The sequence below is a fragment of the Cetorhinus maximus genome, chromosome 19 (genome assembly GCF_964194155.1).
Source record: "Cetorhinus maximus chromosome 19, sCetMax3.hap1.1, whole genome shotgun sequence".
NCBI lineage: Eukaryota > Metazoa > Chordata > Chondrichthyes > Lamniformes > Cetorhinidae > Cetorhinus > Cetorhinus maximus.
In genome coordinates, this window is record NC_135897.1 from 35846917 (window position 1) to 35968812 (window position 121896).

Sequence of the window (121896 nt, forward strand, 5' to 3'; positions counted from 1 at the left end):
TCATTGTGTTTCTCTTCAGAATTTTCCAGAAGAATAAACTTTGTCATAAGGGATTCTTGTAACATGTGAAGGTCTTCCAACAGGTTTTCCTTTTCTCTTCAAAGTTCGCTTGTTTCACCTTGAGTTTTCCTGTAATTCAGCATAGTCTCCTCGAGTTTATTCTGCTGTGCTTCCATTCTGCTGTTTAAGACATTCTTCACCTCTTCATGTTGCTGAATGGTTACACATTCCTTTTGCTTTTGATCTTGAAGGACAATCAGTTGTTCTTTCAAGTGTCTATTTTCTTGCTGACCCCTTGCCAACTCACTCTGGGCTTTGGTGCATTGTTTCATTGCTACTGATAAATTCTAATGCAACTTTTTCTGAAGTAATAGTCAACATCCTCTGTGGCTCCTCATGTTTTTCCATGGCTACCTATTGATTCTTCAAGCAGGCTTTCAGGATTGCAACTTCTTTGTGCGCCTTTGCTGCCTGCTGTTTTGCCTGGCTGTACATTTGGTTGAGTTCTCCCAATTCTTGCTTTGATGTGCCAACTGTAAAATTGAGGTTTGTTACTTCCTCCTGATACCTTTGTGTTGTCTCTGAAATTTGTTTGTTCAGATCTCGAACAGCTTGGTTCATCGAAGTTTTCAGTTTATCATGCATTTTCAGAGGTATATACTCAGCTTGAATCTTGCACTTCAAACCTTCCAGTTCGGCTCTGATGTGAACATTTTCCTGTAGAACATGTTTTGCTTCTTTTGAGTTACCTCAGATAGCTTTCTTTCATGCACAACCATCTACTCATTCTGCACTGCCATCTGTGTACCTCGCTCTGGGGTCTTTTGTTGCCTTCCTCCTGGGGTCTTTTGTTGCCCTCACCCTAGGGTCTCTTGTTGCCTTTGGTACTTTATTGGGAGTTGCTCTCTTTCTGGGGTCTCTTCCAAGTTTCTGTCCATGGCTATTTTCTTTTCTTGCAGCTAAAGCTTTAAATTGTGTTACCACTTTAAGACAATATGTGCAATAACTATTTTTTTCACTCAGGCTGTAGTTGCTAGGATACAGTTGGCTCCCCTCTGTCTTTTTTTAGAGACTTGTTGCTAAGGAGAGTTTTGACTCAACTTTGAAAAAAAAAGCTTTGCAGGTGTTGTATTTTGCGTCAATGTATCAATGCAGATACATAGTGTTCCAGCCTTTGGTACTGTCCTGTACTTCGGCTGGAAGCTTGAATTTGCTCTCCTTATTTTAAAATGAAGGTGTTTGAAGCTATTTCCTTTCAGTTCAGAGTGCTTTTAAAACTAAGATTTCAGCATTTTGTTCTGTGCAAGAAGACGGGGACCCAACTGAAAGGGATTCCCATTCTCTTAAATTCTGCAGGCTGTTTTTCTTTCTTTTTTACTGTACTCTGCATGTTTCTCTATTTAATTCTGCCATCCTTTTTAAAGGTTTTTTTAACCTTGTTGTTTTTTACTTGCAGCTCTCTTTCAGCTGCCCTCTGGATGCTGAGCCTCTGGGACTGCCACCTATTCTAAAATGTAAGTACTGCTACTTTTTGTAGTATTGCTCACCATCTTTTGAACTGTGTCACTCAGGTTCTTGCAATTTTCTGTAATGGACTTACACTCACTCAGGTGGATTCCACATTTCCAAGTCTGTAGTGAAGCTTCTGCAACTTTTTCTTCAAGTTTTCTTCTTAGCTCCATGTCTTTCTAGTTTGGCTTCAGTTGTTTTTGGTTTCTCATACCTTGGGATAATGTTCTGAGTTCATGCATTTAGCTGCCACCATTTGTATCATCGTGGATCACCATGTCGGATTATGGTGCTATCGCTGATATGATATCTTATAGAAGTGACCACCACTGCCAACCATGATAGCGCTGATATCACATGGCTGCCAACCATGTTGTAATATGGGTTCTTTAGATACCTCAATGATGAGATCCTGAGACTGGTATATTTAAACTTGAACCACCTATTGTTCACCTTTAACTACTTACAGATCCCAGGCTACTGTCATGCATGGTGCTGTTACCTCTACACAGGCTGGTTCCAGAATATTCTCTCTAGACTGTTCTCTCTGAGTCTATTACCATGTGACTCTATACATTCATACCATGGGCGGCACTGTTCTCCAGTCCCACATTAGTTCTTGCTCTGCTGAGCACCTTTACATTACAGTGGCATGCAGGCACATACAACATCATACAACAGATATAGAAGGTTAATGCATGGCTATATAATGGTGCAAGAGGGAGGGCTTCAGATTCCTGGGGCATTGGGACCAGTTGTGTGGTAAGAGGGACCTTTTTAAGATGGTCATATTGCCTTTGAACAGAGATAGGACCAATATCATTGTGGGCAGGTTAATTACTGCTGTGGGGGAAGATTTAATCTAATTTGACAGAAGTTTGGACACGGAGATGTAGCATTATTAGGTAAGAACAAGTTAATAAGACGGGGGCAGGCAGTTAAATTAGAAATATACAGAACTAGATGTGATCATAGAAAATATAAAGAGGTCTAACTTAGGGGAGTGCATGCGTGTAAATGCATAAAGTGCAGCTAATAAGATTGGTGAGCTGCAGGTGTAAATAGCCACATGGAAATATAATGTAGTGGCCATAACTGAGACCTCCCTCCAAAATGGGAAGGATTGGATACTTGATATTCCTTAGTACAAGGTATTCAGGAAAGATAGGAATGGAAAAAATGGAAGTGGGTCAACAGTTTTGATTCATTTTACAGTGTTAGGAAGGGAGAATGTTGTTAAGGGACTAAAGACAAACTCTATTTCATTTAAGTTAAAAAATAAATAAAGTAGTTTTATTTTTGGTGTATTTTATACCAAATAGTATGGAGGAATAAGGATATTAGAGCAGATGATTAAAGGCTTGGTCAAACAGCTAGGTTTTAAGGAATATCTTAAAGAACAAAAGTGAGGTAGAGATTCAGGGAGGTTTGGTGTGGGAATTCCAGCACTTAGGGCCTGGACAGCTGAAGGAATGGTCACCAATGGTAGAATAATTAAAATCAGGGATATTCAAGAAGTCAAGATAGGATGAGTGCAGATATGTCAGAGGATCCTAAGGCTGGTGGAGATTACAGACATACGGAGTGGAGGGAGGCTATGGAGAATGAGAATTTAAAATCAAACCATTGCTTAACCAGGAGCCAATGTATGTCAGCAAGCACAGGCGAGATGGGTGAACGGGTTTTGGTGCAAGTTAGGAGATGGGAAGCAGAGTTTTGGATGATCTTGGTTTACAGAGGGTGGCATGTGGGAGACCAGCCAGGAATGCATCGGAATAGTCAAGTCTAGAGATAACAAAGGCATAGATGAGAGTTTCAGCATTCTTAATGCCCGCCTTGAGGTGAGTTTAGAAGCGCTGCCGCATTCTCACCTCTGGCCTGATTAAATCTGGGGTGGGAAGTCTCATGGGCAACCTTCCTGCCCTGACTCCAATTGAGGACCTTAAATGGACAATTAATGCCCACCTAAGGGCTTCACCCTGCCACTACTGGTATTCAACCAGTGGCGGGCAGGACAACCACCACACATGTAACACCTGACGTTTGCTTCAGGGCTCCCAGGGTGGTGGGGGGGGGCGGCTGCGGGTGGGTGGCGATGGTAGTGGGAATGATGGGGAATCCTCTGTCAAAGACACTCAATACCTGATTGAGGAACATGACATGGGGAAGGTAGGACCACTGAGAGACAGCCCCTTGCCCTAGCTGCCTACCACCCATCCCCTCTATGACCAGTATCCCCCGACCCCAATCCCACCCTCACTCACCTTTGGCCTGGACAATCCTAGGCCTCTGGTGGGTGCATTGCTGGCAGCTGCCAACACACCTCTAATTGGCCGGCATCTCCAGGGGGCGGGACTTCCTAGGACAGGACCACGTCTTCAGTAGAAGAACGCTGTTGCAGTTGCTGCTACCAACTCTGTTTCTCCCTACATCTCCCTCCCAGGGTTAATGGCCTGTGTCAAATCTGGCACTGAAATCACCAAGGAAATTGAGTTTGTCTGATTTTGACAGTGCAGCAATCAAAGATTCTAGTTCTTTATAAAATGTATCTTTCATCTCTTCAGGATTTGTGACTGTAGGTGCATAAGCACTGATAACGGTGGCATAACTCTTCCCTGTGAGGGAAACTTGCAATGTCATGAGTCAGTCATTTGAGCTTTTTTGGAGGCTGGCAGTTTGGGGACTAGATTGGACTTGATAGCAAACCCTACTCCTGCTTCATGATGCTCTTCGCTACTGTGACCACTGCAAAAGAGGTGTATTCAGCTCCAGCTATTGTAATTTGCCCTTCATCAGCCAGATGAGTCTCACTTAATGCTGTTATGTGGATGTCAGGCAAGTTCTCTCCTGACCCGGGGCTGTTCATCTCTCTGGTCCGTCTGCTGTGACATAATCCTTGAGCATTTGTAGTTTCCACTTGCCAATGGTAAGCAGTGTTACCTTTTTCTTCTTTGCACTTGTCGTATGACCTCTGTAATGGGACCCCCATCAGTCACTGTAAACTGGCCAGGGTAGGTGAGGCAATGTTTGGGGCAGTTTTTTTCGCTGCTTCTTCATGCCCTGGAGGTGAGCCATGCAATCCTGAATCGAGCTGCTCAGCTGGTCAGGGCACTGCTGAAGACTACAGCTGTTTCAATCCAGTGAAAGAGAGCTTACAGCCTGAGCTTCCTGTGTGCAGGATTGTGGCTACAGCTTGCAGTGTTTCCTCACTGGCTGCTTTGTTGCTCCCCCCATCGCCACAGGACTCGAAGACTGATGAATTGGTTGGTGATGTCGTGATTTGTGCATGATGTAGATTATAGTGAGGGAGAGTTGCACTGCATCAACCTCACTTTCTTGTCCAGACACAGCTGAGTCCAGTGGCAAGGCAAAGCCAAGCAGGCTGGAGATGATTCTGGATACAATAAATGATCTGGGTACCTCGAGTGCCTGATGACACTACTCGTGCTCCACAAGGCTTTGCTTAGTCACCATTGAATTTGTAAAACTTGGCATGCAAGCATAGGCACATCCAAACTCGCTGATGAGGAGACACATCAGCTACCCTCACCTGGTTTTGTCCACCTATTGAGACAGTTTGTCGCGATGTGGCCTCTGTTGCATGCAAACAACTGCTTGAAGCTACAGATGAGAGCTGGGTGTCAGTGGGGTGAACCACCCTTAAGAGTGCAACAAGGCCCCCTTTATGGAGGTGCTACCTCTCCCAGATGCATCCCATGCACCCCGAAGCATCCTAGCTTGCTGAGGAAAATACAGATAGAAATTGCAACAGTTCTGGCCATATCTTTCAATCCAACTTAGATACAGAGGTGGTGCCAAAGGCCTAGAGGACTACAAATGTTACACTGTTGAGAAGGAGAAACCTGGTAATTGCAGAGCAGTCAGTTTATCTTCAGTGGGAGGAATGTTTTTAGAAACAATAGTCTGGGAGAAAATTAACAGCCATTTGGACAAGCATTGACTAATAGAGGAGAGCCTGCATGTATTTGTTAAGGGTAATATTTATTTGACTAACTTGATTCAGTTTTTGATTAGGTTACAGAAGGTGAATGAGGGTAGTGCGATTGATGTTGTGGAATTTCAAATGGTGTTTGATAAAGTATCACATCTTAGGCTTGTTAGCAAAATTAAAGCCTAGTGGGTGTCGCTGGCTAGGCCAGCATTTATTACCCATCCCTAACTGCCCTTGAGAAGGTGGTGGTGAGCTGCCTATTTGGACCGCTGCGGTGTAGGTACACCCACAGTGCTGTTAGACAGGGAATTCCAGGATTTTGACCCAGTGACAGCGAAGGAACAGCGATATATTTCCAAGTCAGGATGGTGAGTGGTTTTTGAAGGGAACTCCAAGGCGGTGGTGTTCCCATGTGTCTGCCCTTGTCCTAAATGCTAGCAGTTGTGTGTTTGGAAGGTGCTGTCTAAGGAGCCTTGGTGAGTTCCTTCAGTGCATCTTGTAGATCGTACATACTGCTGCGACTGGTGATGGGGGGAGTGAATGTTGTGGATGGAGTGCCAATCAAGCAGGCTGCTTTGTCCTGGGTGACGTCAAGCTCCTCGAGTGTTGTTGGAGCTGCACTCATCCTGTCAAGTGGAGAGTATTCCGTCACACTCCTGACTTGTGCCTTATAGATGGTGGGCAAGATTTGGGGAGGCAGGAGGTGAGTTACTTGCTGCAGGATTCCTAACCTCTGACCTGCACTTGTAGCCACAGTATTTATGTAGCTGGTCTAGCTCAGTTTCTGATCAATGGTAACCCCCAGGAAGTTGATAGTGTGATTTCAGCGTTGGTAATGCCATTGAATGTCAAGGGGCGATGGTTAGATTCTCACTTGTTGGAGATGGTCATTGCCTGGCACTTGTGTGGTGTGAATGTTACTTGCCACTTGTCAACCCAGGCCTGGATATTGTCCAGGTCTTGCTGCATTTGAACACGGACTGCTTCAGTATCTGAGGAGTCCTGAATGGTGCTGAGCATTGTGCAATCATCAGCGAACATCCCCACTTCTGACCTTACGATGGAAGGAAGGTCATTGATGAAGCAGCTGAAGATGGCTGGACCTAGGACACTACCTTGAGGAACTCCTGCGGTGATGTCCTGGAACCGAGTTGATTGACCTCCAACAACCACAACCATATTCCTTTGTGCTAGGTATGACTCCAACCAGCAGTGAGTTTTCCCCCTGATTCCCATCATCTCCAGTTTTGCTAGGGCTCCTTGATGCCACACTCGGTTGAAGCTGCCTTGCTGTCAAGGGCAGTCACTCTCACCTCAGCTCGGGAGTTCAGCTCTTTTGTCCATGTTTGAACCAAGGCTGCAATGAAGTCAGAAGTTGACTGGCCCTGCTGGAACCCAAACTGAGCGTCAGTGAGCAGGTTATTGCTAAGCAAGTGCTGCTTGATAGCACTGTTGTCGGCCCTTTCCGTCACTTAACTGATGATTAAGATTAGACCGATAGAGTGGTAATTAGCTTGGTTGGATTTGTCCTGCTTTTTGTGTACAGGACAAACCTGGGCAATTTCCAAATTGCAGGGTAGATGCCAGGCAGATGCCAGTGTTGTATCTCCCAACTCCATGCGCCTTTATCTTGCGATTTAGCCTTTTGTGTGGCATCGTATTGAATGCCTTTTCAAAATCCAAGTATACTACATCTACTGTTTCCATCTTATCTACTATTTACATCCCAAAAACTCTAATATTTGTCAAACAAGATTTCCCTTTTGATACTATGTTGACTTTGTCTGATCATATTATTATTTTCTAAGTGCATTGTAAAGACTTCTATGGTTATAGATTGCAGCATTTTTCTGATGACTGATAGCTCCCTGTTTCCTCTTTCCCCCCTTTCTTCCAAGGTTCCAAGAACCCAAGGTTCTGAATTTGCTAACCTCCAATCCACTGGGACCATTCTGGAATCAAGGGAATTTTTGAAAATCTTAACCAGTGCATTCAATATCCCTGTAGCTTTTAAAACCTTAGATGTTGGTAATCAGATCCTGTAGATTTGTTGGCTTTTAGCACTGTACGTTTCTCCAATACTTTTTCTCTGATATTCGTTACCTCAAATTCCTCATCCTTACTCATCCCTTGGATACCCTCACTTTCTGGTATGTAATTTGTGCTTCCTACTGTGAAGGCAGGTGCAAAATATTTGTCCAATGGTTCTGCCATTTTTTCGTTCCCCATAGTAATTTTTCCTGTCTCTGTCTCTAAGGGATCAATGTTTATTTTAGCTACTCTCCTTTTTACATAGTTATAACAGCTCATATGAACTGTTTTTATATTCCTGGCTAGTTTACTCTTATATTGTATTTTTTTCCATTTAATCAACTTTTAGTCACCCTTTGCTGGTTTATAAAACGTTCACAATCCTCAAGCGTACAACTATTCTTTGCAACATTATAAGTCTCTTCCCTTAATTGAATACTATCCTTAATCTCCCCAGTAACTCAGTTCTTTTTTCTTAATGGAATGTATTTTTTTGAACATTTTGATTAACATTGAACATAACTTTTAGCCTCTTCCCTCAATAAACCTTCAGAAGGGAATTAGATGTAGTTGTGCCACACAAGTGCCAGACAATGGCCATTTCCAATAAGAGAGAATCAAACCATCGCCCCTTAACATTCAATGGCATTACCATCACTTAATCCCCCACTATCAACAACCTGGAGGTTACCATTGACCAGAAACTAAACTGGACCAACCATATAAATACTGTGGCTACAAGAGCAGTTCATAGACTGGGAACTCTGCGGTGTGTAACTCACCTCTTGACTCCCCAAAGCTTGTTGACCATCTACAAGGCACAAGTCTGGTATGCGATGGAATACTCTCCACTTGCCTGAATGAGTGTAGCTCCAACAACACCCAAGAAGTTTGATACAATCCAGGAGAAAGCATCCCGCTTGATCGGCACCCAATCAACCACCTTCAACATTCACTCCCTCTACCACTGGGGCACAGTGACAGCAGTTTTCTGCAGATGTACTGCAACAACCACAAAAAGCAAGACAAATTTAACCGCCAGTTACTGCCCTATCAGTCTACTCTCGATCATCAGCAATAAAGGTGCCATCAACAGTGCTATTAAGCGGCACATACTCAGCAATAACCTGCTCTCTCTGGCCACTCCGCTCTTGACCTCATTGCAGCCTTGGTCCAAACATGGACTAAAGTACTGAACTCAAGAGGTGAGGTGAGAGTGACTGCCCTTGAAATCAAGGTAGCAATTGAACGAGTGTGGCATCAAGGAGCCCTAGCAAAACTGGAGTCAATGGGAATCAGGGAAAAAATCTCCACTGGTTGGAATCATACCTAGCACAAAGGAAGAAGATTGTGATTGTTGAATGTCAATCATCTCAGTCCCGGGACATCACGACAGGAGTTCCTCAGGGTAGTGTCCTAGGCCCAACCATCTTCAGCTACTTCATCAATGACCTTCTCTCCAGCATAAGGTCAGAAGTGGGGATGTTCACTGATGATTGCACAATGTCCAGCACCATTCGCAACTCCTCAGATACTAAAGCAGTCCATGTCCATATGCAGCAAAGCCTGGACAATATTCAGACTTGGCCTGATGAGTGGCAAGTAACCTTTGCGCCACACAAGTGCCAGGCAATGATCATCTCCAACAAAAGAGAATCCCTCACTATCAACATCCTGGGGGCTACCATTGGCCAGAAACTGAACTGGATTATTTATGTAAATGCTGTGGCTACAAGAGCAGGGCAACCGCTGGAAATTCTGTGGGGAATAACTCATGTCCTGACTTCCCAAAAGCTATCCACCATCTACAAGGCACAAGTGATGGAATACTCTCCATGTGCCTGGATGAGTGCAGCCCCAACAACACTCAAGTAGCGCGACACCACCCAGGGTCCATTTGATTGGCACCCCACCCACAATCATCATTCTCTCCACCACCAACACACAGTGGCAGTTGTGTGTACCATCTACAAGATGCAGTGCAGCAACTCACCAATACTCATTCGACAGCACCTTCCAAACCCATGACCTCTACCACCTAGAAAAACAAGGGCAGCAGGTGCATGGAAACGTTACCACCTCCAAGTTCTCATCCAAGCCACAGACCATCCTGACTTGGAACCATATCATCATTGCTTCATTGTCGCTGGATCAAAATCCTGGAACTACCTTCCTAACAGCACTGTGGATGTACCCACACCACATGGACTGCAGCGGTTCAAGAAGGCACCTTCTCAAGGACAATTAAGAACGGGAAATAAATGCACGCCTCCTGGCTATTTTCAGACAGGCTGCTTCAGGGGTTAAGGCTGCAAGCGGCAGGTAGCCATTTTAGCCAATTAAAGGGCCTCTTAAGGCCACTGTCCTAATGCCAGCTAGAATTTTCCAGTCAGCCTGCAGAGTCAGCTATCCATCATTATAATTACGCACTTCCCCCCACGTCCCCTCAGCCCCACACCCCCACCCCCCAACCACACAGTAACTATAGCTATAGGGCCACAGCTGCAACAACTGTGTGCCATGTGGAAGAGTTTCCCCTTCACAATGACGGTCTAGCAGCTATGGCCACTCAGTCTCCAGCTTGAAGCACCCTCTCTTTCTCCTAGCTACATTAACAACTCCCACCCCTGACAGTTGGACTGCCGATCATTCAATGCTGAAATGACTCCTATTGGCCCTCTAGCCTTGGGAGCCCATCCTCTGTTCTTATTTGGCTGCAGCGCTGAGAAGTGGCCACTTAATTGGCCGCCTCCTTGAAAGTCACCCTTTGGATCCTGATGAAGGCATTTGTGGATTCCCAACCTGCACTTGCTTCCAAAAGTGGGATCGGGCCCTGAAAATGAAAATCCCGCCCTTGATGGACCAAATGGCCTCCCACTGAGCAATACTGTTCTATTATTCTATATGGATGCAATCCTTTTTGGTTTGTTTACATTTAGTCTGTTTATGGTGTAAGGGGTAACATGTTGGCATGTATGGAAGATTGGCTAACTAACAGGAAACAGAGGGTAGCCCTAAATGGGTCTTTTTCCGATTAGCAAGATGTAACGAGTGGTGTGCCACAAGGATTGGTGCTGAGGCCTCAACTTGTTTCTAATTTATAGAAATGACTTGGATGAAGGGACAGATGGTATGGTTGCTACATTTGATGATGACACAAATATAGGTAGGAAAGCAAGTTGTGAGGAGGACGTAAGGAGGCTACAAAGTCACATAGATAGGTTAAGTGAGTGGGCAAAGATCTGTCAAATGGACTACAATATGGGCAAATGTGAAATTGTTCATTTTGGCAGGAAGAATAAAAACAAGCATATTATCTAAATGGTGAGAGATTGCAGAGCTCTGAGATTCAGAGGGATCTGGGTGTCCAAGTGCATTAATCACAAAAGGCTAGTATGCAGGTACAGCAGGTAATTAGGAAAGCCAGTTGAATGCTATAATTTATTACAAGGGGAATTAATTACAAAAATAGGGAGGTTATGCCTCAGTTCTAAAGGGCACTTGTGAGACCACATCTGGGGCAGCATTGTCCCCCCGTCGGGGGGGGATTGTGCGGGTGCGGGTGGGTGGATTCCCGATCGGTGCCCCCAGTTGGGGGCGCGCCGCCATTTTACGTGGGTGAGCCAATTAAGACCCGCCCAGCATGACGTCCGCCCAGAAGCGCTGAGCGCTCCCTGTGCGGGTGGGGGGGATTCCCTGAGCTGGGAATGCACTCTTTTGCGCATGCGTGCGGAAGAGCGCACAGATCTCCCTGAGGCAAAGTGCCGCCCCAGGGAGATCGGCTCAAGTTTGAAAACTTTATTAAAGGACGAAAAAAATATTCCTGACATGTCCCCTCATATGACACTGTCACGTGAGCAGGGACATGTCAATTACTTTAATTTGAAAATTTTATATACATTTTAAATCCCTCATGAAACCTCATCCTGCCCATGGATGAGGTTTCATGTTTTTTCTGAAGGCCGCCTGGGCTCTTCGCCTGCCCGCCAACCTTAAGGTTGGATGGGCAGGTCCATCAATTGGATTAATTACTTTTTTAAATGCCTTAAGTGGCCGTTGACAGTTCGGCGGGCGCACAGCCGACTCCAGTGCGCGCCCGCCAAACTAAAGATTGGAATGACATGTGGTGATGTCGGCACGCCCGCCTGACGTCACCCCGTGTCATTTTACGTGTCGATGAGCGGGTCCCGCCCCCACACGCCAACCGGAAAATGCAGCCCCTGGAGTACTATATACAGTAATGGTCCTCTTGTTTAAAGAAGGATGTAAATGCTTTAGAAGCAGTTCAGAGAAGGTTTACTGGACAAATATGTGGAATGGGCGAGTTGTTTTATGAGGAAAGTTTGGATTGGTTAGGCTTGTATCCACTGGAATTTAGAATAGTAAGAGGTGACCTGGTCGAAACCTTTAAGATCCTGAGGGGTCTTGACAGGTTGGATGTGGAGAGAATGTTTCCTCTTGTGGGAGAATCTAGAACTAGGGGTCACTGTTTAAAAATAAGGGGCCGCTCATTTAAGACAGAGATGAGGAGAAATTTTTTCTCTCAAAGGGTCGTGAATCTTTGGAACTCTCTTCCCCTGAAAACGGTGGAAGCAGAGTCTTTGGATATTTTTAAGGCAGAGCTAGATAGATTCTTGATAAACAAGAGGGTGAAAGGTTATCTGGTGTAGGCAGGAGGTTACAATCAGATCAGCCATGATCTTATTGAATGGTGGAGCAGGCTCGAGGGGCCGAGTGGCCTACTCCTGCTCCATGTTTGTATGTTCGTATGTAGTCCTTACGAAAAGTGCTGCAATTAAATCATGCTTCTTAATATAGAACCTCTTATTATAATTTGGTAATGTGATACTTTCTCCTGAAGTGTCATTTCCTTTAGCATTAGATACAGTGGTGCTCTTGTTTACATTGAGTATTAAAATTAGTCAGCTTTCACTTGTATTGTTGTTTGTAAGGATGGAAGCGCCTACATCATGAAAACCATGTCTTTTTAATTATAGTTTTACAGAGATAATTCAAGGATGACAGTACATCTGTATTAGTATGGTGTCACCTAACTTCAGCGTTAAAAGCCAAGAACAAGGAGACATTTTTATATTGGTTTCATATCATTTTTATTAGGGTAGCTTACATTATTATTGGCTTTATTCTAAAATGCTTCAGTACCACTTTAAATACCTGTGATAAAGATGTTGACAAAAATGATACTTGTGTTGTTATCACTGTGGGCAAAATTCATCCCTTAATGGAAAATGGGTAAATTACTGTTTTTCTTGAATTAATGACTCACAATCAAAATTGCACCAACTTAGCTTTGAGTGTGCAACTTCTGAGAATCCGATTTTGTTAGTGGATCATCAATATTGAGAAAACTAGGCATTTTCATTTTACTTGAAGTGAAGGATTCCACCTTCTGTATTTACAGAAAGGCGATGAAGTAGGTCATTATTGATGATACATTCTGTTGCAAACACGTCTTGTCAAGCAATGGCCGACCAAGACAACAGAATTCTTGAGTTACTTTTATTGATTTAAAAGTGGAAACAACTGATTTGCAACAAAATATCTTCTCTGTACCTTAAACATCTTGCCTTCAGTGATAACATTTTTCAACAATATTGTGCAATGGTATAACCCAGCATAAAAACACATGAGGTGAATTGTATGTAGTTTCTTGCACAAATCACTTGAAAATAAAACTAAATCATTTCTTTCCAACTCCTTCAGACTTTCAGGAATTTTTATTGTGTTAAATTGAAATTAGTTAAATAATGTTGCCTATTTTAGACAGCAGGAAAAAGTTAATGGTTAGTGATTTTCTAGTCCACATAGTAATAATTTCAGTTTAGTTGTTTTTTAAAAGAAACCAGATGCATATACAGTAGAAACCATTTAATAGAATTCCCCGGGCATACCGGGGGTAACTTCTCATTTTCAATTAATCGAATTAAGGGAATGCTCCAGGGAAGGGTCACAAAATAAAAACTTGACCATATATCTGACAGTTCCTTAGGCAAAAAATAAAATTCCTGCAATCTATCATTTAGTTTGAAACATATAAAGTCTATCCCAGGCATTGGGATGATTACAGTCATTAAACAGTGTTCTTTTGTAGAACAACATGCATTGCTTGAAAATGACATAAGAAGATGCGAAAGTATTGGGCCCTGAGATGGTACTCCGTGAACTTCAGCATTAAACCATGTGCTGAAGTGAATACAAGATGATTGTATTAACCTCATATTGGACAGATCTTTTACAGTATCCATGAGTTATCAATAATTAACATTGACCATAAAATCTTTTCCATTAATTATTTTTTTACCACTCTAAGATATTGTATTTTGACAGCCCCAGGAATGGTAAAGGTTAAGGGGGGACCACCACTCACCAATGTCTATCTGAACCTCGCATGAAATAAGGTTAGGATTGTATAGCATGTACTTTGTTTATCTTACCAGCATTGGGTTTGAGAGTCATGTGCAAAATGTCAAACTGTGCATCCATTTTTTTCTAATGTTATTCAAGAAATGGCTATGGGATGTCTCTTTCTACAGTATCTCAATGCCAATTTAACATTTCTTTTATTTTATGACCCATGTGTCATTAGGTCATTTTTGTAATGTTTAATGATCTTCAACATGAGTTCAACAGCAAAAATGATTTTACACTGAATAGTTCATTTGCCCTCTCCTGCAGAAAACAACACTCAGAACATCTGAGGTTATGCTACATCTAAAGGCCTGTCGGATTAGAGACCCGTAGTCATGCTGCTCAAATTCTTTACACAAATAATGTCTCATACATACTATACATTCACTGTAGTCCCTCTGTAGGGCAGCTGGATACAGACTAGACTTCATGTCCTTAAGGCAAATTTTCACATTTATACTAGGAATATGAGCTGTGCAGCACCATTTTAACATTCTGTATCAATCAAAAGGTCTATATGGAATATGAGATGTACACTCCATACACAGCTTCTTCTGTCTGTGGAAACGTCTCCCAGCTGGTCTTGTTACCTGAAACTTTATACAGGTCAAATGTAGAGTTAATCATAGTGTGATGAACCAGAATGGTTGAAATATATATCTACAAGTAATTTGTGATTTGCACATTCGTACCTTTGTGTGATTTCTCAAAGTCTTTACACGCCCACAGCAACTGCATTGTTAAATTGTGAGTCATTAATGGCCTGGACATTTATTGACACTCTTCATTATTTTACAGGTGTAACGATGGCACCAAATAGTACAATGGTGGTGGCACAGGCCACATCAGAAGTGCATCACCTGCCATATAGGATCAGGCTCCTCCAAAAGCCTCCATAGAATCACAGAATTGTTACAGTGCAGAAGAAGACCATTAGGCTGGCGCATGTCTGAATGATCCAGGAAGCTAATTAAATATTTTTTATTATTATTTATGTATATTATATTCTAAATTATAACATTTCTGATGCAGTAGAGCATGCTTTTCTGTGCTTAGTTTTTAGGGCACAGTAGATGGAAGTTTACTCTGATTTACCCATTGCTATTTTGGGTTTGGGTTGCCTTATGCTAAAAATAGGTGCTGAAAGTGGCATAAGCTTCTTTTTCAATAGCATCTCTGATTTTGAAGAGCATAAGCATTCAGCACAAAATATTCATGCAATCAACCTGAGTCTCCAGGGGGAGTTATAACAGAACAAGGGGAGGCTAGTTTTGGCTCATGCAGGGATTTAAATCACCTTTAAGTGACGTTGGGTCGGGAGACCAATATTATGCCACCAACTTCCAGGTTTCACCCAGGTGGGTTTGCAGGTGAATGTGGGACACCTTGGGGTACTTAAATAACAGCTAGTTCACCTATTTCATCAGCTGTCAGCAGTTTGCCAGGGTCAATCAGACAAGTACACAGCTGGGAGTTCTTCAGTGAAACGGACAGGCCAGGAAGGATTTGAACAGTGAAACTGAAGAGCTCCAGTCATGCCCAGATGAGAGGTTGGTGCTCACAATACTTCCTTGAGAAAGTGCTTTCAATGCTTGGCAGGTGACTGCCAACTTCTTAGAAATCAGTTCACCTATCTTGCATTTCACTCACATTGAGCTGCCCTTCCCTGCTGTCAACCATCACCATGCCATAGGAGTAACTTATGCAGCCTTACTGTGTGCCTCTGAGGAACAAGAGGAGCAGCACCACCAACACCAGAAACCACAGCTGAAGCAGTAGCAGCAGCATAAACTTCCTTCCCCTCAGCCACATGCAGCTCCACAAGTCAAACGGATGGGCACAGAGATCCAGTTCCAAGGAGGTGAGACCCCCAATGCAGGGACCACAGGCAGAAGATCAGCTCTTTTGAGATGTCTGAGCGCCATTACCTCAAGAGGCTCAGACTTTCACGGCAGGTTATTGCAGATATTTGCTGCGTCCTGGAACAAGACCTTCTTCCCAGTGGATTAACTGGGTACACATTGCCAGAGCCTGTCAAGATGGCTATCGCTGGAGGTGCAAGAAGGCAATGGAAAGAGGGTGAGTGTGAGTGTTGGCTGTCCAGAAGAGACAGGTGCCTGGAGGGAGACAAATGAATGGAGATGCAGGGTGTATTGTTCTGAGAAGTGTTGTGTAGGAGAATGCTGGGAAAGCCAGAGTGCAGGGCTTGGCACCTGAAAGTGTCATCCCACCCGCCTTTCCTACCCTTCTGAGGTCCTGGATTCTCTTGGTGCTTTGTCTCCAGATTGGAGAGACCACACTTCTGCTGCTGACTTCCTTAGCCTCTTCTATTGCATGCCGCTTTGGTTTGAGAGGCTGGCTTCTTCCTCCCATCCTTGAGAAAGATCACCTCAGTGCAGACCCTCAGAATCCCACAACAGGACCTCCAGGTAAGAGTGAGGAACCCAGGACTATGAGGGCAATCTTCCCAGGAATCCTCTCCATTTTGCTTCAACTTCAAGAACCCATATCTTATTGAGCCTTTCTGACCCCTGCAGGGTCCCTTTAATTAAAAGCTCTTCCTTTGACAAATTGGGCAAGTTACCCCATGCACCCTCTCTGACTGGTCAGGAAACCCAAAATCAGAATGCTAATGCTGTGGCTCAGTTGAAGAGGCATGGCAAAACCCACTTCAGATTCCAACAAGTACCTGACCAATTACAGGTTCCATCACTTCAGCAGGGATTATCAAATAACATTTTTAAGTTCTTCTACGGGATGTGGGTGCCACTGGCTAGGCCAGCATTTATTGCCCATCCCTAATTGTCCTTGAGAAGGTGGTGGTGATCCGCTTTCTTGAACCGCTGCAGTCCATGTGGTGTAGGTACACCCACAGTGCTGTTAGGAAGGGAGTTCCAGGACTTTGATCCAGCGACAGTGAAGGAACGGCGATATAGTTCCAGGTCAGGATGGTGTGTGGCTTGGAGGGGAAATTTCAGGTGGTGGTGCTCCCATGTGTCTGCTGACCATGTCTTTCTAGATGGTAAAGGTCCTGGGTTTGGAAGGTGCTGTCAAATGAGCCTTGGTGAGTTGCTGCTCTACATCTTGTAGATGGTACACACTGTTGCCACTGTGCATAGGTGGTGAAGAGAGTGAATGTTGAAGGTGTTGGCTGGGGTGCCAATCAAGCGGGCTGCTTTGACCTGGATGGTGTCAAGCTTCTTGAGTGTTGTTAGAGCTGCACTCATCCAGGCAAGTGGACAGCATTCCATCACACTCCTGACTTGTGTCTTGTAGATGGTAGTAATTCTACCCTCTCATTCGCTTTCACATACATGTGCGCAGAGTTAGGTTAACTTGCTACAATGAATAAAACAGTGGTTCTCAAATATTTTTGATAGGACCCCTTTTTAAATGGATTAGTAATCATGCACCCCCTCCCCCCCACCCCAACCCCCCCCCCCATCTAAGTTATAATACTGTCCAATGCTCTTAATATGGAAATGTTGCACGTGAAGAATGTTTCAATAATGCTTTTGAGAAAACAGCTGTTTACTTAAAAGTATCAGTGACATATGTATTCCTGCTTCTCACAGCACACAATGTAGTACTTAGGTACTTAAAAAAAAAGCTTCCCTCTCTTTAACAAGGCTGAACTCACCTGGTGCCCACCACCAGCCATGGTAGCCGCAGGTCCACTTGGCCATCTTCATGCTGCTCTGAGTGCTCCTTCATAACTGTTCCTCTCCCAAAATAGTTCATGACTCACAACAAAGACATATTCCAGTGAGGAAGAAGGATTCTAGGAAGGGGATAAGCCAACCATGGTTAACCATGGAAGTTAAGGATAGTATCAAATCGAAGGAAAAATCAAACAATGTAGCAGTGATCAGCCAGAGGATTGGAAAAGTTTTAAAAATCAACAAAAGATGACCAAAAAAAATAACAAAAGGGGAGAAAATAAACTTTTAAGGGTAAAGTAGCAAGTAATATAAACACAGGCAGCAACAGCTTCTTTAAATATATAAAAAGGAAGAGAGGGACCAAAGTGAACATAGGCCCCTTAGAGAATGAGGCTGGGGAAATAACAATGGGGAACCAGGGAATGGCAGAAGAGTTGAACAAATACTTTGCATCAGTCCTCATGGTAGAAGACACTGATAACATTCCAAAAATACTAAATAATCAAGGGACAAAAAGGGGAGAGAAAATAAATACAATAACTATCACTAGAGAAAAAGTACAAGGAAATAAATGGGCCTAAAGGCCGATAAGTCCCCTGGACCTGATGGGCTGCATCATAGGATATTAAAGGAATTAGCTACACAGATAGTGGATGCACTGGTAGTAACCTTCCAAGAATCCTTAGATTCTGGAAAAGTCCCAGAGGATTGGAATACTGTCAATGTAACACCCTTATTCAAAAAGGGAGGGAGACAAAAAATAGGTAACTATAGGCCAGTTAGCTTAACATCTGTCATTGGGAAAATGTTAGAGTCTATGATAAAGAATGTAATAGCAGGGCATTTAGAAATGCATAATATAATTAAACAGAGTCAGCATGGCTTCATGAAGGGGAAATCATGCCTGAAAATTTATTAGAATTCTTTGAGGAAGTAACAAGCAGGAAAGATAAAGGGGAACCCGTGCATGTAATATATTTCAATTTCCAAAAGGCAATTGATAAAGCACTGCACATAAGGCTACTTAATGAGGTAAGAGCCCATGGTGTTGGGGGTAGTATATTAACATGGATAGAGGATTGGCTAACTAATAGAAGACAGAATGTTGGGATAAGGGGGCATTTTCAGAATGGCAACCTGTAACTAGTAGAGTACCACAGGGATCAATGCTGGGGTCACAATTATTTACAATATATATTAATGACTTAGATGAGGGAAATGAATGTACTATCGCCAAGTTGGCGGATGACACAAAAATAGGTGGGAAGGCAAGTGGTGAGGATGACACAAAGAGTTTACAGAGGGATATAGACAGGTTAAGTGAGTGGGCAAAAACTTGGCAGATATAATATAATATGGGAAAATATGAGGTTATGCACTTTGGCAGGAAGAATAGAGGAGCTGAATATTATTTAAATGGAGAATGTCTGCAGGAAGCTGCAGCATAGAGGGATATGGGTGTCCTCATGCATGAATCCCAAACAACTAACAGACAAGTTCTGCAGGTAATAGGGAAGGCAAATGGAATGTTGGCCTTTATTTCAAAGGGAATGGAGTATAAAAATAGGAAAGCCTTGCTTAAACTATACAAGGTACTAGTTAGACCACACCTAGAATACTGTGAACAGTTTTGGTCCCCTTATCTAAGGAAAGAGAAGGTTTATTAGGTTGAACCTGCGTATGGAGGGATTTTCTTATGAGGAGAGGCTGAGTAGGTTGGGCCTGTACTCATCTGAGTTTAGAAGAATGAGAGGTGACCTTATTGAAACATTTAAGTTTAGGGGACTTGACAGGATAGATGCTGAGAGGTTGTTTCCCCTTGTGGGAGAGTCTAGGACCAGTGGGCATAATCTCAGAGTAAGGGGTTATCCATTTAAGACAGAGATGAGGAGGAATTTCTTCTCCCAGAGGGCAGTGAATCTGTGAAATTCTTTACCGCAGAGGGCTGTAGAGGCTGGATCATTAAGTATATTCATGGCCGAGATAGACAGATTTTTTTAATCAGTGAGGAAATCAAGGGATATGGGGAAATGGCAAGAAAGTGGAGTTGAGATTTAGCAGATCAGCCATGAATGGTGGAGCAGACTCGATGGGCCAAATGGCCTACTTTGCTCCTGTGTGTTATGGTCTTATGGTCATATGGAACAGCCAGCCCAATCTGCACTGCACATATGATGGCTGCATCTGCTCCCACCTCTCAGCTCACACCAAGCCTGCCTTCAGCTGCCACTCAATATTTAGCGGACTCCCTGGAAAGTTCGAAAGGACCTCAGTTTGAGAAGCACTGGAATAGGACAGCAACTGAAAACTGACTACCAGAATACAGAGCTCAGTTCAATCATCACACATATATGCTGGATCTCCAAATAATTTGTAAGTTAAATGCCTCATGAGTGAGCAATGGAAGTCAGCCAAAGCGTAAATATCTTGAAAGAAGTTAGCAATGTGCACTTAAGAAGTATGGGAGTGTCCTAATTTAACAAATTATGAATTGCACCCAAGGCACATTCAGTCCTGAAAATTGCCCAGTGTACCTCAGATTTGAGCAACAGATGAAGCTAGCCATTGCACGCTGTCAACACACAGCAGCAATACGAGTGATGTTCTCCATTAGCAAGATGCTGCTGCCAAACCAAAAAATGTTCTGTCTATTGCACAAATTAGTAATGTGGCACATAAATTTCAGTGCTGGTCCTCTCTATCACCACCCTTGTGGAGGCATGACTCCTATTATAACACTGTTCTGCCTCTGTTCCTGGATGACGGAGAGGCATCTTGAGACACCTTTTCAACAAATAACCCTTGTCACCCAGCAGCCATCCATCCAGCTGGGCTGGAGCACTGAATAACCTCGGCACCTGGGAGTGTCTCATTATATATGCGTCATGGAAATTGCCAGGGTACCTTGCACAGACTTGCAGAATCTGCATCCTGTGGTCTCACACTATCTGGACATTCATCAAGTGGAATCTCTTCTTGTTGATGAAGGCACCCAGCTGACCTGCTGGCCTTGATAGCCACATGTGTGCAGTCGATTGCACCCTGGATGGGGGGGAGCCAAGCAATCGCTGCAAAGCCTCTGGCTCGCTCTGCCTGGCTGGCCTCATCCTTACGGAAATGAACAGAGCTTCTGTCACTAGCTTGTTGCAAGTGTGGACAGCTGATTAGGACACTCTACAAAGGCTCCCCACTGACCCATGGAAAGAGCCGGAGGCATAGAAGTTGAGGGCCACTGTAACCTTCAGAGCCACTGGCATGAGGTGTCCACCCACACAGTCGGAGCTGATCTCAGGGCCAATCATATGACAAATGGAGGTTACAGTCTCCCTGGAGAGGCAGAGCCTCCTTCAACATTGGACCTCAGACATATTGAGGCAGCTGCATCGCTGCCTGTGAACCCTGGCAGCAGGAGAGTGGCATCTTCTGCTGCCCCTTCTGCCTTGGACTACCTGCTAGCCCTGCGCCTTTTGTGCCTGCACCTCTCCTACCAAAAGTTTCTCCCCTGGAAGCTGCACTGGGACACCTGGCCTCCTCTCCCTTCTGCCCCTCGCTTCCTCCTCAGAGGAAGTGCCTCCAGCAGAGAGCACAATCCCCATTACCAGGGTAACAGAAAGCTGTCTGATACCTGGAAGGGTCCACATGGTCAAAATCCTCCGAGGGCCTTGGATACCAATGAGTCCTGAAATGAAGCCTAGAAATGCTAAAAATGAAGCACAGAACAGAAATGAAGTTGTCATGTTCAAATAAGCAAACAGCAGAAAATTATCTCCTAAACTCACTACCCATACTGGCAATGCTGCTGGCCCTTTTTATCCTGCCCTTGGATGAGGTTTTACAAAATGTGGGCTGCCTACCTGCCTGTTTTGCCCATGCAATGTGCACAAAATCTCACGGGCAATGTAAAATCAGGTTCAATTGGGTTTTTAATGGCTTTAAGTGGCCTTTTAATTGATGCCGGGCACAGCTCCAACACCCACACGGCCCACTGACCTAAGCTTGCATGCATGCGGGATGACATCAGGACACTTGCCCAACGTCTTCTCGTGCTATTTTGTGCCAGATCATGTTGAGCACGCGTCCGTCACAAGACGTAAAATTCTGCCCATAGTATCCAACATTAGAGGTGATTCTGGAAAACACTTGCAAACAATTCTGATTGTGCTAAGAATTACGCTGAAAAACAATTTAAAATTGTCAATTGAGCTCAAAATGTGGCTCATTTATGCATTCACATATATTCACACACAGGGCCCTGTCCTTAGCAGACAGGAGGAACATGTCCACACATTGTGTCTTTTTCAATTAAACAAAAGCTTAGGGAACAGTCATTCCCTGGTGCATTCCCCAGGGCAATGCCTTGACCAACCAGAGTCAACCTGTCAGTTTGAATTTGAACAAAGCTGGGCAATTAACTGTTCCATGCTGCATCCTTCATGGCAATGCCTCTACCAATCAGAGTCCACTTGCCAACCAATCAGCACTCTCTTCTCATGCAGGATAAAATGTTGTTCCCCTTTAATGTTAGTAAATTCTCGCGAGCTGGCCTGATGAACGGAAGACAAAAAGCTTTGATAGCATGTCTCTTTTTTTTCAGCAATACGCAAATATTCATTCAATAAATGACCAGGCCTGCATTAACAAAACATATCCTGTAGGAGAATCCAAATTATGAGTCAAAAAAGGATTTATGTCAAATATCTGTCACACCATTACAGTTAGACTTTCTGAAGAAGTGAATTTGTGACATTTCACAATATTATCATGTACTAACTTCATGTTTTAATGATAAAATTAATAATGTTTATTCTATGTTACATTGTGCATAGTTTCTAATTAGATTTGGTTAATCTCTATATACTACTTGTTCCCTAGTCAATTCATCACAGAAAATTAGATTGATTAATAAATGGTTAAGTCCTAAACCCTTTGTAAGAATGGGCATGAAATATAGGCTGTTTACCTCGAAGACATGGAATCCTGAAGTAATCAGACATACAGTAAATTGCTGAATAACTAACTCAGTTTTGTAGCTGTGGGGAGGTGCCTAGATGCAGTGAGAGAAGCTGGCCACTGATGGATCAGGTAGAATCACCACCAGTCTGGCATCTCTCATCAGCTGGCCCAAGAAGCCCACTACTAGGTCATCCACCCTCTCAGTGAAGATACATATGACCAGGATCATTGAAAAATTGTGAGTTGTTATCAGGCAGTTCATGAAAATGAAGAATTGCCATCATTTTGTTGGCATGGCTAACTTCTATTCAGATTAAACTGCACATCTTGCAGTAAAGATGCTTCACCAATTTGAAGCTGAACTGGCCCCATTTGTCAACAAATTTAAGTTGCAGTACTATTTTGAATCACAATGTAAGGACATTGATGTATTGAGCTGACTCAGAATGTTTGGCAGTCCACAGAAGGAGGCAATTGATCCAAAGGCAAAACACAAGCACAAAAATCTACTGTGATGTCTGTAGAGGTCAAATTATTTTCTATGAGGAGTGCCACATGTTGGCAGTCCACAGCACTCACATAAAGCAGAAGCACCTTAAATCAGGGCTCCAGGTATCCTGCCCTCTCAAACAGCCATTTATTGCATATTCTGCAGTGTCTTGTCAGTTGGAAAAATGGACGGAAGGAGAAAGGGCTTATCAAAACCAATAGGTGAACCGTTTAATCCACCATCTAAAATTTCCGTTCCTCTGCATGGATTGATTTCCTTTAAAAAAAAATACATGAAAGGTTTCCTCTGTTTTACAGTAAAATTTGATTTTTTAAATAAAATATGACCCTTCACCTTCTTCACTGTATAGCTATGAATGTGAAGTGTTACACACATGAGGGATATTAGTTTAAATAGCCCTGATTTCTCCCATCACTACCTGTCCGTAGACAGAAAGGTGTTTTTGATTTCTGATTTCCTCCTTTATAAGTGGTGGCGTGTTTTCCCCAGTCCTTCCGTTTAGAGTAATCCAATCCTTGATTAATAACCCTACAGCAAACTTGATATAAGGTAAGTGGGGTAGTTTATTTTACACACGTACAAAACATGGGAAGGGGTTTCACAACATCTACCTCTTTTGCATTCATACAATAAAAGAGGGACAAGGGAAAAAAAAGGGTTCAGGGCAAAGACCACAATAAAAATAAGAATTATGGTTTCACGTGAGTCCCAAGTCCAGAATCAATGTCCAAGGAGGCTCTTTTAGGTGGCTTTATCTGGCAGAATTCCTGGTCTTGGTCCTAGGAACTCGGATGAAGGTTGAGTCCGTTGAAAATGCAGCAATTCTTATACCCTGGGCATTAGTTCACTCTATACGTGTAAATATAGGGTTCTTTCTGGAGATCAGACTCTGAGAAAGATGGAGGTCAAAGGTAGGATGCTAGCCTGGAGTCCGATGTTCTGTTCTGAGGTTAAACCGCAACTGAAGATAAAATTCAAAAGCTGTATAATTAAAGGAATTCATCACAGCAAATTATACAGTGATGTGACAGGGTGGTTTCAGGGTCGAGCTATTCAGCTAACATGGCCCCTTGTTACAACCCATTGTATTTTGAGTAGGTAACTGTAGAACTGTTACCACAACATGGGAGAGGAAGATCCCAATAGCTCTGCCTTTCTCCTGCATTGGCCAGTGCAGATGCTTCATCTACTAGCCCTTTGTGTTGGCTTGGCTGGAAATGTTTATATAATGCAAGAAGTGTTACATTCCAGGAGATTGATGAGTTTACCTTTGTCCATGTTTAAACTGCTCAGAAGCTTCCAGAATTACCATCATGTGATCAACTGCTGCCATTTGTCCATTTTTAAAAAAGTAATAAGTTTATGAAATAGCTAGGATGATATAGATAGATATATTTTCCTTCCTTAATATAAAAGCAAAATACTGCGGATGCTGGAAATCTGAAATAAAAGCAGAAAATGCTGGAAAACTCAACAGGTCTGACAGCATCTGTGGAGAGAGAAACAGAGTTAATGTTTTGCATCTGTATGAATCTTCTTAGTCATATGGACTTGAAACACAAATTAACTCTGTTTCTCTCTCCATAGATGCTCTCAGACCTGCTGAGGTTTTCCAGCATTTTCTGTTTTTATTCTATTTCATATTTTCCTTTCTGTCCCCTGATCATTTCACATCTCCACCACTGGATAAAAAAATGTATTGTATTTCATTTTTTAATATAAATGTGTGGTCTTAGGAAGGAAGAATAGGAAGTGAGGAAGTAAATATGCATTCTCTCATTCACTCCTGAAAGAACACACAGCTAACCGAGGGGAAATGTCAGTTCCCTGCTACATCCTCAAGTTTTACACATGGGACAGGCTGTCAGCCAATGAGAGTAATGTTTTTTGTTGGTTAAGGGGCTGCAAGATTCAACTCCAAGGTATTGTGGGGGTGCTCCAGCTATACCGAGGCCCAGCAGATGCTGGGCTTCCTGCCTGACCTGGGCTAGCTGGTTGGGTCTCAGCTGGTAGTGTCTTTGATGTATTGGTAGGGGTTCTCCCACATCCACGTCACGGACTGCTGGTAGGGTACTCTCCAGTGGATCCCTGTGAAATCCTTTAATAAATCCTTTATAAAGTAGGGTGGCCACATCCTCCCTCTGCTCTTGGGTCAGTGTTGCTGATTGGGCATTTGAGACTCCGGGATTTGCCAGCCTGGCAGTCAGGGTTTCAACTACGGAAGCCTCCTTCTCACTTCATCCCTCCTGGCTACCCTTAGATGTATCAACCCCCTGGTTGACTGGGCTCTAGGTTCAATTTGGTTCCAACTGCACTTGAACTCCACTTGTGGAAGTCCCAAAGTGGTGGAGTTTGGATGTTGCTGTATTTCCCTGTTACTTTGGGGAGGGGCTGGCTCCCAACCTGTCCCATTTTGCTTAGGACACTACTGCCCTCAGGTGGCTGTCCAGCTCCTGCTTCACTGCCCTGCAGCTCATCAACTAGTTGAGGTATCTCCCTCACCATCTGCATGTCTATTTGGGACCTTGGTTAGAAAGACAGTGGGGGTTAGCCAGACCTCCTACTCATTCTGCAGGGGTACAGGCTTCTTTCTTTTTAAATCATTCTGCCTGGTTTGGGACCTTTTTGTGTGCCTGTTCTGTCCTGTATATTTGGGGATATTGTCGCTCACAGGGGCTGGGCTAGTCTTGGCTGCTGTGTCCTGTGGTTCTTCAACCGGGTGAGGCAGTTTCATCACCAGCTCTGGAGATATTTGGGAACCTCTCGGGCCTGCCTCCAAATTCAGAAAGGCAGGGTTGGGTAGCCAGACCTCCTGCTCACCCAACAGGGGTGCAGCTCCTTTTGGTTTAAATCTGGGCAAGGTAGATTTCTCACCAACCGAGTATCTATTCGGGGATTTCCCTGGCATCCCTCTTCTAAAATGGAAAAGATGGTTTCAGACAGCCAGACCTCTGCTCATCCAGCAGGGGAAATAGCTCCCTTCTTTTTAAATTTGCTGGGGACTTTCTGTGCCCCTACTTATTCCCAGGAAGAAGGATTTCACTAGCCCCTCTTTAGCTGCATCTCCTCCATCCTTTGCTACTCCAATCCCAGCCTGTTTGCTTTCCCCGGCTCCTTAATTGAGTACTGCCCACTCGTTTTGGATGCCTGGGGGTTAACTGTAAAGCTTGCTCTGCCTTTTGGGTGGTGGCAAACATGCACTTGCTCACAGGGTAATGACTTCCTCACTTTAATTATTGCAGGGATGGGCTGGTCCCTATTTGCTTCCATGTCCCCTGTGACATCCTGGCTCACATGGGGCTGGATAGATTCTATTGCTCTGATGTGTGGCTCTTTGACTATGTGAGGCAGCTCTCCCACTTTAGTTTTGCGGCCTGGGAATGGCCCTGTTCCCTGTTTAATTTGGCAAAGAAGGTGTTGGAAAATTTGGTCTCTGGCTCACTCCCTTCATCTCTTTTGAAATCCATTTTCCTGACCTCTTTGAATTTTACTGGCCTAATCTCAGCCTTTTTAAATCCAGGTAGCATTTCCTGAGCCACCTTATCCTTGATGGGTTCTTTCGCCCTCTGCAAGATCTCTGAACTTTTTTTCAGCCTCCGGTCACACTGCCCAACCCCTGAAATCTGGGCTGTTCTGGCTTCACGGGGCACAGTGCTTGGGACTTCACCAAGTCTTTTACCTGCAGTCTATCTAACTCCCTCCATCTCCTTTCCATTTCCTTTTGGAATTTCCTCTCTTCTACTTGAGATTTTACTATCACCTCCAGCATTATTTGCCGGGGAGCCCGTACTCTCTTGCTCATCTATCTCTCTTTCTCTTTCCTGGAAAACTCTCTCTCTTTCCTGAGCTAGTCTCCTCCTATCCAGCCCCACCAGCCATTTTGTGACAAGGATAAATATCTTGAATACAGGGTTACAATCAGTTTTTGGTTCTGTTTCTTCTATTGGTTCTGGATAGGGACTGAGATCTAATTTCTCACAAAGTATCTGGAGTACCTCGGGCTCTTTGGCCTCAGGAGCAACTTTTACCTGTATTTTCCCAGCTACAAATTTTAAGTGCCCTTGACTTAGGGAGGCAAAGGTTTCACTAGTTAAGGCTTCCTTTTCCATACCCATCTTTGTAGTATAATTTATCATGTTGCCCTAATGTAAGGCTAAGTGAGTTTGCTGTGGTACATGTATTTGTCTTGCAAATAATTTCCATCACTGAATTTTCCCTCTTTGGCTTCCAGTCAGTTTCTTTTTATCTATAATTTGGCTCATTTCGCAACTTGGACTCTGGTCAAATTCAAATTAGGTTTTCCATGACTTGAGCTCCCAATTTCTGTTGTGAATAGAAGGGGGATTAATTTAAACAGCATTGATTTCTCCCCTCACTACCCATTCGTAAACAGAAAGGTGCTTTTGAGTTTTGATTTCCCCCTTTATAAATGGTGGCATATTTTTCCCAACCCTTCCATTTTGGAGTGATCCAATCCTCTATTAATAACCCCACAGCAAACTCGAGATAAGGTCAAATCAGAGGGGTAGTTTATTTTACACACACACAAACACAGGAAGGGGTTTTGCAACGTCCACCCATTTTGCATTCATACAATAAAAGAGAGACAAGCGAAAGAAAGGGGTTCAGGGCAAAGACCACAATAAAAATAAGAATTATAGCTTCATGTGAATCCAGGGTCCAGAACCAATGTCCAAGGAAGGTTCTTTTAGGTGGCTTTGTCTGGCAGAATTCCTGGTCTTGGCCCTAGGAACTCGGTTGCAGGTTGAGTGCGTTGAAGATGCAGCAAAGCTTTCTTGTATCCTGGGTATTAGTTTACTCTGTAGGCAAAATATAGGATTCTTTCTGGATATCAGACTCTGAGAGAGATGGAGGTCAAAGGCGGCTGCTAGCCTGCAATCTGGTGTTCTGTTTTGAGGTTAAACCACAACTGAAGATAAAATTCAAAAGCTGTATAATTAAAGGAATTCAAAGCTCAAGCCTCGGTCATGTGACAGGGTAGTTTCAGGGTCGAGCTATTCAGCTAACAAGGCCCCTTGTTACAACCTATTATGTTTTAAGCAGAACCATAATTACAACGTGAAAGAGGAGGATCCCAATAGCTCTGCCTTTTTCCAGCGCTGACTGGTGCAGATGTTTCATCTACTAGCCCTTTGTGTTGGCTTGGCTGGAAAGTTTATACAATGCAAGAAGTGTTACATTCCAAGGGTTTAATGAGTTTGCCTTTGTCCATGTTTAAACTGCTTAGAACTTCCAGAACTACCATCATGTGGTCAGCTGTGGCCATTTTATCAGTCCAGCCATTTGTCCATTTTTTAAAAAGTATCAAGTTTATGAAGTAGCCAGGATGATATGGATAGATATATTTTCCTTCCTGTCTCCTGATCATGACAGAAGTTTTGCAGTTCTACAGTATGGGATGAGTTTTCAGAAGATGTTCTGAAAATGGTGGCAAGTGTCCAGCCAGAGCTTGAAATTTTACCAAGCATTTTGACTTGGATAGTTATGATAAGAAAAAGAAAAATGTGAAATGCTGGAAGTCTGAAATGGAACCGTTGGGTGGATTCTTAACATCTTTGAAAATATTCTATCATCAGGTCAATGACAGGTCCCATCTTTTATGGCCTGTGAGTACTGCCCATTTGCAGCAGCTTCCCAGATGTAGCCAATTAGTAGGCCGCCTCCAGGAGCCCCGTCCAATTAAGGATGGTGAGTGGGTTCTAAGGCTGTATGTCCAATCAGTTTTTGAATGCTGGCAACCCCACCCAGGGAGGTGGGCAGTGCTCAGGCAGCAAGGAGAGTGTGAGGGCATCTCAAAATGGAGGCACCCTTGGAAGCAATCATAAACTTCAAAACTGATGAGAGCCAAAGCCAGAAGCCCCTTCGGACCGAAGGGGAAATGTCACCAGAGGAATTGTTTGGGCTGTGGGTGCGGTCTTTCCTACTCGCAGCTCAGTGACTGAGACATGGAAAAACCTCTGGATCTGATTGTTTTCCCCGCCCCATCAGGCTACCACAAGGAGGCCATCTCCATAAAGCTGCCGAGCTCAACATTCAACAGGAAGCAGAGTCCTCTTTGATCCCTCATTAGCTTCCTAATTGTTAATTATTGGCTATCTACCACTACTGGGTGGATAGCTGCTTCTGTTGTTCATCCGGCCCCGGCATGATCACCCAGAGGCAGGAATGTGCCGGGGCTCATTGGCCAGTCTCCCTAATGTGTAAGTTTACTCCCAATCCTGCCCTTAAACCTATCTCCATGTGCCATGAAGATTTTGCCCAGAGAGTTCAGGAAATACACAGCAGATTCATCAGAATACGAATAGACAAACGATAAGTTAATGTTTTGGGTATTGACTGTTCTGATGCAAGGTCTAAACCTAAAACATCTAGCTGTGTACTTCCAACATTTGCAATTTATTTTTTAGCCTTGGATAGATTTCACCTTTTGCCATATTTGGACCAAATCAACTCACCAATTTGCAAGCCTTTATCTCCCTCCAGTCCTCCTCCAATTCTTCATTATATTTTATCCCTATTTTCCTCCAACTGATTCTTTGCAATCTGGATGGTTGTTCCCTAAACAGTAGTTAGTTCTTTATAGACACAAAAATATATTTTATTTCCACAAATATTTAGCATCCAGTGTGTAAACTTCAGTGAACTACATTTTTGGCAAGTACCAACTTAAATTGGGAAAAAATTGTAAAAATTTACCTTACTAAGCAACAAATAACCTTTGAACTGCACTGATTTTAACATAGAGAAGTGTGAGGTCATACATTTAGGGAGGTCAAACAGTTATAGGGATTACACAATAAATGGGAATATACTAAGAAGGGTAGATGAAGTGAGAGATCTTGGTGTACAAATACACAGGTCCCTGAAGGCAGCAGTTCAAGTAGACAAGGTTGTAAAGAAGGCATATGGAATGCTCTCCTTCACTGGCAGAGGTATAGAATATAAAAGTAAGGATATAATGTTGGAATTGTATAAAACACTGGTGAGGCTACAACTGGAGTATTGTGTGCAGTTCTGGTCACCATATTACTTGAAGGACGTAATAGCTCTGGAGAGAGTGCAAAGGATGTTTACAAGAATGTTGCCAGGGTTAGAAAAGTGTAGCTATGAGGAGAGATTGGAAAGGTTGGGGTTATTTTCCTTAGAACAAAGAAGGCTGAGAGGTGACTTGATTGAGGTGTACAAAATTATGAGGGGAATAGATAGAGTGGACAGGATAAAAGTGTTTCCCTTGGTGGAGTATTGTAGAACCAGGGGACAAAGATTCAGAATAAGTGGCAGAAGGTGTAGGGGGGACATGAGGAAGAATTTTTTTACGCAGAGGGTAGTGGGTGTCTGGAATTCGCTGCCCAAGTTGGTGGTAGAGGCAGAAACTCTAAACTCTTTTAAAAAGTACCTGAATCTGCACCTTAAGTGCTGTAAGCTGCAGGGCTAAGGGCCAGATGCAGGAAGGTGGGATTAGAAAGGGCACCTGGGTATCCTCGGGCTGGCATGGACAAGACAGGCTGAATGGCCTCCTTCTGTGCTGTAACTTTTCTATGGTTCTATGGTTCTACTTCCAACTATCCTTATACACCTTTGCTAATCCGCAGTATCTGTAAAAAGTCTCTATATTTTTAACAAAAATGACTTTGCTAAAAATGACCAGGCTTTCAAGAGTCAATAATATCTTGTTGGGGAGCTTGAAATTATGCATGTAAATAAGTAAAAGCTTAATAGGTGCATTATGCCAATTAATTGAAGTCAAAGAGAACATTGCCCTGGTTGCTATGTTTAGTAACGTTGTAAATATATTTTAAAAAAATGTTTGCAATGTCACTACACCTAGCGGCCAGAGCAATTCTCTGTATTGATGTCTCGTGTGCCTTGTTTTATATGAAGTTAAGATGTACCAAATTCCATTTACAATGAACACCAATTGTGTCTCAATGAACTTGTGTAATTGAACAGAATAACTGTCCTAATATATTATTGCCAGGTGCAGTGAAAATCTAAGTGTCAATCTCTCATTGATTACTTCACAAGGTGTAGTGAAATACGCCTTGCAGATCAATGGAAGCTAGTGGCTCCAGACATGAAGCACTTAAGTTGCATTTAGTATTTGAATGGTCATTGGGTACAGCAGAATTTATGCAGAACTTGGCATCCATGATCCTGCAGGCTTGTGAAACTTTGTCAAAGAGGGAAAATATTTTCTGTTGCCCCTGGCCTCTCATGCTATCTCTCTCCTACATACAGCAGATTTTTCTCCTACCTAACTTAGCCACTGTGCCCCAGCTGCTTCTACCCTTGCACCGTTGTCATATACACCATTGTAGCAAGAAACTGGTTGAAGAAATCTGGCACTATCTTTTAAAAAGACAGTGTATGCACATACACACATCTTATACTGTTTCACACTAAGCTTTTTTCAATGCCAAATTTATTCAGCTGGTCCAAGTAGCAAAATTAGCTGCCTACTGGAAGGCACTGGAAGTTAAATCCTAGGGAAATTGCACACTGCTTTTATTAATAAATGCAAAAGGGAATGTTTTTCTTTGCCATTACTATCTGGTGTAAAATAACCCCAACGATTTTCAACGAGTAAACCCTTTCAATAGAATATTCCTTTCAAAGGAAATTAGCATGTACATTCCTAGTATCAAGGAACCTGGTTTCAGGTTCATGGAGTTTGGCAACAGACTTTCTTAATTGACCAGGACTCCAGAAACATGAAATATTAACTCTGTTTCTTTCCACAGATGCTGTCTGACCTGGTGAGTATTTCCAGCATTTTCTGTTTTCCTTACTTTGAAACAGCTAAGTTTGTTGTACAGCCCAGCTTGTCCTTCACCACTAACCCTCTGACCCCGCAAAATTCGCCTACGGCCACTTTTGTCATAATACTAATTTAGTGTAATTGGATGAACTTGGTCTCTAGCTTTACATGATTAAATCCAGTTCTCTTAATGCAGTGGTAGAATCGTAGATCTACTTATTCATAGATCCATGATTGGGTGGGAAATAGGAGCTGGATTTAGTAGTGTCAATTCAAGAAGTCAGATTGCCTGGAATCTTAATTAAATGAGAATCAGCGTAAATGGAGCTTCATTCCTGTATCAAAATCTCAGCTGGATGTGAAAGTGTGCAGTTATTCACTTCAGTCATAAGAATAGAAAAGTAGAATATTTTTTGAAAGGTGTGAAACTTGGAAATGCTGATGTTCAGAGAGAATTGGGTGCGCTTGTACAAGACCGCAGAACGTTAACATACAGGTACAGCAAATGACATGTTGGCCTTTATTGCAAGGGGATTGGAGTATAGGAATGAAGAAGTCTTGCTACAATTGTACAGGGTTTTAGTGAGGCCACATCTGGAATACTGTGTACAGTTTTTATCTCCATATTTAATTCAGGACATACTTGCATTGGAGGCATACAGCAGAAGTTCAAGAAATTAGTCCCTGGGATGAGGGGGAGTTGTCCTATGATGAGAGATTAAATTAATAGCGTTTATATTCTCTGGGATTTAAAAGAATGAGGGGCAATCTCCTTGAAAGGCTCAAGATTCAGAAGAGGCTTGATAGGGTAGATGCTTAAAGGTTGTTTCCACTGGTCAGGGAATCCAAAACACCGAAGCACAGTCTCAGAAAAAGGAGCCAGTCATTTGGGACTGAGGTGAGGAGAAATTACCTCACTCAAAGAGTTGTGAATCTTTGGAATTCCCTACCCCAGAGGGTTGTGGATGCTCCGTTGTGAATAAATTTTAGGCTGGAATAGACATATTTTTGATCACTCAGGGAATCAAGGGATATAGGGAACAGGCGGGAAAGTGGAGCTGAAGCCCAAGATCAACCATGATCTATTGGATGGCCGTGTAAGCTCGTCCAGCCCTATGGTTCACTCCTCTTTCTATTTCTTGTACTCTTGCACACCAAGCAGAAGTTTTGGTAGAGTTCAGAGTATTTAGTGCACCAAATAAACATCAGCTTCAGGAAAGTACTATATAAGTTATAAACTTTGTTTGTACACCAGTTGACTATGAATTGCACTTTCTCAGTTTGCATTCCCGGCTGGCTACAGGAATTATTTTGAGTTTGGAATATTTTAGGCCATCATTTTCAGAAATGCAGATTAAGCCTGACGAGGTTCAGAAACAGAATGTAAATTATTCTTTAGAAATAATTTTCAAATCACTTCTTCGTAATACTGTTAATACAACAATAACAATTTCAAAGTTGGCAGCTTGTTCGCGGTGACTTAATTTAAACCAATTGCTTTCTAAATTTCATTCGATCTACTCAACATTACTCAGCCAAACCTGTTAGATATAAACATTGGAGGTTGCCCTGTCTAAAATAACTTCATTTTGAAAGCATACTTAAGTATTAATTCAGAGGCAGTAGCAGTTATTTATTATTATTGTAACTAATATATGTGTGTATTAATTCTGTTGAATTTATTTTTGCTACATGGAACTCTAAATATCTATAACTCTACCAGAATTCCCACTTAAGGGCTCCTTTAACCTTATTCCTGCGCATTGTTTTAAAGATCATACGCCATGTTTTAAAGTTTACCAACCATGGATAAGAAAATTAAAATAAATAAAGAAGTTTATTGCTATTGCTTGCTTTCTTGCATTTTTTGGCACAAAATTGATTCCACGCTGGCCAGTTGAGCATTCACTGTACCCGCTTTAAAGAAGCTAAAGATGTAACCTGAATGTATTAATCTCGTGATAAAAGCAAAAAACTGCGGATGCTGGAAATCCAAAACAAAAACAAAAATACCTGGAAAAACTCAGCAGGTCTGGCAGCATCTGTGGAGAGGAGCACAGTTAATGTTTTGAGTCCGCATGACTCTTCAACAGAACTTTCCTTAGTTCCTTAGTTCTGTTGAAGAGTCACGCGGACTCGAAACGTTAATTGTGCTCGTCTCCACAGATGCTGCCAGACCTGCTGAGTTTTTCCAGGTATTTTTGTTTTTGTTTTGTATTAATCTCGTATCCGCTTTACACAGCAAAGTGTAACCCTAACCCCGCGATAAACAATTGACATCACCACTTGTCATTCTTAAGTCTAACTTTTAGATTTTAATGTTCCAGCAACAGTTTGAGTGTAGTTGAAAATAACCAAGCATTACAGTTTCCGTTAACCTTGCTACTTCCTGCAATTTCCAGTTACTTTGGCTAACTGAAAGAAAAATACAAGCAAAGAAAACCTCATACACTTAGCAATTGGAAGAGAGAAAAACACTTTTTAAAAAAGCCATCTAGGCCAGCCTAGATTCAATCCGTAGAGTTGAACTGTATGTTGTTTCTAGATAATAAGTTACACAAATTTGACATTCATACTTAGAAATTGAAAATATCTAATGTGTGCAATTTATACTCATTTGATACCATGTGTTTTCTTTTAGTAACACCCAATTCTACACTTAGACTGAAAAGCAGTTGTCATTGTGAAAGCGGTGTGTACTACACCAAACACATCCCAATGCAAAAAAACTCTTTACCCATTTATAAATTAGAAAGAATTCATTGTGCTCATGTCAAAATACAAATGCACGAGTGAATCTCAGCAATATTCTGAACGAAACCATTCACCTTTTCTAACAGAATTCCAACGGGTTTGCTTCAGTTTTCGCCGTCTCTATCTTTAAAGAAATCATTCTAAGCTCTTCAGGGTATCGAATTTCAACCAACGTGTTGCGAAAAACTGTCTGTAATGGTATAATACAGCTGCTTTATAAACTTCTCAACCCCTTTATTCACCGTATATCCGGGATATGGGCTTGGCTAATATCTAACAATCACATACATTATTTTATTGATATACTCCACATTTAGAACGAAGATGTAATGCTGTTATTTCGAAGGCTGGCTAACAGGAGGGGCGGAAATATACGAAACTGAGAAAACGCTTCGCATAAATATCGCTTATATCTAGTGCAATTACAATATTTCGATAAAGGCGTTTCCGCCTTTACTAACATTTATGTTAAGCTAAAGGAAACACCGTACAAAGGTTCAGCTGGTCTGGAAAACAAAATTTAGTTTTCCACAGCAAACGTTTGAATTTCACTGTCTCAGCTCGGCATAAGGCATATTTTCTTCGACTTCAAAAAACGCTCCTGACCTTGAAATTATGTAGGATAGCCGCCTGACGTTTAACGCATTCCCAGGAAATTGCTGTTTCCACTACTTTAGGGGAAAGACTTTATCTATTTTAAATTGTTCCATTTGTCCGCTAAACTAGCAGCCAGGAATCTGAACCCAGTGCGTTAAACATCCATGTGCTAGTTTGCCACAGCAGGGCATAATGCCAAGCCTACTGTGATTTTAGAATATCTCAGGACCTGGTCGGGAATACAACTACTGTAGACGATTCTATTTCCTCTTTCCGTCTACCCCGACAGCATTAATTCTTTATGTCATGGTACTAGGCTCCCTTTAGCACCTGATCCAAATAGCCACTCATACCTTTTTGGTAGATTCAACCGCGGAGGTATTATTATCGAGCCCAATACCTTCTTCTCTGCTTCACACATACACATACAATTTCGACATGAGGGCTGGTAGATGGCAACTACAGTAAAAGAACAGGACGATGGGCTCACTTTGCCGCCCTTAACCCAGGAATGCAAAGACCAATTGTTGTCCCAGTTAAACTCAGCTAACTCAATGCTGGCCAGGAATCCAACCAAGAATACCCCCAGTGTAAATACTTCAACCTCTAGATAACTTCCCTGAACCATTAGGGAAACCAATCTTCATACCAGGAATAGAGAAGTAGAAAACCCACTGGTTTGGCCTTAATTTCTATAATGGGCCATTTCGTATAGTTTATCACAAGCGTCCTGAATTATACTGTATTTATAAAACAATCACTTCAAAGGCCACAGTTCAGAGACCATGAAAACGTTTCGAAGGTGCAGCTCCTACCAGTCTGATTGGCTTCCTGTCGTCACGGTCTTTGGCCAATGGGCTAATCCTTGTCATGTGTACATTTTAGGCATGTGTTTGCCTCCAGATTCACTGTTTAGTTTGTACACATTTCGTCGAGGGGATGCATCAGTTTAAAGGACATTGCTTCATTGGAAACACCCCGCACTTAAATTTGAGCTCAATATTCCATTTTGGTTCAATCTAAACATTCAGGAAGGAATAAGATTTGTCCGAGCCAACGGTCACTTATTAAAAACTGATCTCAACTTAATAAAATGAAAATTACAGATCCAAAATGCGATGTAATCATTCCAGAAATTCAGGCAGCTCCTTTACGTGGGCACAGGCTACCCTTTTGGCCTCTAAAGACCCAGAGAAATTAAGGTAACTGTAACCTAAAAGTTACTTCCAGCAAATTTGTCAGGCACTCAAAGCAATTTGTAGCTGACAATTTGCCGAGCTTATTTTGAAATTGTATTCTTTAATATCTTCACCTGGATGTTTAAAGACGATCCGAACATATGTTCAAGCTTCCATTTTACCTGCATTATTTCCATAATTTTATCAATCTACATTTTGCTGTCTTACACTTATAAAGCTCCCTATGGGGTAAGTTCTTACATATCTATTGCCCGTCTGGTGAGAACTGTGGTTACCTAGAGATGTATATATGTTCTCTTTATGGAGCCACATTACCATGATTCCAAATAATACTTACTGGTGACTAATACGCATAAATAGATTTCTTCTGATATGTGAATGCACTTGTATGAATCAGTGACATATTGTGGCCTTTGGTGTTTTGTGTAACCACTTCTCAGATTTTTCAACAGTCACTATCTGGTTCCATTCGATTGAACTACAGTACATCTATTTATATATATTCTGACTTAAAAGGGCCTTTCTGACGGCCATTAGCCTTGATTAGTCTGCAGTCTTTCGAAAAAGAGCCATTGTCTACAAGGGATATCGGTGGCCGCAAACCTAATCCCATAACGAAACCTTTCATCTCGCCAAGACTCCCTGACATCCTTGTGACTCACAATCCAGGAAACCAAAAGTTAGTGACTTTAAACACCCACAACTATCCTTTTTAAACTGTACATATAATATATTCTTTCATTATCAAAATCTAATGATGCATATTTCACTTATGATACAACTTGAACATGTACATTTCAACACAATACAACGCACGCAATATCCGTTATTAGTACAAGCATGGCCAGCCTTTGCGATACACATATCGTAACTGGTTAGTTCACCCACAAGCTAAACATCAGTCATTTTAAATAAGTTTTGTCGTGTGATAACGTAAAAGGGCAAGGTGCTGAGTGATGGAATTCGGACACCTTTCGTCTGGGCATGCAGCAGTATTGGATGAAAGCACATACACGAAAAGGTCTTTGTTCCCCAGTCGGTCATGTTGTAATAAAACAAACTGCACTTCATCCCAAGTGCTAAGTGTTACTCCTGGCTGCTGAGGGTGCTCTGTTATTCACTTGCCCATTGCTCTCGGGGCGGTATTTGAGCCAGCAGATCACCCACGTGACAACCACTGAGAACAAGGCTAAGATGCTGGCCACTGACAGGCAGATAGGGCCGACTGGCGAGGGTGAGCTGTTATAGTGATTGACAAAAATCAAGCCGGTGAAGAGCAGCACGACCATGGAGAGGAAAGCGAAGACCACACAGACGCAACCGGCGGTCAGGGCGGCTCGCTTGCAGTTCTGGCAGCTCTCGTAAGGCGCCGAGGGTCCCGGGGACTGTCGGCTGCCCGCGGCTGCCGAGGGGGCGGCGAGCTCGGGAGGCAGGGCAGCGCTGGACCTGGGCTGCTGCTGAGCCTGAGGCTGGTGAGAGCGCTCAGCCTGGGACTGCTGGCTGAACCTCTGCAGCTGGGGCGTCGGAGGCAGGGCATCCTGGGGCAAAGGATCGGCCCCCACATAGAGGGGGAAAGCCTCGGTGACCTTGGTGTTATTGGGCAGGTTGTGGATCCTGTAGTCGGGCACGGCTGTCCTGTGCCGGCAGATGGGGCAGGCAATTCGCCATGGCCGGTCCTCCCTGACGTGCAGTGTGGTCAGGCACTCCTCGCAAAACGTGTGCAAACACTCCAGGATCTTGGGCGCCCTGCGATCCAGATCGAAGTAATTGTAGCAGATTTTGCACTCGTATTCATCGTAAGGGGTTGCTGCATCCGGTGCTGGGAGACTTGCCTCCGCCTCTGCCATGACATCTTAAAATAACGGGGGGAAAAGGAGATTTTGCTTTAAATCTTCCTGACTTAAATAAAGCACCAGGTGACTCACATTAGCATTATTCCTTCCCTCCTTCCTCTTTCTCTCTCTCTCCCTGTTGTTCACATATAACAATCCGGCTCTCGCAGCCCTGCATTTTGATCTGTCCCTTTTAATAATAAAACCAGCCACTCGGCTTTGACGCGAAGACGGAGAAGCGATGATGTAATCTGGCGGCTCCAATACGAGATTTCTGAATCATTCAGCCCAAGACCGGTCGCAAAGGGAAAGGGAATGGAAAAATAAAACCCTATACCTTTCTTTGTTATTTCTGTTTTCGGTGTTGTTCAAGGACGCTGAGTTAGTACACGTATCCGGATGTGGAAGGGAATAGAAACATAAACATATAGTTGGGGGGGTGGGGGGAAGTGCAGGAAACAAATCCCGTTATTAAATGTATAAACCCTCCTTAGAGATAGTCTATTCAGTTTTTAATTCAATGCATTCTGTGCTGAATTACTAACAATGGGCCTGAGTGGGAACTAAGATGGGCCGAAGGGCCTGCTTCTGTGCTGTATAACTCTATGACTTTATGACTGCTTCAATTTCAGTTTCTGTCCTTAATCGACAATAAAGGCAAAGCTTTAATAGACAAATATTGGCTATACTATGAAACGTATATTTCAGGTGACATTCTGTCATTGAAGGTACAAAGGAATATACTTATAGCAGAATGAATACTGGTCGATTTTGACACAGTGGGTGTCCCTAGCACTCCAATTAGTTAAACTTGGACTGACTGAACTGTGCTAACCTAGAGTTAACACAGCTTTTTAACCGTGACAAACTAGCTAAATGAAATAGAATAGTGTCTCCCTATTACTATTTATAAAGAAGTGAAGGATTTATTAGCTGCGATCACCTTCAGGAACAGTTCATTTACCCACCATTGGTTTTTAATCCACTTTCCACATCAGTGGCTATCACAAACGGAAGGGCAGAAATGAGTAACGTAAGTGCACAAACTGTGTCATTCTTAATTTCATCAATGCTACAACAAAACTTACACTCACATTGCAACTGGTCATGTCTCTCTTAAATGTCCCAAAGCATTTCACAATGAATTACTTTTAAGTCTTTGTTATGCAGGCAAATCATTGAAATAGAATCATAGAAACTTACAGCACAAAATGAAGCCATTCAGTCTATCGTGCTCATGCTAACCCTTAAAACAGCAGTTGTGCTTAGTCCCACTTCACCGTCTTTAATCCTCTAAGCTCCTTATCACCAAGTCCCTATCCATTTCCCTTTTAAAAATTATTTATGGAATCAGCTTCCATCACCTCTTCAGGTAGAACATTCCAATTTCCAATAACTCTTTTCATGAAAATACTTATTTTCATTGCCCCTCTAGATTTTTTGCCAATTATTTTGAATCTATGACCTTTGGTTATTGATCCAATTGCTAGAGGGAATAGTTTTTTCCACTATCTACACTATCAAAACCACTCATCATCTTGGAACCTTCAATTAAGTCACCTCTTAACCTTCTCTGTTCCAAGGAAAAGACTCTTAATTTTTCAACCTCTTATCATAACTGCAGACACTCATCCCAGGTAACATAATGGCAATAAAAGCAAAATATTGCAGATACTGGAAATCTGAAATAATAACAGGAAGTGCTGTAAATACTCAGCAGGTCAGGCAGCATCTGTGAAGAGAGAAACAGAGTTAATGGTTTGAGTCAAATATGACCCTTTTTCAAAAAGCTTCCTCAGTCTGAAGAAGAGTCATATTTAACTTGACACATCATGGCAAACCTCATCTACACCCTTTCTAAGGCCTTTACACCTTTCTTGAATTGTAATGCCCAGAGTTGTCCACAATACTCGAGCTGATGCCTAGCCAGTGTATTATGAAATTCCACCATGATCTCTTTGCTTTTATATTCTATCCCTTTATTGAGAAACCCAAGAACACATACACTTTTTAAAACACCTTATCAACTTGCTGTGTTACCTTTAAGGGTATGTGCATATGGACATCAAGGTCTCTTTGCTCATCTACACTTTTCAAAAATGTGTCATTTCCATGTTAGTCCTCCCAAAGCACATCACTTCATACTCCTCTGCATTAAATTCCATCTGTCATGCTTCCATGCATTTCAGCATCTATCTATGTTATCCTGAAGCCTATAACTATCCACATTACTATCTATCATAATGTTAAGTTTCATATCATCTGCAAATTTTTAAATGTTGTTTGCAACACCCAAGCAGAGGTCATTTCTAAAAATTGCAAAGAGTAATGGACTCAAAAATGACTCTTGGGGAACACCATTGAAAGCCAGCTGTCAGTCTGAAAAACCTACATCACCAACCACCTTTTGCTTCCTGTCACAGATCCAATTTCCTATCCACATTGCCTCTTTCCATTTATTTCATCTCCCATCTTCTTAATAAGTTATTTTTTAATACGTTCATGGGGTGTGGGCATCACAAGCTAGGCCAGCATTATTTGCCCATCTCAAATTGCCCTTGAGAAGGTGGTGGTGAGCTGCCTTCTTGAGCTGCTGCAGTCCATGTGGTGTAAGTGCATCCATGGTGCTGTTAGGGAGGGAGTTCCAGGATTTTGACCCAGTGACAGTGAAGGAACGGTGGTATGTTTCCAAGTCAAGATGGTGAGTGGCTTGGAGGGAGCTCTCAGGTAATGGTGTTCCCATGCATCTGCTGCCCTCATTCTTCTAGATGGTAATGGTTGTGGGTTTGGAAGGTGCTGTCTTGCTGAGTTCCTACAGTGCATCTTGTAGATGGTACACACTGCTGCAAATGTGGTGGTGGTGGTGGAGGGAGGGAATGTTTCTGGATGGGGTGAAAATCAAATGGGCTGCTTTGTCCTGGATGGTGTCAAACTTCTTGAGTGTTGTTGGAGCTGCACTCCTCCAGGCAAGTGGAGAGTATTCCATCACACTCCTGACTTGTGCCTTGTAGATGGCGGAAATTTTGTTTAATGCCTTCCAAAAGCCCTTATATATAACATCGATCTAAGTACCGCATAAGGAAAGGGTTAACAGACTGGCTACGAGTTCAGAGAAGCGTTTGCCATGTGGAAAGCGGATGGGTGCGAGACTTGATAATTACATTGATACTTGCTAATTGCAGTGATACTGCTGAATTGAATAGAACAATTTGAATTGAATAGAACTATTAATCATAGCAAACTGGTTGAAATCAGCAGAGTTTGATTGAAACCAGGCAGATAATTACAGCAGGTTGGGAAGAAGTCCTCACATGGCTAAGCCAATGAAAGACATCTTGGGAATACGCTAACCAACCAACAAATGTTCATGCATATTACTAAATAATCTGCACCAAGAAGTAGATTGTGCATGAATTATTTCACAAACTGTATTCTGTATGTAACCACCTGAAATGTCCAACGCAACAGCATTCAAGAAAGGAGACAGAAGAAACATATTGATGGGAAGAGTCTCAGTGAACCAAACAGGAAGATCTTGATCAGAGATCACTTCTATGTAGCCTAGAGTGACCTCAGATTGACCCCGTGAGGGATAACTATGATTTAATTGAAACTGTTTATGTATTGATGGGAAGTGAACCAATCAAGAAAGTTTCAGCCAAAGACCACCTGAGGGGTAGCTATAAGATTTATTGGAATTGTTTTGTTTAAAATTCTCAATAAAGGTGAATGGGTTTAGTTTGAGATAGCATCAATCGTAATTCTCAATCTCCAAACTTAAGAAAGGGGTAAAATCACCTACAACCTTGATCAATCTTCTCTGTTACCTGTCAAAGAATTCAATCCAGTTAGTCAGACATGATTTGCCTTTAACAAATTGATGCTGGCTTTCCTTGATTAATTCATGCCTTTTCAAATGAAAGTTTGTTTCCCTAACAATGGTTTCCAATAGCTTCCACACCACCAATGTTAGGCTGACTTGCCAGTGATACCCTGGTTTATCCCTCTCCCCTTTTTTGAATAGCGGTATAACATCAGCAACCTTCTAGTGCTCCAACATTACTCATGTATCCAATGGGGATTGAAACATTGTGACCAATGCCCCTACTTTTTCTACCTTTGCTTCTTTCAGCAATCCAGGATGCATTTCATTTGGACCAGGCGACTTACCAGTTTTTATTACTGTTAATCTTTTTAGTACAACTTCTTTATCCATTACTATCTTGTCAATAACTTTCCTCTGCTGTTTTAGTCTTGCCTTTATATCATCCGCTTCCTTTGTGAAGACAGTTCAAAATGCACATTTAATACTTTTGCCATGTCCTCTGCCTGTACAACCATGAGGCAAACTAGGCAATCACCTAGAGAGGCAAAATTTACCAGTGCGGGGTGGGGGGGAGGTGTCAGCAAAAAGGTGAATGAGTTATTCATGGAACTACATGAGTAGACAAACAGGCTTCAGTAGTGGGGATAAAAGGTCTAGATCCACTGAAATACACTCACATATACGGACATACATATAGATTTCCATGTATTTAAATTGCAGTCTTTCCCAAAATTTCATATTATAACCTCATTCTGTTTATGGAACAGCTTTACAAATTTGTACATCTACATGTCTATTCCAAGCTGTGAACCAGTAAAGAATGTCAAAGAACATAATTTAATCTAACCCACTCTATTGTAATGATTATTGATTGTGTAAATGGTGCATAAAATCATCTAGTAACTGTTAACTGTTACAGTAACACAAAATATGACATGATGTGAGCCATATTACACATGATAATGTGCATTTCTTTTAGTACATATCCTGTGAAAAGTGTGGAAAATGAGAATGTACAATCAGTATCATAATATTCTCCTTTTTCATGTTAAATAAATCTGTAATTATAAATGCAGATCTTTTATTCATATTAATGCACAATATTCATTTTCACAAGTTAATTTCGGAGAGGGGGAAGCAAGGTCGAAGATTCACCTCGGGTGCCTGATACTCTTGCACCAGTCCTGTCTGTCTCTACATGAAGGTTTCACTTTTGGTCCTTAATAAACCCAAACTTTTTCTTGGCTATGTTGAATTCAGAAAACGCTGGAAAAACTCAGCAGGTCTGGCAGCATTTGTGAAGAGAGAAACAGAGTTAGTGTTTTGAGTCCAAAATGACTTCATCCGAACTGGCTCCAAAGAAGAGTCATTTTGGACTTGAAACATTCAGATGCTGCCAGACCTGCTGACTCTTTTTTCCAGCATTTTCTGTTTTCATTTCAAATTTCCAGCACCCATAATATTTTGCTTTTATTTTCGTATTTAATTCACTGCCACTTCTGTTCCAGGAATGCTTACCTTGAAGAAGTTCTGCTCATCTCTTTGAAGGGATTGCCGTTTGTCTCCTTCACCATATTCATCTTCTTTGCTTTCCATTTCCTTCCAGGTGTTTGATAAGGTTTTTTTTTACTAAAACTCACTTTCACAGCCACATTTCCTTTCTCAGTGACTGCCTCCAGCTCTGACTTACCTCATGTGATTCCAACTGAAGTTCCATCCTTCATGTTTCAAATCCACCAGGACCACAGATATCTCAGAGACATGCAATGTTCCTTGGACCACATCCTGAGATCCACACTCAGTGCCAAGTGCCACCACATGTAGACATTCGACCTCTCTCTCCAGCAGCTCCAACTCACCCTATCTCAAAGCTATGCTTGCCCCCATTGGTTCCAAAGAAGAGTTATATTGGGCTCAAAACGTTAACTCTGTTTCTCTCTCCACAGATGCTTCCAGACCTGCTGGGTTTTTCCAGCATTTCCAGTTTCCATTTCAGATTTTCAGCGTCCAGAGTATTTTGCTTTCTTCTAGCTAACGGCTTACATGTTACTTGTTTCTAAAATGTTTAGGGTTCAGTTTAATGTTGCCTGCTATTCTTTTCTCACAGCTTTGCTTTGCCTCCCTTATTAACTTTTTCAATTCTCTCCTGCACGTCCCATGATCTTCCTGGTTGTTAACAGAATCTCCCTCATGATATTTGTTATCAGCCTAATTTTTCTGTTTTATTTTAATCTTTATTTCCGTTGGCATCCAGGGCACATTAGCTTTGGATGTTCTACATTTTCTTTTAAATAAAATATACGTAGCTTGCATCTGAACTATCTCTTCCCTGAATATTTTTCATTGCTCTGTTCCTGCTTTACCCTGTGATTGCCTTTTTTCCAATCCCCTTCTGGCCTGAAACCATGCTGTCATCCTGTTTCAATGTACCTGTGCTAGGTTCCTGGGTCAGCCATTTTATGTACGGTCAGGTCTCACAAGCTGCAATGAGATAAATGATCAACTTTTTTTTTATTTTGGTAATGTTGGATCAGGGATAAATTTTAGCTTGGAAAAATTCCCTGAATGTCTTATATATAGATGTTGTTAAGCATACTTTTGTTTCACAGTTAGCCTTCCTTGGTCCCTATCTCTCAGAAAAATAAATAATTTTCTGCCAACTTGCTCCCTGTAAATATTCATCAGTGATTTAAACTCTCCAAATGACATGTTTATTTATTGCCAGTTGGTTTGAAAACTGTCAAGTTTCAATTGGTTTTCAGCAGAAGCAGAAAGCTCTTGTAGCCACAGAAAATGCTGCAAAAACTCAGCAGGTCTGGAAGCATCTGTGGAGACAGAAACAGAGTTAACGTTTTGAGTCCAAAATGACTCTTCTTCAGAACTGCCGGGGAAAAAGACAGCAGAAGTTCAGCCACTTGTCAAAAACCCAGTCAGATTTTCCTCTCCATTCACTTCAATAAAAATGAGTGTCAGGCAAGATATTGTGTGGCTGATCCGTGCCAAAGTTGAATTTAACCTCCGTTGCCTACAGAAGAATAACTTTCGTTTTTATTCACTCATTGGATGTGGACATCGCTGGCTAGGGCAGCATTTATTGCCTATCCCTAATTGCTCTTGAGAAGGTGACGGTGAGCTGCCTTCTTGAACCCCTACAGTCGTGTGGTGTAGGTACACCCACAGTGCTGTTAGGAGGGAGTTCCAGGATTTTGACCCAGCCACTGTGAAGGAACGGCGATACAGTTCCAAGTGAGGGTGATGAGTGACTTGGAGGAGAACTTCCAGGTAGTGGTGTTCCCATGCCTCTGTCCTTATAGATGATAGTGGTCATGAGTTTGGAAGGTACTGCCTAAGGAGCCTTGTAAGTTCCTGCAGTGCATCTTGCTGCCACTGTGCATCGGTGGCGGAGGGAGTGAATTGTTTGTGGGCGGGGTACCAATCAAGCGGGCTACTTTGTCCTGGATGGTGTCAAGCTTTTTAAGTGTTATGGGAGCTGCACTCATCTAGGCAAGTGATGAGTATTCCATCACACTCCTGACCTGTGCCTTGTAGATGGTGGACAGGCACTGGGGAGCCGGGAGGTGAGTTACTCACCACAGGATTCTGAGCCTCTGACCTACTCTTGTAGCCACTGTATTTATGTGGATAGTTCAGTTCAGTTTCTGCTCAATGGTAACCCCCAGGATGTTGATAATGGGGGATTCAGCGATAGAAATGCTATTAAATGTCAAGGGGCCGCTGGTTAGATTCTCTCTTGCTGCAGATGGTCATTGCCTGGCACTTATGTGGCGCAAATGTTCTTGCCACTTGTTAGTCCAAGCCTGGGTATTGTCCAGGTCTTGCTGCATTTGAGCATTGTTGTGGTGTCTTTGATAAACGTACCACAGGAGTCTCAGGTACAGATCACAATCATTTATTCGAGCAATTGCAAGGAGAGCACCATCTCAATACAGCTTGAGACAGTACTCTGCTAAACTACAAGTGTTCATCATATTTATATATTATTGGTCACGTACAAGAACAGTTTCCAGATTTCAATCTTGTCAACATATAGGTTTACATTAAACAGACAAGTCTGGTAACAAGTACTTGCAACGTATGTCCCTATTTGTTTTTCACCCAGGCAGAGACCTTCCCTCCTACCTAAACTAGGACCATCTGTTCTTTCTCTATCTGCTGTAAACAGGCTCAATCTTAGCTGAATTCAGTCTGAATCCCAAAATACCCAATCTATCATATTTGCATTCTTCTTCATCCAGTATGGCCTTGCTGATACTCACAAGCCCTGAGAATGTGCAAGGTTCAGATTTCTCTCCGTCCAGCCTGGCCTTTAACTGTTAACTGCTTACGCAAACAGGTTTTGCGTGCTTGGATATTCTAAGTATCCATCCCCTTCAATAAGTTCTTATTGTATCCCTTTATTTCCCCCTAACAGGCATGGACCGCTTTAGTATCTGATGAGTTGCAAATGAACATTGTGCAATCATCAGCGGACATCCCCGCTTCTGACCTTATGATGGAAGGAAGGTCATTGATGAAACAACTGAAGATGATTGGACCTGGGACACTACCCTTCCTGGGAACACCTGCAGTGATGTCCTGGAACTGAGATGATTGACCTTCAACAACCACAACCATCTTCCTTTGTGCTAGGTATGACTCCAACCAGTGGAGAGTTTTCCCCCTAATTCCCATTGACTCCTGTTTTGCTAGGGCTCCTCGATGCCACACTCGATCAAATGCTGCCTTGATGTCAAGGGCAGTCACTCTCACCTCACCTCTGGAGTTCAGCTCTTTTGTCCATGTTTGAACCAAGGATCCAAAGGGTGACTTAGAACGAGGTGGACAATTTAGTGGCCACTTCCAGTGCCCTGTGCAATTAAGAATGGAGACTGGGCTCCTGAGGCTAGAGAGCCAATAGAAGCCATTCCAGGACTGAATGATCGGCAGTCCAGCTGTCAGAAGTGGGAGTTGTTAATGTAGCTAGGAGATAGAGAGGGTGCCTCAAGCTGGAAACGCCCTCTGAAGAATCTTTATAATGTTATAGTAAAGAGTGGCCACAGCTGCTAGACCTTCATTGTGAAGGGGAAATTCTTCCACATGGCAGACAGCTGTTGCAGCTGTGACCCTATAGCTATAGTTACTGTGTGGCAGAGGGTGGGGGGACGAGTGGGGGGGCAGTGTGTAATTTTAGTGATGGATCGCTGACTCCGCTTGGCATCAGGAGAGTGACCTTAAGAGGCCCTTTTATTGACTTAAATGGCTACCTGCCACTTGCAGTCATCACTCCCCAAGTAGCATGTTCTAAAATGGCTGGGAGGCATGCATTTATTGCCCTTTCTTAATTGACCTTGAGAAGATGGTGTTGAGCTGGCTTCTTTAATCGCTGCAGCCCATGTGGTGTGGGTACACCCACAGTGCTGTTAGGAAGGGAGTTCCAGGATTTTGACTAGGCGACAGTGAAGGAACTGCGATATATTTCCAAATCAGGATGGTGTGTGGCTTGGAGGGAACTTGGAAGTGATGGTGATGTCAAGGGCAGTCACTTTCACCTCACTCTGGAGTTTGGCTCTTTTGCCCATGTTTGAACCAAGACTGCAATGATATTAGGAGCTGAGTGACCCTGGCGGAACCCAAACTGGGCGTCAGTGAGCAGGTTATTGCTAAGCAAGTGCGGCTTGATAGCACTGTTGATGACTTCTTCCATTACTTTACTGATGATCGAGAGTAGACTAATGCGGCGGTAATTGGCCGGGTTGGATTTGTTCTGTTTTTTGTGTACAGGACATACCTGGGCAATTTTCCACATTGTCGGGTAGATGCCTGTGTTGTAGCTGTACTGGAACAGCTTAGCTAGGGGCACAGCAAGTTCTGGAGCACAAGACTTCAGTATTATTGCCAGAATATTGTTACGGCCCATAAACTTTGCAGTATCCAATGAATTCAGCTGTTTCTTGATCTCTCATGGAGTGAATCAAATTGGCTGAAGACTGGCATCTGTGATGCTGGGGACCTCTGGAGGAGGCGGAATTGGATCAGCCACTCGGCACTTCTGGATGAAGATTATAGCAAATGCTTCAGCCTTATTTTTTGCACTGATATGCTGGGGTCCTCCATCAGTGAGGATGGGGATATTTGTGGTGCCTCCTCCTCCAGTTAGTTGTTTAATTGTCCACCACCATTCACGACTGGATATGGCAGGACTGCTGAGCTTAGATCTGATCCATTGGTTGTGGAATTGCTTAGCTCTGCCTATCACTTACTGCTTATGCTGTTTGGCACTTGAGTAATCCTGTGTTGTATCTTCACCAGGTTGACACCTCATTTTTAGGTATGCCTGGTGCTGCTCCTGGCATGCCCTCCTGCATTCTTCATTGAATCAGAGTTGATCCCCTGGCTTGGTGGTAATGGTAGATTGGGGGACATGCCGGGCCATGAAGCTACAGATTGTGGTTGAGTACAATCCTGCTGCTGCTGATGGCTACAGCACCTCATTGTTGCCCAGACTTGAGTTGCTAGATCTGTTAGAAATCTACCATATAGCACAGTGGTGCTGCCACACAACACGGCGGGTATCCTCAATGTAAAGATGGGATTTTGTCTCCATAAGGACTGTGTGGTGGTCACTCCTACAGCTCCTGACATGGATAGATGCATCTGAGGCAGGCAGGTTCTGAGGATGATGTCAAGTATGTTTTTCCCTCTTGTTGGTTCTCTCGCCACCTGCTAAAGACCCAGTCTAGCAGCTATGTCCTTTAGGACTTGGCCAGCTCAGTCTGTAGTGGTGCTATTGAGACACTTTTGGTGATGGACATTGAAGTCCCCCACCCAGAGTACATTCTGCGCCCTTGCCATCCTGAGTGCTTCCTCCAAGTGGTGTTCAACATGGAGGAGCACTGATTCATCAGCTGAGGGGGGAACGGTACATCATAATCAGCAGGAGGTTTCCTTGCCCATGTTTGACCTGGTTCCATGATACTTCATGGGGTCTAGAGTTAATGTTGAGGACTCCCAGGGCAACTCCCTCCCCACTGTATACCACTGTGCCACCTCTGCTGGATCTGTCCCTGGGGCAGGACATACCCAGGGATGGTGGTGGTGAGGTATCATCTGTAAGATATGATTCCGTGAGGATGACTATGTCAGCTCTCCCAATTTTGGCAAGATCGACGGGGCTGAGTTTGCCGTTTGTCTTTTCCAGTGCCTAGGTTGATGCCATCTGATCTGTCCATTTCCCTTCCTTATTGAATTGTTTTTAGCAGTTTTGATACAACTGAGTGGCTTGCTTGGCCATTTCAGAGGGCATTTAAGAGTCAACATTGCTGTGGGTCTGGAGTCTCATGTAAGCCAGACCAGTTAAGGATGGATGGCACATTCCCTTCCTAAAGGTCATTAGTGAACCAGATGGGTTTTTAATGACAATCAACAATGGTTTCTTGATAATTCATTAGACTTTTAATTCCAGGTATTTTATTGAATTCAAATTCCACCATCTGCCATGGTGGGATTCTGGATACTCTGGATTACTAGTGCAGTGACAATACCACTAAGCCACCACCTCCCCTTTAGCATTATTAATTACATATATTCCTTAGGTCAGTATTATCTTATGTAGGTCAATAACCTTTTATCACTTATGCAGAGAAATAATAGAGGTTGTTCAGTATCTTAACACGGTCTCTCAGAAATATTTTGAGAGCACTTCCCCATACAAAGAATTAAATTCCTGTTTTAATGTGGGTAAACCGTTTACCATACAACAAAGTCCCAAATAGCAATGGAGTGATTGCCCAGTTAATCTACTATTGGTACTGTTGGTTGAGAGGAATGTTGGTCAGATCACCAGGAGAATTCCCTGCTCTTCCTCAAACTACACTAACTAGAAGAAAAAATAGAAAGGTTTATGGCACAGAAGGAGGTCATTCAGCCCATTGTGTCTGTGCCAGGCCAAGAAAGAGCAATCCAGTTGAAACCCACCTTCCAGCTCTTGGTCTATAGCCCTATAGCTCACAGCACCTCAAGTGCCTATCCAGGTGATCTTTTAAATGCATTGTGGGTTGCTGCCTCTACTACCCTTTGAACAACGCTCTGGGTGACAAAAATACCCCCTCTAATCCTTCAACCAATTACTTTAGATCTATGCCTCTGCTTATTGACATCTCTGTAAATGGAAATAGACCCTTTCTCTCCACTCTGCTGAGGCCCTCATAATTATATACACATCAATAAATCTCCACCTCAACCACCGCTGTTCCAAAGGAAACACCCTCAACCTATCGAATAGCAAAATGCAATGGATACTGGATTTTGAAATAAAAACATAAAATGCTGGGAACACCCAGTACAGTAGATCTGGCAGCATCTGTGGAGATAGAAACAGGAGTTAAGGATTCAGATCGATGACCTTTCATCTGGACTGGGAAAAGTTAGAAATATAATAGGTTTTAAAAAGGTAAAATGGGTGAGAGTGGGAAAAAAACTTAAGGGCAGGTCTGTGATAGGATGGAAAACAGGAGAGATGAATTAACAAACAATTTGGTGGAGCAAAGCCAAAAGGAGTAGTAATGGGACAAGTAAAGAAACAAAAGCTGTGTCTAGAGGATGTGTGAATGACAGAATAATGAATAGCTGCCATCCAAAACCAAAAAAGACTGGAAAAGGAAACAAAATGGAGTCAAAGAATGCAGTCTGAAATTGTTGAATACAATATTGAATCCAGATGGATATAAAGTGCTTAATCAAAAGATGAATTACTGTTCCTTGAGCATGCATTGGGCTTCACTGGAGCACTGAAGGAAGATGAGGATTGAGATGTCAGCATGACAGGAAGGTGGAGAATTAAAATGGCAGCCCAGGGGTCATGCTTGCGGATTGAATAGAGGTGTTCTGCAAAGCAGTCTCCCAATCTGCGTTTGGTCTCCCCAGTGTAGAGCAGATCACACTGTGAGCAGCGAATACAGTGTACTAAATTGAAAGTGGTACATGTAAACCACCTGAAAGGAGTGTTTGGGGCCTCAGACAGTGAGGAAAGAGGAGATAAAAGGCCAGGTGTTGCATGGAAAGGTGCTATGGAAAGAAAACAAAGAATAATAGAGGAGGAGTAGACAAGGATGTCAAGGAGGGAAAAGGCTAAACCTTTCTTCATAGTTAAAATTCTCCATTCCTGGCAACATCCTCGTAAGTCTCTTCTGTACCTCCTCTAGTGTGATTACATCCTTTCTGGAATGCAGTGACTAGAACTATAAGCAGTACTCTAGCTGCAGTCTAACTAATGTTTTATACAGGTCTATTATAACCTCCATAGTTTTATACTCTAGGCCTCGGCCAATGAATGGAGGTATCCTGTATGCCTTTCTGATCACCTTAACTATCTGTTCTGCTACATTCAGGAATCTGTAGACATACACTTCAAAACCCCTCTGTTCCTCCACACTTCTCTGTATCCTACCCTCTATGTGTATTTCATTACCTTGTTTGTCCTCCCCAAATGCATTACCTCACACTTATCGAGAATGAATTCAACTTGCCACTTTTCTTCCCACCTCCATTGCCATCTTCCTACAGTCTACAGCTTTCTTTCTCACTATCAACCGGACGACCAATTTTCATATCATCTGCAAACTTCTTAATAATGCCCCCAACATGTAAGTCTAAGAAATTGATATATACCATAAACAGCAAGGAACCCAGTACTGAACCCTATGGAACTCCAGTGGAATCAGCCTATTGACCACAAAAACCACTCATCAATCATAACTCTTTGCTTCCTGCCACTGAGCCAATTTTGGATCCAATTTTCAAATTTCCCTTGGATCCCATGAAATTTTAAGGCTGCAATGTGGGACCTTGTCAAAAGCCTTGTTAAAATCCATTTAGACTGTATCAAGTATCCAAACCACATTGACCCTGCTTGTTATCACCTCAAAAAATTCAATCAAGTTCATCAGACATGACCTTCCCTTAACAAATCCCTATTCACTGCTCTTGATTGATCCATATTTCTCTACATGACAATTCATACTGTCTCTTGTAATTTTTTTTCCAATAACTTGCCCACCACCGAGATTAGGCTGACTGGCCTGTACTTGGTCAGGTTATCCCTTCCTCCCTTTTTAAACAAATGTACAAATGTACAGTCCACTGGCACCATGCCTGTAGCTAGAGGGGGTTGGTAAAGGATGGTCAGAGCTTCCGCGATTTCTTCTCTTGCTTCCCTTAGCCTCAGGATTTATCCACTTTCAAGGATTCTAAACACCTTAATATTTCCTCCCTCACTATGTTTATCTCACCCAATACTTTACACTATTCCTCTTTAACTGCAATATCTGCTTCATCCCTCTCTTTCATGTTACGGACAGGAAAGGGTTTAATTTAGAACAGCCCTGATTTCTCCACTCACTATCCGTCCATAAACAGAAAAGCATTTTTGAGTTTTGATTTCTCCCTTTATAATTGGTGGCATATTTTCCCCAACCCTTCAGTTTTGGAGTGATCCAATCCTCTATTAATAACCCCACAGCAAACGCGAGATAAGGTAAAATAAGAGGGGTAGTTTACTTTACACATTCACAAAACGAGGGAAGGGGTTTCGCAGCGTCTACCCCTTTTTTTCTATCCATACAATAAAAGAGGGGTAAAGGAAAGAAAGAAAAATTTAGAATTATGGTTTCATGTGAGTCCAGAGTCCAGAATCAAAATGTCCAATGGTGCATTCGTTCAGGGGTTAGTAGGCTGAAACTGTTGCAGGGTGATCCACTTTTCCAGAAGTGATGAATTTCACAATGGGAAGAAGGCATATAGAAGTGAATTAGTCATATAGACACAGATACAGGAGTTCCAGTAGTAGGTAGTGTAGATGAGGACTAGGAAATTTAAAACCTGGACAGAGCTCTGGTTCTGTTGCTGCTCTGTTAGATTGTAAATGGCAGACAGAGCCTTGAGTCCTGTTTCTCTTCTGAGGTTAAACAGTGACTGAAGATAAAACTCAAAGGCTGTATAATTAAAGAATTCCAAACAGCTCAAGCCTCAGTCATGTTATAGGGTGGTTTCAGGTCAAGTTATTCAGCTAACTAGGCTCCTTTTTAAAACCCATTGTGTTTTGAGCAGGTAACTGTAGAACCATTGGCACAACATTGGAGATGAGGAGTCATGAATAATTGTGCCTTTGTCCATAGCTGGCTGGTCTACCATCCTTTGTGCTGGCTTGGTTGGAATGTTTATACAATGCAAGGAGTGTTACATTCCAGGGGCTTACTGTGTTAGCTTTACTCCATTTTTAAGCTGCTCAGAAACTTCCAGAACTACCATCATGTGGTCAGCGGTAGCTATTTTATCAGTCCAGCCATTTGGTCTATTAAAAAAAACAGAATTTAAACAAGAGGATATGGAAGAGAAACAAATTTCCTTTAGTTTTTTTTCTTCTTTGTGCCTTCTCAGCGGAGCATTTATTAAGAACCTTAACTACTTCATCTGCTTCCATATAGCAGCTACCTTTCTGTTCTCTAATTGGCCCTACTCGTTCCATAATTATCCCTTTTCTCTTTTTGTATTTATAAAACATCTTTGGATTTTGCATGATTTTACTTCCCAATATTTTTTTCATGCCTTCTCTTTGCTTTCATAATTTTCTTTTTAATTTCCCTGTACTTTCACTTAACCTCTAGGCTTTCTGCTGTATTGAGCTCTTGGCATCTACATAAATTTTTTTTTGCCTTATCCTATACTCTGTAGGTACAATTTGAGTGGCTAGAATTACACATTGGAGAACAATGCAACAATGCAATTTCTGTGTCAGGTACTTGTCTGTCTCTTGATTTAAAATAATCCCTGAATTGAAAACAATTTACAATGCTATTTGCCCCAGAAGAAAATTTTTTTCCCTTCTCATATAAGCTTCTCCATACCTTTTACAATCCTGCAACAGAGTGGACTGATTAGTCACCTACCCTCAGAAATCTGTCAATGATGTTGAGTCAGTCATGTGGGAGTAAACAACATTGGCTTCAACATAGCCCAAATTTTTTGAGGAGATAGTGAGATTTGTAGCTATGTACTTTCCAGCAGGAATGATTTACTTGCCATTTGTTAATGGCCCACATGTCAGCCAGCTGGATTGAAGACTAGCTTGACAATAGGAAAGCAAAACATGATGATAAATGGGAGGAACTCTCTTTGAGGACTGGTGCCGAGTGGGGGGTTTGCAGTGCTCTCTTCTAGTTTATTGTTAACACTATTTCTAACTGACTTGAAGTGACTATAAATGATATAAAAACTGCTGATGATAATAAGCTATATGGCCAGCATGTCAATGTAAGGGAAAGGGCAACGTTCAAAAATGTTTGTTAAGTAGGTGGATTAAGAAATGACTGATGAATTTTAGTGCAGGTAAATTTGTATAATAATGCATATTGCTCTAGGAAACAGCAAGCATCCGTATATATGTCCTATTTCTAAACGTAAAGGAAGAAATAGATTTGGATGGGGTTGTTGATTATTCATTAAAAATTTCCAGGCAATGAGAACCTGTTAAGAAAATTAATCAAATACCAGGTCTTGAGGACAGTTAATTATAATTTTACACAGATCACTGGTGAGACCATATTTACAATGGTGAGTGCAGACTTGGACATCTTAGCACCAAAAGGACATTCCTATGCTGGACTCAGGTTGCAAAAGAGTGAGAAGAATGGCTCCAGGTCTTTGGGCTCCAAGATTATGGAGAAACTTGCAACATTAAAGGCGGTGCCAATACAGGGAAGAAAATAGAGGGAGATATGATTCAGATGTTCAAAAAGCTGCAAGATGTAGATGATGTAGATATAAGCAGACCTGTAGATGAGCAAAGAATTCAGGACATTAGTTTAAATTAACAAGACAAGCCTCCAGCATGACTAGACATGGGGAACTTTTTCCCCATCCCCACCCAAATTATGGACAGATGTAAAAAAAGCTTTCAGCAAAAGCAATTGATCCTATTAGTTAACTCATTAAAAATAACTAAAGAAAAATCTGTTTATATGTAAGAAAGAAGATTTGCATTTATGTAATGCCTTTCATGATCATGCACTGGACATCTCAAAGCGCCTTACAGCTAAGGATGTACAGTCACTGTTGTAATGTGGAAAACACAGCAGCCAATTTGCACACAGCAAATGACAATTGGCGATGTAATAATAACCAGATAATCTGTTTTTCTGATGTTGATTGAGGGATAACTGTTAGCCAGGACACAGAGAATCATGGTGGATTAGCAACAACTGTTGTTTCTAATGTTTAATATCTATTTTGATGGGTGTAATCAGCAGAATATTGAAGCTGGTGCACAGTACCAAATTTTACAGGAAAGGTTGATGTGTCAAGACTTGGATATTTTTCAAATGGCTTTAAGGTAACGTAGTCCTCAAGATCAATGGCAAATGTCCTCCAACACGAGCAGATGGAAAGCAGTGTATGTATTTGACTAAAAAAAAGTTATACAATTACAGATAAAAGTTTACAGAATGTGGAACAAGGAAAGGATTTAGATGTAATCGTTTGCAGACACAAAGGAAGAACACCTTCTCTATCGGCCATTTAAATGAAATCATAAATGTGTTCTCTATACTTGAGTTTTAAAAATTCATGACAAAGAGCAGAGAAAATCCTCCACTCAAAAATATCTCAATGGGAAACTACAATTACCAAAGTGATGACGTGTTTTGTTATACCACCAGATCCTATAAATCCAAAGGAACAATGAAAATTTTGAGAACTTTTCTTATCATTTTTATAGGTTAGTTTGTTACTTCAACAGCATAATTAAAAAAGGAACTAACTTTGGTTCTAAGCTAATTTTAGTGTAATTATTTTGTAAAGGTACAAAATATTAAATTTTAAAAACTTAGTAAGCGAATTCAAAGTACATTGAGTATTCCAGTGCTGGCTGGGTCTTTATATTTTGAGTGTGCAGTCAAAGTGAAATAGTGAGACTGCAGCAAGAATACTGTATCCAGTTCAGGTTACCATGGAGTTGATTTTCGTCCCTTTGGGACAAACATTGCAGTACACTATTTACTGCCTCATCCCTGTGGCTGCCCACCCTGCCAAGATTTTGGATGAGCTGAGCTGCAGTCCAAAACAGCTACAGCCTACTTAAATAAGCAAATTTGGGTCCTGTGCCATGTCGGGCCCCAATTCAATTTTGGTATTTCACTGCATGGCACGTGCACTCTGCCAGTGGAACTGAGTACTGAAAGGCTGAACCAACAGTTCTTAAAGGGGCAGCTACAGGCTGCTCTACAAATGGGGAATAAAATCACCAAGGTACTTAGTTTTGTGGGGCCAGAAAGAATATCCTGGAGATCTTTGAAGGAGTCACATGTGCTGTGGATGAAGGGGAACTGGTGGATATACTGTACTTAGATTTCTAGAAGGCATTTGATAAGATGCCAATTCAATGGTTATTGTGGAAAATAGAAACTCATGGTGTAGGGGTAACATACTGGCATGGATAGAAGATTGGCTGGCTAACATAAATGAGTCTTCCTGGTTGGCAGGATAAATCTAGTGGTGTGTCACAGAGATCAACACTGAGGCCTCAACTTTTTACAATTTACATAAATGACTTGGATGAAGGGACCAAAGGTTTGGTTGTTAAATTTGCTGATGACACAAATATAGGTAGGAAATAGTCATTTGATAGTACAGAATTTGAGTATTGTTGAAAAAAGAGTCATTTTTTATCGAAGCCAATCGCGGAATCACATCTAATGTCGGACACTGCGTTTTGAGTTTTGCAAGCACAGGCTGGTTGGGTACAGTCTATATCTTGCCTGTTGTGAACAGCAGAAGGGACATGCTGTTTGATACAATCGCCAGCCTTAGAGCCTACATAGCTAGCATCATGCTAGCACTGAAATTCATATACCGTATTACTCATTTGTGTGATAGGCAGAACATCTTTTTGGCTTAACGGCAGCATCCTGTTAGTGGCGAATACCACTCGTGTTGCTACTGCATAGTAGCAGTGTGATACAGCTAGCTTCACCTGTTGCTCAAATTCTTGACATATCTTGCACTTCCAGGGTAACCTGAGGTAGACTGGGCACTTTTCAGGGCCGAAAGTGACGCCTTAGGACTATTCATGGGTTTTTGCAATGTACGGTATGAATGATCTGATTGGTGTAACCATTATCCCGCCCTATTTCAGCATCAAGCTTGCATGGTGAGCAAATCGCTCATGAGGTTGCCGATAAGGCCCATTTATAGCGTGTAGAACTGTAAGAATCCCAACGTGTGTATTGACCAGTGAAGGTAGGCTTGCGGTAAAGCGTGGTAGAGAACCCCCCACAACAGATTTCTCAACTAGTACGTCAAGGAAGGGGAGTTCATTTGATTGTTCCATTTCAAAGTTAAATTCGAGCACAGGATGGAGCCTATTAAGACATGCAAGAAATTACCACATGCAGCTGCAGATTTAAATATAGCAAATGTATCACCTACATATCGGAAACATGCAAGGGGTAAGAGGTGAGATGTCATTCCATTGAAGACGCGTTTCTCATGGAACCCAACAAAGATGTTTGTGAGAACTGGGCCTAGAGGGGATCCCATGGCAGTGCCATATATTTGGGCATGCATTGTGACATTAAAACTGAACTGAAATGTACAGGTTGCCGAGTACATAAATTCAATGAAAACAGATGCACGCAATGGTGGTGGGTCTAGATCACCATGATATAGTGCTGCAGCACAAATATCTATGGCTTTCTTAAGTGAAACATTGGTGAATAGGCTAGCAATGTCAAATGAGCATATGGACACAGCATTGCTGTCGATATGCAAGTCCTGTATGGCCTTCGCAAATGTGAAGGAATCGTTCACCATGTATGTGGAAAACTTGGTCAAAACTGGTTGTAACAACTCACCCAACGATTTGGCCAATTCATGTTGTGCAGAACCAGTCATAGATAAGATAGGGTGTAAAGGGACATCACTTTTGTGTGTCTTGGGCAGCCCATACATACGCAGAAGCAGTGAGCCGTGTGGACAAACCTGGTCATATATATCATCGCTCTTATACAAGTCCAGCAAGCATTGGTTACGCTTACTTTCGAGCAAGGCTATCCGGTCATGTTGAGCGGCAGGTCCAATGGATATGACTTTGGAGCCATCATTAAGAATGGCATGCATTTTGTTGATATAGTCACGCTTATTAAGGATAACTATTCTTATATAATTCTGCATGTTTTTGATATGTGGATGATACACTTGCAATATTTAAATCTGCAGCTGCATGTAATGATTTCCTTACATGTCTTAATGGGCTCCATCCTGTGCTCAAATTCACCTTTGAAATGGAACAGTCAAATTTCCTTGACATATTAGTTGAGAAATCTGCCAGGGGTTCTCTACCACAGTCTACCACAAGCCTACCTTCACTGGTCAATATACATGTTGAGATTCTTATAATTCCATGTGCTATAAGATTGGCCTTATTGGCAACCTCATGAAAAGGGCCCAAGCCATTTGCTCACCACGCATGCTTAATGCAAAAATAGAGCGCATCAAAGGCATCCTCCGGGATAATGGCTATCCTGATCAGAACATTTCACACTGTATATTACACAAGCTCATGAATGGGTCTAAGGCCATCACTTTTGGCCCTGAAAAGTGCCCAGTCGACCTCAGATTATGCTGGAAGGGCAAGGTATCTCAAAAATCTGAGCAACAGGTAAAGCTAGCTGTTTCATGCTGCTACTATGCAGTAGCAACACGAGTAGTATTCGCCACTAATAGGGTGCTGCCATCAAGCCAAAAAGACATTCTGCCTATCAGACAAATGAGTAATGTGGTGTATAATTTCAGTGCCAGTGTAATGCTAGATATGTAGCCCATACATCCCAAAGACTGGTAAATTATATCAAACAGCATGTGCCTTCTGCTGATTGCAACTGGCAAGGTACAGACTGTACCCAACCAGCCCATGCTTGCAAGACTCATCCCACAGGACAACATTTGCTAAATAGTTCTCAGTGTGTTAAGAATTATGCTGACAACTAATTTAAGATTGTCAGTTGGGCTCACAGAGTGGCTCATTTGCATGTACTGGAAGCTATATATGAATGCACAGGGCCCTGTTCTTTGTAGACAGAAAGAACATGTATACACATTGTGCCTTTTTCAGGTAAACAAAATATGTGACAGCCATTCACTGACTCATCCCTCAAGGAAATGCCTCAACCAATCAGAGTCAAACTGCTTGGTTTAAATTTCAAACAATGTTTGGCAGTTAACTGTCAGTCACCATCAACTGGTGCATTCTCCATGGCAATGCCTCTACCAATCAGCACTCTCTTCTTCTATAGTGTAAATTGTTGTTCCCTTTAAATTTGGAATTCTTGTGAACTGTCCTGTTGAGTGCAAGACAAAAAGCTCTGACAAAAAATGTCTTTTTCAGCAATACATAGGTAGGAAAGTAAGTTGTGAAGAGGACATAGGGAGGCTACAAAGGGACATAGATAGGTTAATTGAGTGGACAAATGTGAAATTGTCCATCTTGGCAGGAAGAATAAAAAAGAAACATATAATCTAAATGGTGAGAGATTACAGAGCTCTGATATTCAGAGGAATCTGGGTGTCCTAGTGCATGAATTACAAAAGGCTACTGTGCAGGTACAGAAGGTAACTAGGAATGCAAATCGAACATTATTGTTTATTTCAAGTGGAATTGAATTGACAAGTAGGGAGGTTATGCTTCAATTTTACATGGCACTGGTGAGACCACATCTGGAATTCTGTGTATAGTATTGGTCTCCTTATTTAAGGAAGGATGTAAATGTATTAGAACAGTTCAGAGAATGTTTACTACACTAATATCAGGAATGGACAGGCTGTCTTATGAGGAAAGGTTGGACAGGCTAGGCTTGTATCTGTTGGAGATTAGAAGAGTAAGAGGCGACTTGATTGAAACCTTTAAGCTCCTGAGTGGTCTTGACAGAGTGGATGTGGAGAGGATGTTTCCTCTTGTGGGAGAATCTAGAACTAGGGGTCACTGTTTAAAAATAAGGGCTCGCTCATTTAAAACAGAGATGAGGAGAGTGTTTTTCTCTCAGAGGGTTGTGAATCTTTGGGACTCTATTCTTCAAAAAGTGGTGGAAGCAGAGTCGAAATATGTTTAGGGCAGATGTAGATAGATTCTTAATAAACAAGGGGGTGAAAGGTTTTCAGGGGTCAGCAGGAATATGGAGTTGAGGTTACATTCAAATCAACCATGATCTTATTGAATGGCAGAAAAGGCTCGAGGGGCCAAGTGGCCTCCTTCTGCTCCTAATTCGTGAGAACGTATGTACGGATTCGGTCCTCAAAAGCTATGGTATAACAATGGTGTTAATGTTCTGAGCATGTAGAATAATCTATGATGAAGCTCTGAGGATATATGGTTGTTTTGGTCATTATAGGAAGTATAGAGGAGGAAGGTGGGGAGGTAAGCCTGAAAAGGAGACAATTAAAACTTTTGACACAATTTTCGATCTGAAACATCAACCAGAAAATAGACCTATCGATTGAAAAGTATTCCTAGTTTTATGTTCTCATATTTCTTACATCTTCTGGGTGTAATGTAAACATGTCAACCAAGGCTGGAGTATATTAAAATGTTGTAACACACTGGGGAATTGAGATGACTTGGTCTTGCATTTTATCAACATCCAGGAAAATTTTCTCTAGTCACTATGTGCTACAAATATGAACCAGGATTTCTCTCCCTCCCTCCACTGCTGGTTTTATTTTGGTGGAATTGGGGCAGGTAAAGTAGAAAATGGGTTGGAGATGTGCTCTGCTGTGCTCCTGCTCATATTTTTACATGCCTTTGACTTGGTATCGTAAACAATAGATGATGTACAATACGTCTATCCACACATATATGCATGTAAAGTAGGTGTATTGAAACTATATCTGAATGTCAGAAAGGTGTCATTCAATATATATTCTGTATTCTGACCCATGGCAATATAGGAAATAACAGGACCATTTTGTCCCTCGTATCCAGCATTGCTATTGCAATGGAGGAGGTATTTACATATTAAAATTCCAAAGGCCCATGCACTCCATCTCAGGGACTTCTTTGCCACTAAGACTGAGACCATTCAATCAGCAGCCTCTGCTGCTTCCCTCCCTTTCCTTAGTCCCACCTGGCCAGATTTCCTCTAAGGTTCTCCCCTTTCCTACTCCTAAACTTGCATCTTTCTCTGGTTGCTCTCATGTCATCTCTGATCTCAACTTATCCATAAGACCCACATCTGCTCCCTGCACCCTATTCCCATTAAATGCTGAATGCCCAGCTTCCCTTTCTGATTCCCATGTTAGCTGATAATGTTAATGATTCACTCTCCCTAGGTATTGTCCCCTCTCCTTCAAATTTGCTGTCCTCTCCAACCTTCTGTTCACAAAGCTACTACTGCCAATTTCCAACCTCTGTTTACCTCAAAAGCCCTTGAATATGCTGTTGTCTTCCAAATCCATTCCCATCTTTCCAGGAACTTTATGTTTGAACCTCTTCAATCAGGTTTCCACCAAAATGGCTCTTCCCAAAGTCACATATGACATCCTATATGACTGTGACCATTATAAACTATCCTTCTTCATCCTTCTCGACCTGTTTGCAGCCTTTGAGATGATTGACCACACCCTACACCTTCTACACTTCTACCTTCCTTCTACACCTCTCCAGCTGGTTGGGACAACACTCATCTGGTTTCATTCTTACTTATCCAATCATAGCTCGAGAATGTCCTACAATGGCTTCTCTTCCTACTTCAGCATAATTATCTCTGATGTCCCCCAGTGATCTACCCTTAGTCCTCTCGTACTACCCTTTGGCATGATCATCCAAAAACACAGCATTGGCTTCCACATATACACTAATGATACCTAGCTATACATCACCATCGTCTCCCTTGATTCCTCCACTGTTTCTGAATTGTCAGGTTGCTTGCTGACATATTTAATTTTAGATGAGCAGCAATTTCCTCCAACTAAATATTGGGAAGGCCGAAATCATTGCCTTTGATTCTGGACACAAACTCCATTCCCTAGACACAAAACCCAACTCTCGCCTTGGCAACTGTCTGAGGTGGAACCAGACTGTTCACAAGCTTGGTGTCATATTTGACCATGAGATGAATTCCCAACATATATCCATGTCATCCCTAAGACTGTCTATTTCCAACCTGGTAAGATGAGCAATGCCTCAATGTTAAAATTCTCATTTTTGTTTTCAAATCCCTCCATGGCTTCATTTCCAGCCCCACAACCTTCAGATATTTGCAGTCCTCCAATTCTGGCCTTTTGTGCATTGCTAGTTTTCATTGCTGCCCCATTGCTGGGGCCCTAAGCTCTGGAATTCCCTTCCTAAACATCTCTGCCTTTCTTTCCTCCTTTAAGACATTTCTTAAAACCTACCTCCTTAACAAAGCTTTTGGTCATCTGCCTTAACGGGCAGAATTTAATTAAGCGCATGATGGGGGCGGGCCAGGAGTACCCGCATCCCATTCCAAGGGTTGGGAAAACTGTCCCCAATAAATTTGGGGCAGGAAGGGCCTGACATGGGAATTCCACACGCTGATGGCAGGATGCCAATTAGGCTCATTAATGAATCACTTGACACCAATTTTCCCTGACCCCACTGGAATTTAGTGGTAACTCACTACCATAGGCCTCCCATGGCTCCTGAAGGGATTTCCACCCTCTGGAGTCCTCGATCCTATGGGAGACCCTACGCCAGCCAATTAAGTGCCCGAGTTCACTTAAATTGTGTCAGGTCTCCCTCGTAGAAATGACGTGGTGCTCCCTCGCAGGAACTAAATCCTGTCCAACATCTCCTTACGGGGAGAAGAGTCATATGGACTCGAAACATTAACTCTGTTTCTCTCTGCACAGATGCTGTCAGGCCTGCTGAGTTTTTCCAGGACTTCCAGTTTTTATTTCAGATTTCCAGCATCAGCAGTATTTTGCTTTTATCTCCTTACTGGGCTCGGTGTCAAATTTTGTTCACCCACGTGAAGTGCCTTGGGGCATGTTATTATGTTAAAATTGTAGGCAAATTGTTGCTGTTTATTTGGGTAATTCTACCCATAGTGGGAGGATTTCTTCTGATTTCTAGCAAAAGCATAAAACAATTCATTCATTTAGAACACATATTTTGTTAGAAATAGCACACACAGGAAGCTATGCTCCTACATTTAACATGTTAACATACACCAACCGAAGAAAATCATTTGAGACATCTCCACCCACAGATGTATCACACTTCAAGTTTATTATACATATATACCATAGGGACATTTCAATGTTGTCTCTGGGGTGAAAATAAAAGCAGCAGGCCCCATGGTAGGCAGTAAGACATGACAAGCTCCCTCCCTTGGACAACATATTTTGAACTGAATTGCTCTTGGGCTAATGCAATTTCAACTGAATTAATCACCGGTTTTTACTTTGCTGCAGGTTACAAAGGAATTACGTAGGATGTACAGCACAGAAACAGGTTGTTCAGCCCTGTGGCCGTGCTGATGCTGCACAGGAGCTTCACCTCACCTGGCTTTCATCTCGCCCTATCAGCATAACCTTCTATTTCTTTCTATCTCAGGTACTTAACTAGCTTCGCCATAACAACATCTATTCTTTTCACCTCTACTACTTCATGTGGTAACAGTTTCCACATTCGGGAATATAGCACATCCTACATTGCACATCCATTATTATTCCAGCACAACCTGCCAGAAGGCATGTAATAGGACAGCATTTAGACAGCGCGCATAGCATGAATTCCTGCCTAAATCTGTGGGCACTAGGACTGCAGTCGAGCCAAGTTGCTTGTTACTTCCTCGTTTATTTTTTTTAAAAACCTGTTGTGTCAGACTCACAGGTGCAGCTGAGCCTTTCCACGTGAGGTGAAAGGTACCTCCAGAAGTGCAGATACCCATTTACACCTTACCACTGATCTCCCGGACCTTAGACTGGAGGGTTTTTTTAAAAAAAAACAATGATGAACTCTTTCCTCCAGTCCCTGCAGGATCCTCACCTCGTTGCCAGTTTCCAGAGATACTGTGGTTTATTGCTGCAAGTTGAAGAACGACTGGCCGGCGGCTGTAGCAACTCTCCTGGCAACGCAAGTGGGAGTCAAGGACCGGTGGAGAGAGCTAATGTCTTCAAGACCAGTGAATGCGCGAATGGAAACCGGAGATACAAGACCAATGGGTCACATCAGTATCCCTATAGGCAGGACAAAGAGGACGGTTGCGGGATGACTGGATATGCAGTAAAGGTGGGTAATACGCCAACTGTGAAAGTATGTATTTCATTTTCTTTTCCTTATTCTCGCGGGTTTCTTTAATAAATGCGCCTTGAATAAGCCCCTTTTTCCTCCATCCCTCAATAGCTGTTTCAAGATGTTCGCTCTGGACTTTGCACCAAGTATTGTTTAACCAGAAGGTGTTCTATTGCACTAGTGGGATATTGGGACATTCTTAAGCCGGTCGAACAGCTCTTTCCAGTTAGTCAGCTTACTAATAGGGGAAGTAGAGCTGCCATGGGGAGGAGTCGAATAAAACAAATAAGGCGACTGTTAAGGGCGAGAAAAACAACTGTTATCTCCCGCCAACCAGATCAGCTCACCAGGTTATTCACAGTGGGGCGCTGTCACTGAAGGGAATTACCAATTTATTTGTATAGAACCAGATAGATGTGAAAAGGAGCTCAATAAAACTTGGTTAAATGTCAGTTTACGGAATAAAAGGGGATAACCTTTATGGGATAAGGGGGTCCTTCTCAGGATGGCGGCCGGTGACTAGTGGAGTTCCACAGGGGTCCACAACTTTTCACTTTATACATTAATGATCTAGATGAAGGAACTGAGGGCATCCTGGCTAAATTTGCAGATGATACAAAGATAGGTGGAGGGACAGGTAGTATTGAGGAGGTGGGGAGGCTGCAGAAGGATTTGGACAGGTTAGGAGAATGGGCAAAGAAGTGGCAGATGGAATACAACGTGGGGAAGTGTGAGGTCATGCACTTTGGTAGGAAGAATAGAGGCATAGACTATTTTCTAAATGGGGAGAGAATTCAGAAATCTGGAGTGCAAAGGGACTTGGGAGTCCTAGTCCAGGATTCTCTTAAGGTTAACTTGCAGGTTGAGTTGGTAGTTAGGAAGGCAAATGCAATGTTGGCATTTATTTCGAGAGGACTAGAATATAAAAGCAGGGATGTGCTGCTGAGGCTTTATAAGGCTCTGGTCAGACCACATTTAGAATATTGTGAGCAATTTTGGGCCCTGTATCTCAGGAAGGATGTTCTGGCCCTGGAGTGGGTCCAGAGGAGGTTCACAAGAACGATCCCAGGAATGAAAGGCTTAACATATGAGGAACGTTTGAGGACTCTGAGTCTATACTCGATGAAGTTTAGAAGGATGAGGGATCTGATTGAAACTTACAGAATACTGAAAGGCCTGGATAGAGTGGACGTGGGGAAGATGTTTCCATTAGTAGGAGAGGCTAGGACCTGAGGGACAGCCTCAGAGTAAAGGGAAGACCTTTTAGAACAGAGATGAGGAGAAACTTCTTTAGCCAGAGAGTGGTAAATCTATGGAATGTATTGCCACAGAAGGCTGTGGGGGCCAGGTCATTGAGTGTATTTAAGACCAAGATAGATAGGTTCTTGATTGGTAAGGGGATCAAAGGTTACAGGGAGAAGGCAGGAGAATGGGGTTGAGAAACTTATCAGCCATGATTGAATGGTGGAGCAGACTCAATGGGCCGAATGGCCTAATTTCTGCTCCTATGTCTTATGGTCTATGATCTTAAAAGTGATCTGTATTTATTAAATCTATATTGTAAATATATTATACGGTGAACAGTGCTCGGCTGACTTGGCATAGGGTTAGATCCTAGCCATTAACTATGAATGAGCTCCAAACCTAGACCAGTCCGAAAATCATAGAATGGTTACAGTACTTTCAGCTCAGCGTGTCCGTGCTGGCTGTCCACAAGAGGAACTTAGCTAGGCCCCTTCCCCTTTGTCCTGCACATTTTTTCTCTTTAGGTGCTTACCCAATTCCCTTTCAAAAGCTCCTATTGAATCTGCCTCCAACAGCAATAGCAACTTACATTTATATAGTGCCTTTAAGTAATGAAACATGCCAAGGCACTTCAAAGAAGTATTATGAAATACAGCATGACACTGGTGTCCACCAATGGGAACAGTTTCTCTCTATCTGTTCTGTCTAGACCCCTCATGATTTTAAGCATCTCTATCAAATCTTATCTCAACCTTCTTTTCTCTAAGGAGAACAATCCTCACTTCTCCAGTGTATCCACATAACTAAAGTTACTGCTCATCCCTGGAACCATTCTTGTAAATCTTTTCTGCACCCTACCTAAAGCCTTCACATCCTTCCTAAAGTGTGGTGCCCAGAATTGGACACAATACTGCCATTGAGACTGAACTAGTGCTGTATAAAGGTTCAGCGCCACTTCCTTGGTTGTGGGTTATGGATTCAATATATTCGAAATCTGAAATCAATCTAAGCTGACATCTACATGTGATAAGGAAGGAGTTCTGTGTCACCGGCAGTGGTTTCCTTCAGATGATTTGGTGAATGGAGCCTCAGTGTGCCTGTTAAGTGATTCATTGAGATTGTGACATGTTTTGAGAAGTAGCATCACAACTGAGTGATTAGATTGATTGGCTAAATGTACATTCTGTATGTATTTTTTTTAATAAAGAGCCAGAACTACAGACTCCAAAATACTTAGTAGTCGTTATAATCCCTCTTCGTCATTTTTCAGTATACAAAATGCTTTATTATTTTTACAGTTGTAGGCAACAGCCCAAGAATTAGAAGTAGCTTTACTGAAAAAAAAAGCACACAAATACCTTGAAATTTTGCCAAGGTTCTCACAACTTCCTGGGATTGATTTGGTGAGAAATTGATGGAATTATCAGAGAAGAAGGGTAAATAGCCATTTACGCCATTTCCGGGGGGGGGGTTCCACTGATCTCCAGCCAGAGATTTGATAGGATGTTGGATGAAAGCCCCTTGATGCCAAGCTCCCCACAGCCCCCAAGAATTTTTAATGCTAAGGTCTTTCAACACTTTTAGAACAAGTCAATTATTTACTATCTGGAAATCTTTTCTGTCAAGAAGTTTAAAGTTAGCCTAAAGTTTGCACATAATCAGGACACTTAATATGACAATTGCGCAACAAATCCTCTGGATTTCTACTTAGACTCTGTGTCATGCAATATGCTGCCTGAGTCCCCAAAATGTGTATAAAAAGTGTATAAAAAGAGGCAGTGATGATACAGGTTTCTGAATAGATCTGAGCAATGGCAAGTTAGTTATTCAGCTCATGGTAACAAAAACAACAACAGTAGCAACTTGTATTAATATCATACCTTTAGCATAATAAAACTTCCTACTATGCTTCACTGGAGTGTTATAAAGTGGAATTTGACACCAAGCCACAAAAGGCAATGTTAGGGCAGATGGCCAAAAGCTTGGTAGGTTTGAAAGAGTGTCTTAAAGAAGAAAGAGAGGTAGTGAGGCAGAGAGGTTAGGGAGGGAATTCCAGATCTTGGGGCCCAGGCAGCCAAAGGCATGCCCACCAATAGTGGAGCAATTAAAATTGGAGATGCTAAATGGGTCAGAATTAGAAGAGTGCAGAAATCGCTGAGGATTGTGAGGATGGAGATTACAGAGATAGAGAAGGGCAAGGCCATGGAAGGATTTGAAACATGAGTGAGAATTTTATAACCAAAATTGACCAGGAGCCAATGTCAGTCAGGAAGGACAGGGATGATCGGTGAATGGAACTTGATGTGAGTAAGGGCATGGGCTGCAGAGCTATGCATGACCTCAAGTATACATTGGAATAGTGAAGTCCAGATGTAAAAAAGGCATGGATAAGGGTTTCCAAAGCAGATAGGCTGAGGCAGGGCTAGGCATCGTTACCAGGGTGAAAATATATGTTCAGTGATGGAGTGGATTATGTGGTATGAAGCCCATTTAAGGATCAAACATAACACCAAGGTTGTGAGCAGTCTAGCTCAGCCTGAGACAGTTACCATGGAGAAGGATGGAGTCAGTGACGAGGGAACGCAGTTTCTGACAATAGCTTCAGTCTTTCCAATATTTAATTGGAGAAAATTCCTGTTCATTCAATACTGGATGTCTGGCAATCAGTCTGATAATTAAAGACAAAGCTGCAATATTGTTAGACTTCATGTAACGGGTTCTGACTGATGTTTTATAATTATTGAGAGACTCTGATGGAACTCGGATGTCCGAACCACTAGTAGAGCAGGGAATATTGAATCTGATACCCTCTGGTCCATGCCAGCTTCAAAATATTTAGTTATGTCCTCCCCCCAATTTAATTCCTTGTTCCATACATCATTTCCCCCCAAAAAAGCATGGGCAAGGAACGTGCTCTCAGTTCTATGAATACTGGTCTGTAACCGACTGTCAGGAGATTCAGCTTGATTCATCCATTTGTTTTTCCTTCTTTCTCACAAAGGTGGAACGGGAGAAATCTGCCCTTTACTCAACACCTTCTGATATCCCTGCTGAGATTTCAGACATGCCACTGATTAAATTTTGAGGAGAACATGGACAGAATGATGGAAGTCAATCCCCAAAATAACCAAATAACAAAAACAAATTTGGCTTACTCAGTCACCATAAATCAGCCATCCCGATGTCAGAGGTACAATCCTATTTTTACCATTCTTGTTCAATGGCACAATGTGTGGTACACCAGCCCAGTCTTGTACCAATAAATTAAATCGAGGCTGGCATTGTAAGGGACGTGAAAATAATTTCTGTAAACATATACACTATATCCCCCTTTTCTGCAAAGAGAAAGAAAGAACTTGGATTTCTGTAGCATCCTTCACATTCTCAGGACATCCAAAGCGCTAAACAGCTAATAAAGGACTTTTAAAGTGTCATGCAGGTAAATCCAGCAGCCAATTTGGCACAGCAAGCTTCCACAAATACCAATGAGGAAATGACCAGATAGTTTGTTTAATAGTGTTGGCTGACAGAGGAATGTCAGGCGAACTTGCGTGCTATTTTTCAAATAGTGCCATGGGGTCTTTTACATGCACCTCAGAGGGCACATAGAGCCTCCGTTTGCCATCAGCAATCCCTCCTTATGCGCTCTGGAGTAAGGCTTGAACCTGTGACCTTCTAACTGAGAAGCAGAAGTGCTTGAACTGAACCAAGGCTGACAATCTAATGTAAGGTCTATAGCTCATTATAAGAGGAAGCTATTGATTAATAAAGCGTTATAATTGGTTTAAGATTGGGATATCACATTTCCTGGACATGGAAAGATTGTGGGGTAGGATGCACATTTGCAGGGGCACAGGATCATTATTACCTACAATATACACAGAATTCCTCATTTGACTTACAAGCCAACAGTTCAGGGTTCAAATGTTCATATTAAAATGATGCATGTCTTTGGGCTTATCTAATATGCTTGTTTTAGCGCTTAAGTGCACCTGTCTGTGTCAAGACAGAAACTCATCCATTGACTCCACAGAGTGATTTACTTTAGATTTCAGAGGAAGTCCCCTTACTTATCAGATACATCCGGCATTATGTATGCTTAAGGAGGTAATAACCGAAACTCTTACACAATCTGCACACTCTTTGCTAAATGGACTCAAATAGTGCATTCTCTGTACAAGCTATAGAGGAGAAATTCTGGTCCTGCTTTGCATCTTTATCAATGTAAATTGAGATATTATCAATTTTTCTTATGTGCAAGTGTAAGCAGAGCTTTGGTGAAATGAAAGAGAATGGGTTTTTTTATATATTAAAATTCAACTATATATGTAGATCAGAGAAAGGGTGGGAAGTGGTGTTCCACAAGGGTTGACAGTGGGACCACAATGGTTCACAGTTTACATAAGCAATTTGGACTCAGGAATTGGAAGTACAATTTTAAAATTTGCAGGGCATCATGGAAAAGGCGGGGAGTGGTAGTTGGTGAATTGCTTTTGCAGAGAGCCAGCAAGTACATGCCTGGCTGAATGGCCTCCTTCTGTGCTGTAACCATTCTATGATTTTGTAACCATTCTATGATTCTATGATAAAATTTGCAAAAGACTCCATAAGACAATAAGACCATAAGATGTAGGAGAGGAAGTAGGCCATTCGGACCATCAAGTCTGCTCCGCCATTCAATGAGATCATGGCTGATCTGATAATCCTCAACTCCACTTTCCTGCCTTGTCCCCATAACCCTTGATTCCCTTACTGATTAAAAATCTGTCTATCCCAGCCTTGAATATACTTAACAATCCAGCCTCTACAGTCCTCTGTGGTAAAGAATTCCACAGATTCACTACCCTCTGAGAGAAGAAATTCCTCCTCATCTCTGTTTTAAATGGGCGCCCCCTTACTCTGAGATTATGCCCTCTGGTCCTAGAGTCTCCCACAAGGGGTAATAACCTCTCAACATCTACCCTGTCAAGCCCCCTAAGAATCTTAAACGTTTCAATAAGGTCGCCTCTCATTATTCTAAACTCCAATGATTACAGGCCCAACCTACTCAACCTTTCCTCACAAGAAAATCCCTCCATACATGGAATCAACCTAGTGAACCTTCTCTGGACTGCCTCCAATGTCAGTATATCTTTCCTTAGATAAGGGGACCAAAACTGTTCACAGTATTCTAGGCGTAGTTTAACTAGTGCCTGGTATAGTTTTAGCAGGACTTCCCTATTTTTATACTCCATTCCCTATGAAATAAAGGCCAGCATTCCTTTTGTCTTCCCTATTACCTGTTGAACTTGTACGTTAGCTTTTTGGGATTCATGCACAAGGACTCCAAAATCCCTCTGTGCTGCAGCCTTCTTCAGTCTTTCTCCATTTAAATAATATTCCGCTCCTCCATTCTTCCTGCCAAAGTGCATAACCTCACATTTTCCCACATTTATATTCCACCTGCCACTTTTTTGCCCGCTCACTTAACCTGTCTGTATCCCGCTGTAGATTCCTTGTGTCATCCTCAGCACTTGCCTTCCCATCGATTTTTGTATCACCTGCAAACTTAGCAAAAGTAGACATTCACTTCTCTCATTTAACTCATTAATATATATCGTAAATAATTGAGGCCCCAGCACTGACCCCTGTGGCACTCCACTAGTTACAAGTTGCATCTTGAAAATGCCCCCCTTATCCCAACTCTGTCTTCTATTAGTTAGCCAATCCTCTATCCAACCCTCAACACCATGTGCTCTTATCTTATTAAGTAGCCTTATGTGCAGTACCTTATTGAATGCTTTTTGGAAATCGAAGGCCAGAAACGTACCTATGTTGGGTGGGCTGGGCATGAGCGGGCGGGGACAGGCATGGAGCCGATCGACGTGCGTAATCAGCTGCGCGCCACCATTTTACGTGAGTGGGCCAATTAAGGCCCACCCAGCATGACGCACAGCCGGAAGCGCTCAGTGCTACCTGTGTGGGCGGGCGGGGGGAGGAGGGAGAGTTGGTGCATGCGCTCTTTCACGCATGCAGCTCCGTGCCTCAGGGAGCTTGAATGAATATTAAAATAATTAAAGAATTGAGTTAAAAATTTATTTAAACATGTCCCCTTATGTGACAGTGTCATGTTTTTATACTTCGGAAATTTTATTTATTTATTTAATAAAACTTACAGGAAACCTCATCCCGCCCATGGATGAGGTTTCCTGAAAAACGTGAAGGCCACTTGGGCTCTTTGCCTGCCCATCCAACTTAAGGTTGGACGGGCAGAGCTGTTAATTGGCTTAATTAGTTTCCTAATGGCATTAATAGGCTTTGACAGTTCGGTGGGCATGATCTAAATGGTGCGCGATGACGTCGGGACGCACGCCCAACGTCATCTCGCATCATTTTGCGCATCGGCATGTCGGGCCTGCCCCCGCACGCCGATGGCAATATTCTGGCCCCAAAATATTACATCTACTGGTTCCCCTTTATCTATCCTGCCTGTTACCTCCTCAAAGAATTCTAATAAATTTGTTAGGCATGATTTCCCCTTCATGAAGCCATGCTGACTTTGCATGATTAGATCATGTAATTCTAAATGCCCCGCTATTACACCCATTTATAATACACTCTAACATTTTCCCAATGACAGATGTTAAGCAAACTGGCCTATAGTTACCTGAGGTAAAGTTTTTAGCTCGGTGGGCGGGTGCATACCCGACCTGACTGAGCACAAAATGACGTGCGATGTTTTGGTCAGCGGGTATGCACCAGAGTCAGCAGTGCACCCACTGACAATTATAAAGCCCAATTAAGGCCATTAAAAAGTTAATTAAAAGAGAATTTTCACTGCCCGTCCAACCTTATGGTTAGCAGGCTGGCGAAAAGGCTAAGTGGCCTTTGCACTTTTTCAGGAACCTCACCCAGGGGTGGGATGAGGTTTCCAAAAGCAAATAAAAATAAAATAAAAATTTTAAAATGTAATTAATAACATGCCCCTGCCCATGTGACAGAGGCACATGAGGGGACACGTTTTACAACATTTGTAAAATCTTTTTTTTGAAATCTGTTCATCTCCCTGAGGCTGCTCTCTGCCTCAGGGAGATTTGCAAGCGTGCACTCGCGCACATGCCTGAAGTTCGCGCTCGCCCTGCTCAAACTGTCACCTGCCCGCACGCTGCCACTCGCATTTCACACTGGACAGGCCTTAATTGTCCCACCAGCATGAAATCGCCTTCCGGCCTCGATCGCGGGCGGTGGTCAGCTACCCGACCGTCCCCACCCGCCCCTGCCGAGCCGACCCGAAAAGGGCAAGATCCTGCCCCTGTTTTTTGTCTCCCTCTCTTTTTGAAGAAGGCTGTTACATTGGCAGTTTTCCAATCCTCTGGGAATTTTCCAGAATCTAAGTGTTCTTGGAACATTACTACCAGTGCATCCACTATCTGTGTAGCTACTTGCTTTAACATCCTAGGATGCAACCCATCAGGTCCAGGGGACTTATCAGCCTTTAGCCCCATTAGTTCCCCTAGTATTTTTGCTCTAGTAATATTGTATTTATTTTTTGTTGTATTTGTTTCCTCCCCCTCTTTTGCCCCTTGATTATTTCGTATTGGAATGCTATTAGTGTCTTCTACTATGAAAACTGAAGCAACGGATTTATTCAACTTCTCTGCCATTTGCTGGTTCCCCATTATTATTTCCCATAAGACATAGGAGCAGAAATTAGGCCATTCGGCCCATCGAGTCTGCTCCGCCATTCAATCATGGCTGATAAGATTCTCAACCCCATTGTCCTGCCTTCTCCCCGTAACCTTTGATCTTACCAATCAAGAACCTATCTATCTCGCTCTTAAATACACTCAATGACCTGGCCTCCACAGCCTTCTGTGGCAATACATTCCATAGATTCACCACTCTCTGGATAAAGAAGTTTCTCCTCATCTCTGTTCTAAAAGGTCTTCCCTTTACTCTGAGGCTGTGCCCTCGGGTCCTAGTCTCTCCTACTAATGGAAACATCCTCCCCACGTCCACTCTATCCAGGCCTTTCAGTATTCTGTAAGTTTCAATCAGATCCCCCCTCATCCTTCTAAACTCCATCGAGTATAGACCCAGAGTCCTCAAACGTTCCTCATATGTTAAGCCTTTCATTCCTGGGATCGTTCTCGTGAACCTCCTCTGGACCCTCTCCAGGGCCAGAACATCCTTCCTGAGATAAGGGGCCCAAAATTGCTCACAATATTCTAAATGTGGTCTGACCAGAGCCTTATAAAGCCTCAGCAGCACATCCCTGCTTTTATATTCTAGTCCTCTCAAAATAAATGTCAACATTGCATTTACCTTCCTAACTACCAACTCCACCTGCAAGTTAACCTTAAGAGAATCCTGGACTAGGACTCCCAAGTCCCTTTGCGCTCCAGATTTCTGAATTCTTTCCCCATTTAGAAAATAGTCTATGCCTCTATTCTTCCTACCAAAGTGCATGACCTCACATTTCCCCACGTTATATTCCATCTGCCACTTCTTTGCCCATTCTCCTAACCTGTCCAAATCCTTCTGCAGCCTCCCCACCTCCTCAATATTACCTGTCCCTCCACCTATCTTTGTATCATCTGCAAACTTAGCCAGGATGCCCTCAGTTCCTTCATCTAGATCATTAATGTATAAAGTGAAAAGTTGTGGTCCCAACACTGACCCCTGCGGAACCCCACTAGTCACCGGCCGCCATCCTGAGAAGGACCTCCTTATCCCCACTCTCTGCCTCCTGCCAGACAGCCAATCTTCTATCCATGCTAGTACCTTGCCTCTAACACCATGAGCTCTTATCTTACTGAGCAGCCTCCTGTGTGGCACCTTGTCAAAGGCCTTCTGGAAGTCCAAGTAGATAACGTCCATTGGTTCTCCTTTGTCTAACCTGCTCGTTACCTCCTCAAAGAATTCTAACAGATTTGTCAGACATGATCTCCCCTTGATGAAACCATGCTGACTTTGCCAGATTTTACCATGCACTTCCAAGTATTCTGAAATCTCATCCTTAATAATGGACTCTTAAAATCTTACCAACGACTGAGGTCAGGCTAATCGGCCTGTAATTTCCCGTCTTTTGTCTCACTCCCTTCTTAAACTGGGGGGTTACATTAGCGATTTTCCAGTCCTGTGTGACTCTCCCTGACTCCAGTGATTCCTGAAAGATCACCACTAACACCTCCACTATCTCTTCAGCTATCTCCTTCAGAACTCTGAGGTGTAATCCATCTGGTCCAGGTGATTTATCCACCTTCAGACCTTTCAGTTTTCCTAGCACCTTCTCCTTGGTAATGGCCACCATACTCACCTCTGTCCCCCGACTCTCTTGAACTTTGGGAATGTTACTCGTGTCTTCCACTGTGAATACTGACGCAAAGTACCTATTCAGTTCCTCCGCCATTTCTTTGTTCCCCACTACTACTTCTCCAGCTTCATTTTCCAGCGGCCCAATGTCCACTTTTGCCTCTCTCTTACCTTTTTATATATCTAAAAATACTCTTGCAATCTTCTTTTATATTACTGGCTAGTTTACCCTCATATTTAATCTTCTCCCTCCTTATTTCTTTTTTAGTTGTCCTCTGTTGATCTTTGTAGGCTTCCCAATCCCCTGGTTCCCCACTGCTCTTCGCCGCATTGTATGCTTTCTCTTTAGCTTTTATGCTGTCCCTGACTTACCCTTGTCAGCTATGGTTGCCTCGTCCTCCCTTTAGTATGCTTTTTCTTCCTAGGGATGAATTTTTGCTGTGTCTCCCAAATTACTCCCAGAAACTCCTGCCATTGCTATTCCACTGTCTTTCCTGCTAGGCTCATCTCCCAGTCAATACTGGCTAGCTCCTCCCTCATGCCTCTGTAGTTGCTTTTATTCAACTGTCATACCGTTACATCTGATTCCAGCTTTTTCCTCGCAAATTGCAGGGTAAATTCTATCATATTATGGTCACTTCCTCCTAAGGGTTCCTTCACCTTAAGCTCCCTTATCAAATCTGCCTCATTACACATCACTAAATCTAGAATTGCCTGTTCCTTAGTGTGCTCCAAAAAGCCATCTCGTAGACATTCCACAAATTCCTTTTCTTGGGATCCACTACCAACCTGATTTTCCCAGTCTACCTGCATATTGAAATCCCCCGTGATCACTGTAACCTTGCCTTTCTTACACACCTTTTCTATCTCCTGGTGTATCTTGTGCCCCACATCCTGACTACTGTTCAGAGGCCTATACATAACTCCCATTATGGTTCCCCAGCCTCATTCTGTAAGGGGCCTATGTTCACTTTGGTCTCTCTCTTCCTTTTTATATATTTAAAGAAGCTCTTACTGTCCATTTTTATATTACTTGCTAGTTTCCCCATAATGTTTATTTTCTCCCTCTATTATTTTTTTGGTCATCTTTTGTTAGTTGTTTAAAACTTTCCCAATTCTCTGGCTTACCACTAATCTTTGCCACATTGTATGTCTTTTCTCTTAATTCGATACTATCCTTAACTTCCTTGGTTAACCATAGTTGGTTTATTCCCTTCCTTGAATCATTCTTCCTCACTGGGACATTTCTTTGTTGTGAGTCATTAACTATTTTCTTAAACATCTGCCATTGTTCATCAACCATTTTTTCTGCTAAAATCCTATCCCAGTCCACTCCAGCTAATTCTGCCTTCATTCCCTTGTAATTATCCTTATTTAAGTTTAGCACAGTTCTTTCTGACCCAAGTTTCTCACTCTCAAACTGAATGCTAAATTCTACCATATTATGGTCACTGTTTCCTAGAGTATCTTTTACTCAGATCATTTATCAAACCTGCCTCATTACACATTACCAGATCCAAAATAGCCTGATCCTTGCTTGGATCTACAATATATTGCTGTAGGAAACTGTCCTGAATACACTCTATGAATTCTTGCTCGAGGCTACCTCTGCCAATTTGATTTTCCAAATCTACATGAAGATTAAAGTCACCCACGATTAATGTACCAACTTTCTTACATGCCCTCATTATCTCCTGATTTATTCTCTCTCCTACTGTATAGCTACTGTTCGGAGGCCTATAGACTGCTCCCACTAGTGTCTTCTTGTTATTTCTCACCTCCACCCATATGGATTCTACATCTTCCAATCCAAGATCCTTTCTTGCTATCGTACTTATTCCATCTCATAATAACAAAGCTACCCCACCACCCTTTCCTTCCTGCCTGTCCTTTCAAACAGTCACCTAGCCCTGAATATTTAGTTCCCAGCTATGATTTCCCTGTAACCACATCTCCTTAATGACTATAAGACCATACCCATTAACCTCTATTTATGCCGTTAATTCATTTATTTGAGGACTATAGTTAATATAGGGGAAGACTACAACAAAATTCGGCAGGAAATTAATAAACTTGCAGAGTGGGCATGTAAATGGAACATTAACATCAATATAGCTAAAGTGATACATTTTGGTAGGAAGAATGGTAGACCACATATTCCTGGGGAAAAAATTGTCCAAAAGGCATAAGGAACAGAAAGATCTGGGAGTACAGGTACACATCTGCGATGCAGATTAATAAGGCCATTAATAACAGCAACACCATTGTGTTCATTCCTAAAGGGATAGAATTGAAAAGGCAGAGAATTTATGTTAAACTTGTACAGGACCTCGGTTAGACTAAACTTGGAGTACTGTGAACTGTTCTGGTCTCCCAATTATATAAAAAATATAGAGGCACTTGAGAAAGCACAAAAAATTTACTAGGATGATGCCAGAGCTGAGAGGTTTAAACCTATCAGGAAGGATTGAATAGGCTGGGGCTCCGTTCTTTAGGGAAGAGAAGACTGAGCGGTGACCTGTCTTTAAGATGGTGAAAAATTTTGATAGCATAAACGTAGAGATGAAGTTTTCATTCTCATAAGAAACCAGAACTAAGGGCTATAAATGTAAGATAGCCACTAATATATCCCATATATAGGGAATTCAGGAAGAACTTCTTTGCCCAGGGTAATTAGAATGTGGAACTCACTACCAAAAGTAATAGTTGAGGCGAGTAGCATAGATACATTTAAGGGGAAACTAGATAATTGCATGAGGGAGAAAGGAACAGGGGATATATTGATGGGGTTAGATGACAAAGGGTGGGAAGAGGCTCAAGTGTAGCGTAAACACTGGCATGGACCTGCTGGATCAAATGGTCTGTTTCTGTGCTGTTAGTACCATATAATGAATCAGGTAAAAAAAAAAATGATGCAATGATACACTGATAACTCAGTGTTATTGTAATTTATACCAGTGATGTTATAAAATAATGCAGCATACTACCAAGTCTAATAGGCAGCATATTAGTATTGGGTGGCTATGAGTACATTGGTCAGAAATTCCGCAGAGTTGCTCCTGAGTTTCCAGTGTTGCTGCATCAAAGCTGTGGCAGGAACCCTATTTATGCTCCTATGTACAGGGTTTCTGCTGTGCTTCTGGTGAGAGTATGACAGTGCAATAGAAGTAGCTCCTAGGAATTTCTCGGTCAATGTACTACAGTTGCAGTTCATCCTTTAATTTCTCACAAGAACTTTTTTTGAAGCCCATTGCAATAAAAAATATTTCCAATTGGTTCTAATGAATGAAGTAAAATGATCATATTTTAACATTTTATGTTACTTTAACAAAGATATTTTGAAACACACAAAAGCAGATTCAAATTAATTCTTCTCACCAAGTAAGTCTTTCAGGCCTCAAAAAGCCATTGAAAGACTAAAGCTATATTAAACCTCAACACATAGGGACAGAAAGAAACACAATGATTGTATCAAGACAAGCATCTCAAACAACAACATTTATTTTACATTTAATTTGCATTTGCTTTCCATAAGCTGATTTAATTTCTTTAAGTATTTTTTATGGTTGGATTACCTCTTGACAAAGGGAAAGCTGAACTGATTGGACCAAACACTGTTATTTGTTTGCATAATCATAAAGATATAAGAAGCATCTACTGAGTGTGGGACAAGGAAAAATTCAACTGCTTCAAAAAGGAAATGAAGATCAAGGGTTCATGAAGTTTTACATTTTTACAGGAAAAGCCAGGATATATGGTGAAGAACTACTTTTTCTACTACTTGTTCCGATTCGCTGCTGCACTGGGTCAGGAGATCTTTTACATCACATTCCTTCCATTTACCTACTGGAATTTTGACCCATTTGTTACTAGAAGGCTGGTTGGTATGTGGGCAGTAAGTACATCTTTTAATACCATTATAGTTTAACCATCAGAGACAAAACATTGCAAGGCAAGAACTCTTAGCACAACAGTAAGTATTGGAATGTTGGTTGTAGATCATAACATTACTGACTTTTTAATGATTTTACTCAAGTGTACATTAACCTACTTCCGTTTCACATAGAGTGCATTGCACATGCTGGTAAAAAGGAGAAATCTAATTAGTGCTAGCCTACAGTGAGGCTTACCTCTGCAGGCTCTACGTTTTCTCATGCACATGATTTATGTGTATTTTCATGCAGAAGTTTACTTTATATTGGCAGCCGTGGCTAAGGGTAGTCCTCAGATAAAGTATAGTTGGTGGAAAGGGGATAATTAGACCCATGCATGCAGGTGGAATTCATTTCAAATTTTAAAATCATAGATTCTGTCCTTTCTATATAATAATTTAGTTTTATGTTATTATTCAGTCTCCTGTGACATTATATAAGGGGAGTTAATACCAAATTTCATGGGAGAAAGTGGGTTCTATAGCACCCGCTTTTTAGGCATTAATTGTAGTGTAACAGTCTGGCACATAAAGGGTTGATGTGGGACTGAGTACAGTAACCGTCCACACAGTGATGTAAGAGAACACATGACTTGTACCTAGGGTTCAGTGTTGGACAGAGCCGTGTGTAGAAGCAAGCATGGAGACTGCTCCTAGCTTTGACCTTTACTGTACCTACGTATATAGTTTCTGTAATAAATAATTACTGTTGAAACACCTAGGACTAAGAATACCTTAATACTCTACCAACTATGGCCAACACCTTATAACATAGTAGCAGCGAATGGAACAACTCAAAACCTTGCAGAGACTGCAGGAGAAAATTAAGACCCTGGAAAGCTGAAGGAAAATCAAAGAAGCATTCTGAGCTGAAAAAAAGCCCAAGAATTGAAGGAGTAGAAGGAAATCACCAGAGAAAAAACTCTAAAGAAAGGCTTAGAAACTGAAGACAAGAATTTTAAATTCCTCACTGCAGTAGAAGACTCCATTGAACCCTGTGGAAGTCCAGCTTCAATACCCAGAATGTGCAGAGTCAACAGCCCTATTCGGGGTGAGCTAAAAATGTAAAATTCCTGTAGAACACGAGTCCTGAAAAAAGTTAAATACTGCAGTGGTCAGAGTTGATGTTTAAATTGTAGCCTGAGAAACCCGATTCCCCATTCGACACCTGAACACGTGGCAGCCGAGCTCGCTCCAAACAAAGAGAGAGAGAAAATTAATTAAAGATTAATCACAACTGAGTAGACAGCTTTTAAAACACAGCAAAAGCTGGGATTTGACACTGCCAAGACCTGAGAACATAATGCTGAAGCAGGGAAGACTCCAATCAGTCGATCCAGGCAGCCATTGTTGAAAGGATTTATGGCTGAGAGACCTCTGGCTATGAACAACAGACACGACACTTTATGCGCCCAGAGGAATGTGACTTCCATATGCATGATTCTGGAGCCATTCAGGTATGGCGGCAAACAAATCTTTGAGCTGATGTACGTCATCCATAAACAGTCTTTATCTCTCTTGAATAGAGATGCCTGCATTGCCCTGAATCTTCCCAAAACTGGTGTAACTTGTAAATATGCTGATAAAGACTTGGGGGAGGTATAGTATAAGGGTCTGGCACATAAAATGTTAATGTAGGACTGAGTACTGCCAAACAGTAATTTGTGGACAGAGCCTTGTGTAGAAGAATGGAGACAGGTCCTACCTTGGACCTTTACTGTACCTACATATATAGTTTCCAGTAGGTAATAAATAGTTACTGTTGAACTACCTAAGAATACAAATACCTTAAGACCCACCAAATTATGCCCAAAACTTTTCAACATTAATCTGCCCCCTAATGCCTGAAAATGGTGTTCATGCTTCTGGCAGGAAGCTGCATCATCTTGGTAAAGAGGTTTGCGCGCGCGTACCTAGATACTACCGGCAGCATGCAGAGAAGGCCAATTTAGGATGTCAATCAGTGTGAAACTCTAGGGTGCCAGGGTGGGGAGGGGTGTCTGCGCAATCCTTTCCCCACCCTGACTCCTGTTCACTTGGGCCTGGTGCCTTGCTACGTGAAGACCTTGCTAGGAGAAGGCTCTCCTAGTCTGTAAATTAGCACCTGAGCAAGTGGCTGCAAGTGTAAGATTAAGTGACTGGTGTCTTCAATTTCACTGTCTTCTTCTTTCTCAACTGACTGAGCAGGCTCTAGTTCTTGACTTGGATATCTGATATGAACAATGATTAATGCTTGGTTTTCATGAGGAGAGAAGAGAAAGTAAGAAGAAAATACATTATATGCATCCCTCTAGATGGATGAGGGAGAAGTAGGGTGAGAGAGGGAGGATTAGCTATGTGGATTTGCTCTTCATCAATTGCTCGGTGCCACTAGTGGCCAATACTTCACTATTGCCCTTTCCCATGATGGACAGCATTCTCCCCTCCATCGGTGTTAAAATATGCAGGCATACTTCCAGTTCATTCCTGCTTCATCCTATTATGCACCATTTTTGTCTATAAGAAACAGGGAATTGTGTTAGTCAGTGTTGTGCAATACGTTTGAGAGATGTGGCTGTCATGGTTGAATAGCTGCGAGTGTGAGGTGTGAGTTGTGAGTTGTGGGTGTGAGGCTTTTAACAGTGCTGATTGATGGGCATTGTTGTTAAGTGAGTATGAGGTATATTGAATTGTGCAATGGATGAGGCTAATGTTGCAGTTTGAAGATTAAGTCACTCACACTGACAACTCATTTAAGATCATTAAACTTCTTCTTGTACTGCACGGATGTTAGTGGAACAACACACCTGGCATTGGCCCCAACTGCTGTTTCTTCCCATTGTCCCCTGAGCACATGTCTGGAGAGCCTCCTGCCCCCTGTGGATATAGAACATTACTTCTCCATTCCATCTCTTCCATTAAGGTCTCCAGTGCATTTCCAAAATATCTTGATGCATGCTGTCTACCATATTCAGCTATTCTTCATCCTTTGACAGCACATATTCAAGTCAAAAATGACTCCCACCATGTATTCCAGCACATGATGGTAGGCAGGGTGTCTTTAAGTAGTGCTAGACATTCAAAATATCAGTGTTCAGCCAGTGAACACTGTGGATAGTGCTTGCTGCACACAGCAATCAATTAAAACAGCTGCCAGCACAAGTTTAACAGGGGCTATTCAATTTCTCCTACCAGTCTTAAGAAAAAGCAAGATTAAGGGTAGCTGGCTATTAAGACCATCACACAGGAACAAAATTCAGTCACCATTATAAAGTCATATATTCTGGCTTTATTATTATGAAACCTTTCACTTGATATATTGTCATTTATAGTTAAATAGCAAAATATATAGCATTTGGAAAGCAGTGAAGTAGAGATGGTTGGATCAAAGCGTTTCTCTGAAGTACAGACTGGAGTATACTGCCTGAACCACCAATGGGAGTGTGTAAGAACACTGCTCCAAGTTTATGCTGGCAATTTCTAGTATAAACAGGGAGTAACATTTTGTAGGCAGTGCCGTAGATGTCAAATTTTTAACAAATTACACGCCGATTCTTGTGGCATTGCACATGGGGTGTCAGGACTAAATGCAGCATTCAAGACGAGGATGATTAGAAGGTGAAAAATGATTGAATCAGGTCCAACATAGGACTGCAAGGGTAAAGGGTGATAAAAAAGGCAACGAGAGAAGATTTACTGAGAAGGCTGAAACAGGAGGTGAAAGGTAGAGTGAGCTGGGGCAGAGGAGAGGATATCTAAATGAAGAAAGGAAAGTAGAGCAGAGAAAGGAAGATTCAAGGAGGAGAGTTAGAAGTCTTTAGGGAAGGGAGATCAAAGGTCATAGCAGGATGTCAGAGAAAGTTGCAGGCTAAAGCAAACAATTGCACTATGGGAACCGGTATAACAACAACCAGTTTTAACAACCATTTGCACTGATATGCCACCTGTAACATAATAAAATGATCCAAGCTGCTTCACAGGAGCATTATCAAACAAAATTTGACATCAAACCACATAAGGAGATATGAGGGCAGATGCCCAAAGGCATCGCTAAGGAGGTAGGTTCTAAGGAGCATCTTTGAAAGAGAGGTGAGAGGTGGAGAGATTTGGGGAGGGAATTCCAGAGCTGAGGGCCTTGACAGCTGAAGGCACAGCAACACCTGGTGGAATACTGTAATGAAAATTGGGACGTGAAAGAAAAGGAGGATCCATTCCACCACAGTGGGTGGATAAGTAACTGCACTCAAATAAGGAGCACAGCTGTAGAGATTTCAAGGAATCCGGCTTCAGAAAAGCTATAATTAAGAAGTATTGTTCTCATGTGGAGACAGTGGTGACAGTTTTTCTGGCTTGACTGAATGTTTTCTTACAGATTGTGGCATCAGTCCCAACCACAGGGGATAGCCCTACCAATTAACCATCTGGATACATTATCATGAGTCATGAAGTGGTTGACTAGGTTCAAGTTAATAGAATGAAAGCCGTGCCCGCTCATAAAATTGAGGGTGTTCTCAAATGGGGATTTCAGTGCCACATATGGGCCGGGATTTTGCTGGGCAGACAGGGTCTCACCCACCATTCAGAAAGCCGGCAGGGAACTACCCCCCGCCCACCCACCCACCCCCCCCCCCCCCCCCCCCCCCCCCACCACCCTCACCACCTCCCCTCCATCAGCTCTGTGGGAGAGGCCTCACAGAATCAAGTACCCTTCAGGCACTTAAGTGACTGCAGTCAGGCCTTTCCCACAGTTGAGGTCTCAACTGGTGGAAGTCTAACCCACAGAGAGTGGCCGGCTAATCAGAGGCTGGCAGCCCCTCATGCCACCAACACCAGTAGGAGTGATGGCTGCTGATCCACTGCACCCATCCGAGGCCCAGGATCACACAGCGACCCCAGGTCATAGGTGAGAGAAGGCAGGATGGGGGTCACGGGATGTGGGTTGCAGCAGAGGGGCGGCCAGGAGGGGTCGGAGGCGGGGCTGGAAATGTGGCTTTCAGTGGCCACCTGATGCCAGGTCCCTAGATCGGATATACTGTGCCTGATAGTGAGGTCCCCCCCAACCCCTCCAATGGTTCCTGCTGCGACAGGTTGCATTAAATTCAGCCCATGTCCCCTCGCTTACACATGACACTTATGGAAACCCTGGCAGTCTGTAGAGCTCGCTCTCTTTTTGTTTTAGTCTGCTAAGCACAGCCTTGTGTGGCACTGATGATGGGTAAAGACTAAATAAGGGCCCATATTTTGCTGTAGTAATGAATGTCAGTATTCGCCATCATTACTATTCTGAAACTTATGTAACTTATGGAGTCCGCACATGCACAGTTAAATGTGGAAATCTAGACATTGCTGTCAGTGATTCTCCAAAGGGTGTGCTGTTGAAGTTCTCCCAGACTGCAATCAAGTAGAAATGATTGAATTGATGAGAGCTTAGCTCTTTTACATCATTAGTCTTGCTGTAAAAACACTTGGGGCAGGACTTTACCTGCGTTGGGCGGGCCCGGGAGCGGCCATGAAACGGACCACCACCAGCGATCGGGCATCAACCGCGATATCATGCTGGCTGGCCAATTAATGGCCAGCCGGCGTTAAACACGCGCTGAGAACCTCAGCACTGCCAGGGCAGGGGGGGGCGGGAGGAGCACGAGCGTTAAAGTCTGCGCATTCATGGGGGAGCACATACTGAAAGCTCCCTGAAGGCAGGGAGCTGCCTCCAGGAGCTGGAGAATTTTACAATGAAATATAAAGATTTTAAAAATAAGGGAAACGTCCCAACATGTGACTCAGTCACATGGACAGGGACATATTAAAAATGATGTTTTAAAATTTTTATTTTTGTTCAATTACTTTTGGAAACCTCATCCCACCCACCTGGCCTTTTCGACCGCCTGCCAGCCGTAAGGTTGGAAGGGCAGTGAAAAATACAAATTATTTGCTAGTTTAATGGCCCTAATAGGCCGCTTAATTGTCGTGGGTGCACTGCTGACTCTCGCACATGCCCACCAAGCGAAATACCGCGCTCTATTTTACTCCCGATCGGGTCGGGTGTGCACCCAACCACGGGACATAAAATTCTGCCCTTGACAATGTTGTCGACTGAGGCGTAACTGGTTTTTAAACAGTGTACTAAGTTCATAATTACTGTCGAGCAACTTCTCTGGCTCTGGAAAGCTAATTTTACATTTATAAAATGTCAAATTTCTCTATTATCTCACTCTCTCTAAAATTATGAATATGAAAATGAGAAATTCAGTGCATTTTACTTCCTAGTTTAATCTCTGGAGGAATATTTCAATGTGATTGGCTGCTTACCCTGTTTGATGAGATCACTTTATCTGGACACCTGGGGCTGAATCTTCCGGTCGGCGTGCGGGGGTGGGCCCGACACACCGACGCATAAAATGATGCACAATAACGTCGGGTGTGCATCCCGATGTCATCGCGATATTTCGTTCAGCGGGCATGCGCCGGAGTCGGCTGTGTGCCCGCGGAGATGTTAAGGGACTATTAAGGCCATTAAGGGATTCATTCAAATAGTGTGGAACGCTGCCCATCCGACCTTAAGATTGGGGGGGCAGGCGAAAAGCCCAAGCGGCCTTCGTGTTTTTCAGGAAACCTCAACCACGAGCGGGATGAGGTTTCCTGAAGCTTTTATAAAGTAAATAAACAAATTTTCCCAACTTCACAAACATGTCCCAACTCATGTGACACTGTCACATTAGGGGACATGTTTAAATAAATTTTTACTTCATTTATTAAAATGTTTTATTGTCTATTCAATCTCTCCGAGGCAGCTCTGTGCCTCAGGGAGATTGCTGCGCTCTTCTACACGCATGCGCGAAAGAGTGCAGGCCCCGACTCTCCTTCCCCCCCCACCCCCCCAGGTAACGTTGAGCCTTAATTGGCCCGTCCGCGTAAAATGGCAGCATGCAGCCGATCACGGGCGGCAATCGGCTCTGCGCCCGCCCCCGCCCAGCCCACCAACCATAGGAAAAATCCAGGCCCTGTAAATTCCCTTGACTCGAGGTCAGATTTAAATTGACGCTGGGATTGGGTAATCCATGCCATAGTGGTGAGTGCCACCACTTTGCCACAGCCCATGAAATCTGGACCAAGATTTTCTTGGTCTATAGGCTTTGTCTATGAAGATGTGCCTTTTTGCTTCCTGAATCTAGGAATTTCCAATGTAGTCTCTTTCATGACTTCATCTTCCTCTTCATTGAGTAAGAATTGAGGGTTTTCCATTTCAAGAAATTCAAGTTCCCAAGCAAGTCTTTGAATAGAACTGAGTAAAATTAGCAGCATAAGTCCACACAGAACATCCAAAATAAAGGAATTGTTGGTCAGGCAAAATAAAATCAACCTTTTTTATCACGTAAAAGGGCCTCTTCATTGTGACTTTCAGGAAGCAATATATTCCGCTGCTGCTGCTGCTGCTTGGAGCTACTCCTACCAGTTGATTGTCAGGGTCTGTCTTGCACCATCCTTGCACATCCACTGCAGTTTGTCTGCAACCGCTCTGTGATGTCCAGCATCCAACTAGGCCTAAGCCAACCCCTCTTTCTGCTGCTCTCCACTCTTCTCTCTAGAAGTGATCTCTGGAGCTTTTCAGCTGTGATCAAATGGCTGAAATACTGACATTTTCTTTTCTGGATGTTATCTTTCAGAGTTATTTTTAGTTTGGTAATTTGTAATTGAGCTCAATACACACTCATGTTACCACATCTACGTCAAGTGGATCAATTCATGAAAAATAAATTAGTTTAGTAACGTTAAAGAAAAGATGTGTTTTCCAATGTTGACTAGTCAAATATGCCAATGTCAACTTAGAACTTTCATTTTTATTTGTTTATCAGAAAATGTTCAGTCTGAAATGAGTAGGCAGATGCTTTGGTCATTTTGAATGGGAGGGCAGTCATTAGTAACTTCATGATGAACATGGTAAATTTTTTTTAAAGTTTCTATTTCCCTTTCACTCCCCTGATCTTCATCTTCCTTTGTACAACCGCTCCCACCCCACCAACTCCCACATCAGCCCTTGCTCCATCCACACCATGCAATATTTACAGACTGACAGTTGGTTGAAAATCTTCTCCAGGCATAAAGCCGTTTTGCACAGTACCTCATAGCTGTTGCTACTGAGCCAATTGGTAGGAAACGTGCATGATCAGCACAGTGTGATTCTCCTGCTATTTTTAAAATTCTTTTTCCAATGGGGAAGCACCTTGTCTCCTTCACTTAGTGCCTGCTATTGACTAGCTCATGATAACACTGTCAATGCCAGGTTTTCAATGTCTAGGGGAGCACAGACCTAAGTATAGAGCTGTCAATATATGGAGAATGTGATATAAGAGATTAAAATAAGCACAGCGAGGCTTAACCCCATTTAAACATCTGGAGGTACGTTTATGTTTAAAAGTAAGATTCATCAAAAGAAGTGACCTTTCTAAGGCAAACTGAGTGAATCTGACTCTAAATGAGTGTGACTTGATAAGCCTGCCCAAATTACCTTGTCGCACTCTGCAGTGTATTAGTATATTGCCTTGAGGTTAATAAAATCTTTTAACTTCCATTGTTAAAAAAAAATGTGGATAGATGTGCTGACATCAGGTCTTGATCTCCACAAGTAAAATGATAGCTTCAGCAGGGGAGTATGTGGCTGAATTTTTAAAAAAGAGCCTACTGAAGTAACTTTACTGAAACCAGCCTTAGTATTTCTGGAATGAAAAGATCACTTTTCTTTCCTCAAATTGATGTCAAATATTATTAAAGAGCTCCTGTGCCATTGAACTGCAAGCAGGCTGATACTCATAGGAACTCGCTCTATCCATTTACCCTGATTACCTCAACCCACAGTGGACACACATATCTATGATAGCTGTTTCGATTGGACTAAAGGAGTAAACAAAAATTGGTAAAAAATCCTCAGTAGCTTTTCCATATCTGATCGTACTTTGCATGAATCTCTTGTAAACTCACATAGTGAATTCCAGTGCTTTTTCTGGTTTTAGTGTCTCTCAAACCAGAGTATGCCTTCTCCTTAGGCATTTTAAAAATGCTGAGCGCACGAAGTTGCCATAAGGAATCAGTTTTAAGTTCAGACACAGTATCACACCTGTGAACGTTTACGTTATTTGCTCTTCACATCTGTTCTCAGGACCAGGTAAAATCATGTTGGAAAGGTGTTGGATATGCACTGTAGTATTAATGATGGTTTCATCAGTACTGCTCTGGTTTTATTATCTTGGTGTACTATCTTGCAAAATTTGTGCAGTTTGCTATAAACAAATACCAGGTCCAAATGTGATTTCAACCTTGTCATAGAAACCCATTGTGTTATTCCCATTTACTCCCGTTGTATAGCAATGCTGATGCATGCATACAATTTCTTGGCAAATAGGCTATCAGAATTATCCATAATAAATGTGATACTTTAACATTTTACAGTAATAATCACCATGGGAATATTTCACTCTAGCTTCTGTACAGACTATTTCTTCAGAACATTCAATTCTGGGCACACTTTGTAAAAGTCTGTGGCACAGGCTTAATGTCCATAAAGTCATATCTTTTAAATGGCATTGAGGAAGTAGCTGAATACTGCTTAAAAATATCTTGGTTTTTGTAAAGCATGAGAGAATGATATGACCTGTTTTCACAGGGTGTTTCTGTCTCACAGTGTGGTAGCTGAAGAATTTACAGGGCTATCACCTAACCTCAACTGGTTTGTCAAGGTGAGGTGCTGATTCTTCTGTTTGGCCAAGAATGGTTGAATCACTTGGGCAAACCTGAAAGAAGGGAGAAAATTATATAGAATTACACAGAATATACAGCACAGAAGCAGGCCAATTTATGCAATTGGTTCACTGGTCCCTGTAGAAATCCATTTCCCACCTTCTGCAACTCTTAATAGCTTAATAGTACCCTTACTTTCTTCTTTCTTTTGTGTAGCCAGCTATCTATCCATGCTGTACCTGCCCCTGGACTCTGCATACCCTGACTATTGTTAACGGATAGATGAGAGATGGTGGGATAACTTTTCCCCTTTCTCCTTACTTTCTCAGTTGTCCGCTACAAAATCTGTGTTTACAGCGAGTGTTTTAAAACCTTTTGAGTGTTGTGACTTTTAGTAATAGACAAGAAGCAGGTTTTCGGGTAAGATTAAACCTGAAGAAAAGATGATGTTTATTCACACACAACTCCGAAATGTAAACGCAATGAAAAACACATACTCACTCATACACACAGACAGATACACAGAAGTAGAGATGGATTCTAGAGAATGAAACGTGCAGCTAGGTTAGTAACAGAATAACAGGGAGCAAATTATGTGGTTAAATAGTCCTTGGAGATGCACGTGTTGCAGGGCTGGATGGGTTCTCTTTCGTGGTTCTTTGCAATTGATTGGAAATTGGAAGCTTTTGGATATCCAGATGAGGTTATGGCTGAGTTTCTGTAGAGGCAATTATTTACAGGTGAAAACAAATTATCCCCCTTGCACTGCTTGTGTTGACTGGTTGTTAGGCAGGGTTTTGTTCGTCTGGTCGGAGGATAGTTTCCAGATTCACATGTTTCTACCTGGTTCTTGGAGCAATAAGATTTGTTATCTGAAGTCAGTTTTGATAACGTGACTACATGATCAATACTTCTATCGTCCATGTACATGATTTGCAGTTAGAAACCTTGGCTACACAATGGGGTTTTAATGGTGGCTGTTCACACCTGCTTGTGATAAACTGGTTTCACATGTGCACCTCTCCTTGTTAAGGGTCAAGCTCACAGACACATTGTCTGTGGGGCTATTGATTTTCAATTTTGGTAAATGCACAAACAGCGAGGTTGTAAATTCCACAGGTGGTTTTGTTGCCAGCATTCCTATTTAAGGGAGGGCATCCTACCCATGGTCATTTACACTTTAATAACTTTCCGGAAGCATTTTCAGGAATGAGTTAATGCTTTGTCTGAGCAGAAATCACAGAAGGTAACCTGACCTTTGGTGGCCATCTTTGATGCACCTTGTCCACTTTTTAAAATCAATTTCAAAAAGTCCACATTGACTAAAGTCCGTATCTTGAAAGTTGGAATATGATATCCTTACTGGCATGACACCATACTCATTAATCTATTGTGTGGTACCTCATTGAATGCATTTTGGATATCTAGCTATATTGTATCTACCACATTACCGTTGTTTACCCTCTGTTACTCGTCAAAGAATTCAATGGTTGGACAAACAAGATTTTCCCTTTTGAAATCCATATTAACTATTGATTGTTATATTTTTGGTTTCTAGGGGCAGGATTTTGCCCTTGGCGGGGGTGGGAGGGGGCGGTCAGGAAGCCGACCACTGCCCGTGATCGGCTACGCACCATGATTTCACGCGGGTGGGCCAATTAAGGCCCCTCCCTGCGTGGATCGTGAGCGACAGCATTGAGCGCTGCCTGTGCGGGTGGGCGAGGAGGGAGAACCAGGCCTGGCGTGCAGTTCACGTATGCACGAGAAAGAGTAATTCAGTCTCCCTGAGGCACGGAGCTGTCTCAGGGAGATTGAAGCGCTGCGCAAAAAAAATTGAAGAGAATAAAAATTTAATAAAACATGTCCCCCCATGTGACTCTGTCACATGAGCTGGAACATGTTTTTAATTCAAAAATAGCGTTCTTATTTAATGCTTATTTGCTTTAGAAAACCTCTTCTCGCTCGTGGATGAGGTTTCCTAAAAAATGTAAAGGCTGCTTGGCCTTTTAGCCTGCGGGCAGCATAAGTTTGAATTTAATTAGATTGTTAATGGCCTTAATAGGCCTTTTAATTATCGGTGGCAAGCAGCCAACTCCAGTGTACGCCCGCCAAACAAAATATCACGAGACTCCGCAATGACGTTGGGACACACGCCCGTCATCGCGCGTCATTTTATGCTCGGGCGTGTCGGGTGCGCACCTGCATGCCGAGCGTAACATTCTTCCCTAGATGTTTTTCTGATTTTTCTATTTTCTTTCCTACCACTGATGTCAAGCCAACTGCCTATAGTTCCCTGAATATGTTCTATCCCCCATCTTAAATATAGGTATAATATTAGCTATCCACCAGTCCTCTGGCACTACATCTTTTTTCCATCAAATTATTACATATGTGTACTGGTGGCTCTGCTATCTCTTCTCTACATTTTATTAAAATACACAGATACAATCTGACTGGACCAGGGGTTTTATCCACTTTATTTAATATTTCTTTTCTTTTTATTTTAAATCATCTTATGTCATGCCCATCTGAAAATTTGTACTTAATTTTCAGAGGGTATGAGAGTCAGCAGTTAAATATTGCTGATACTGCCCTCATTTGGTCCCATTCATCTATCTGATTATAGCCTATGGATCTCCATTTCCTCCCGCCTCCATACAATTATTTTTGGAACCTCCCAAAGATCTATTCTTGACCCATCTTCTCCCTCATCTATATGCTGCCCCATTGACAACATCATCGACAAATGCGGGGTCAGCTTTTACATAGCCTGACAGCACCCAGCTGTACTTCTCCCTCACCTCTATCCACCTCTCCACTGTTTCTGTGCTGTCAGACTCTCTGACATCCTATTTTGGATGAGCCTTTACTTCCTTCAGTCAAACTCTGGGAAGACCAAAGACTTCCACCACCACCCCCTCAACCACACACACACACACATACACACACACAACCCCGAGCTAAGATCCTGATCTTTTAGCACATTCGTCATAAATGTTACTTGCTTCCACTTGTAATATCATCTCATACCTCAGACGTTTCCTTTGTTCCCTCCAGATTTGACTATTACAATTCCCTCTTAGTGAGGAAAAGTCTAACTAGCTCTAATACTTAAAAGGCCTGATTTTTCATGTCTCTTTTTTATTTGTATTTCCTCTTACCAGGCATCTTCCTAGTGAATGTGCAGTGTACTCTCTGTCTTGCCTTAATATCTTTCATATAATACCAACCCCAAAACTGTACACCAGTATTCCAGTTGTGTTCTTGCTAATGGTTTCGCTAAATGTCAACTTTTATATTCCATACCACGTTCCATAAAATAACAGAGGTGAACCAGTCCACCTCAGGCCAATGATTGGTTAATTAATAAAATTGATTCAGACATAGAATGTGAACATCCTGGAACTCCATGTACAAGCAATGATAACTGGCTGACTTCCTTAACTGTGAGAAGCTGCTGAGCTTGTTTTGACCTTGTTTTAGTACTTAGAAATCACTTTTCCTATATACTGCACAGTTTTCCCGAAACTCGGAAAAAGATTTATGATAACTTCATGAAATTGTCAATATATGTAAATATTTTTATTACAAATTACACAGCAAAAATCTGTTGAAGCAAAGGCGTTATAATATCAGTGGTTGCATAGAATCAGCAATAATTCCTTGCAAAAGTTATACTGAAGCAAAGAGAAGAGAGAATGTCATTTAAATCAGTTTAAAAAGCTAATTTATCAAACCTTTTTGAACAATTTTATGGAAATTAATTAGAATGGAGAAATGGTGATGATTCTAATCTGTGTTGAATCTTAGGCTTTGTTTTCTATTACAAGAAATAGCGCAAAAGGAGTTAAAACTTAAGGTCACAGAGGGTATTTTGCAAAGACAAAGCATCAACACAAGAGACCAGACAGGTTGACTGCAGTGCATTGAACAAGGCATGTTGCTGAGGCAAGCACAATAGGATGTCTGAGGTGTGAATTGTATGAATGGCCAGGGATATCACAGTTAATCACAGATTGCCTTGTCATTGCCCAATATTGGTTATTTATTCAATATTAATAAGAGAAATGCAGATTCCTGTGAATAACTGTTGATGGTATGAGAGAAGCAGTCATGCATGCATTGCCTTTTGTTCCAGTGTAGCTCAGAAGAGTTTATTATCATAGCTCTGTGTGCTCTGAGGTGTCTGTAGTCAGTGTTAGCTTTGCAGCCCAGCAGTGAAAGAGCTGTGTTGTTAAGGTTGGGTCTGCACAACTAGTTAAGATTGACCTCTGTTATATTTAGAGAGAAAGTTAGTGTCTTGTTATTTGGGTTTTTTATGTTCTGAAGAAGGTAGTGAAGTACATGACTTACTGTTCAATAGAATATACTTGATGTAAAGGAAACCATTTGTTGGTTCAAATGCCTGAGGGGTGATCATCCCAGATTTGCACTAAGTGCGGCAGCGAGTGTGTAAAACAATGTTTTACCCGCCAGCCGCAATGGCGGACTTTCACGCCGTATCATCCCAAACCCGCCGCATTAGTTATGCATTCCCAGGAAACGCACCATTTCCATAGCAGGCGGGCTCTCATTCACCTGCCACGCCATCACCTCGCCGCTTCATCACGCCAGGCACCGTATTTAAAGTTCAGCCGCACGCACACAGCTCAGTGCTTCCAGCCCAGGACTGCAGCATGTCCATGAAAAGACTGCAGCCCAAGGTTTAGTGATGCATCACTGGAACATCTTTTGGATGCCATGGAGGCTTGCCACAATGTCCTTTACCCTCATTTCTGGCCACATTCCGTGTGGGCAGTGATGTGACGAACCAGGCTTGGGAGGCAATGGCAGTGGTGATCAGTGCCAATGCTGCACAGAAGAGGTTAGTCATCAAATGCAGATAGAGGGTGAATGATCTCATCTGTGTAGCCAGGGTATGGCAACCATCTCATCACTCTAAACTCACACACTCGAGCCCATCACACATTCACTGGCATCTCTCTCACTGCCAGCTCATGGGACAGCATCACCCATTCTCACACACACATCCTCACATGTCCATCTCGCCTCAGCTCCTCTGGAGACCGCCTCCTCAGCCCTCACCATCTTGAGGCCACTTGCATAGGTCAGCATGTGTCCCCCCCACACACACCCTGGGATACCCCCTTCTCCGGTACAGCCCTCGTCCTGCAGCCTCTTTCTTCCCTTGCCTGAGGCCACTTCTCCCCCTTCACCAAGCAAGCCCTAGCTGTGCAGCCATTGAAAAGCCGCCCACACATGGCTGATCTGGTAGGTGGAGACCTGCCGTGAGCCCTCGTAAAAGTGATGTGGTGCTGTCTGTGAAGCCTGGAGCTGATCAGTGCGAGTGCTGCCCGAAGCAAGGTAGGCAAACAAACCCTGAAGTCCCAAGTGAAGCGCAGCCGCCAGGTGCATGTCACTGTGTGCTGCTGTGAAACACATCAGCATGTTTTTTCCTGCCAACGTGGGTGGATGATCCTGCGGGAAAGGTATTGACTCCAGTGGGCTGGCCTTATAATGATATGCTGATGCATTACAATGAAGTTCTCGATGTCTGATTGCAGAGAATGCGGCCCGCCATCGGCCGGCTGAGCGGATGATCGCAAACTACCATCGTGAAACCAATTGCGCCATATCGTTGCTCATGCCACCGAACATGGCCAACGCCAGCGGGTGCGGAAAATCCTGGCCTGAGTGTCAGTGTGCTAAGAGTGTATATCCAGTCCACTTTCTAGAGAGAATAAATCATTTCTGTAGCCAATGTACAGAGGTGTACAATCCCTGGGACTCACTATTGTTCAGCTAGATATTGGGTAGGTTCAGGCACACTGTAGATTCTAAGGAATGAGGGGGGCACTTACGAGCATGGTCAGTGCATCTGAACCTGAGAAAATACTGAGTGCAAAATCCAAAAATGTGACTGTCACTTACGTCCAGTTATATTGCATGCTTTGTGGCAATGGGGTGGTGTTTCACATCTGGAAACTGCTTGTCAAATGCCTCAGTGCAATTTAAAATTAAACTTCAAAGTTTAAGTGAACCATGTCATGAGCTGTTTTTGATCATTCTAGTAGCAGAGGCAAGTGAGAATTAGAATTTCCATGTTTACATGTTTCAGCAGCCATCTATGTGGCCAATATGGACATGGCTTCCAGTTCATAACTCCGTTGATTCCATATGGTTTGATGGAATTAAAGAAAAAAGATAATGCTGTTTCTTATCATTTATCATGAATATCTTAGCCCAGTTTTTTGTGAATGGCCTTTAAGCTCATCTATTTTTCTGCAAGGATGGAATGAAATTTGTGGCAGACTCAACCAACACACCTCCCAGTGACTTGCTGTAGGGCAGTACTTTCAGATGCCTGGAGTAGGTACCCTGACATCCTTCCTCCCTATATATCTAGGAATTGTGCATCCATTTTGAGTCAATTTGATTTCCAGAAGTCAATGGGATGAAAGGCACAGTATCGTGCTCGTGATGTATATGTTAGGTCACCAAGGATGTTGTGGGGTGAGTTGGAAAGGTGTTTTTTGGTAGCAGGTCAACTGTTCAATCTGCATAGAAGTGTAGTATCATTTGAAAGAGAAAACTGCATAAGTATTTATAAGGGAAGGACATAAAAACATCATGGGAACAGGCAGCGAAATTAGATTAAGGAAGCTCCAGTTAGAGAGCGAGCACTAGCATAGGCTCAGTGGTCATTATGTGCAGTAAATTCTGCAATAATGCTGTATCTTCATGAACCCTTATCATTTTGTTTTAGGCATTTAAGCTTGAGATAGTATGCCTGGTCTTATTAGTCTAATATAGAGAGTGATACAGAGCCTTACGCTTGATTCCCTGGCATTGGGTGGGGCAGAGGATGAAGTCGACTTTCCAAGGGGTTGCTTTTTATGACATTGGAATTAGGATGTGCACTCCCGAGCTGTGAACTCATTTGCTTGCAGCCACTGGGATTCTACTTTTATTTAAAGCTGAACATTTTTATTAATCCAAACTCTATAAAGACATTAAATAAAATGCATTCAGGAAAACAGGATGCTATTGCCAATTCTGCACTGTCAATTGCTTTTTGCACAATCAATAATGGAATGGATGCAATTTGATAAACATTGACTGCAATTATTTTAAAGCAAGCATGAAGTCAAAGCACATTTTGAATATAAATTATAGCTGGAATTTAATGACCAAAATAAAACATTTCAAATAAAGGCAATGGGCTACTAGGCTTAAAGTTGCAGGTGGTTTTGTTTTTGGAAACTGCATTAAAAAATCAGCACAAAATCTACCTAAGTATATATATTTTTTCCAATAAAAGCAGCCAACGAAACCAATAACTGCAGCCTGCCAATTTACAGAAGGCTGGCTACTATTTACTCCCTTTATTTTTTCATGAAAATAGCAGCATTGTTGCCATGGCCAGTCACATGATATTTAGTTAGAAGGCAAAAGTCAATACTCCCTTAGCTGCACACTTTCTGGTTCCAGCTGGTTTTGCTGGCGAACTCCTAAGCTCTAGACACTGTGCTTTCAAAGTCACACAGGCATAATGGACTTAACCCTTTGAATAATATCATAATATTTCCACACTATTTCAAACACAATCGGGATTTTCTCATCCAATTCAAATATTACAAACTGACAGACAAGCATTGTTCGTTTCTGTTTTCAATATCACTGGAATATCCAAAATTGGCTTAATTTGACTTCCATTTCAATGGACCAACTGCCCTCCAAAAGTTAATACTCAGAACAGCAAAATGGAGAAACGTCAAGTATCCATCACAATTATTAAGTGTTGTCCTTGAATTTGCTTTGCATAATTTTAATAGTTGTTGCTATACACTAAGGACGGAATTGTCCATGCCTGCTGGTGTCGGGCATGTTTGGCGGCGAGAGCGGCCAATATAGCGAAAAGGCCAAAAATCAGTTTCACGACATCCTGAAATCAGTTTGCAATCGTCCACTCGGCTCATCAATGAAGGGCCGCGTTTCCAGCCATTGGACACGGGAACCTCATTGTAATACATCTGCATATTATTTTAAGCCCAGCTCGCCGGAATCATCCCCCCGCACCCCCCAATGCTGGATCAGCCGAGCATGTCGGCGGGAAAACACGCCAGTAAAGAACACGTCTTGATGTGACGTGCAAATGTTGAGACTTACTGTCAGGGCTTTGTTGATATCGCGGACATCCAAGGAGCAGAAGATGCTGGAGCCCGACAGCAATGGGACCCTGGAGGAACGTCCATGACATGCTGGGTGGATTGTCATGGACATGGCTCTGCTGCGAAGCAGCTCATGGGAAGTGGAAAGTCACTGTTGAGGGTCTGCACACAACGGATGATCATTGAGGGGGTGGAGAGGAAGCTCCAGCTGTGTTTGGGAAAAGAAGATACACCAGGGTGGTTGGAGAGGGAAGTCTAGGTTTGACTGGGAGAGGGAGGTACATTGGGGGGTTTGAGCTTGGGAGGGCTGGGAACTAAGGTGTTGGGGGTGTTGAGATTGGGAAGAGGGGAACAAAGGTGTCGGGAGGTGGGGGGTGAGGTTGGGAAGGGGGAGTACAGGGGAGGAGGATGTAAGGTGGGGAGAAGAGAGCAACTGGGAGGTAGGTGTTAGGGGGAAAGGAGGGTGTAAGGGAAGGAGTCTGGAGAGGGGAAAGAGTGTGGGGGAAGATGGAGTCCAGAGGTAGGAAGGAGTCAAGAGAGGAGAAAGAGTCCAGAAGGGGAAGGTGTCCAGAGAGGGAAAGGAATAAGGGTGGAGGAAGAAGTAGGCGTAGAGGAAGGAGTTAGGAAGGGGGAAGGACTAAGGTGGGGCAGGGAGTCTGGGAAGGAGGGGTGGGGGGTGGTGGGGAAAGAGCTCCAAGAGAAGGAGTTCCAAGGGGGGAAGGAGTCCGGAGGGGGTAATGTCCAGGTGAACGTGCAAGGGAGGGCTCTGTTGAGTCCATGACTGCCTCCTGGGGAGTGAACTGAGGGTGGAAGTGGTAGAGGGGAATGGTGAGAATGATCGAGGGTAGAGTGAGGCAGTAGGGTGGGAGGATGAGAATGCGACGGTATTGGTAGAAGGAACAGCAAGGATGTTTGGTGGGAACTCTGAGGCAGACACGGGCTCTAGGGTGGGAAGGAGGAGGTCAGGGAGGTTAATGTGGATGGGGTGGGATTTTCAGGAAGAAAGGGAACGTATATGTTCACCTGGACATCCCTGAAAGACAAGGGTTGTGGCTGGTAGGTGACAGTGGGAAGGTGGAAGGTGATGCCGGGGAGGTTGACAGTGATGGGGGAAAGGAAATGGGTGACTCGGGGAGGGGAATGGACGGGGGACCTGAAGAAAATTGTTAGAGGCACCATGCTTGCCAAATTGAAAGTGAAACGGGTGTCGTGGTGGGCGAGAGCAGGTGCTGCATGGGAGTGTGGTCAGTGGGCGGGTGGAGTTGCAGGTCAGCTCAGATGGACAACTGGAAGTGAACCCCAGCAGGCAGGATTGAAAATACTCAGGACATTGGGATTAGTGTGATGTGGGAAGGATCCTAGTGTGGGACAGCGCTTGCACTGGCTCCAAAAGAACATGTCACGCACACACACTTCTCCCCCCCAGATTCACTCATGGGCCAGCTTCGTGCAGCTGACCTGCTAGTGGTGGGGGGCGGGGGAGGAGGGGAATTGCAGTGGAAGGACTTGCGAAGCCTGCCAATGAAGCTGAAAGACACCATTACACATTATTCAGTGAAAGCGAATATATTTTCAGATTGTAAGGCAACAAAATATGTTCATATGTGCAACCAACTGTGATCAGAATTGCTTAACTTTTGAACGCCTTAGACTTCTAGGTGCTGCCCTGAAAACACAGCAGGGGTGGAAACAACCTGTGCAATGGTTGGCCCTGTTGCCTCTGATGATTTTGGTGTGGGTCCCCTGGAGAGCCGAGTCCTTGAGGGCCCCGGCTTACTTTGGCTGTCCTCCTGTGGGCCAGTTGCTTCCTCTGCGTTGACAGAGGACGAGGTTGTGGGGGTCACAGGCAAAGGGGACTTGAAGGGAGAGGACAGCCTCTGAGATTCCTGAGTTAATGACCCAGGGGTGTCCAGCTGCCACTCCTCCTCCCTTTAGGTGCCTGAGGGCCCCAGCCTGACTCCTTGAGGGAAGGAGCACCTGAAGGGATGTCAAGGTGCCCCGTTTCCCTCTTGTGTTGCCTCTGTGGGAACTCGCCCATGGCTACCTCCCCATGGAGACCTCCCATGTGTGCACATGTGGGCACCGCTTCATCAGAGAGCAGGCGGACGCACTTCTCCGACTCACATGCCACTCTGTTGAGAGCTTCCAACAGCTCTGCATGATGTTCCAACGCCTTCTTCTGACTCTCCATGATGAGTTGGAAGGCCGAATCCAGAGGCTCGTCATCTGATTCAGACCTCACAGATGCCTCTTCCCCAGCAGTCCTCCAAGTGCCTAGGAACTCGGCTGAACTTGCCTCCTGCTGCTGCGGACACATGTCTGTGCGGTGACCACCGGATTGTGAACATGAACCTGCCGAGGTCTAGATTCCACCGAGGTGTGTGTCTCTGTGCTGGCGAAGGGCATGGGTAAGCGCTGTGACATGTCTTCCAGGCTGCTTATTTCCAGCTCCTCAAAGGAGGTAGAGCCCTCTTGGCTGGAGGTGAGGACGTGGATGGAGCTGAGGGACTGGCTGGCTGAGGGTGTCAGTCACTTGGCAGGGCTCCCTGTGAATTAAAATGGAGACAATTAGTGTGTGGCAGCTCAGTCAAAAGCAGGAGAGAGAACATTCACATTTGTGTTGAGAGAGGGATGATGTGGTGCAGGATCCTCACCTGGGTGTTCGCCACCGACCTCACCGTCACAGCAGGCATGGTCCACACCCTTACTAGTCAGCACGATGGCACACTCCTCAAGGTGAGTGAGGGGCCTATTGTGGGCCACTCCACCCCTGGTCTGGGACCTCTCCCTGCTGTTGTGAGTCAGCTTCTCCTGTATGAAAACAGATGGAGAGAGTGTGAGCAGAACACATGGCACTGCATGGAATGTTTGTGTGGTGAGTGGAGACATGGACAGGAATGAGGATGCGAGCTCCAGAGGATATGAGCCTAATGGAGATGTGGGGATGTGTGTGAGAGTTAGTGGTGTTGTCCCTTGAGGTGTGAGATCCCTGTGGATGTGCGATGGGTTTATGAGCGTGAGTTGAGAGTGATGAGAAGAGTGACTCACCCTGGCAGAATGGATGAAACCATTCGGTGGCTGTCCTCTTTTGTAGGGCTATGGAGCCGACCACCACTGCCACCGCCCCCCAGGCTGGATTGATGACCTTGCTTGCTGGTTTTTGCCCAGAGCAGGGGTAGAGGACATCACATTGGGCGTCCACTGCATCCAAAAGGCACTATCTACCTCTGCCTTAAAATTAGTATTCAATGACCCTCCCTCCACTGCACTCTGGGAAGAGAGTTCTGAAGGCTCACCTCCCTCTGAGAAAAAATTTCTTCTCATCTTTGTCTTAAATGGGAGACCCCTTATTTTTAAACCAGCTCTAGTCTCTCCCACAAGGGGAAACATCCCCTCAGCATCCACGTTGTCATGTCCCCTATGGATCTTATAGGTTTCAATAAGATCACATCTCATTCTTCTAAACTCCAATGGATACAGGCCCAGCCTGTCCAACCTTTCCTGGTAAGATAACCCCTCATCCCAGGTATCAGTCGAGGGACACGTCATTAAACCGGGCAGCTGCAGCCTTCTTGCCTCTTGGGGTCATGTCTTCCATGCAGCAGTCCTGGTCTTGAAGCACTGAGGTGTGCGCACGGTTGCACTTTAAATATGGCACCCGGCGTGATGAAGCGGCGAGGTGATGGCGTGTTTCGCAAGAATGCATAATTAATGAGGCGGGATTCGCACGATAAGGCGTGAAGAGTCAGCACTGTGGCCAACGGGTAAAACATTCTTTTTCCCACTCGCTACCACATGTGCAAATCCTGGGACTGTGTTTCATAAATGGAATCTATGGCCAGGAATTTCCGGCCCTGCCATGACGGGACCCGCCATGGGGGATGTGGCGGATTAGCCAAAAGTCTATTGACTTCCAGCGGCACTGAAAGATCCCAGTGGCGGGTGGGGCTGGAAAGTCCCGACCTATCGCACTGTTTGGTATCATTTTCCTTCTTACATTGATATTTCAATTCAGGTTGAGTGGTGAACTGTGTTTGTTCCACTTTTTATGCTCATGTCTTTGTTACCTCTGGACTCGACTATTCCAACACACTTTACAGTCAACCCTCTGTAAACTTGAGATCATCCAAAAGTCAGCTGCCCATGCCTTAACTCATAGCAAGTCCTGTTCCCCTATCACCCCTGTTTTCACTGATCTACATTGGCTGCTGGTCCAGCAACATCTTGATTTTAAAAATATTACCCTGGTTTTCAAATCCCTCCAAGGTCTTGTCTTTCCCTACGTCTGTAATATCCTCCAACCACCCATTCACACAGCCATGTTGACTCTGCTTGATTGCATTGAGGTTTACTAAGTGCCCCTCTATAACCTCCTTCTTAATAGATTCCAGCAATTTCCCTATGACAGATATTAAGCCAACTGGCTTGTAGTTTCCTCCTTTCTGTCTCCCTCCTTTCTTGAATAGAGGAGTCATATTTGCTATTTTCCAATCTGATGGGACCCTTTCAGACTCTAGGGAATTTTGGGAAATCAAAACCAACACATCTATTATCTCAGCAGCCACTTCTTTTAAGGCTCTGGAATGAAGTCTATCAGAACCTGGGGACTTGTCAGTTTTTAGTTCTAATAATTCCTTTAGTGCCCGTTCCCTGGTGATTGTAATTGTTTTAAGTTCCTTCCACCTCCTGATTCACAATTACTTCTGGGATGTTATTTGTATCCTCTATAGTGAAGACAGATGAAAATATCTGTTCAATTTATCTGCCATTTCCTTACTTCCGATTATTAATTCCCCAGACACTCTCTCTAGAGGACCAACGCTCACTTTTCTTAATCTTTTCCTCTTCAAATACCTGTAGAATCTCTTGCCATCTGTTTTTATATTTAAAGCTAGTTTTCTCTTGTACTCTAATTTCCCCCTCCATATTAATCTTTTAGCTGTTCTTTGCTATTCTTTATATTCTGTCCAAGCTTCTAACCTGCCACTCATCTTTGCAAAATTATATGTTTTTTCTTTCAATTTGATACTATCTTTAACTTCCTTGGTTAGCCACGGACGGTGCATCCTTCCCTTAGAGTCTTTCTTTCTCACTGGAATGTATCTTTTCTGAAATGCCTCCTTAAATGTCTGCTACTGCATCTATAGTGACCCATCTCTTAACCTAATTTTCCAGCTCACTTTGGAAGCTCTGTCTTCATGCCCTCGTAATTGCCTTTATTTAAGTTCAAAACACTAGACTTAGATCCACTCCTCTCTCTCTCAAATTGAACGTGAATTCCAGTCATATTCTGATCACAGCTACCTGGGGGCACCTTCACTATGAGGTCATTGATTTAATCATGCCTCATTGCACATTACCAGATCTAGTATCTGCTCTCTGGTTGGTGCTAGAAAGTACTGTTCTAAGAAATTGTCCCAAAAACACTATAGGCTGAATTTTGCCCTTGACGGGTGGGCGGGCCTGACCGACTTGGCGGCAGGCGGGCAGCTGATCGTTGCCACCGAAACGGGCCGTGCCGCCATTTTGCATGGGCGAGCCAATTAAGGCCCGCCCAGCGTGACGTCTACTGGGAAGTGCTATGCGCTTCCTGTGCGGGTGGGGATTCCCCAAACGCGAGAGTGCGCTCTTTCGCGCATGCGCACGAAAGAGCACACATCTCCCTGAGGCTAAGTGCTGCCTCAGGGAGATCGCTGAAAGGTTTTCAAAGTTTAAAAATAGAAAAATAAAAAAATCATTAACATGTCCCCCTCATGTGACAATGTCACACAAGATGGGACATGTTAATAAAGTGCACAAAAACTTTAATACATTTTTTAAAACCGACATGACACCTCATCCCGCTGGTGGATGAGGTTTCATATTTTTTCAGAAGCCCGCCAGGGCTCCTGGCCTGCCCACCAACCTTAAGGTTGGACGGGCAGGTCCTTTAATTGTTTTAATTATCCTGTCAATGGCCTCAGCTGATCGTGCTGTTCCCGCGCCTTCCTGAAGATTTAAATGGGGCGGGATGATGTCGGGAGATCCCCTCTGACATCATCCCACGTCATTTTCATGTCGGCGAGTGGGCGCCACCCCCTTCTCGCTAACGGAAAAATTCAGCCCTATGAATTCATCATCCATGCTACCTTTGCCAATCTGATTCATCCAATCTATGTGGACTAAAATCACCCATGATTATTACCATACGTTTCTCACAAGCCCCCATTATTTCTTCCTGTATGCCCAATCCTACAGTGTGGTTATTGTTAAGGCCTGTAAGCCACTCCTACAAGTGACTTCTTCCCTTTATTATTTCTCATCTCTACCCAAACTGATTCTACATCTTGATCTCCAGAGCTAAAGTAATCTCTCTCTATTGTACCAATGTCATCCTTAATTAACAGAGCTACCTCTCCACCTTTTCCTAGCTTCCTGTCCTTCCTAAATGTCATGTACCTTTGAGTATTCAGGTCCCAGTCTTTGTCATCCTGCAGTCATGTCTCTGTAATGGCTATCAGATCATACATATTCATTTCTATTTGCTCTGTCAATATATCTGTTTTGTTACAAATGCTGCGTGAATTCAGCTACAGAGTCTTTAGTTCTGTCTTATTACTAATTTTGTAAACTCTACCCTTATTTGCTGGTACACTCTTAGGTTTGTACACTCTGTCCCTTCCTGTCATGCCCTGATCATCATTTCCCTTTTTCCTACCTTGCTCTCTTGCCTTGTCTTCTCTATGTAATTTATCACATCTTCCCAAATATCATCCCTTGCCCCACTATTTAGTTTAACGCCCTTTCTACTGCCCTAGTTAGACGACTTACCAGACCACTCCTCCCAGCATGGTTAAAGTGAAGACTGTCACAACGGTACAACTCCCACTGGCAGTACTGGTGCCAGTGCCTCATGAACTGAAATTAATTTCTCCCACACCAATTTTTGAACCATGAATTTAACTCTAACCTGATTTACCCTGTGCCAATTTGCTCGTAATTGAGAGATTATTACCTTTGAGGTTCTACGTTTTATTTAGCCCCTTGCTATTCATACTCCCTCAGCAGATCCTCTTTCCTGGTTTTACCTATGCCCCTGGTCTTATGTGAACCATGACCTCTGGATCCTCCCCCTCCCGCTGCAAGTTTCTCTCCAGCCAGGAGCAGTTGTCCCAAACCCTGGCACCGGGCAGGCAACACAGCCCTCTAGACTCCTGCTTTCGGCTGCAGAGAACTGTGTCTATCCCCCTGACTATATTACCCTCTACTACAAGTACAGTCCTATTAACTCCCCCTGCTTAAATAGCTTCCTGTACCATGGTGCCATGGTCAGTTTGCTCATCCACACTGCAGGCCCCATTTTCATTGATAGAGGTTGCAAGAACTTCTAGCCTGTTGGACAGTTGCAAAGGTTGAGTCTCCTCCACTTCTACCTGCTGGGTCCCATACCTGCCTCACTCACAGTCACACCCTTCCGTCCCTGACCATGGACCAAATCAGAAGCCCCTATCCAAAGGGGTGTGACCGCCTCCTGGTACAAAGTATCCAGGTAACTTTCCCCTCCCTGATGTATTGCAGTGTCCACAGCTCAGCCTCCAGCTCAATGACTCTAAGCCGAAGCTCCTCAAGCCATAGACACTTACTGCAAACGTGTTTGCCCTGGATCGCCCCGGTGACTAGGAATACCCACATTCTGCAGTCACAACATATCACCTGCCCTGCCATCTTTATTATATGTTCATTCATTTATTTTTCTTAATTAATTTATAATTAATAAACACTGCTCCTCCCAATAATCTTTACTACTGCTAGTAAACCTTACAACAACTAATGGAACCTTTACAATTACTAATAAATTGCATGAGCTTTGAAGATGAACAAGCAAATATTCACCAACCAATTACTTTCCTGTGATGTTACCCTTTGATTTTTCTCAGAACCCAGCTGCTCTGCTCTGGAGCCACAGAGTGGATTGGGTTGGACAGCTCTTCTAAAATGCTGTTTACTGTCCCTGGGTCCTCTTTTCGCCTGCTCTTCTTGGGGCCTAGGCCCCAAGGACTGGAATTCCCTCCCCATAACTCTTTCCCTCCCTACCTTGCTTTCCTCCTTTGAGAGGCTCCTTAAAACCTACCTCTATGACCAATCATTTGATCAGCTGACCTCATATCTCCTTATCTGGCTCGGTATCATACTTTGTTTTATAACACTCCCGTGAAACACGTTGGGGCGTTTTATTATGTTAAAGGTGCCATATAAGTATAAGTTGCTGTTGTTGTTATGTAAATGCCTTGATACCTTATACAATCCAAGTATTGGAAATCTTGAATTAAAATATTTAAATGGTGTGTGATTAGTAAGGAAACAACATGACTGCGACTTTTTTCATGTTTCTTGTGTGTAAAATTCAAATTGATGCTGAAGAATCTTTCCTGATATAATGTAGCCAATTTTGAGATCCACCAGGTAAAACATTTTCACTGTCGTGTAGTCCATTGTAAAGACATTCATGCTATTTCAGAGGAGGTCAATTTGAGGAATATGCATGTGCTGTTGACATAAGTTCATCTTCTAGTTCTGGCTTTTTAAGTGGCTTTCTGAGTAGTGTGAATTTGGGTGGGAGGAACAGGGGTCAATGTCTTGCGTCCACATACTCCCCCTTCCTAAGATTATTTACAGTGAAGTCTTAAATACCTTCGGAACAAGAAACTTGTAATTTTAGCTTCTGCTCATACATTAGGAAAAATGTTGTTTTGGCAATCATTTGGCATTGCAAACTTCAACACCTGTAAATAAAGTTTGCACAAATAATTCAGAACGGAAGTTGCAAATGAGGGGGAAAAATCCTGCCGGAATAACAGCAAACAACAGTCTGGTGGGGTAGGGAGAACAATTGCAGCGTGTGTTCCCTCAGTGAAATCGGATCTACAGATGAGTGGGAAAGAGAGGCAATGCATTTGCAGGTTTGAAAAGTAGTTATCACTGCGAATGCATCTCTCATTGTCCACTACTTTCTATGAACTAAGGGACAAATGCATTTGCACTGATGACCTGCTACAGCCATTTGTACTGAATCGCCTCTGCACAACTGAACATTTTTGAAAATCCAAAATCATTTAGTGTATTTTATGTTTAAATTGAACATTTATTTAATTCAGTTTTCCAAAATATTTTGTCGTTTTGTGTAACCTGGTGAATAGGAAAGTTGCTTAGATTTGGAAAATACATTTTCCTATTTTCTCACCTCTACTTCTTTAAAATGCTGATTCATCTTGTGATGTGCTGAATCTTTTGATACTGAACACAAGTGACAATTATTCAGATGTGAGACTGGATAGTGATATTAAGAACATAAAAAGAACAGGAGCAGACCATGTAGCCCATCAAGCCTCCACCACATCCAATGCAATCGTGGCTGATCTTCCAAACTGGCCCCCATATTCTTCGATTCCCTGAGAGACCAAAAATCTCAGCCTTAAATATATTCTATGTTTGAGCATCTGGAGTAGAGAACTCCAAAGATTCACAATCTTTTGGGTGAAGAAATTCCTCCTCATCTCAGTCCTAAATGATCCCTCATCTCCATTATCATGAGATTGTGCTCCCAGGTTCTAGGTCCCCGGCCAGTGGAAACAACTTCTCAGTGTCTACCCTGTCAAGCCCCGTCAGAATCTTGCATGTTTCAATGAGATCACCTCTCATTTTTCTAAACTCCAGAAAATATAGACTCAGTTTACTCAGTCTATCTTCATAGAACAACTCAATCATCCCAGGGACCAAGCTAGTGAACCCTCGCTACACTTTCCAATGCAAGTATATCCTTCCTTAACTATAGAGATCAAAACTGCCCACAGTATTCTGGCTGTGGTCTCACCAAAACTTTGCATAATTTTAGCAAGGTTTCTTTATTCTTATAATCAGATCCCCTCGCAATAAAAGCCAACATGCCACTTGCCTCCCTAATTGCTTGCTGTTCCTGCCTGCTATCTCCCAATGTTCCATGTACAAGCACACCCAAGTCTTTCTGAACATCAAAATTTCCAAGTTATGCACCTTTTAAAAATATCCTGCTTTTCTATTCTTTCAACCAAAGTGAATAATCTCACTCCTCCCCCCCATTAAACACCATCTGCCAGCTTTTTGCCCACTCATTTAACCTGTCTATTTCTCTTTGCAGCCTCTCTGAGTCCTCCTCACAGCTTGCATTCCCTCCTAGCTTTGTATCATCATCAAACTTAGATAAATTATGCTCTGTCTCTTTGCCTGTAGTGTAAATAGCTGAGGCCCCAGCACTAATCCTTGTGGCACTGCACCAGTCACAGCAAAGGCCATGGAGAGGTGGTGCACAAGGTGCAAAACACAGGGCACAGTGCCTTCGGGGTGCCCAGGCTCAAATTGTAGTTTTTTCCTTTGCCTTTACCAGCAGCACCACCCGTCTCCATCTCAAGTGGCTGCCTCATGCCTCAATGCGCTCACACACAAGCGCATGGTGTTCCAGGTCAAAGTTCCAGCACTCGAGATCTGACTGTCCTGGAGTGATAGCCCGAGTCTGTGCAGTCGTTTATTTTGACAGCCAGGGTGCATTCTGCAGGACAGACTCTGCCTTTGGCCACACTCTTGCCCTCCCGCAAAGGCACCGGCCCACTAAAGGACTACAGGATTTGCCCTCACATCAAAATGGTGGAGCAGACCAGGGAGGCCATGAGGAGTGGCAGTTGCAGCAACAGAGAGGCCCAGGGCTGCTGGAGTGTTAGACAGAATGGAGAGGAAGCGTGTCTTGACACCCTCACAGCCGTCCTGATCCCCTCCTCAGCGATAAAATCTCCAAACCTCTCATGCCCGGGGCGAGTAGTGAGTGAGGGAGTGAGTGTGAAAGTCAACGAGTAAGTGTGCGAGTGAGTGAGGGTGAGAGTGACTGTGTGTGCGAGTGAGTGACTGTGGTTGTGCGCGGTCGGGCGGGCATGGGTGTGCGCGGGCGGGCAGGCGGGCGTGGGTGTGCGCAGGCGGGCGTGCAAGCTTGTGCGAGTGAGTGAGAGAGAACCCTGAGCCTGGGAGACACACACACACAGACACACACACACTCCTCCTTCAATTCCAAGCCCCACTTTCATTCCATCGAGACAAGCTTCGAGTGTGCACCAGCAGAGGCAAACACCAGGTTGCTGTTAGTTAAACCCAACTCCTTAGCTCAACCCCAGTCCCCTCCCCCTTTCCTGGTGACCAGGGGGAGAATTTTCTCCCCATTGGGCTGGCCAGTTGGGAATGTGCGGGTGCGGAGCTGATCGCTGCCCGCAATCGGCTGCGCGCCGCAATTTTACTTAGTTGGGCCAATTAAGGCCCGCCCAGCGTGACGCACACCCAGAAGCGCTCAGCGCTATGTGGGTGGGTGGAGGAGGGAGAGTCGGGGCCTGCGCTCTTTCACGCATGCGCGCAAAAGAGCGCAGAAATCTCCCTGAGGCTCGGAGCTGCATCAGGGAGATTAGCTTCTTTATGAAACATTGAAAAAAAGGAAAAAAAGATTATTCAGACAAGTCCCCTCCTGTGACAATGTCACAAAGCTGGGACATGTTTATGAATTTATGTAAAAAATGTTATTTTATTAATAAATTCTTCTTGAAACCTCATCCCACCTGTGGATGAGGTTTCATGAAAAATGCAAAGGCCTTTGACAGTTTGGCGGGCGCGCAGCCGACTCCGGTGTGCGCCCCCGCCGAACTAAAGGTCAGAATGACCTGCGGTGATCTTATTGAGTGATAAAGCAGGCTCAAGGGGCTGTATACCTACTCCAACTCCTATGTCTTATGTCCTGAGGTTGTAAAGGCATTATATAAATTAAAGTTCTTTCTTTCAAATGTTTTTATTAAATAGTTATACATACTTAAACATTAATAAGTGCTAACATGAAGCAACAAAGCAGAAAGAAACGTGCAAAAAAGAATGAAATTTTACAATGTACCTTCGAGAACAGCTAACTCTTATCTTTTTGTATTTGTTTTTACAGATTGTTATGTACTTGGGACAGACTTCCAAAGACATCATTAAATGGCCTCGTCCATTATCCCCACCAGTTGTAAAGTTGGAAACAAGAGTTGATGCAGAGTATGGTATGCCATCAACCCATGCTATGGCAGCAACCGCAATCTCCTTTACATTTCTAATCGCAACAATGTACAGATACAAGGTAGGAACTCTACATTCTATTCTTGAAAGGATCTCACAAATATAAAACCACAAGTGACAAATAGTAACAAACAGCTTTAAGGTCAATTGAAGGTTTCATTCTTCATTAAAAGGGGTCCCTCCTCTAGTTCTTAATACCTATCATATTGGCAAGGATAGAATATTGGTTGGCTAACAGGAAGCAGAAAATAGGCATAAATGGGCCTTTTTCAGGTTGGCAAGATGTAACGAGTGGCATGTCACAGGGATCAGTGCTGGGGCCTCAACTGTTTACAATTTATATAAATTACTTGGATGAAGGGATGGATGGGATGGTTGCCAAATTTGCTGATGACACAAAGATAGATAGGAAAGTAAGTTGTGAAGAGGACATAAGGAGGCTTTAAAAAGATACAGATAGGTTAAGTGGGTAAGCAAAGATCTGGCAAATGGAATATAATGTGGGAAAACATGAAATTGTCCATTTTGGCAGGAAGAATAAAATAGAAACATATTATTTGGATGACGAGAGATTGCAGAGCTCTGAGATGCAGAGGGATCTGGGCGTCCTAGTGCATGAATCACAAAAGGCTAGTATGCAAGTACAGTAAGTAATTAGGAAAGCTAATAGAATGTTATCATTTATTGTGAGGAGAATTGAATACAAAAGTAGGGAGGTTATGCTTCAGTTATATAGAGCACTAGTGAGACCACATCTGGAGTACTGTGTATAGTATTGGTCTCCTTATTTAAAGAAGGATGTAAATACGTAGGAAGCAATTCAGAGAAGGTTTACCAGACTAAAGCCTGGAATGGGTGGTTGGACAGGCTATGCTTGTATCTGCTGGACTTTAGAAGAGTAAGAGACAACTTGATTGAAACATATAGGGGAGAATTTTCGGCTCAGCGAGCGGGGGCGGGTCCCACTTGCCGAAGCGTAAAACGACGCAGGGTGACATCGGGCGTGTGTCCCAACGTCACCGCGCCTCATTTAGATTTTCAGTTCGGCAGGCACGCAGCCGATTTGGCTGCACGCCCGCTAAACTGTCAAAGGCCTGATAAGACCATTAATTAACCCTATTGAGAAAGCTGCCCGCCCAAGCTTAAGGTTGGCGAGCAGGCGAAGAGCCCAGGCGGCATTCGTATTTTTCATGGAACCTCATCCATGGGCAGGATGAGGTTTCATGAATGTTTTTGAAATCTTGGAAAAATTTTTAATAAACTTAATACACATCCCAGCTCATGTGACAGTTTCACATGAGGGGACATGGTCTAAAGATTTTTTTCTCCTTTCTTAAACTTTAGAAGCTTAAAACTAATCTCCCTGAGGCACTTCTGTGCCTCAGGAAAATTTCTGCGCTGTTTCACGCACATGCATGAAATAGCACACTCCCGACTCAGGGAAAACCCCCCCGCCAACTCTCCCCCCTGCCCGCACAGGGAGCGCACAGCGCTTCCAGGCGCATGTCTTGTTGGGCGGGCCTAAATTGGCCCGCCCACATAAAATGGCAGTGCAGACCTGATTGGGGACACTGATTAGGTCCGTGCCTGCTCGCACCTGCCCTCACACAACCCCCACGACAGGGGGAAAATGCTACCCATAAAATTCTGAGGGGTCTTGACAAGGTGGATGTGGAGAGGATGTTTCCTCTTGTGGGAGAATCTAGAACTAGGGGCCGCTGTTTAAAAATAAGGGGTTCCCCATTTAAAACAGAGATGAGGCAAAAAAATTTCTGAGCCTTTGGAGCTCTCTTCCTGAAAAGGTGGTGGAAGCAGAGTCTTTGAATGTTTTTAAGGCAGAAGTGGATAGATTCTTGGTAAGCAAGAGCGTGATCGGTTATCTGGGGTAGGCAGGATGCAGATTTGAGGGTACAATCAGATCAGCCATGATCTTATTAAATGGTGGAGCAGGCTGAAGGGGTCAAATGGCCCCCTCTTGCTCCTTGATCGCATGTTTATATAGCTTACTCACAAAGCAGCTCATGTGCAGTTTTACAAGCTGAATTTCTCAGAAGTCAGCAACATCTGATTCACAGCATTTACTAATAATTATTATTGTTTAGACATGATGGCTTCTTTTAAAAGATGCCACCTGTCACCCTTTGAGGTGATTTCAAAACAGGAGCATCAGATTCTACAGCAGTTGAAATAGCACACAAATATTTTTAAATAATGTCAAGAAAGTCTGACTCAACTCAGAAACTGTTCTGTTCTATGTGGTGTTTATTAACCTGTTTGATCTACATTTACCTTTATAATTTGTAATTCCATTCCCAACTAATGTCTTTACCTAGCATTCTTTCAAAAAACTTAGTTGGCACTAACACTAACACTAACACTTGGCACTAACTGATACCTATACTTGACGACTTCTTCACATATCTAATACACTGGAGAAAAATTCTATTTTTTATTCTTGTATGAAAATTTAAATCTATACTCACATTTCCTATTTCTGTTGCAATAATATCCATGCCTTGATTCATCCACTTAGATATGTATTTCTGGTATCCAGGAACAATTTTCACTTGTTTTTTTCCAACTTGTCTTATCTCCCTTATAAATATTGTGACAGAACCTTCTGTATTGCTCCATATTGGGGTTGCTTTCACATCCCATACTCGCCAGCACACAATTTTTTCACCCTATTGTGACAAACAAGAATTAGTAAGATTGTTAGGTTTTGGGACGTCTCTTCAATTTAGGGAAAAATGGAAGAATGATGGGGTCATGTGACCTGTTCTGAATTCTGCTCGACAACAAGCTTGGGTGGCTCGGTAAACGGGTGGGGGAGGAGACAGGTTGTCTCATTGGGTAGAAGGCGTGAGATATTCACACAGTAAACAATGACCAAGCAGATGTGCTGATGGCGGATAGACTGTTAGTCTCCAAGTCTCACAGGGAGGTGTTTGGAATGTCAGGTTTGTAAACAGTTATACTTTAAACTGTCTATTTAATTCAAATATAGAAAGGAGGTGGGACTCCAGAGGATAGTTACTCAGCATTTCTACCTGAATACAAGGCCTATGTATTCACATAACAATGGGTATGAGCTTTAAGAGGGGAACAGCCCATAGAAAGCCATTGTAATATCAGTTTACATGATTTTTCCTTAAGATATCCCTGAACCTTACAGACAGGTCTGTCTGTAAAAATTAAAGAGAGAACAGAGAGATAGAGGCAGCCAGTCTCTATTATTCACCATGCAGAATACAGGTGGAAGCTCATGCTCAGATTGAAGAGACCAAGGGCAGAATATTGCCAATGGCGTGCGGGGGCAGGTCCGACATGCCAATGCATAAAATGATGCGAGGTGACGTCAGGTGTGTGTCCCGATGTCATCGTGCGTCATTTCGATATCTCGTTCGGCCGGCATGCGCCAGAGGTGGCTGCACATCTGCCAAACTGTCATCGGCCTATTAAGGCCATTTAAAAAAAGTAATTAATCTTATTAACAACACTGCCCTTCCAACCTCAAGGTTGGCGAGCAGTAGACGAGCCCAAGTGGCCTTCACGTTCTTCAGGAAACCTCATCCATGGGCGGGATGAGGTTTCCTGAAGGTTTTATAAAATAATAAAAAATTTTTTTTTATTAACTTCACAAACATGTCCCAGTGCATGTGACACTGTCAACTCCGTGCCTCAGGGAGATCACACAGGAGCACATATATCAAAGGAGGCTCTCCCTCCTCCCCCCACCAACACAGGTAGCACTGAGCATTAACGGCCACGCATTACACTGGCCAGGCCTTAATTGGCCCTCCCATGCCCGCTCCTGAACAACCCACTTGCCATAGGGAAAATTCACCCTCAGGTTTGTGAGGATTTAAACGAGGCAGGAACTTACATCTAGCTTTGACTAGAGGGAGGAGTCTCTAGGGTAACCCTCACCATGAAAATCAGTTCGGAGGTTAGAAGTTATCTGGCTAGAAAAAGAAAAAGGAAGCAAGCCATCGGGAGCTGAGAATATCTTTGGACTGGTTCCTGGAGAAGAAGTATTCATTTAAGGGGTAGAGTTAAATATAATCATGGCTGGGGATTTTTGGTTATTTTAAAAGTTATATGGGGGAAACCTTTCTGTTGTCTAGAATTTAAGTTGCCTACAAAGGTAGTGTTTAGTCTTTATTGTTTGGAGTTTGTTTGTTACAGTACAAGTCTTCAAACATGAAATCTGGTTGAGTGATCCTTCCAGTCAGTTACTGGAAATTTAAATAGCTTTTTAAAAGTTATTGGTCTCTACTTTAATGAGTGAGAGGTTGCGGATTGGAAAACGCAAAAGTAGAAAATGTCAACCATGCCTCATATCGCCAGCCAACGGGACAGCCAGCTGTTATGATTCCAGATCTTTCTCTATCCTTTCTGAAACCATCCACACAGAAGTCTGCAGATTAGCTTTGGGAATGATTACACCACTATAACGACCTTCAGGGTATATGTAGCAATATACTGGTATGGATTAAGGATTGGCTAACGGACAGAAAACAGAAAGTAGGAATAAACGGGTCATTCTCACATTGGAAGGCTGTGACTAGTGGGGTACCACAAGGATCAATACTTGGTCCCCAGCTGTTCACAATATATATCAATGATTTGGATGTGGGGACCAAATGTAATAATTCCAAGTTTGCAGATGATACAAAGCTAGGCGGGAATGTGCTTTGTGAGGAAGATATAAAGCAGCTACAGGAGGATTTGGACAGACTTAGTGAGTGGACAAGGACATGGCAGATGGAACATAATGTGGAAAAATGTGAGGTTATCCACTTTGGTAGAAGGAACAGATGTGCAGAGCACTTCCTAAATGATAAGAGATTAGAAAGTGTAGATGTACAAAGGGACCTGGGTGTCCTTGTCCATAAGTCACTGAAAGCTAACATGCAGGTGCAGCAAGCTATTAAGAAGGCTAATGGAATGTTAGTCTTTATCACAAGGGGATTTGATTCAATTGTATAGAAGCTTGGTTAGACCATACTTGGAGTACTGTGTGCAGTTTTGGTCCCCTTACCTCAGAATGGATATTATTGCCAGAGAGGGAGTGCAATGAAGGTTCACCAGACTTGTTTCAGTGATAGCGGGACTGTCTTATGAAGAGAGATTGGGCAAACTGGGCCTGTATTTTCTAGAGTTTCGAAGAATGAGAGGCGATCTCATTGAAACTTACAACATACTTAAAGGAATATATAGGGTACATGCTGGTAAGATGTTTCCCCTGGTTTGGGAGTCTAGAACCGGGGGACGTAATTTCAAAATAGGGGGGAAGCCTCTTAGGACCAAGATGAGGAGAAATTTCCTGTGAATCTTTGAAATTCTCTACCCCAGAGGGCTGTGGAAGCTCAGTCATTGAGTATGTTTAAGGTAGAGATTGATAGATTTCTGATTAACAATAATGTAAAGGGTTATGGGTGGAATTTAATTCTTTTATGTTAAAGAAGTAAAAGCTAATTAATTATAATTCCAGATTTTGTTCAGTCTAGTTCTTTCTTCAATAAAAAGCTATCTGAAGAAAAATGTTTTTTTTTGCAAAAGCAAAATGTTACATGGTGGTAGTAATAAGTGGTTGAATTAGATATATAGAGCATTGCTTACTAAATTAAATCTAATTAGACTTTGCACAGACAGTTTGTAACTAAATCATACCGCAGTGTCAGTCATTGATCAGTTGCTGTGTCCCGTAGGTAGACACTTCATTCTCCAGGAACCAGTCTAAAGATGTTCTCAGCTCCCGTTAGCTTGCTTCCTTCTTCCTTTTCCAGCCGGATAACTTCTAATCCTTGAACTGATTTTAATGATGAGGGTTACCCTGTAGATTCTTCACTCTAGCTAAAGCAAGGCAAATCTTTCAGACTTGTTTAAATCCTTGCGAACTTGGTTTCTTCAATCCAAGCATGAGCTTCCGCCTGTATCCTGTGTGGTGAACAATAGAGACTGGCTGCCTCTATCACTCTACTCTTTCTCGGAATTTTTGCAGACTGACCTGCCTGTAAGGCTCTGGGATATCTTAAGAAAAAAACATATGATCTGATAATACAGTGGCTTTCTATGGTCTATTCCCCTCGCAAAGCCCATCTCCATGGCAATGTCAACCACACAAGCCTTGCATCCAGGAAGAAATGCTGAGTAACTATCCTCTGGACCCCCAACTCCATTCTATTTTGGAATTAAATATACATTTTAAAGTATAACTGTTTGCTGAGCTTGAGTCACAAGGTTCTGGGTTTAAGTCCCACTCCCAGATTTGAGCACAGATATCAAGGCTGACACTCCAGTGCAGCACTGAGGGAGTGCTGGATTGTCAGGGGTGCTGTCTTCAGATGAGGTGTTAAACTGAGCTCCCATCTGTTCTCTTCAATGGGCATAAAAGATCCCATGATACTACTTTGAAGAAGTGCTGAAGATTTCTCCCCAATATCCTGACCAATATTCATCGTTCAATCACAAAAACAAAATATCTAGCCATCATTGCATCGCTATTTGTGGGACCTTGGCTTCTGTATTTCCTACATCACGAACAGAGACTACACTTCAAAAGTACTTCATTGGCTGTGAAGTGCATGTCTTTTATATTTAATAAAGAACTAACAAAGATATTGTAAGCTGAAAAATCAGTGTTATTTAAAATGTGTTTCAAAAGAATGGTATTTCTGAGTTGTACTATGTATAACATATATCCCCAAAATTCAGCATCAAATCATTTTTAAATGAAACACTGCAATTATGAACAATTTTTCTGAGTCAAATAAAATTGATTACATTTTGTCTTTTGAGTGACAGTTACGACAAACAGATATTTGTGAAAGTTGGCATCTGGCTTTAACAATGACTTGCACATTCTAAGGTCATTCATTTTTATCACATCCGCATCAGACTCTGCAGTAAGGGCGCTTTGTAGCAGTGTTTACTTGGTGATGTCAAAATGTCGTGATCATACCGTAACTTGGAATGATACCCTGAAAGCAGTTCTTATTAAAGAATGGTAAATTGAGAATTCACTGCGAGTGCATTAGAATTAAATATATTGCCTTAATGCAACTTGCAGGCAGAAAATGAATACATTAAACTTAACAAATGTCATTTTAGTTATGTTATCTTTTAATTGCATTGCACTAATTTAGTGAATATTTACAAAGGATCAAAATGGATGATAAACTCCTATCGATCATTCTTATTAATGGTGTCTACTGAATAAATACTGCAGGAATAAATAGCAATAGTATCATAATGTCCCCATCAGCATAAGACCATTGAAAGGTCACATAAAACAAAACTTTAAGTTTATGAAGGAACCATTCAAGATTTTCTTTGTTCACTTTAAAGCACAAGTCAATCTATGTGAGCCTGGTCCAATAAATTTGTACTTTATATCTTTGAGTCAGTCCTTAAGAAACAGATAAGCAGTTGATTTATCAACTTTATTTTGTTTAACCACATGAATGTGCCAAATGGTTATTTACTTGCTTCGTATCTGATGTCAGCAGAGTGCCAAGCTTGTACAGCTATGAGTTTAACTCATATTAGATACTCTTCATAAGTTATTTATTATCTGTGCTAATTATATTTGCACCAAAATTTAAGGTTTCTCTGGCTAAGAAAACAAAACAAAAGAAACAACTTGCCAGTTTGTCAGAAGAAGCGGTGGCATGTGTGGGAATTTATTGGTAATCTCATACTGGGTCTCAGAATAAAAATAGTTCCTATGCACCACTCCAGAGACCACAAGAATTGTATGAATATTTTTCTCCCATTTATGTTCTCTCTGGATGAAGTTCCCAAGCTGTTACCTGGGGTGTTCTTGAACTGGCTACCAGGAAGTGTGGCGGGGTGACTCTCAAAGCTTCACTCACTTATTGAGCAACCTTTTGCAAAAACTGTCTCCCATACTTATAAAAGTGAACACAGAATTGTGTGTAGTTGCATGCCTGATCCTTGCTAATCTACAGCACAGTGCCTACTTCCACTATTCACAAAACGATAGGGCAGAATCTTCTGTTCGGCGAGTGGGGGCGGGGCCCGTAAAATGACACAGGGTAACATCGGGTCTGCGTCCCGACGTCACCCCACGTCATTTACATTCTCAAGTTGGCGGGCACGCAGCCGACTCAGCTGCGCACCCGCCGACCTATCAACGGCCTATAAAGACCATTAAAAAGGCATTGAAACCATTAATGGACCTGCCCGTCCAATCTTAAGGTTGGCGGGCTTCAGAGAAAGCATGAAACCTCATCCACGGGCGGGATGAGGTTTCATGAGGGATTTTAAAATTTCAGAATGTGTTAAAATAAAAGTTATGGACATGTCCCAACTCATGTGACAGCGTCTTAATAGGCCGTTGACAGTTCGGCAGGCCACAGCAGACTTGGATGCGCGCCCGCCAAACTGAAAGTCTGAATGACGTACGCCCAACGTCACCCCGCATCATTTTACGCATCAGCGAGTGGACCCCACCCCCGCCCCCGCTCGCCGACCAGAAGATACAGCCCCATGACCTTTACCCTAGTGACGGCAGTCAAAACACTTCAGTTAACTACATGGATCATTTTCTTTTTTCTCAATTCATCAAATGTCTGCCAGTGTAATTGCAGCAATCATGCTCTTGTTCCTTTTACAGTCAGTTAAAAGCATATATCTTACATATTCATTTATTTATCAGACATTTGTGTTACAAATTTATTCATTTGTCCTTAAGCTTGTATTTTTTGCAGCAATTTAATACCATAGTGGGACTTTCTTTTTAATACATTGGTCCTAGCATATAGTTATTAATATAATATACTACTATAAAACTGGGAGAGCATATTTTATAAATATAAATACATTTTAATATTACATATTTTATATACATTTTAATTTAATTTCCTTTTAATTTAATCAGTCCACTTGGTGAAAGTTGCTGTTCTGAATAATGAATGTATTCCATTAATAGTGATTTGATTTGCCTGATTTACAGTATTCAGTTGCATTCGGACTATTGGCTTCCACGATGCTGTCTGCTCTGGTCTCACTCAGCAGGCTCTACACAGGAATGCACACTGTGCTGGTAAGAGATAAATTCCCTTTAGCACTAAGCTAACTCCCTCTTGCTGAAAAATAACTAACAGAAGCACAGAAGACAGAAGATGATATTGTATGTCAAAGGCTAAAAATAATTTGAAACAAGTTAATTAATTATTCAACTAGTACAGTAATTATACTTGAAAGAGTACCTTTTTAACTCTGGGCACATTCTGTTATCAATACACCAGTAAAGGATTGATAGGCTGGGTCTCTTTTCTCTTGAAGTGTGAAGGTTGAGGGGTGAATTAATAGAGACCTTTAAAATTATGGGAAATTTTGATAGGGTGGACACAAAGACAATGCTTCCCCTTGTGGGGAAAAGAACAACTAGAGTCCATCAATATAAGGTAGGCATCAGTAAATCCGAAAAGGAATTCAAAAGAAACTATTTTACCCAAACAGTGGTGGGAACGTGAAACAGTGGAATGTGGAAACCCTAGTACAGTTGAAGTAAATTGTATAGATGAATTTAAGGGGAAGCTAGATAAGTATATGAGGGAGAAGATAATAGGGGGTTACAATGACAGGTTTAAGTAAGGAAAGATGGGAGGAGGTTTGGGTGAAACATAAACAGCAGCACGGACTGGTTTGGCTGAATGGCCTATTTCTGTGCTCTACATTCTATGTAACGTGTGTAATCTTAAATCATTTTTATCGTATTGCCTATTAGGGGGCATTCTGAATCAGATATATTGTTGTGTCCAAAAACAGATTTCAGCTACCCAGCAATCTAATGGGCAAAAGATAGTGCTTAGTATAGCACTAAGCCATAGAGACTGGTCAAAGAGGTTTGATTCCCGATCTGTGCTGAATTAGTTGATCTCAGATTGAATAACAATTGACCTCAGTGTCCCTAGCCTAGATGGGGGAAAAGTTACCTAAGGTTCCCAGTCCTGATTGCTTACCCATTAACATTGCCAGAAAGTGCACATATTGGGAGGAATTTAATCCAGGCGATGGATGTTTCGCCTGCCGGCTGGAGAGCCACCGAGAGCCCCATGTCACCTCCTTTGAGGAAGGTCCACCAGTTTAGTGGCCAGCAGCACGGCAGGCCTTTCCCAGGATCAAGGACACCAGCAGTGAAAATCCTGCCCTAAGAGCTGCCAGCCTATCAGAAGCTGACAGCTCCTCATTGCCACTGGGTGAGCAATAGTGTACCCACCAGCAGCCCAAGATCAGCAAGGGACCCAGGCCACAGGTGAGTTAAGGAGTCGCAAGGTGAGGGTCACTGGCTGGGCAGGGGCAAGTACTGTCTGTACCCAGCAACTCAAGAGTGTTAATTTTTTATTGGGTCTTTCAAAAATATACTGCTGAAGTAACTTTAATAACAATTTTACTGTCAACGTATTCTAACTCTGTTTGTTAATATCAATTTTCAGGATGTGATCTGTGGAGTCCTCATTACAGCAGTGCTTATGGCTCTTACATATCCTTTCTGGAACATTCTCGACAATTTTCAGTTAACCAGCCCTCTAACCCCCATCATTGCAATAGTTATGCCCTTTTTCATGAGTTATACCTATCCAGCATTAGATCATTACAGCCCAACCAGAGGGGACACCACCATCATCCTAGGTGTTGCATCAGGATGTACAGTTGGCTTTTGGATGAACTATCAGTATGGTCGAACATATGAGCCTACAGGATCTCTCCCATTTGAAATACCTTCTATAACCCCGGAAGTTGTATCATTGGCCATTGCACGCTTTCTCATTGGAATTCTTGTTCTTGTTGCCACTCGCCAAGTTGTCAAAACTCTTTCCCTCAAAGTACTGTATGCTTGGTTTGATGTTGCAGGACATGATATGGAAGCTAGGAAAAGACTGGAGATTGAAGTACCATATAAATTTGCAACATATTCATCCATTGGCTTCAATGCAACAGTAATAGTACCTTTGCTATATCAATTACTTGAACTACTCTGAGGACTGTAAGCAGATAGAGTTTCTCTGTGAATTCATATGGGGTCTGAGGTGCATTTAATGTGTTGAAGAAGACCTAATGGAAATAAATTTCCTGCAAACACTCAAGACTCAACTTCCTATTTAAATAGTCTTTAGAATTGCTGAAAAAAGAGACATACTGTCGTAGCTTTTTGTCTTGCACTCATCAGGACAGATAAACCAATATTAAAGGGAAACAACAATTTATTCTGCACGAGAAGAGTGCTGATTGGTTCACAAGTGGACTCTGATCGGTAGAAGCATTGCCATGGACAGTGTAGCAGACAACGGTTAACTGTTAATTGCCAAGTTTTTGTTTCAAATTCAGAGACAGGTCGACTCTGGTCAAGGCATTGCCATGGGGAATGAACTGTCCCTCAAGCTTTTGTTTAGGTGCAAAAGGTGTAATGCATGGACATGCTCCTTCTGTCTGCACAGGGCATGGGCCTGTTTGTGAATATATGTGGCTATTAGCATATGTAAGTGAGCCACAAGTAAGCTAGAAGCGACATATATTCACACACAGGGCCCAGTCCTTTGCAGACAGAGAGCATGTCTATGCATTACGCCTTTTCCAACTAAATAAAAGCTTGGGGACTGCCATTCCCTGGTTTATCCTCCTGACAATGTCTTGACCAATCAGGGTTGACCTGCCTGTTTTGAATTTGAAACAAAAGCTTGGCAGTTAACTGTTCACTGCTACATTGTCCATGGCAATGCCTCTACCAATCAGAATCCACTTGCCAACCAACCAGAACTCTCTTCTCATACAGCATAAATTGTTGTTTCCCTTTACTGTTGGTTTATCTTGCAAAACGAAAAACTTCAGTAGTATGTCTCTTTTTTTTCCAGAAATATTCAAGCTCTGTACGATCGAACAACTATAAATATTCGTTGTGAGTGTATAAAATCATTTTTCAGTTCAGTTGCTTTCCTAGTCTCCTGGATATGCCCTATTGCTAGCCAAGGATATGTGTGAGTGATCTATTCTCAGGGCGACAGTGCAATGAAACAACCATTTAATTGTGCAAAGGAGGCCTGGGATGATGCCTACTCTTGATTTCCCTCTCTTGGTCTCCACTTTCAGCTTCCCAATTGTAATATGATTGAGTTGAAGAACTGTAGGAATAAATCCACATTTCATTATTCTTCAGTGCTACATACTGCTGCTTCAATGTACTACTCAGGACAGCTAGGATTGTTTTACAACAGATTTCCTATTTAAGTGTACTGAATGAGTCTCTTTCCTGGAGGCATTGGTTCAGGAATATCTTTACATTAGGAAAAGAGAACTTTTAAACTAACCTTTTATGTCAATTTCTAATTAAAAGCCAATGACATTTGTTTTGAAAAGTAATTAACTACATCCAAAAATAGTCAATCTTTTCAAATAGACCTTTTGTCGATTGGTGGATTCAAATTTGATGAATAGGTTAATCTTCCATTGGAACATAAAAATGCATATTACTAACTTGTGGTACATGTATGATATTGCACCATTAGCACCACTAGAACAATTTTTTTCACATGTCAGCAAGAGGTTTTGAGTGTCATGACTACAAATGAATTATGACAATCTTTCTCAAACATGAAAATTAACAAACTATTGGTGACCTTAAATATTCATTATCTCCACTACTGGCACACTGTGGCTGCACTGTGTACCATCTACAAGATGCACTGTAGCAACTTGCCAAGGCTTCTTCAACAGCAGCTTCCAAACCCACAACCTCTAGCACATAAAAGAACAAGGGCAGCAGATGCATGGGGACAGCACCACTTTGAGATTCCCCTCCAAGCCATACACCATCTTGACTTGGAAGTATATTGTTGTTCCTTCATTATTACTGTGTTACAATCCTGGAACTCCCTACCCTGCAGCCCTCTGGATGCACCTACTCTTAAAAAGTGGTTCGTGCATCTAAAGCACATTAGTGAACCAGATGGGTTTTTACAATAATCAACAATAGTTTCATGGTCCTCATTAAACTTTTAATTCCAGACTTTTTATTAAATTCAAATTTCACCATCTGCCATAGTGGGATTCAAACCCTGGGTATGTGGGTCACTAGTTCAGTGAC

General features: G+C 42.6%; 2 protein-coding genes across 5 annotated transcripts; one reads left to right on the forward strand and one right to left on the reverse strand.

The window, feature by feature from the left end:
- Positions 1-34116: 34116 nt before the first annotated feature.
- On the reverse strand, positions 34117-38385 carry rnf228 (ring finger protein 228). The gene has a single exon (XM_078563704.1). It carries the CDS (start codon positions 38221-38223, stop codon positions 37456-37458), a length of 768 nt encoding a protein of 255 aa, XP_078419830.1. The 5' UTR covers positions 38224-38385; the 3' UTR covers positions 34117-37455.
- A 25512-nt stretch (positions 38386-63897) lies between these two features.
- sgpp2 (sphingosine-1-phosphate phosphatase 2) lies at positions 63898-119897 on the forward strand. 4 transcript variants are annotated; one of them, XM_078564525.1, is made up of 5 exons: positions 63898-64355; positions 78613-78768; positions 108664-108843; positions 117766-117855; positions 119252-119897. In XM_078564525.1, the coding sequence occupies exons 1-5, from the start codon at positions 64050-64052 to the stop codon at positions 119795-119797; spliced, it is 1278 nt and encodes a 425-aa protein (XP_078420651.1). In that variant the 5' UTR covers positions 63898-64049; the 3' UTR covers positions 119798-119897. The 4 variants fall into 4 exon arrangements, with proteins under 4 accessions (XP_078420651.1, XP_078420652.1, XP_078420653.1 ...); XM_078564526.1 differs by having other exon boundaries at positions 63898-64331; XM_078564527.1 differs by lacking the exon at positions 78613-78768 and having other exon boundaries at positions 63900-64355.
- The last annotated feature ends 1999 nt before the right edge of the window (positions 119898-121896 follow it).

Excerpts from the sequence above, each read along its gene's own strand:
- sgpp2 (XM_078564525.1), top strand. The coding sequence starts at position 64,050 with ATGATGAACTCTTTCCTCCAGTCCCTGCAGGATCCTCACCTCGTTGCC. Across the intron at positions 64,356-78,612 it reads GTAATACGCCAACTGTGAAA|GAAAAGCCAGGATATATGGT; the intron begins GTATGTATTTCA and ends ACATTTTTACAG. Across the intron at positions 108,844-117,765 it reads CAACAATGTACAGATACAAG|TATTCAGTTGCATTCGGACT; the intron begins GTAGGAACTCTA and ends CCTGATTTACAG.
- rnf228 (XM_078563704.1), bottom strand. The coding sequence starts at position 38,223 with ATGGCAGAGGCGGAGGCAAGTCTCCCAGCACCGGATGCAGCAACCCCT.